A 118,958-nucleotide genomic window follows, 5' to 3' on the forward strand; every position below is an offset into this window, starting at 1 on the left:
AGAAAGGGCAACACAAGTGTCATTGGCAGGTCTGTTGGCCTCAGCTTGGTCCAAGCAGTACTCAGACTTGCAGGGTGTTAGGTGAGGGCTGTGATAGCTGTTAAATGCTTCCCATGTGCTATTCATGTTCATATTGTTCTTGTGACCCGTGATACCTTTTTTCCATTGAAATGGTATCCCCTTGTTGGCAGGCTTTGGGTCAGCAAGGAGGAGACCTGGCCTGGTCCAGTTAATTCTGTAATTGCCATCTAACTGCTGACAGAAAGCTTTTGGGCAGCTTCCTAAGCAGCCTAATGACTTTACATTGTGTACACCTAGAGAAGCACTCAGCCCTTCCAGCTCTTTGGTGCACTAACATGTCGTGTAATGAAACCATTCAGCTGAGATTAGAGGAAAGCTGTAGGGGCAGGCAGCAGGGAGTTGGCTGGTCACAACTGTGTCTTCCTGGCACTTGTATTGCCAGGGTCACAGAAATGGGGGGAGTGGAGCATGAAATGAGTACATTGCTGAGAGTTTATTAACAAACCAAATTGATATTGAGCTAGCTAATAGGGAGACTAAGATTTTGCTCCTAAATCCAACTGTGGCAATGTTACCCTCATATTCTTACAAAGCACTTTTCTCCCTCCAAGACCTTGAAGGACATCTTTGTCTGAGCTCAGTAAATTTCAGTGTAAAATGATGGCAATTTCTATTCCATCACAGAAGCTGCCCCATGCCTTGTTATTAATTGTTTTTAAAAGCTGAAGTTAAGTAAGCAAAATTGCAATTGTTCTTCCCCTAATCTTTCAGCCAAGGGAGGGAGCATTTATACAGATACTGCTCAGAGTATTTGAGAAAATGTTTGTTTGTGGTTTTAGTAAATTTCCAGTGGAGCCCCCCATGGGTTATTTCATAGTTCTGTGCTCAGGGAACTCAGCTATGGTAGTGAAGGACAGACTTCTGCAACCCTCCAACTGCTGGGTGGCTTATGTTCCTGTGAGTAGCTCCCAGAAGATTCAAGGGACTACTTTTGCAAGCACAACTAAAATTGCTCATGGGTTTCAGGATTTACCCTGGAAAGCATAGTAGAGAAAACTCAGAGAGTGGAGTGGTTTCTCATGCTCCAAACTGAAGAAATTGTATTTCTTTTGTTCTCTCATTCCTTCATTTCCTTCCTTCCCTTACTGCCTTCTCATCCTTCCTGGCTTGCTTTCTCTTTCTTCTCTTCCTTCTCCCTCTTCTCTAACACAGATAATTGGAAAACATTCTGGAATTCCTTTGTCCCTGCAGAAGGCACTGAATAGTGATTCCAAAATAGTGCAACCTTTCTTTCAATCCATAATTCATCATCCTAAATTGTTGCTCCTCACTGCAACCCTGAACAAAATGTCAGATGCAGCAGAAAGAAAAGAAATCAAGCAAATGAAAAAGGGACAAAGGGAAATGCAGCAAACCCTGAGGGTATCTGCAAAGAGAAGTAATTTAATACAAAAAGGCTTCTCAGCTCTCATACAGGAGATCTGACTTGTGCCATGTGTGTCACCCTGTATTGGGGGAAAGCAGGACTGGTCTCATCTCGAGACGTGCTGTAGAGCACTGCGAGAGGGGGAGTAAAACAGAGACATGGAAAGACAGGACAAAACAATTTTATCTACCACCTGTGCTTTGACAAGCAGAACTGCAGTGAGTAGCCAGGCTTGGCTCTGTCGAGGCCTTCTCCACCCCATGTCAGACTCCCACCTGACTGAGGTTTGCTCAGCCGACACCAGGAGCTGTCACTGACTGAGCCTGATGGCCCTGCCCTGATCCCTGTGAAATACTGTAGCAGCCATGGGAAAGCTGTGACACCGAGACAGGGAAGTGGGATGGGGTCTGCTGGGGGTGGTGGTAGTGCCTTCAGGTCCCTGAGGGCTGTACTCAGCAAAACTCCACACACCTGTGAACATGCAGGCTGCCTCGCAGTGATACACACCCCAACACAATGTTGCATTAATATGGATTTTCTTGAAAATGTCTTTAACTGGAAGGAATCCAAAGAGTGAGTTTTGTGGGATTGTAACCTGTAGTTTCTCTTCATCTCTTGGCAGTGGTCACCTGGAAGAGCTTCCTTCTGTGACCTGTGAAGTGCCACCAGCTTTAGGTATGGAAGCAGACAGAATCTAATCCTGTCCAGACAGGATTGCAAGAGTAGGCAGGTAGAAAGCCAGCCGGGCAACAAAGGATCATGAGGGCTGGAATAATTGAATTAATATGTACTAGTGTTTCTGCCTCTGTTGAGGTCAATGGGGGCTCTTACCATGATCTTCACAGGAAATGGGATCAGGCTCACTTTGGGGAAGAGAAAAACAAAACTGGGGAAAAATGCTTGCACATGGGATTGTGCCATGATTTGAATCTTGTTTGTTTTCCTGTGTTATCCATGCAAGGATGTTGGAGAAATTAGATTGAAAAAGATTTTAAGCTCCTCCTGTCAAGAGAAAAAGAATGGAGAAAGCCATGGGGTTAGTAAATGCAATTATTATCCATTCATTCCCTTTATCCCCTTAGGCTTGTGGCATTCCCATTTGAGTTGTCCTTTATACACACTGATTTCAGTTAGTCTTGATGTTCCAAATAATGCCAGGAAAAAAAAAAAAAAAGATAAACATATTCAAAGCCTTTCAAAAACTTGTTCTGCTGTGAGAAAGAGAGGTTAAGTCCTTGATCCAGGAAGGCATTTTAACATATGCCTTTATTTTAAGTGTGTGAGTCGTCCCATTGATTTACGCTCAAGAATTCTGCTGAAGTAGGGGTCTTTGGCTTGTGCCTCAGCAGCACAGCTACACACGTGCTTTGCTTTTGGCATGTGCAGTCCTGTGACTTTCATGAGGACACTCACATGCTTGGCTGGCTCAGGGCTGAGGGAGAGTCTTCAGGAGAGGGAGCATTGCAGGACGGCCAGGGTTAGAGGAAAAAACGTCCCAGATCCCTGTCTCTGCCCCAGTCATCACCTCTCTCTCAACTGTTTTACTCTGTCCAATGGTTTGTAGTTCTGGGATAAACAATAGTAGTGGGAGAGATTCTTAGGAAAAAAACCCAAATTTTACTCAACGTTTTGGCCTTTGCAGTTCTGTCCTTTGCCAGACATGGAAAAGAAAAGATGTAGCCAAACCCTTAGAGTGTGGAAGAAGAGGATACTATAAGTTTGGTTTTAATCAGGGACAGGAGTTTTGGAAAGCAGAGAGGAAACAACAATTTGGGTCCAATTCTGCTCCTTCTGGCAAAATACCCCCCCTCACCCCTCTGCGTGAGATCATTAGTGTGGCTTTTCTCCAGGCTGACAGCAGAAGTGCCTGGCTCGTACGCCTTGCTCACATGCTCAGATAAACCTCCCGCCAGTTTTGGGGCTAAAAGGGATTTCTCTCCCAGGTCAGCTGCAGTGACTCTTTCCCCCTCCTCTGCAGGGAGAGGCACAGGTTGCTCCCCCAGACCACTTGGGCTGGTGTGTCAGCCCTCATCCCAGTGCCTTCTGTGGGAATAGCTTTCTGTGGGAAGAGCCTCCTGCAGGAATAACTTGCAGTCTTTTACTACCAGCCTTGAAATTATAACGGCACGCTGCGAAGCACTGTAGGGTGGAGTCGACTGTGCCTCTGCCCCAGGTCTCACCCCACATTGCCTCCAACGCTGGAGTTTGGGCTCAGCAGTCCCAAGATGCCCTCTAAAATCCAGCCAGTGTGTGCACTGTGGGGAGGGAGACCCATTGCAAGCAGTAACTGCTGGCAAATAAATATTATTGCAGTGAGGGAGCGAGGTGGATACATACACAGGGTGTGTTTTGTCAATTCATTTTGAGCTGGAATAGCTTCTGTCTCGCTGTCAATGCACAACCTCCCTGCTCCTTCCAAAGCAGAGCAAAGCCTCTGTGCCAGGCATGCCACTAAAGCTTTGCTGGGAGCTCAGCAGCCCAGGCAGCTTGAGCAAAGCATGCAGAGAAAGATCTGAGCATACTGGGGTGTAGGAATGCTGGGGAAAGGATGATGGAGTTGTCTGGGATTCCAGCTTCTTGGGCCTGACTCAAGGCTTTACTCTTTGTTTATGCAATAGTAATCCCAAGCACTTCACGTGACAGATCCCTGGTGATACATTTCGGGGGGGTTACACTGATTTACACGGCTTGAGGCTTTGGCCTCTATTTTCCAAAGAATTTTCCAAAGTTTTCTAATGAAAAATACCAGAGTGGTGGGATCAGTGCAGGGTTAGGTTACCTCAGTGAGCAGGCTGGAGAATGCAGGGAGCCCCTCTCCCCAGTGTGCCCCAGGGAAGCTCTGGGTGAAATCCCTCCCAGCCTGCAGAGGGGTGCAGGGTGAGCTCTGTGGGCACTCACACTCCTGGAGTTTATCTGCTGGCTCTCACACCCTGGGGAGGACTGTCTGCAATGCACTCAGCTCCCACTTTTAAAGCTGTGGGGCACCCCTTGGAAGGCATAGAATTTAAAAGTCTCAACACTGATTAACTCCTTCAGGCCCAAAGAGCACCCAGAAATATCCTTCTCCCATTGCCTCCATTCAGCTCTGGGAGTGGCAAAACTGAGATAGTACAATAGGGCCTGCAAGATCCCAATTCCCAAGTCAGATGAAACAACAGTAAGATCCAGACTTATTCTCCATGTTCCTGCTGCTGTACAGCTCAGAAACAGGCACTGCTTTTGCCAGTACCTGCTGGGAGAAGCCATTTGGCAGGAGGCAGGAAAAAGAGGTCAGGAGATCCTCTGTGCTCTGCTGGAGCCTCAGACCCTCCTCTGCATATGAACAGCCCTAGCAGGTCAGCCATGGGATCCATCTTGCCCTGGCTCCTGTTTCCAGCAGTGGCACTGGCTGGATGTCACCCCTGTGACCCTCATCACCCTCTGTTTCCTCGTCCAGAGCTTCCCTGCAAGGCACTGTGCTCCTCTGAGTAAGGAACAGCACAAATATAGGTAGCATCTGAGCATTTCTATCCAGGTAGGAGGCATTTGCTTGTGCTGAGTTTATGGATCAGTGGAGAAAGGGTGTAGGAGGAGAAAAGGGATGATGAGAACTAAGTGTGCAATCTAAACCAGAGTGTTTGTCAGGATTTTGAAGTCTGTGTAAACCATATTATTAATATTTAAACAAGGCTTGCTTTTAAATTTTTTTTCTTTCTTTTTTTCCCCCTCTCTCCTGCCTTCTTGTTACAGGATTGCAAAACTCATTTCCAAAGAGGCTTATTTTCTTGCTGTTACTATTAGCAGCAGAAGAGATTTATATGCACATTGGGAGAATAAGTGCATCTGAAAAGAAAAAAACATCCATCCTTTCTTCCACCTGTATCCAAACTTACTCTTTTTTCTTCATCTTTCCCTCAGGGCTCAAACACACAATGAACTTAGTGTGGTTTCTGGAGCTGCAATGGTAACTTGATAGTGTGTCCAGGCCCAAGAAAAGCCCAGCTTTGCCTTGTTGAAAGAAAAGTTTCAGTTTCAGGAGCTGGGAAAGGCTGAGATGTTAAGAATATTGTCTGCCTACAGGCAGTGAGGTTTCCTCTGAAATTCACTGCTCTGGTTAGAATTTGCGTTGCAGATTTTCACCTGGAATTAATTTTAATGATTCCATCATGAGAGAGCTCTGCCAAAGCAAGTTTATAATGGGAACATTGTCTTCACTTTAATGGGAGCAAGGAGAGGGCAATATCAATGCCTGTGAATATTTAAGCTTGTTTGGGCTATTTTTGGTGTTGGAAATCTGAAGGTCTTCCTGAGGGGCCCCAGCCCAGCATCAGGCTGAAGTGTGGTGGCAGGGCTGTGGGTGGCACACGTGACAGAGCTGCTGCAGAGGGAGGCACAGACCCTGGCCACACCAGCCCTGCAGTTGGTAGTCCTGCCTGAATGCTTTCCTGTGCAAGTGTTTTGCAACCAGAATAGAAGAGCCCAGCACCAGCACTGTGCTTACACTGTGGGAGAAGGGACAGACTTAACTGAAAAAAACTTTCTAAGGTGAAACAAGTGACTGTGGGAGGGTTTTGTCAGGCTGGAACAGATGAAGTTGACAGCAAATACTGTACCTGATTTTGGTGGGAGGGTTTTCTCTTTGAGGTTGGTAAAGGTATGTTAATGAGTATCATTAGAATTGGAAAACAATGCACTTCCATGTAGGGTTGCCTGACTCTCTTTCTGTGCTTTCAAGCTGAACATATGTTTTCAATTATTAACATGATTAATGGGAGTCAGATGACTTGAATCCCAATGAGCTCTATCTTGCCACCAAGTGCAAACCCCTTGGTTATGGGCATGTTTATGCAGTGTGGAAGTGCATGATTTCCTTCTCTTTATTTCCTTCTCTTTCTTCCTGGTGTTTGGAGGTCCAGTTGTCTAACTCTGAACAAATCTAGACATCCACAATCAGAGGCCCTTGCTGTATTCGAGTCCCTGGGCTCCTGCCCCTGTGTCTCTAGGAGTATGGGATATGGAATGTGCTGTGCAGGAGTCAATTCATATTGTGTGCCCCAGCTTGGCCTGGGTTCTAGTCCCAAGCCTGAGAAGGTTTGGGAAACATGAAATCACCTTCTCCCCATCATCACCTGCAACAACCTACAGGACACACAAATCTCCGATTCAGCTGAGACTCTCCCACTAATTTGTGTGGGCTCTAAACCTCTCTTTCCATTCTTACCAAGTTTTGCTAAGTTGTGCATAATTTTTCACCCTTCTCTATGTTTTTGGGAAGGGAGTAAAGTTGAGGATCTAGAACAAGAAAACCAGGCATTGAATATTCTTGTAATGTTTAATTTTTCTCTGGCTGCTAGACCCAGAGACCATCTATATCTCGGACCTTTCCCGCCACCCCCCTCATCAGTTAAGTCCTGGTCTAATTCCTTCTGACAAAAGTATATATAACTCCCAAAATCTGAAACTATGTATCTGCCAATGAGTCATTCAGCACCTTAGCCAACAGAGGTCAAAGCAGAATTGTACAGAATGAGTGCATCTGCCAAAGATCCAATATAGAAATGGATAGAGGAACACCCTCCTTCAGATCAACGGAAACAAAGCAGTGCCATGAACGCTGGAACCAATGAAATCAGATTTCCCATTGTTTTGGGTCTGGTTCTTGAATTAAAGTTCCCATTTAATTTTCCTCAGATTCCTAGACTCAAAATTTGCTGTCTCTTGCAGATTCTGTGGGGTAAAGTGAGGGTAAGTTCATACCACATCCTTTGCCTCAGTCACAATACAGATTGAGGCTTTCTCCTGTGTCTCAATGCATAGTTTTGTTGATTCTGTAAGAAACTAGCCATTTCCAGGTAAGCTGCCAGAAAGGTTTGAGATTGCAAGGAGAGCAAGCAGGTGGAAGGAGAATGAATTCTTAATTTTTTATCCTTGGGAAATGTGACTAAAACTGCTATACAGTGCAAGCACAGATGGCTTTTACAGTACCAGCAGAGTGTGCATGTGTGTATGTGTGTATGAAGATAGACATAAGTATGAGTTAGCATCAAGGAGCTGTGTGACTAAATCTCCTTTTTAGTTTTGAAATATTCTATATATGTGTAAATATGTATATATACACACGGGCAAAAATTATATCTTCCTGTCTGTCTCTACACTTATATGTGTGGATTTTTCTGTCTAAGGATTCTATATATATATATAAAGAGTGTACAGCATTGTTAAATAGGCTGATATATGATTATTTGTCTTACTGCACTTTAGTAATATGCTTATTATTTTCAGATTTACCAAATCAAACAAACATATTTGAGGTTGCATATCTGAGATCTCGAATTCAGCCACAGAAGAGTGTCTGGGGGGGTGTGTGTGGGGTGTGTGTGTTAGTTTAGGTGGGTTTGTGTGCAGTAGGTGATGTACAGCCACATAAAGGTTGCATTCACTTGGATGAGAGACAGCTACATATCTTAAAGGCAGCAAGGCCACTCCAAACAATGCTATCAGATAGTCCATAGTCACCTGTTCGTGCTCCATCTTTCTGAGAGGAATTTTACTGCTAGCAGATGTGAGAATTCATGCCATATGAATAATCTCCAAATGGTTATGGGTCTTATTTCCCAGTGTGAGTCTAACTGGGATCTGTATGAATAAAAACTTGCCTAGTAACAAACTATGGGTTCCCAGACTGTAAAGCTTACAATGATCTGCACTCAGCTGCTGATTTGTTTGGGTGAGCTGCCGTGACAGAGAGGAACATTACCAGTTAACTAATGGCATGCTAGTAGAAATTATGGACTCAAGACCATCACTGCTAGAGGTGTACACAGAAGCTGCTGTCAAGCAGCAACAATTTCTGGTAATTGCCAAGCACAGGGTGAGGCAGCAGTGCTCCATATTCCATTACCCATTCTCGCAGACATCCACTTTTGCTGAGGAAAGGATTTTAGAAACAGAACCTATATTTAAGGTCAATTGAAGTCTGAAGAGGTTCCAATTTCTTTTAAAGTTGCCATTATTCAGTGTAATGCATCACTATGAGCATCTGGAAAAGGCAAGTCAGGGGAGGGAGCTGCTCTTATGCTGGGAGCTGAGCAGGTGTCTGGAAGCAAAGCAGCTGATGTTTGGTTGGGATAAAGCAAGCCCAAACTGCGGCCTTAAATGAACGCAAACTGCAGCTTGTGAGAGAGCGTGTACCAGACTGTGAGCCACTTTCTGCATGACACTTTATCAGCATCAGCTGGGCTAAAGAGGTTATTATTGCAGATGATGGGGTTTCAAACAGGAAAGAGAAACTGCTTTAGCAAAGGGTGTTGATGCATGCTCATGTAGGGCGTGCTCTTATGGCTACCAGGCTGTCCCAAAAGACCTCTTAGCTTCCTGCATCCTTGGCTGCCTCCACTTGGGATAAAGCCATGTGTGTGCTATACCAGGGCCTGATAAAAAAGACTGACTCCTTCACACATCTTCTTTTTCTATATGTAGTATGAAGTAAATCACACACAACAGCCTGAGTTTTAATAACAAATGTTCATCATCTGGAAAGTGCCTACAATTAAAGATGAGCAGGAGTCCATGGTGCAGCAGTGTTAGCTGGCACTTAAACAGGTTGCAGGGTTTGTTGCCCTGTTTTGGTACCATTTTTTGCTGGCAAACTTTCAAAAGCCAAATCTTTGTATTTCATTCTCAGCATCAGATTAATCCGTCGGTTGGGCTCTTATGTGACCCTGCTAGAACCTCAGTTCTTGAAATACCTAAAGAGGACGGAGAAAGGGGGATTTCCAAAGATGGGTCTGGGAGCTGATCATCCAGGCCAGGGTGCAGTATGCAGTGGTGTGGGCACTGCTGAGCCCCCAAGTGATCCCACTCAGGACCTGGTGCCCTGAGGCGTGAGCTGTGAGCTATGTGGGAGTGAGGAAGGAGTGGAGGTTTGCTTTATCCCACCCCTCCTTTCCCAACACTTTGGGTGGGCAGGCAGCCCCTGCCAAATGGCTGAGGGAGAGCTGTGGGAGCACAGCAGCAGCTGTGCCCAAGCCTGCCTTCCCTATGCTTCAGTCACAGCCCTAACTCCCTTCCAGAGTGAATTAAGATAAACTGAATTAGGGGCTCTCTATTTCTGAATGAGAGTGTTTAATCTGCTGCTGATTATGTGTCATCACCTAATCCCCTTCCAAAGATAAATCAATTTAATTCTTCTGTATGTCCCCATATCAACAAGCCCTGAATATCTTCCATGCCTAAGGTGGCTGGAGAGTTAACCAGGTTTAAGGACAGCTGGAGCAAGTGATGACTGGAGGCAGGCAAGAGGCATGGCAATAACCTACTTCTCTACAACCCCATGAACGTTTTCCTGCAAAGACCTTTGTGTCTGTGTCAGCAGAGGCATTTGGTGCCTTCAGTAGGAGAGCGAGAGCCAGAAGCCTGCGGGTGCTGGTGTTGGCTCATTCTCAACTCCATCACTTCACACGCCCAGAGCACATTCCTGCAACTGAAGGCAGCACCATGAACAAACCCACATTCTTCTGCCCCCATTGTCTCCAGCTGCAGTAAATTTTAAGCAAAATCAGACCTTGTTTAACAAGGAAAGTTTACTTTTTTTACTTCTTCTTGCAGGTTTCAATTTGTAAATAGTACTTAAACCTCTGTATTAGAGCATTTTACCACTATGACATGGCAGACTGTCAGTACAGTGCAGTACTTTGATGAATGCCAGAAGAGACATAGTGATCTGGAAGCATACCAAGACCTGAAATTCAGTTCTGAAAGTACTGTGAAAATTTGCCTAAAATGTAGATGTGTATTGGTACTATTATAAAACTGAGAATCTTTGAATTTTTGCCTTGTGATAGGATGACACTGAGAATACAGAGTTTGCTACTGCTGTGCTGTAAATAATGGGGTTCAAACCCAGCCAACTCAGACAGAAGAATCTTCACTGCAGACTGTTAGAAGGCTGGTAAGAACAATGACAGTTTTGCTGTTGGAAACTACATCTAGAACATCACAGCAGGGAACCTGAGTCATATTTTAAATACTTTTGAATTTAATGTTTTTTTGAGAGAGCTATTTGAATACCACCCCCTGAAAAGTCAGTAACTGCTCATACAGGACAGAACAGGGAAGAATGTATGCTTCCCTCTCTGCAGCCCCCCATGAGAATGTGTTACAAGCCTCTATGTGATGCACAGAGGGTAAGATTATTTGCATGTTTGAAGACGTGCAGCTCTTTGAGAAATTAATGATTTTGTTTTGTTTAGGAAAATCCTGGGATTATTATTATTATTATTATTATTATTATTATTATTATTATTATTATTAGTAGTAGTAGTAGTAGTAGTAGTAGTAGTAGTAGTAGTAGTAGTAGTAGTAGTAGTATTATTAATGCAACATTATTTGAGATGGAAACAAACTATTTTGTTTCAGATAAAACAAAATATTTCATGGAAATGAATTGCAGATGGGGGTGTTATTCATTTCAGAAAACATCTACTTTTTTCCAGTCCATTTTATCTAAACCTGGAGTTGTTTTTTGTTTTCTTCCTCCTCCAAATGCACACCACACTGAAAATCCAAGTATCACAAATCCTAGATCCAACTTCCTTTTAGCACTGTGTTTCACCCACTCAATCCTCCTGCACTGGAAGGATGTGTCCATGACATCTATCAGCTACGCCCCCAGAAATAGGACTCACCTCTGAGCAGGGGCTTATATGAGGAAACCTCTCTGCTGGTGCCTGAGTTTTTGGAAAGAAAAAAAAAATTCATACAGAAGATTCCAGATTTGTTCCCTCTGCCAGATGTTGGCTGAGAAGCTGTCTTCATCTGCTGATGTGAAAGCTCAAATTTTGAGACATGTGTCATCTGGTCCAGACCTATCAATGTATCGTAGCCTGTGGCTTTTAGGTGAGCAGGATGAACAGGTGAGAAATCACCTGAAGAAGTTCAACAGGGGATAAATATTTCTCTCTATGTAATGATGGAAGGCAAGACTGAGTAATGAGTGATTTTCAGTTTCAGCAGATGGCTTTTGTGCTTTCTTCTTGCTCCCTGCTATACCCAGAATAAACTCCAGTAACTCATTTGTAAAAATACCATTTCATCTTCTGCAAATCTCACGTTGTTTGTGAGGTACTGTTCAACTGTTTTGAGTAAATGTTTATTAGATGTTAATCACATGTTTTCAGTATTCCTAGTTGTATCTTCTAAAGAACATAACTGTGCTACTTGTGCCCAGAACACAAGCATCTTATAATTTCTAGTCCTTCTCTTCATTTCTCAATTTCTTCCTTATAGGTCTTCTTCTTGCACTTGATGATTTGCCTTAAATATGATTTAAATGTATTTGATTTAGAGACTTTTTCCCTTGGTGCTTGTATGACAGCATGAGTCTTGTCTAGCTATAGTATTCATAACAATCACACAATATTTGCTTATCATCACAGCAGGGACAACATGATCCTGTGGCTTCATCCTGCTTCCAACGGAATTCTGTGGGAATTCAGAAAACTCCCTGTCTATGGCAGGGGCAAGCTGGAGTCCATTACAACTGCAAGTCATCAATATCACCCTTCAAGGTTCATGCCAGGGGCTCAGAGGCTCTGCTGGCTCAGGGCACAGCTCACCTGCCTGGTGCATTTGTGGGGATGTCTTGTGCTTGGTGCTGCTCTGGTCACAGCTGGGCATCCAAACCTGATCTGCAGGGATGGTCAGTTCCCCAATCTGCAATGTTTCTGGTACCACTAAGCCAGGCAGTGGCTCTTCCAAAGTGCCTGAATGGGAATAGCTGAGATGCCAATTGACAGCAAGTAGCTTCCAGTCCAAAACACTGAATTGCAATTTGAGATGCATTTAATACCAGCTTGAAACAGATGTTGTTCATCTGCTTGTCCATAGTGCTGAATTATTTACCTGTTGGCCATTGCACAGCATTTTCTTGTTGCAGTTTACTGTTTTGTACCCTGCACTCACTCTCAAAAGAATAGTACAGACTCACAGGAAAACTTTGCATGTCAGTATCCAGCAACTGAAAATCCCTTTTATCGCTGAAGTTGTTCATTTTTGAACAACATGAGACAAAGGACAATTTCTGAGATAGATGTTGTTCCATCAACACACACTTTTGAGCTTTCTGCACTTTTCCAGGCTTTTTATTTCCCTCAGACCTCTTTCACAAAAAACAAGTGACGTACCATAGACAAGTCTGGCAGGTCATCAAGACGCAAAGGTTGGACTGTACACTAAGAAAAAAATCAGATATAGTTTAACACTTCAGTCATTGTTCCCAGAACACCATCCTTTTGGTTTATGGGCCTAAATATAGTCTGACTGGTAATTTATATACTATTTGACCTACCACACCCACATATTATTGTTTTTATCACACTGGAATAACTGGTGAAAAGTAACAATTACTGTACTCTGAGCTTGCAGTGGAATCACATTTCCCAGTGCTGAAGGCAGCGTGCCATGTCCAAGGGAGTTCCACACACAAGTAATTTCCGGCTATCCTTTGGGTTCTGCTGCAGGTTTTGTTATCGCTGTTTATTTACCGAGCGCTGCCAACGAGCTCAGCTTTGTACACTGTGTAAGGAAAGCACGCAGAGCCTGACTCCCAGCCAAGTTAAACTGGCATGCTGTGCTCTGGTGAGTCTGGCTCTCACTCCCTTATCCTTGGGGCTTACCACCAAAGGCTTTCCCTGCTGCATTAGGTACTAAGCTTATTTCATTTGCTAACTGTACATTCAAACCCTTCTGGGGAACCAGCCTTGCTGAGAAACTGGGATTTAAATCAGCTGCAGTGGGAATTCCAGTACCTCATTCCTAAACCGCACCGGTCTGCTTTTCCTTTTATTGTGTTTCTCTTATTTCTTTTGTACCACTTCTTGCATGCAGAAAAACTGTCTTACTGTATCTTACTGGAAGCAAACGCCACAAGGTTTCTCTTATTCCTTCGAACACCAAATCAAAATTTTCCTGGACATGAATAGCACACAGTCAGGGCACTTGGTGATGTGAGGTGCTGCACAGCCAAAAACTTAACCTCCATTACTTTCCTCCCTGCTTGGACTTCTAAATGCTGTTCACCGAGGGGCTACAGAAAGTCTCACTTGTCTGGGGGAAGGCTTTTGTATTTGCAGAGTCTCCAGATGAAGAAATTATGAATCTGACTCCATGTTCTCAGAAGGCTAATTTTTTATTTTAAGATACTATATTATATTAAAGAATACTTAACTATGCTACACTAAAGAATACAGAAAGGATACTTAGAGAAGGCTAAAAAGATAATACTGAAAACTCGTGACCCTCTCCAGAGTCCCGACACAGCTTGGCACTGATTGGCCATTAAGTCAAAACAACTCACAACAGAAACCAATGAAACAATCACCTGTTGGTAAACAATCTCCAAACACATTCCAAAGGAGTAAAACACAGGAGGAATAAATCAGATAATTATTGTTTTCCTTTTTCTCTGAGGTTTCTCAGCTTCCCACGAGAAAAATCCTGGGTTAAGGGATCTTTCCAGAACATGTGAATGCCACAGAAGGCCATTGTCTCGTGAAGGAAATTTCCTTGTGAGCTCTGCAGGGAGCAGCTGAAAGGCTACATTCCTGGGCATTTGGCAAACTCTGGGCAGAGATGTGTTGAGGCATCATGAGTTGTGAGGAAAGGTACATCAGGAAAGGGGGCACATTTCTCTTCACTGCCATTTCTAGACAGGACCATGTCTCCTGGAAGAGCCTTGGGCACATCCCCCTTTGAACCCAACAGAGTTTCTGCATTTCTCAGAGCATTCTGCAGCGCAGGCTGGGGTAAGGTACAGGTGGCTGAAGGCTGTCATGCCCTGCTCATGGAGGTTGTGAGCTCCCTGCTGCACCTCTTACAGCTACTTTGCTATGCAAGAATGGGCTTACACCTCTCTTGGGCCTTGTATTTTTGTCACAGCAATGAGCAGAGCCACAGCTAAGGCTCCATGTATTTATTAAGATCCTAGACAGACTTTGCAGTCCATGCTAAACTCTGCATTGCTCTAGTCCTACTGTTTTTCATACTGAGCTATTGTGAAACTAGGTGTTTCTTCAGCTGTAATTGTACTCTGGCTTGTAGTGTGCTCATAGCTGGAGGGATAGAGAACAGAAACTTACCCCACCTCCAGGGAACATGAGTCAAAACTGGGACATAATGGGAAATGTGAAAAAATGCAAGGGCTTCTGTAAGGACAACAGCCAAAAGCAATAAATCCATAAATAATTGAGGAAATATGTCCTCAGGTGTCATAAAGAAAGTAAGTGGAAGATGGAATAGAATTAGAGAAAGGACTGGAAGAGAAGGAAAGGAGAAGCAATGAGAAAAACATAGTATTTTACCATGTGTTCATTTTTCTTAGGGGAACTTGAGAGAGGGAATTGTGGAACAGGAAGAAAGGAAATAGAAACGTTAAGATCTGTGAAAGTAAGGAGAAACGGGAAGATGCTGAAAGATGTAAAAATAAAGTTAAAAATAATGTTGAAGTTAGCGATAGGAAAACACAGGCTGTGAAAGGAAGCAAAGAGCAAGCAGAATCAGACTTTACTGTCCTTACACACAACATCTGCTGCTCAGTGTGATTAAACCAGTGAACTCAGAGGGTTGCTCTGCAGAGCAAAGGGCCTGTCTGTGAGAGAGAAGGGGTAAGAATCTGGCAAGACAGTGAGGTAGATGGAGAGTTGGATCACTGAGAATGTACAAGAGAAATAAGAAAAGTCAATGTTACTGTGGAAAGGCTGATGCCAGAACATTATGGCAACAAATATTAATTATTCAGTTTCTGCAGAGCATGACTGCTGAGGGGCAGGAGCACTGGGTAGGTTTGGTGGTGGCTGAATTGTGTGTTCACAAACCCCTGCATTTGGGTGCAAGAGTGAATCTGCCTCATCCGAAGTTTTCTTGAGATTTTTTTAGGAGTCACCTCAGTGCATCCATGCAGTGATCTTTTTTGTGCACAGCGATGTATCCAAAGCCCAACAAGAGCAAGTTAGCAGGAGCCTTCCTTTATTCTGACTCAAAATCTCTTTTGAAAAAAAATAGAAATCTGAAAATAAAAAAACATCATCAGACTGGAGATCTTCTTTGCATCACCATGCAGTGTTTTTATTATGGTTGGAAAATATCCTCCCTCTGCTCCAAGAGACAACCAAATCCATGTGGAGAGGTAGTAAAGGAAAATGTAGAAGCTTTTATGCAAGTAATTCTCTTCTTAGGAAGTGTAAAAAGGTGCAATTTCCTGAGGCTGTCATTCAATTGATTGCATTGTGGGGGGCTTAGGGCTGTGAACAAATAAGAGCCACAGTGAAACAAGGCAAATCAGCTTGTGTGGTGCTCCATTCTCCAGCAGATAAACTGCATCTTGTAGTTTGAGGTTGTCTCCCACTTGTGGATACCACACCACTGTCAGCAGCACACAAGAGAGTAGAGATGAAGACAAACATTGCCCACACTGCTCCTCAGCACCAAGACAGGAGCAGCTGAGGTGATGATGGTGGTACCTTCATCTTCTTGCAGCACAGGCACTCCCTGTACTTTAACCTTCAGGGGGTAAACTGGAACAGTGCTGTGTATTTCTCATTTTCTGGGCCCTGGTGGGCAGGGGGGATACAGCACATGCAGCCATTCACACAGACCTGCACAGCAGCCCATGGTTCAGCTTGGAGGGGTTCCAGCATCCCTCAAGCTTTGCCTTTAGCAAGGTTGGTCCTGGGATGGACATCGAATTCTAAGGGTCTTCATGGACAGCTGAAGCCTGAATAAACCTTCTCTGCCTTTGGCTACAGAGACAACAAAGATTCAGGGTGATCTAGAAAATATTAACGGTAGCGTCCAATATCAGAACAAGTTTCAGGAGTGTCTGGAAAGGGGTTATGTGTGACACTGGAGTTTACTCATGCCATGTAGCTGTGAGCATACACAGCTCACCACGGAAAGAAGAGGGAATGGAAATTCCTCAGGACTCTCACTACTGGAAAATCCGCATGTGAAAGCAGGGAGCAGAGTTGAACAATGACAATGATTCCTGCTTGTCCAAGAAAAGCATGAGAAAGGAAAGGTGTCTGATCCTGAATTTGTAACTGCCAGAGTGTTGAAGTGTCTGAAAAACACCTGCAGCTCAGCTTCAACTCTGTGCTGTTGCAAACAAAAAGGAACTGGATGGATCTTTTGACAAAATAGGATTGAGAATGTTGACAAGCTGTATGAAACCACTGAGAAAATTTCCCTGCTCCAAGGGATAAAATATACCGGCAGCACTGTCAGATTTTTCCTAAACTTTTCTACAAGCGGAGTCCTGAGTGTTCCTAAGAATTATTAGCCAGTTCTGAGTTTTCTTTGATCACCCAACTGCCATTCTACCAGATCCACTGGACTTTTTCCTGAAAACTGAGCAAAGGAAGTAAGTTACTGTTGTCCTTTCTTGGACATTCTTTCATATGCTGGAAAACTATTATCAAATCTCCCAGTGAAGCTTCTATAGTGACCAACCTAATTATACATGTGTTTCTGATAGGCCATAATCTATAAATGTCTTATGTTTTTATTGTTTTTTTGAAAAGAGTTACCCAGAGCTAGGTCCAATACACTAGCTGGCTCTTCACCAGTGCATTGAAGAGCTGAAAAATTCTCTATTGCCTTTGACACTCCTGTAATAATGCATCTCATATGAGATTTGTCTTTTAGGAGATTTAACTGCTTTGCTTGTATTTGCATTGAGTAATATTCTAGTTCTCACATCCTTTTTTCCCCAGCCCTTCCAACTCTTTTATGATTTCTCATTTTGTATTTGCGCATTTGATCTTTCATTTCTCCATTTAGTGTTTCGTGTGCATTGTTACTAAATTCTGTCCTGATAATTTTAGACTATTTCTCCAACACATTAGGATAATTTTGTATTCTGATCCCATCTTCTGAATTACTTCCATCCGCTCCCACCTTGGTGTCATCAGCAATTTTTATAAATGCTCTCTCCACCCCATCATCTCTGAGGATGGCAAGAAGATACTGAGCTAGGTAATAAAACCATATTTTTAAAACTTACAAAGATAAATAATGAGCCTATCTCTGATAAAGAACACTTCAGGCTAAAAAAGGTGGGAATATATCTTAGCTCTAGGATTTCTAATCCCAGTTTGTGTGACTACTTTGCGTGTACTACATACTTCAGTAAAGACTGAGAAAATGCAATCCTAATTTTTGTTAGAGGCCTTTTTCCTCTACCAGCCTAACCGCAAATGAAAAAAGATGCTGGTAAACTGAAGTATCAAAAGAGCCATATTGTATAGTACAAGACAGTACCAGGAAGAAGTTTAGTATTCAGGGAATGTGCAGCACTAAAGTACTTGTCAATGTTGCAGTATTTTGACATATAAGTGGGACACGTCTGAAGCCTTATCTTTGCCCTCCATTGCCTAGTGCTAAGACTTGGCACAGTGACAGAATTCATCTTGCTCAGGAGTCAAGATATTACAAGAGCCATCTCTAGGAAAAAAAAAAGAAAGTAAGAGAAGAGAAGAAATGGCAGCACCTCTAGAAGTCATACCTCTGGGTTGGCAATTGCAGCATCTATACTCTTGACAAGCTTGCAAGGTTTTCTCTGAACTCAGAAATTCACAATTTGTGAACTTGGTCTCTGAGAAAATGTCAAGAAGCATTGGATGAAGAGGATACTTTCCTTAGCCTTTGGGATGCTGCCAGTTCTCCCAAATTGCTGTCAACCTTGCCATTGCTTGTATGATTTTCCCATCTGTGTTATCAATTGACAAAATATATCTTTTTATTTCCAGAAGGTATTCATCCTGCCTTCACTTGAAGTGCTTTGTTGCTTTTGTTTTGTTTTGTTTTGTTTTTCTCTGTAGGGTTGTTTTCACGCCTGGAGATCTAAATGGAACAATGAACTGGAAGTACAGTAAATTCCAGTTGTATCTGTTCAAATTTTTGGTTGTTTCCAGCAAATTTCATGGTTCTGAATGGTGCTGTGCCAGCAGCCTCTGTACCGAAGTTGCCTTTCTTTTCCAAAGAGCAGGAACAGGATCAGTGCTGGCTTTACCAAGGCTCCTTTACTGGTTTCTATCTCAGCCCAGTAGGGCTAAGAGCAGTGTAGGCACTCGGTTGTGGCCCCATCACACAGGGACCTGTTACAAGTGCAAATGATCATAAGCTGTGCTGTGGATTCTGATCCACTGTGAGTGGGCTGAGGCCAGGCCATTTCAGAGACAGCTATTGAACAGCACTGGGAGGGACTGAGCAGCCACTTCTCTCTGGCACGGACTGGGAGCTCTGTGTGTGCTGTTCCCAGCTGCCTGGGGCTGCCAGCTCTCCCAGCAGACACATGAAGCCCCTGCTTGTGGCAACACCAGTCTGAATGCTTCTGTGCGTTTCTCAAGGAAGCAGAGGGAAACCTTGGCAGAGAGAGACTTAAATGGGAAGGGAGTAACTGATTACACACTGAAAAGACTCCTTGGCTCAGCTGATTTATTTATTCAAACTTTTCTCAGCTCTAAATAATGTCAGTTGCCATGGGGCATGCAGGATAAAAGAACAGTTCTAGATGGGTTTCCTGCACTGGAGAAGTTCCTCTCTAAAGACTTTATTCTTCTTTAAAAGCAAAACCTCTCCACCTGGTAAATTCAGACTTCTCTTATATTTGCAGGTACATGCCCTTTGGTTCTGCATTTCTTAGAATGTCAGAAGCACACTAACTCCTCTCAGCATCTATTAGCTATTGCCTCAACTTTCTACCAGGACCCTGTTTCCTTCTCTGTAGGGGTGGGGTGTGGGAGCCCTGTCAGGGTTCTCCTGGCTCTTGGAGGCCCTTTCTTCCAAGTTTTTTTCCTGTGCATTGGCACAGTACAATTTTTCAAGAACTAATAGAATGGCATATGCAGAGGGACCCTGACATGCACTTGAGATCCAAAGTTCCTGTCTTTCCCTCTCTCTCCATGAGCGATGATATGAGCTCATGGCTGATCAAATGCAGTTGTTGAAGCACCAGTGGGATTCTGAACTTGTTTGGTGTACTATTAAATTCTTTGATATAACTGTATAACAGCTCAATACTTTAGTGACTAGGAAAAAAAAAAACAAACAACAAAGCAGCTCTTCTGAGTGTTTTGGGCCTGCTGATGTTTTTTTGGCTTTTAGAACAGAACATCTAACTAAAATAATAATCTTATGAACTGCTTCATTTTTCCTGTTTGTTATTGTTACTCAAACACATGGTATGCTGGGAGATAATCTAGCCAAGAAAGCAGCATTGACAGCAAGGAAACATTGTGGAAAGCCAACACAGAGCATCATGATCTAACCCAGGGTACCTCCAGTTACCAGGTTAATTATTATTTACTCACATGGCAGAAAATATGTTATTAATTAAAGCAAGAAAATGCACTGCCCTTTATTGAATTTAAAAGTCTGCCTGCCAGGAAGAAGGACAAAATATATGGAACTGAAAAACTGAAGTAGGAGCAGGAAAGAGAAAGACACAAGCTAACAGTAGTCCCGCAGTAGCTGAGGCTTCCCATTGCATTCAGCCTCTGGCAGGGTCCCATCAGGAAGCTGGGAAAAACCATGACACTCAAGCACTGAGGATATTCCTTTTGTTCTGGCTGAAATTTTGTGCCAGTGTCAGGGTCCTGGGGAAGTGTGGGAGTATACAGAGAGATATTTCTTAAATACTGTGTTTCTCTGCACTGTGTAGGTGTGTGCCTGGCTAAGGTGTGGCCCTTTTCCTGATGGGATCCTTGCCCTTCAGGTGTGGTGGTGTCTGTAGCATCAAGTCACCACCCTCCTTGCCCTCTCCTTAGGAAGAACTCCATGCCTCAGCTGCTCCATCACTCCATCACACATAACATGTAGGATCCTGAAAGGGCAGATGGCTCAGGATCCTGAAAGGGCAGACAAATGGCTCAGAAAAGAATGGTTTAGGTGAGGCACTGCCAGAACTGGCAGGGGCTCTACGGGTTAAAGACAGGATCCTGCTGCTGGACTGCTAGGATTTTTGCCAAGGTCAGTACAGTGTATGCACATTTGTCTCGCCACTGTCACACTGCACCTCTTCAGGTACATCTGTGTCCCTAGGCAAGTATTTAGTGAGCTCCTCTGTAACAAGGACACACAGAGAATAGCTGGCAAATGTTTTATATGGGGCAGTACACTCAAGGATATTTGTTCCCATAAGAGTGTCCTGGGACATCCATCTACAGAGGATGACTCAGACAGTACCAAAAGAAAAAAAAAACACAGTAGAAGTGCTACTTGCAAAGATATGATACCAGAAACAGTGCTTTTCTTGTTCAGCATCACAGTTTTCTATTTCCAGAATCACAGCAGGAAGTATTTCCCAAAATGTGCGAGGTTTCCTTCCTTAACAAGTGATGTGTGAGAGGCTACAGCGCAAAAGTTTCAGGTCCCTATTGCTGGGCTACCTGACCCAAGCAGTTCATTCCCATACTTCACCAAGTGGAGGGCAAGTCTTCTCTTTTTCAATTCTTGCCTCTTTTCCCCTCCCTCCCTCTCTCCTGCTCCCTTTCCCTCTCCCTCTCTTTCTCCCTCTCCCTCTCTCTTTCCCCCTCCCTCTTCCTCTTTCTGTGCCTTCTTTACCCTTGCCACCTCTGCCATCCCTGCACACAAGCCCCATGAGCATTTTCATGCACTGTGTTTCCAGTAGTGATGCTTTTTTAGGCGTGTTTGGTGAGATATAGATGCTGAAGTGTAGGACTCTGGAAGTGCTTTTCTTTTCTCCACTGTATATTACCATTTTTTTTTGGTAAGAGAAGGAGCTCTATGGGAAACCTGATTCTTTTTATCAACTTACATCAATTTAACTTGTTGTAATGACTTGGCCTTCTACAGAGTCACTCCCAATTTACACCAGTGTAAATTACAGTGAGATTACAACTGAACAAAGTATTGCTGTCTTGAACTTAGGGTGAATTTCTGAGGCAAAAAAATGTTATTTTCATAGGGGAAGCCTCATTTACACCCCTATGTGCTGGAAAAATCTAATTTACAAGTAAAAATAAAATCATTATTTGACCCCCTCTCCCCAAGGTGCATGTCTATTAGTTCAGATATAGTTTTGAAAGCTAGAGAAAACAGTGAGCAATATCCTGGTAAAATGTGAAAAGAAAAGTGTTATTAACCTCAGTTGACAAAGTCACAGACTTTCAGCTCACAGGACAAGGACAGAAGGTTCTTTTGTTTGATGTTTGACTCCTTGGAAGAAAACGGTTGCTCCTCTACTTGAAACTCTTGAAAGAACAAAGGGGATGGAAAATGCATGGTCTCTGCAGGGAAATCCCAGCTTTTCTTTCAAATTATTTTGTGTGATAGGCACTAGGACCAAGGTCGTTGTGGTTCAGTTGTATTATGGAGGGGGTGGGTCTGGCTCCTTCTGTTGGAAGAGGAAGAGTGTAAAACTAATTTCTTGAGGTTTGTTGTTTTTGGTCCTGCTTTCAGAAACAGTCTTTCATGATTTTAACGGATGATGATAAAGGTTTGAAGCCAAACTGGTCGTGAAGGTTACAAATGGGGTCAATTTCCATCTCTTGTGGTAAGTGAGCCTATTTACTGTCTGTTCCAAAGTACTGAAAGATTAAACTTGGGAGAAATCAATATATGACTTCTGGAGAGTATGTGAACTGAAAGAAACATCTCTTTCCCCTATTATATGAAATACGTTCTTGAGTGTGATAGAGATGACCTGTGTAATTTGTTATAATGATTTGGGGGATCCAAACACAAAATTTTGCAAATTGGCAAATATGCAAAAGGGACATGACAAACTAATGTATTTATTGATATTATGTGCTGTCTGAAAAGACTGCTTTTAATTGCACAGTGAAAAATATTCTTGAAGTACAATATATAGTGTTGACAAAAATACATTGCTGGAGTTTATTTGTTTAGCCACTGTTGTGATGCAAAAAGCAGACATGGTGCTAAGGCAGGTGTGGGGGGAGTGGTGTCCTTCACCTGGTGCAGAGGGTGTACAGCACTGCTAACTGTCAGATTGCACTGTGTCCAGTGGGAATAGGTTGCTATGGGCAGCACACCACTTTTGAGGCATGAGCTCCATTACGTGCACCTGAGTGGGAGGCAATAGTGTGAAGATGAAAAATTATATTAAAAAAATTAATCAAAGACATCTGAGCTGCATTCAGCCTGTTCATGATGGCATTTCTGATGTGACTTGCCATTGTCAGTGGTCAGAATGTTTCTCCAGAGAACTGGAGACCTGCTTGCCCTATCTCAGACTGAAGGCACATGCTTTAACTCCTAATATGAGAAAAGTGGGGAAGAAGTAAGAAAATGCTTTCCACTATCCAGCTGAATCTAAAATATTGTACAGCAAGGAAAGGTTTTCTCCTCTGCCCTTCTGAATGATACACCATCACTGAAGAGAAATATTTACAATACACTCACTAAGCATCAGGTTCTCCCTGCCATCTGGGTATGATATCCTGAGTAGCTGGTAAACTGCACCACTTATCAATCTTTTCAATTTAGAAACTGCAGACGGTGCAGCAGCTTTGGAAGACAAAAGCCTGTGCTGCTTCCTTGTACTCTCACCTCCCCTCTTACCATGCCTCCTTCAGTCTTCTTTATGTTTTTTTTTTTTTGTTTCTTTTTCTCTTTTTCTATGGTATTCCCTGTAGTGAGCTGATGATGGTGCAACTAAGTAAGAAAATCTTTATGGAAAGACATGAGCAAAACCTGCTTCTGGTAAAACACTTTGACTAAGGAATATCTTTTTCTTTATCTCCACAAATCTGATAGTAGGGTAACTTAGCTGCATTTTCTATGCTTGGCTGTAGCAAACTTGTATCATAGATAGTCTCAAATTTCTTGGCTGTAACCTTATTGCTCTGGATTATAAACTTGAATGGACAAAGCACCAGTTGCCATTACACCACCATTGTCTGATGGGTTCACATTTGTCTTTGTTGCTCAAAAATAGACTTGTGTATTATGCATTAGCACACAGTGTTTACCCCTAGCCTCAAATTACTTACAGTAATACAGCTGCCCTCCACTGCTACATAGTGTTGCTTGAGAGGAAAGGATGGAATTTCCTGCCTTGTCTCAGACCATAGATCATCAGTCTTTACTACTTCTGGTAGCTATGACCTTCGGAATTTGGATAATTCCAATGAAGGAGTGTCAAATTACCTCAATCAAAGGTGAGGTTGTTGTTTCTGCAAGTCTCTCACCACAGCTGATTCTCTCCTTCATCTATCATCGCTCTCCTATGAGAGAGACTTCTGAGCCATATCACATTTTGATATCGTGTCAGCAGCCTACAGAATGCTGCAAGAGGTTTGTTTTGTTCTGCTGAAGTTCAGTCCAACATGCAAAGTGACTCAGGAAGAATAGCTGGCAGTGGGACTGCAGTTTGTTCTGGCTTCTGCCATCTTTAGCGGGAGGCCGAGCAAAGGCTGAGTTGTTCTTTCTTTGCCTTCACCACCCATAGGAAAAGAATCTGTTTCCTCTCCTTGTTGAACTGAATGACTCCAAGGAATGTTGAACCTTAAACTTTATTTAATAGAGAGGAAAGGCTTCCGGATTTGGATAATTTGCCTTGGAAGCATGAGGGCTTAAGCTGATACTTCAAACTCATGTGAGAAAGTGCAGTGTTTACAATATCTGCATCGCATGATGTAATGTGATCAATCTCTAATGTGGAAACAGCATAACAGCAGTGCTATCAGAGGAAATAGCCATTATTTTATGCTTTAAAAGAGAAGATACTACCTTCTCAAATTCAGAGTCTAGGATGAGAGAGCTTTAGTTCTGCAATGCCTGAACATATTTGGACCTTGCCTGACAAACCCTGTGGTCAGGCACGGTGACACACTGTTTTCAAGGTAAAATGTGCATGTACAATATTGCTGCTTGGGGTTTTAACAGTTCAAAAAACATTCTTGGAGGCTAACAAGATTTTCTGGAAGTGAGCCACTTTTGAATGCTATTGCCAGCACGTCTGCCTACTCTGGGTAGCATCAGAAACTCTGCTGAAAAATTAAACAAACATAGTTCTTGGCATCTAAACAGATGGGAAAGGACATGTTGACTCCCAAGTCTTTAGCTGAGGAGGTAGTCTGTTTCTCATTGTTACCACTGTTCAGTGAGGAATTGCAAAACACCTACATAGATTTTCAGACCTGCTAGCTGCACTTAACCTTTAATCCTGCAAGTACTCAGCCATAAGCATATAATTTTAAATGTCTGAGTAGTCCAACTGACTCCAATGGGAATACGTGCTGAATGAAGTTAAACATTTGCATAAACATTTTCAGGATCAGCCTCTTTCACTACAAACAGAATTCTAGCACTACAAACACACACTGGGCTTGTGCTGAGTCAAGATTTCAAGACTTTAGTAGACCTATATCCTCTACAGATGTATTTTAAATTTCATGTAAATGTGTGATTTCTGTGTTATAAAACACCCTACATTAGGCTACTAAGTAATCTTTCTCATGAGAGAGGAGAAATTATTTACTTTGTGACATAACTGAATAGGTTTGAAAGAATGTAATATGAACTGGATCACCTATGTTTTAGCTTCCATGTATCAAAGAGGTTGTGACATCTTGATAGGTTATATTTTTGCCTTTTAAAGTCTTTTAAACCTATTTTCTGTGTTTTAGACCTGGTCTGAAAATCTTTCTTCCTGTTTTTGCAAGGACAAGATTGCTAGCATGAGTAAGAAGTTGACTCACTTATTCCTGAAGGTGAGGGTTGCTTTCCATTTGCCCTGCAGAAGGATTTGTTCACTTTTGACTAGATAATATAACTCCAGAAAAGGAGTTTTGGTGTTGTCCAAATTAGTCTGGTCATGGCTGTGGCTGGTTTTGTACCCTCCCTCATATGAGTTCAGTGATGCTCCCTCTGGTTTACACCCTAACTAACTAGATCAGAATTCTGTCCCTCAAATCTAGGTGTCTGCATTGCAGATCAAAAGCAAAGTTTTGATAATTCCTTCTGCAAATTTCACTCCCATTTGTATTCTCACATGCTTGATCTCTTTTGTTTAAAGGGCTGTGCTTGATACAGAGGCATTTCTATTCTGTGAATCATTCTAGCAATGCTGCTTTTAAAATATGCTAATATTTTCTTTTGAAATGCACTGGAAAATAATTAAAAAATATCTTACATTTTTCTTGAATTCCTTCCTTTAACTGAAGCACATTTTTTCAGTTTTTCTTTGCTGACTAAACATGTTAGGACTTTTGAGGTAAAGAGATATCTGTATGCAAATGCATTATAATAGAACAGGCAGCTTTTCCTAGAGTTGAATCAATGTAACATTTTCCATTCTAAACCTCTGTGTTTTTTGTGGTCTCTGAAATATAAATGATTCAGGATGAAATCTGCCGAATTGGGCCTTTGTCCAAATCTGAATATTTTGGAAAGACTTGAACAAAACTGGTTCAGCCAGTTCAGAATATCAGGAGAGTAGAAAAAAATTCTTGATCTAAATAGACTCTTACAACCTTTTTTTTTTTGAGCATTTCTGTAATTTATCAGCAGAAGGCTGAAAAATGAACTCTGACATGGAAATAGCCTTCCTTGAAATAGGCATGTATCTGCTTGTTTGAGAAGAAATTAGTTTTGATTTGACTGAGTTATAAACCTTTGAGAACTGTGGCTGAGCATGAGCAGTGGATTATTTCAATAAGCTTGTGAAGTCTGTAGCTATGGAAGAATTTTCTGCACATGCATGGCTGGCTAATTTTGCTGGAAAGGGAAAAATCTATCAAAGCACATTGCTAAAATCATTGAAAATACCTGCGGCTGCAGGGAGACCTTTGAAGACCATCCCAAGATATTTAAGACTATGAAAAGGGCAAGAAAAGTTCCTGTAGGCTTTGTAGGATGGTTAAAGACTAAGTGGTCTGCAATTTTGTAAGTTAAATAGGATTATGGCTTCCCTTAGCACATGAAATTGTATGATGTTTTCTGTGGAGACATATGTCATGCAAAGCACCCTTTCCCTCAGCAGATCTGCCCAGTGAAGGAATTCCCCAGCAGCAAGAAAGTTACTTCTCCATCTCATTGTAGAGCTCAAGAGGTAGGAGTTTATCAGGATGTTCCCAAGCTTGGGTGGCTGAGTCCTCTGATTTATATAGAAAACCTTGCTAATGGAAATTTAGCTTTGAAGTGAGGTGTGTTTATGTGTGTACGTGTGCGTGTGTCTTTTTAGATGCAGGCATAGTCAGTGATTTTGGAGGAACTGCTCTCACCTGCATCAAACACACTCTGGATAAATCAAAAACTCTCATCTAGAACATCTGTGTGTCTCCTGGCAGCCCATACTCCCCAGTGTACATCACTTCAAATAGATGCTAGCTATTTGATTCCAAAACTTGTATTTTGCCGAAATTGGGTGTCTGTCTCCAACTCCCTCCAAACTAAATTCATAATGCTCAGTTTATTGAAAGATTCATTTGCTTTCAAAAAATCAATCTCTTTATCTTACACTCCCTGAATGGATACTTATTTTGGACTCCTTCCTTTGTCTTTTTACCATGCTATCTCTCCAGCAGTGCTATGGCAGGTGGGAAGGTATGCAGTTATCCCCTGAAATCTCTGCATGCCAGACAACTTCTGCCCAGGCAGTGCCAACACTGGCACAATTCACCCTCTTGACAAGACTGTCAGTGGAGTGACTGACTGACTGTGCTGGTGAGCAGGTGAGTTTTTGATGCCATTTCTTCTAGCTGCTGGATCTTTTTCTGCTTATGCAACAGAATTTATGCCAGACCCTCTGCCCCCATCCTGACCCAGCTTGGTGAGCAGTCTGCTACAGAGGCTCTGTAGCCACTGGTGTGGCTGGACTGACAGAAGCCTGACATTAGTGTGGAGACAAGGAGAAATGTGGGGTACAGTCAGAACACGTGGGAATAAAATAGTCTATTGATAGAACACAGTGAGAGGACAGAAAAAACCCCAAAACGTTTCAAAACCAGGCATGCTCTCCTTTGAGTTGATATCATGCCTCTGACATAGAGGTGCTTTTTAATTGTTAGAGAATGTGTCCCTTGTTAGTCTTGTGTTCTCATTTTTTGATGTCTCACAGTGGGATGAGATAGCAGCAAATGCTGAACAACAGGAAACTCATTGGTGTGGAATAACAGCAGCATGAGCTGTGCACACACGAGTCAGTGAACTAGTGCACTGTAGTAGTGTCTGTCCTGGGGTGTTCAGGGGTGGAACTGGGTCAGTAAAAGACAGATAATTTTACCAGGCAATGACCATATCAACTGACCAGCCTCTAAGAGCAAAGCCTTACGTGGGTCATCCGTCTGGGAAGATCCAGGCATAATCCCCCAGAGGTCCCGCTAGGCCTGCGTTAGTGGTGCCCACGCTTCCAGTCTGGGCACTGCTGTTGTGGTGACTTCAGAAGTGCAAGCAGAGCAGGTACGTGACCCCAGTGGAGTAGTGGGCTGTCAGGTCCTTGAGGTGTTCCATAGGGCCATGGAAAAATCTCTTCAATAATGTCATGCAGAGGGTAGTGGACATGTCCTGACAAGACTTTGCTTTCTGACCTTTGAGGCATAATGAAGACCTGCCTCGCTACCTACCTCAAGTGACTTTAAGGGCAACATCTTCATAGAGCACAACTTCCATTCTGAAAAGTCAGTCACAACTTGTGTTGTGGTCAGTCTGGAATTTCTGGTGGCCTGGGAGCCTCTATGTGATCATCTAACATGACTAGGGGAACAAGACAACTCCAAAGGGGTGAGAGCCACACACTAGCGCTGTATTTTGGCCCTTGGAGAGTGCACTGAACGAGGGCGCAGTCACTGCCAACCGCGGTGAGCCTGGAGCCCCCCTCATGTCCGAGGTGCCCTGCGGCACTGCCCAGGGCCCGGCTGCGCGGGGACCCGCGCACCGCTGCAGGAACGCGGGCACGGACACTTCGGGCTACGGCAGGCGGGGGGTGCGGGGCGCGGACCGGGGCCAGTCTGGAGTTTTGCGGTACCGAGAGTCTCCGTGTAACCGGCCAGTATGAGCGGGGAGAGAGTGGCACAACTCCGAGGAGGACAGACCCGCACGGCCGCGCAGTCCCGCGGTGCCCCGCCGCCTCAGGGCGGGGAGCGGCCTCCCCCCCGCCGCCTGCCCGCTGCCCGCGGGGCGCGGCTCCCGCCCCCCGGCCCGGCTCAGGCAGCGCCCGCGGAGACCCCGCGGCCGGCGGGGGGAACCCGAGGGTGCCCGGCGGCGGGAGGGGCGGGCGGGGCCGGTCCGGGCCGTGCCGGTGCCCGCCCAGCGGGGGGCGCGCAGCCCCCGGCCCGCGGGCGCGGCGGAGGCGGCGGCCCGGCGTGCTGCAACCATGGCGACGGCGGCGGAGCCGGCCCGCCCCCCGCGGGGCCGGGCGGCGCGGGATTGGTCGGGGGGCGGGCGCTCGCCCTCTGCCCCCTGACCCTGCGCGGCGGCGGCGGCGGCGGCAGGAGCGGAGGCGGCGGCTGCTGGCGGCCGTTTCCTGGTGGCCTGGCGGCGGCGCGGGAGGGAGGATGCGGCGCAGGTCTCGGCTGCTGCTCTGCTTCGCCTTCCTCTGGGTGCTGGGCATCGCCTACTACATGTACTCGGGCGGCAGCGCCGCGCTGGCCGGCGGCGGCGGAGGCGGCAGGAGGAAGGTGAGAGCTCAGCCCGGGGAAGGTGCGCCCGCTCCGTGCCCCGGCGGCGGGGCGGCGCGGGCCGGGCGGGGGCAGCGCTTCGCGGCCGCGGGGCTGGGAGCAGGGGCGGCGGCCGGGGTGATCTCTTCGCCGCCGCTCGCTTGCAGGCGGCGTGAAACTGCCCCGGGCTGCTCCTTCCTCCTTCCCGCCCGCCCTTCTCCAGCCCGCTTCCCGGAGGCAGATGGCTTCTTTGTGGACTTCAGACCGATCTCAGCCCCGTCGCGTCGCTCCTTATCCAACTGCAGCCGGCCACGTCCCGGGCCGGGGCAAGTTGGTGCGGGAAGGGAGGCTGGGGAGGGCCAGGGCTGCGCTCCGGGGCGGGGGGGCCCCGCCTGGCCCCGCTCCGCTCCCGGCACCGAGCGTGTGCCCCTCTCGGCATTCCCCGTGTGCCCCTCTCGGCATTCCCCGTGTGCCCCTCTCGGCATTCCCCGTCTCCCCCTTTCAGCCTTGCCCGTGTGCCCCTTTCAGCATTCCCCGCCGGCGCCGGAGTCCTTCGGGCTCCTGTTCCCACCTGGAGAGCACGCGAGGATCCGAGCTGCTAATGCATTCTCCCTTTGGATGCAAAGCACTTTCATTTCCCTTTAGCTCTGTGTCTGAAGGGTACCGTTTTCCGACCGGTTTTGCAATATTCCAGGAAATTGCCGGATTTGTCATGTTTTGTGTCTGCGGCGTGGAAGGTCTGTCTCTTCCTTCTTATAGCAGCTCACGTTACAAGTGTTACTAATGTTCAAGAAGTTCCCTGCGGACAATACATGAGTAATTTTTCAGTGTTCTGGCCATCAGGTTATTAAAGAGATTTTCCAAGGTGTTGTAGTAATTCATCGATCGGGAGCACAGCTGGAAGTTAAGCCCCTCACAGTTCGATCAGAACTGTGTCGATCAGAACGGGTTTTTGTGGCATGATGTGCCACTTCCCACTATCTCTGCTTAGAAAAATGCAGTGCTTTTTGTTTTGTGGTGTTTTGCCTGCAATAAAGATTGGGGATATCAAGAGCTTTTAGAAACTGCTGTTTAAGCCTTCTATTTTGAAATAGGAAAGGTGTAAAGCATCTCATAATTCTGTAATTTTTTACAGAAAACTCAGAGCAGGGCAGGAGGGCAATTGAATGAAGTACACTATACTTGAACGGTGTTGTTTGCTAATGAATTGCTGCTTCCTGTTAAATGAAAAGTAGTGTTCTGTAGGTCTAGCTGGTATATAAAAAGAGGAATATTTTTATGTTTCTTTGATACAGTTTGGTTCATCACGGTATGTATTCCCTGTAAAAAAATGCTGATGACTTGTTCCTGTGTCAGGTTGTGGAAGCAAATACTTGGATGGCTACTTATGTGAGCAAGGGTTTAGAGAATGAGTCACTGCTTGCTGATAATTGCCTCTCTGTCCTGCTTTTTATTCTCTCTGTGCCTTAGGAATGTGTTCAACTGCGACTTTTGATGTAATATATTAAAGTAAGTGTAAGTATGTATTGCCACATACAAGCTCCTGGTCCTTCAAAGTAGATACAATAGCAGAAATAGATCAAGCATGTGATAGGAGGTAAGGCAGTAGCCTAAAGCCTTTCTTGAAGAACCACCAGAGTGTATTTAGAAAGTAAAAGCAATCTTACACTGCTGCTGTATAATGGGATAAAGAAAAGCTATCAAGGCAAATGTATCTGCAGATAGGGAAATATATTTTTAACTCTTATGGTGTGTTACATTTGGAGTTTCCAGACAGATTTACAATTCTGTTCAATTAACTTTGACTGCTGGGGAAGCTGCAGTGTGGGGGTAGTGATTTGCCCAAGGTCACCTAGAAGACTTGGTGAGAATAAAATAGGAAAGAAGCCAGTATTTCTGAGTGAGAGTCTGGTGTTTAATCTGCTAGAACCTGTTGCTGTTTATTATTGATATTAGTAGCAGTTTTTATTATGTTTTTAAGAGATCAATGAACCTGTTACTTGCTTCGGTAGCATAATTTGGTGTCATTCTGCACAAAATTTAGTAAACCTTACTGGTCTGGGTAATTGGGAAAGTTTAGTAAGGAACAATATCAAGAAAATGAGACATTTCGTAGACCTCAGCTGAAGCCCACTGCTGTGTTTAAAAATATGGAAGTTTAAAGTAGGGCCATGGTAAGGAAGAAAGTAGGTACTGTGACCACAAGAAACAAGTGGGGAAATTAACTATTATATGTGGATTGGTGATTTAGGATTCTATTTTCTGTCAGTGAAGCATAAAATTTAATCCCAGGCTTCAGCGTAGGTTAGCAAATGTAAGTAGAGGAAGATGTGTGTAGTGTAATAGCTTTTGAATCAGAATAAAAGGCTTATTAACTTAGTGTCAGACACTGGTGTAAAGCAAAAAACACAGACTGTCTTAAACTTAGGAGCAGAAACCCTGCTGTAGTAAATTTGTTGATGTATATGACTTCATATAGTCCTTTTGACTTGCCCACTATTTCAATATAATGGAAACAGAGTTGCTTATAGGAGAACACAATTTTTAATAAATTGTAGTCTCTGCTGTTTTCAGTCTATAAATTTACAGAAACCAGGAGGGAATAGTTCTTCATTTGTCTAAGTAATTTGCATGTTAATTACAGATCTGGTTGTACAAACAGAATGTGTTTTTCCATAAGGATTATATTTTTCTTTTTTTTTTTTTTTCATGCACAGACCTAATGTGTTATTCAGACATACTGGACTTGTTTGATATGGCACCCAGTCCTGTGATGTATTGAACAGCACCAATTCTCTTTCTCTTCAGTAGAGTTGAAGGTGTTTGCCCTCTGCCAGGATTGCACCTGAGTAAGAGAAAAGAGTGATTTTTTTTTTAATTTGCTTTTCTTATTAGCGTAGTGTCAGAGTTAATCTGAGCTCCTGTTTATTTTGGTTCTTCATTTACAGCCTTTGTTATAAGACCTGTGAAGCTGTTTGGATGTTGCAGGGTGTGGTACAGCCTTGATGAAGTCTTTGGTCCCTATCAGCAGTGGTGCAATCCACAGCTCTGTGTGCAGTATTTGGCCTGGTAGGCTCTGAGCAGGCATGAAGGAGTCTAAAGCACACAAAGCACATGATGTCTCACTGGTAAATGTGTAAATAATAATAACCTAAAAAGAAAAGGGTACAATGCTTCTCATTCTGGACCTAGGCATAAAAACTGTAGTAAAAAGAAGTGATGTATTCCACATCTGGAATTTTGTGTGTGACAACTTTTTTTTTTTTTTTTAATATCTACTTTAAAAGAAGAAAAGGGTAGAATCAAAGCCTCTCATTCAAGATGTACTTGAAGGGGGAAGAAATATTTTGGGGTTTTTTTCCCCTTTTTCCCTCTGGTGAATCTCCAATCAAAATTTTTGTGAACATGAGAGAGCCATGTTCAGTTGACTCCTTTCCAGCTGGATCACTGAGTTGTAGATTGGAAAGAGTGAGTCTGATTCACATGTCTAAAGGTTAGAGAAATGGTTCCCATACAGAGGCTGTGACAGAGAAGAGAGCAAGTTGAAAGCCTGGCAATTGTGAGACTGAAAAAAAATGTGGTCTACTTTTATGTTCACTAAATGTGTTTTATATTAAAAAGCCTTTGGAGTGGAGACTGGAAGTTCCCTTCTTTTCATGGGTGAATTTCCTAACCCAGAGCAAAAGCAGTTCATGCTCTCTTAGACTTGCATAAAAATGCAGCAGCTTCTGCAAGACGGTTAGAAAGCCAAAGCCATCCTGATGTGATCCCCTCCTAAGACTGGTGTGAATTTGTATATTTGTCACACAAATTTTAAGTTGCTGAACCACTAAGCTCTCGCACAATAGAGTGATTGGATTGAAATCAAAAAGAAATTAAAAAACCCAGTACAACAAAACCCCACACCAAAACCCGCCAAAAACTCCAGCTGATTTCTAAAGAACTTGCTCTTCTAGGCATTAAGAAAGTAGCTCCATGTAATTGAGCCCTTCAGGCTGGACAGAGGAAGGTTTGCATCTAGTTGAAAGTGCCAAATGCTGTGCTGCTGCCAAGAGAGAACTCCTGGGAGGCATCCCCAGGAGGAGATCTGTGGGCAGAATGGGGATTTACTGGTGAAAGCTGAGGCATCCAGAGAGGCCTGCAAGGTTAAGCCACAGCTGAACCAAGGTTCTAGCCTTCTGGATTTAGGTGCCAGAGTGCTGACAAGCTTTTGCATTTGTTGCCATGTAAAGAATCTCAGTTGTTTTTAAGTGGAGCATCTGTCATCTTCCCCCCTGTGTAGAGGAGAAAAGCAATATTTCGGTAAGGAGTGATGGATCGCTTTCACAGGTAGTTCCTACATTTAGAAACATTCTTCCTTTTCATCAGCTCCACTCCTCTGAAAACCAAAACCCCAAACTGCCTTGAACTAGAAGGCTGTTACTCTCTTGGCTCCCCAGATTTACTGGGTGTAATGGAATGAACTGGAGAAATCTAATTTAGGGCTAGTTGAGCCACAAGGAGGCAGGCTTTTCCTGTGGAACTGGTTATCCTGTACATAGTGCTAGTTTTCCCTTCTCTTCCCTTTTGTTCGTTTTGCTTTTTTTCGTTATTATGGAGCAGACTTTAAAGAGGTGACTATACTGGAGCTGGCTGAGGTGAAATAAATGAAGGTAAAGGGTGATGCTTCATACTGAGTATGTGATTGAGACATTTTTAATCAATCACTGGGTAAAGCAGGGGAAAAGAAGCAAGCCCTGTAAGTTCTTGTTCTGTATGGATAAAACTTTAAAATAACTCCTTTCAGCATACACAAAGTTTTCTTTTCCTTTTTGGTTTTTGTTTTGGGACCCCTCTACTATTTCAGTTACTGGTAAAGGAGGCTTTTATTGACATGTTCATAATACAGTCTTCCTCTCTTCATGCATAAACTACAGGTATAGTGTACCTAAGTGCTTTTCTGATGGTTTAGGTAAGGAGGAAAGGAAGTGTATGTTGACTTAAGTTCATTAATCTGTTTATGTGCAACTTGAGTGTTTCTCTTGAGGTATGTGAAACAAAGGGGTTAAACTTCAACTCTGTTGGTTTCTTGCATCACAGGAAGGCATTACTTGATTTAATTTCTAAATATTGTTTACTTTGCTGCATCATTTTTAATGTAACTTTAGTCCCTTATGTGTTGTGACATTGAATGTGATTTCTGATACCTTGATCTTGAGACAAGTGAAGATATCAGAGGTTAAAAATGTCAAATTGTCGTATGTCCTTTTCTGTATCATTCACTTCCTAGAAGGAGCAAGGAGATAGAAAATGATGTTCCTCTCTATAACAGGTAACAGTTTCTGCTAATAGATCTTTCTTTTATACGATTCTGTAATAAATGGGAAAGAGATTAAATGCTCAGGCACTTCAATAATAAATCTGTCCTCTCAATAGAATGTAAATGTCATACATGTATATTTTCTTAATCTAACATATGTCAATTGACTAAATTACTGTCTTGGCAATTCAGCTACTTATTTTTATGGATTACTTCATAAAACTTAACTTTGGGTACAATGAAAAGGTGGTCTGATACAAATTCTGTGCAGTCTCTTTAGGTCTGTAGCTGTATTCTCTTTTCCTCCCTTTCTTAAATGCGTCATTGAGGGAGTTTTTTTGTTTGTTGACATTGAGAAATTAATTCTTTGCTTAGAAGACTTGTGTTGTCCCCTGCAACCTGCTAGGTTAGAAACTGATGAGTGATACGGAGGCTGTGGCTCTTGGATTACTGTTAGCTACTTGTTTCATAAATGCAGAAGTAGAGCAGGGCCGTAGATAGAAGGGGTTGGAGAAATGAGAATGACTTCTTTGGTACTTTCGTACCAAATTGGGGTAGTTAACCACCTTCCCCTGTTGTTTTTCCCTTTCATGTGGATATTGTAGTAGTTTGCTGTGCTCCTGTGTTATTCCATTGCTGCTGTGGTTTGCTGCTTTCTGGAATCTCCGGTACAAAGGTTGTAAGCTGTAGTGATGGCCTTTGACAGATAGGTAGTCCACTAACTAATTGTGCATGTGCCTTACCTGTTTTGTCCCATCAGTCTTGTAATTTGAGGTGTATTGCAAATAAATGCCAGTAAATTTTTCCATGTGTTCTAGGCACTTCCAAAGATACAACATAAAAAGTGGTGGAATGGCACCTTTTTTCTAATTTAGAAAAGGCACAACATGACTTCATGTGTAGTGAAAAAAAATTGAGATTCATGTCAATGATGCTGCCTCACTTATTCTTTACACCAGCCTAGAATAAAAATATAAACTGTGTAAACAAATCTTAGCAAACTTAATTCTTAGTCTTCAAAATTATATGAGCATTCTGCAATTTTTCGTTGGAAATCCTGGGTTTTTTCCTCTTTTGACTTGCCTGTCCTTTTCAGTTTTTCAGTGTGACTTGTTATCTTAGTGTTTGTGTATAACTGGTACTGTTTGGTTAAAATGATGGCATGTCAGATGAGAGAAGTGTTATTGTCTGCTGGAAAGCTGCTTGCAATGGTACTCTACTACAGAATAGAAGAGACACCTTTGTCATGGAGCTGGGAGTCCCAACAGAGTGACCCTTGTTGCATGCCTAGAAGCTGTTTAAAACAATTCTACCAGGCAGCCTAGAAAATGGGTTTACTTGGCTTTTGGTAGCTACATATAATTTATACATAATTTAATATACAGTACTTTTGGTTAAGTTTAATCAGTTTGAAAGGAAAACATTAGAATACAGTTGGTCCTGTGAATAGAAACTGCTGAAATTAAGTCAGTGCAAATGATTTGTTTTAAGTTGATTTGGTCCACTTTTAAGTAACTTTTGGTTACTTTTCTTAAATGATCTACTCTTGACAGTGGTTAAGCTATAGTGGTACAAAGCAATATATAGCCAGGTGGTGTACAAACATTTTTGACTCCCTGCCCAACAGTAACATCGTAACTAAATGTGATTTTTATTAGGACTTAGGAGAAGATGTGTATTGCTAATATGTTGGCAATGCCATGTGTTGGCAAATCATTTGAATTCTAAAAATGAATCTGCAGGAAGCAGTGAGGCGTTTGCAATTTTTTCAGGGATATGGGGCTAAATGTCATTGCCCGAATATATCAGGATATTGTGGAAGTGGAATATCAGTGTGGGTGTTACAGAAGGAAACGCTAAGCAGGTTGTTAAAATTACATATTGCCATCATGTAATGCAAAGTGGTGGTATCTTAAGCTATATACATTTTAAAACCTGGGTGCAGTCTTTAATGCTGTTTGTTTTGGATTAAGTAAGGTGCCCTTTTCTCTTCTATCTTTCCATTTCATTTAAGCTTTCAAAGGAATAAGGGATGGATTGAGGAGGGAAAATGAGGAAAAAAAGTTAGGTGTCCACATCAAAATGTTTGGTTTGTGTGTTTGGGATTTTCATGATATGGCATAAGAGAATCTTGCTAACACTAGAAGTGAAACCATTTCATGTTCCCTCTAAGTCCATAAAGTTCCTCCACAGGAATCTTCATACGGGGGACCTTTTCTGATAAGTGGAATGAAGATATTTGAATGTCTGATGTTTTTTCCTTTTCCTCCATTTCTTGGAGAATGAATTTTTTTGTGTGCCTGTATCTTACTGACATACCCAGAGTACGTGTTTAGCTGTCATTCACTTAAGTGTTCACTTGCCATGTGTTCTTACCATGAATTAAGCAGACCTGCTATTTATTGTGTCACATGAAGTCATTAATGATCAAGAAAGTTAAAAAACATCAGTGTGTGTTTTCTTTTCTATGAACTGAATCCCCTGTTGGAATGTAGCATATTTTAAATTTATATTTGGCTTATAGATAGGATTTTTTTTATTGTTTGTTTGTGTGTTTTTCTTGGATCTGTCACACTGAATGTTAAAAGCTGTTTTTCTTCTGCAAAATCAAGGTAACTTGTTAATATGACTGGCTTCCAGTGTAGCCTGCTAAAAATACTATCAAGACTATTTTTTTCCTTGTTTACTTCATCTGTCTAAACTGTTTAATTTTTCCTACTATCCCTGTTTTATGCACTGGTTTTGTTAATTGCTCAGGGTACCTGTATTGTCATTTAAACAAGTTAAAATATGGAAGTTCAAATAGCTCCATCAACTGACAGGAGCACATTTGTGTAAAGGGACTGTGCAGACAGATGTTGGTTTTGAGCTTTGCTTATGAAATTCAAATGGGAAAAGAACAGGATAGTAAAAGAACAGCAAGTTTGAATTTTAGGGCATTCCATATATCTCCAAAATTGCTATGTAGTGCACATCAAAGGCAATAATTTGGATATCTCTTCTTTGTAGCTGTGGTCTTGTATGGAAAAAAGAACCTATTGAAAAGGTTGCAAGTTCAGTTGTTAATAACTTTTCTGAAGCTGTAAAATTGTCATAAAACCTGGGCACTTTATTAAGGGAAGCAGAGAATAACTAGAGATTCTGCTGAGTTCAAGCATTATCAAAGTGCAATGGACCGCCTGTACTGAGTAACAGATCTGCTCAACAAAAGGATTTGGCCAAGGAAAGTCTGTGCAAAGAATTGGCACCCAGCTAACGCTATTGTGCATGAATTCTCAAAGAGCTATGACTTGATGGCCAGAAAATGTTTTCTCCTTGTGTTAAGTTCCAAATGTTTAGCCACCCTGGAGATACGAGCACAGCTGAAATTTGTTACTAAAATGAATTTTCTCTATCTGGCCTGGTTTACAGATGTTCAATAAATATACAAGTGTGTGTATATAATGGATATATGCTTTGCTGATATGAAGGTTTTTGAGTTGCTTGATTATTCTTCTTTTATTTGAAATGGAAAAGTCTGTTCACTCAAGTACACTTTGACTCTCTTGGGACCTTAGTAAGGAAAAGGAAAGTTTTGTCCTCATAAAGTAGTTCATTTGGTAGCAAACTGCTCCCGGCTAATGGTGGACCAGCCTAGATTCTTAGAGGTTACATTGTTCCAATATTGGGAAATGCCCCTATGGCAAAACTGCTGCTGTGGTATGTGTGCCTACCAAGTGTGTGGGGGTGATGGAATTGCAGTATCTCTCTGTTGGAGTGTGTCAGTGTGTCACAAAATTAGGTCTGCACATGTTGTCCAGACAGTGTAATAAGCTCTTGTTATGGGTGGTGGTGTGGCTCCTGCTCCAGTGGAATGCCAGTCCTTCCGGTTGCTGTGGCACACCATCCATCAGCTGCAGCCTTGGCGTTTTCTGAGTGGAGCAAATAGGGGCTGGTATTTAATCCTCACAATGTGTGTTGTGCTGTAAGAAATGCGTGTAAATGTCTTACACTCATTTCAGTGGCTGCTGAACAGCCACTGAAATGAAGATGTGCTATGTCATTTGGCCTCCACAAACACAAAACTGGCTGTTCCATCACGTGGAATAGTTACAACACATATACGCTGTGTTAGTGACTACTGTTTAAAGTTTTAGCTCAGGAAATGTTCTTTCTTTGTCTCACTGACACAGTGTATGCCTTTCTTTCAGTGTACTCTGAAAGTGCTATGGGTGAACAGTAATTGTAGCAAGTCCTGTAAGGACTTGGTGAGAAAATTGGAGTTTGATTCCTAAAAGTGCAGAGAGTCATTCTTAAAACCTCTTGAACTGATAGATGTCTATCAAAGTCAATGTCCCCACCACATAGGCTAACCTGTGTGTTTCTGTTAATAAGTGTGGATTAAGAATTTACAGGTCTTGACAATTACATTGAAAGGCATTTGCAGTCTGAAATAAGTATTTAAATGAAAAGTAGAGGGCAGTGGGCTTGCAAATATCAGCACACTTTTACATTCTTACCTTCATGCTTAATGTTCAAAAACTGATGGAGTGACTTGACTTATTTGTACTGCAAAAAGTATGTCTGAAGGCCCTTTTTTGAGGAAACTTCTTTCCCTGTAGAGATATAAGTGCAAGTGTTGTTTAGCCTGGTAGATTCCTAGTGAAAAGATTGAACTGAATGACAGGTTGTTGATACCACCCCTGAGTTATAACAAGACTTAGAAATATGTTAGGGCAAAATGTACACTGATCAGAAAATTAAAAAAACCCCACATTTTGAAAGACTTCTCTGCAATGGCTATCAGATTTCTGAAAGGCATGATAAGAATGCAGTATGTCTTGTTAAGGTACAATTTCTCAGTTATTCCCAATACTTTCTGAATATTCTCTAGTAAAAATAAGCAAGAGATTGATTTTGATGTTCATGTTAGCTTAGACCTAAAATATCTGTCTTTATACAAAGCAAAAGCTATTTTCTTAAAAATCCATTTCTGTTACCTACTGAGATAACTAATGCCTCTTGCATCCTGGGAACAATAGTGAGAAAATCAAGGTGTTAAAATCAGCCTGCAGTCATTTAATGTTGTCCCTCATGTGCGTGCAATTCTAAGAGCCAGAAACTTGGGCAAAACCTGATTTTATACACACGGATTTTCATGGTGTGTGACTTTTCAAAAAAAATTTTTTTTTGTTTTCATTATTCCCTCATGGTTGCAGATGTTTCAGATTTGGTCATTGTTTTTTTTCTTTTAGTTAAGCATGTAGAAAATATTTTGACAGTTTCAGAGTGCATTTGCTAGGTTGTTTCTGTATAAGTAATCCTTTTCTTGGTAAACTTGGATGTTGTAAAAATTGCCCAACTGTATGGGAAAGAGTGGTGAAAGGATACCACCACTTGCTCAGGACACTTCTGAATGTTGTGTTGTAGTGCTGTTTAGAGTCCTGGTTCTGTTGTGCTAAAGGTTGAATGGTCTTAACCAATGTCTTAATAACCTTAAGGTTATTTCTACACCATGAACTTAGAAAAGGGTTTATTCCCAGTAGGATTTAGATACCTGAGTGTGAATGTTAGCTGTGGTCATATGGTAGAAATTCTCATGTGGTTCTCTCTTGCTGTGGCCTTCTGCTCAAAACCAGACTTGTTTTGTACTCAGCAAACTTTATTAGACAATTGGCTTTTATTGATTAAGTCTCAGTGACTGAATGGATTTCAAGAAGTTATAATGTCCCAAGTTATATGTCATATGGAAAAGATAGCTCAAGCTTTTCAGTCTTCAGCACTGAGGTACGACGGGACCTCGCGCTTCTTGCTGAGCTTACTGGAGTACGGATCTGGAGCTGGTACAGTAGTCAGGCTATGCAGGGAACCATGTCTAGTGTCTGATCTTAGTGTGGTTGATGCTGACCACTTCTGAAACCCTCAGTTCACACATGTTCAGTTTGGTTTAGAATTGTGATATTGTAATGTTTATTTGTAAGAGCAGCTTACAGCTCAGGGGCAGGCAACAGTTCGGAAATGTCACAGTATTTGTTCAAATTAATTGTGATTGTGGCTGTCATCTCATGATGTTATCTCAGTTTCTGAGATAAGTTTCCAGTGTAGAGGTATGGAAGAAAATTGATGTAAAGACTGATTGCTTTCTCAGTTGTGCTTTGAAGATTTTTTTTTTTAAGACAACTTTTACTTGAATGATTTGGTAAAATCTTGTAGAGACATTAAAAACTATGTTAAGAAGTGTTGGTTTTAGTACACTCAGTTTGTGATGAAAGGCAGTTTGTAATGTTGAATAAGCAAGGTGTTGGCTGCTGGTGGGTGTAGGTACTTGATAGTTTTTGAAGACATTGTCTTTTTTTAAAAAAGATGTGACTGGTAGAGCTTAGAGCCCCGCTGTGCTTAAGAAGACAATTTCTTATAAAATATTCCACAGAAACACTGACATTATCTGAGTTTAAGACTCTAATCACTTGTTTATGTATGCAAAACAAATGTCTGTAGCTGGCTTTGATTATTAATACTTTTTTTGTTTGAATCTTATATACCATCTTATTTTGAGCTTATTGCTAGCTATATATTTATGTAGGTTATCCCCTTAGCTATGACTTAGCTGTGTCCTTTCCTCTTCTAGTGTCACAATGTGTTGTCAGAACCTCATGGCACATGGTGTGTGTTTTCTTTTAAAGCATAATTAGTTTAGACAGGTTTTTAGGTTGAGATTCTATTTTATTATACAAATGAAGATAGATGTAGAACTTATTTTGGCAAAATGTGTGTGTGACTTTTATTCTCAGTGTTTAAGTTTTTTTTTTCGTATAAAACTAAGTGGCCTTCTTGTTGATACTGATAATTTGTTTGCTGCTGTTTCTCTTACAATAGTGAGCATATTTCTCATAGAGTATTCTTGCTTGGTTTATGAACTTTGCAGTAATGCAGCTTGATATCAAGTGAGTTGAAGATATTTGTCTGCATTTGTGTTCTGTAGGCTAAAGTAATGCACTCCCTATCCTGGAGGAAGGTGATAGAGAGGGAGCATTAAATGATCAATCTGGAAAATGTGATTTCACATAAGCATCTTATTAGAATAATTAAAAAGCTTTTTGTGATCAGCTAGGGCTTGTGAATATCAAATTTCTAGCACTGAATTCTTTTGTCAGCTGGAGGAAGAAGAGTCTCCAATGGGAGAGTTTTTTTAGAAGTATGTCAGTTGCTGTTCTGGCAACTGCATGATGTTTTCATTTAGACTGTTCTCATGCTCTTACTGGCAGTAGGCTATAGCAGCTGGGATGGCAGCATGTTTGCTTTCTTGCAACATGGTTTAGGCTTTTTTTTCTGGCTTATCAGTTTAAGACAATAATTGTGTAGTGATTTTTTCCTCCTGTATTTGAATGGCTTTTTGCCATTATACAAACAGTGACGAAAATGGCAGTGAAGTGATAGGAAGTGCTAGTGCTGGCTTTCCGTCTGGCTTTGGAAGTCAGAGTTGTTGCTGCATGCCTGAATGCTATTACTTGCCTCAGTACAATGATCAAGCACTTGATTCTTTTCTTCCACAGACTATCCTGTGTTGGAAGGGAGAAAACAAAGCTTTCCCAGGTCTGCCAGTGAACAGCAGTGCTTTCCAGTTACTGCAGTGATATTAGAATGGATAGAGCTACTGCTGAGATGGGAATTGTTCCAATTGTACTCTTTGAATAGAAGCAAAACATGGTAGGGGCTACATTCCTCCTGCTTCTTGGAGTGCCAGCATGCATAAATGTGTGGTCTTCATGTCTGTGTTAACCTAGAGATTAATTCCCTCAATACTTTAAGCTAGTATAGCCTGTCTCACATGCAGCACTGTGTAGTTCAACTGTTAACTTAATTCTGCCTGGTTTTTATGGAAGTGCAGCTCTAGCTCTTATGCCCATTCAAATAAGAGAGGTGACTTTAACATTCCCTGCACTCTTACTCCCTTGAGAACTGAATATGTGCAGCAGAAATTGTATTGGTTCTATACTCCCAGTTTCTGTGCTGTGCTCCTGGGTTTGTATTTCAATCTCTAGCAGCTTTGCTCTTCATATCATAGTTGAAAATTAAGTGCTGTGTAAATAAATTGCTTGTTCTTTTTCCATGCGAGAATGGAAAACTACTGAAACTGACATGGCCTATTCCTGCCATGCAATAAAGAATATAGTGTAAGAAGTATTCTTGGGAAATCTACCATCTAACCAAAGCTTAAAAAGACAAAGTTAGATGGACCCTTGATTGTTTTTCACTAATTAGAACTCTTGTGGTCTTAGATTTTAAGAATTAAATGATTGCATCCTGGTAGAATATGAAAAGAAACTTCAATATTTCAGTAAGTAACTTAAGCTAGGAAGTGGCTGCTTCTATTTTTGATGCCCAAACCCAGTGTTTCTGTGAAGGGAGAAGGGCTGCAGGAATCTAGTAATTTTAATAGTATCTGGCACACACTGACATTTTACTTGTGTTCTGCAACAGAAAAGGGAGAGATAATTATACAGGCTGCTACTTTGTTTTAATGGCTTAGTAGCTGTTGTACATAATTTTCATCAGTTGCCAGCGATGCATCCTGTGTAGAGAAGGAAGTAATGTGTCGAAGATAAGCTGCAGGTCATAAAAAAAAAAGGTATTTTAAAGATGTGTAACCTTTTACTTTGTTTTTGTCTATCTCAGAAAATCATCGCAAGCCCTAAGAGAGCAAATGTGTTTTTACTAATCTTACTGTTAGTATAAAACCATGCCTGTATTGTCTGTACTCTGCATGAAAGTCAAATCCAGTTGAACTGAAGAAAATCTGGGGAGAATACCATGCTGCAGAGTTTTTTGATGTTCATTTGTACTAATGGTAGCAATATATAATTTTAATTATTCTATTAAATTCTCTTAGCTTTGACTTTTACAAAACGATAAATAGTCTCCGTGCTAAGAATAGCAAAGCGGTTTCTGACTGAGCTGTTCAGTATACCTATTTACCAAGTTTGCTTGAAGGCAAAAGCAGTTATTTTCTATTCAGAACAAACATGAGTGGAAAACTGTTCTCTTCACATTTGTTTGGTTATTTGGGCTCTTGTATCCCTCTGCTTGACCATTCTGTCACTTCTTGACAACACAACTGATTGATTTCTTTTTCAGTCACATTTGGATTTTAATGATGACAATTGGGTTTTCTCAGACAGTCAGCTGCCTTCAGATTTGCATTAGCAGAGAAGGAGGCTTCTAGAAATGGAAATTATATCTGTCATGGTACTATGGTGTCTCTTTTTGTCAGCTCTGAAGAATGGCATTTATAGAGAGAAATGAAATACGTTGTGTATGAGTGCACAAATCTAAGTTAAGATACAATAGTCACAGTGTAATGATCCTAGGACACCAGGTCATTTTGATTGTACCCACTTTTGAGGGATACATTTCCAAGGAATTTTCAAATCACAGTAATCTGTAAAAATCTGGGTTTTGTGTTGCCACTAATGATGTTACAAAGACTGTTGGAAATACTCTTCTGGGTGGGAGAACTCACAACTGGCAAAATTAAGGTATTGAAAAATCTCTTAAGAGAAGATTCTGTTTACTATAACCATCACTGTGACTCCAGCTATTGAAATACTGGATTTAGGTTATGTCCCTTTTTTGCATTGGTGGCTCTTAGAGAACTCACAGTAACTTTTGGCTAGCAGCGCATGGGATTCTGGAGTATGGGTTGCCTGTGGCCTCCACTGCATTCAGTGTCTTTGTGTGGTACAGACCAGTTGGCACTGAACTTGTGTTTCAGTCTTCCTTTCTGCTTGGGCCATCACTGCTGCTAGTCATAGGCACTGGCTCTAGCAGTGTCAGTGCCTTTCTTAATGCTGCACTTCAGCTTATTTCCAAAGAGATCAGAAGGAGTTCTGAGGAATTATCTGAATTATCTACAATTATGAAAGGGAAGTTAAATTGACAGTGTAGTTTTTATGCTGGGGTTGGGTACTAACAAATTTTAACTTGTTTGCTATTTTTGCAATGTGGTTTTTCAAACTCTGCTTCAGTGGTATGCTTGGACTGTTGAGAGAAGCTGTTTATTTCACAACAATGTTGATCTGCCAAGGCTCTATTTTGCAGCTGCCATTAGAGATGCACTAATTCTGAATGTGCTGCATGTTCAGCATCCCTCTCTGTCCATCTTTGTTTCCTAAATCAAAACCTGTCTTGTCATGTTATTGTAAAAAAAGTTGGAATGGAGATTTCTACTATTGCAACAAGAAATAACAGGCCCCATTTTTCCAAAATATTTTTACCATTTGATGTAAGCATGTTATTTTACTTTATAAACTGTCTGCTTGAGTGAAAGTGGAAAGTATTATGTCTTATAAATAAAGGCTAATTTAATCTGCTTGTGATATTTTTGCCATTGTACTGTTTACAATTTAAGACTTCCTAGATAAGCTGGAGCTTGTTTCTTTTTGGGATTAGCAAAATATCTCATTGCTTTTTTTAAATCACCATTTACTCTGGGCTACAGTTTGAAGCAAAAGTGCTGTTGGAGCCTTCAATTCTCTACATAAGGCTGCAGACCAACACCTTGTTTTCTTCATCTTGGGTTGTTAGACAGTTGTAGTTGAACATGTGTTCCAAAACAGAGAAATGTTGACCTGAAATGTCACAAGAATAAGGACTTTGTAATAATTTCATCTGTAAAGAACTGAGGAAGTAGAAGAAAATCCATGTGTACAGGTCATTTGTGTTTTATTTTTGTCTGTTGGAGGAAATGCACTGTTACTGAACTATTTCATGGCATAATACCACGACCATATGGTCATGATTAATGCATAAGTGGACTTAATTAAAAATGTGACAGTCCTTTCCTTTTTTTCCCCCCCTCTTTTTCCTCTCCTCAGTGTGCAGTGCGAACTAAGAGGAATGAAATTTTAATATACACTATTCTTTTCCTTGACAGTTAAAGAGAGTGATAACCTTTGGGAGATCAAGTAGCTCGTGGTAGCTCTTGATGGAGCATGTTGTTCTATATAAAAAAGTCTTTCTTCTGCAGAGACTGAACAGCATCTTCCACATACAGTTGTCACTATAAACAAATTTCGGTGTGTAGGCAAATGCTTGAAATTCAAGTAGGGTTTTAGTTGGCTTTCTTTGAGTCATTATACAGAAGTTGTACAGAGGCTACCAAACTTAAAATTAATGTTTATTTTCAACATGATACTGGAAAACATTCAGTATTCAGTTTTTCAAGTGTTTTTCAACACTAATAATCAAGTGTTCAGATGATTAGTTTGTTCCTGTACCGAGCTGCATCATCAGATCTGCTTTAGGAAGGGAGCTTTGATTAGGTTTATAAAGGTTGCTGAGAAGGTTTTCCTCCTGTGCTGATTGGCTTTCTTTGTGTCAGGTAATTGTGTTGTCCCTTTTGTTTTCTCCCTTCCTCCTGATAGTAGACTGCTCCAACTAAATACCTGTGTAGTTCCTGTTGTAGTTCCCTTTCTTGTCTGTTGATGTTTTTGGCCCCTAGTGCAGACTAGTACCCTCTGAGGAGGGAGTTATAAAAACTTTGTAATAAAACAAGAATAATTTTGACCCCCTCTTGTGAATCCTCAAATCATTGTGAGAAGGGGTAGTTCAGAAACAAAGGAAAATAACGAGATTATTTTCCTGCTGGTGAGAAGGTGTGACACAATGCTATGTTGATGGTGACCAGAACCCAAGGAATATAATGGTCTTAAAAACCCCCCAATTATTCTGTGTGAGAATGTGTGTTGGGTGCTAGAAGGCTGGAAAGCAGCGCTTCAGTTTGCTGCATCAGGCAATTTGATGTTTCAAACTGATCTTGGGTAGGAATTTTTTTCAAAGATTTTGAATGAAGGTTAACTTAAAGATGGCTTCACAAGGACATTTTGAGAAAGAGTTTCTGCCAGATCTGGGTTTATTTTCATTGTGGGTTTTCTTTTTCCAAAGAAATCTGCTGCAGCAGCAGTCTTGGAGTCTGTGAGTTTGTGTGGCATGGCATATCTCCAGAGGCTTGGGGGTTTGTTTTTGAAGAGTGGTGATGTAGCGACTTCCTTATTTTAGTTGCATTCAAAATCAACCATCTTTGTTCTGCGCATTCTAAGATATTTGTTCCATGAAATAGATATAACCCTCTATATTTTTCTTTGAAAATTCTCTTGCCTTGGTGACATTGTCAGTTGCTTGGCTTGGAGGACTGGCTTTCAAACCCTTGATGAGTTTGTATTTAGTGAGAGGGATATAAAAATTAACATTTCTGCTTTTCACATCTGATATTGGCACATATTGATGTGTATTGATGACAAGAGTACAATACATGAGCTGCAGGGAAATATACTGGTGCAGGTGATCAACACATATGTATAGGTAGAAATTACAATAATACAGAAATCCCTTGAAATTCAGCCTTTGAAGCTGCATGTCAACAGCTAGATTCAGAAGTTGAAATGTTGTTATAAGTAGTTCAGAGTGGTTTCTGGAATTTAAAATCTGGTTTTAAAATTTTTGGTTGTAAGCTATACATTTTTGTACTTTGGCAAAGCCAATGTAAGTATTTTTCTGATACAGGAAAAAAGCAATCAATTCAGTGGCATTTAATTTTTGACAGCAACACACTGGAATTCTTGCCTGCTATTGCTCCCTTTGACCACATGACTGCTCCTAAGAGTTTTTTGTTTCTCTAACCATGTGACTGCTTGTAAGGGCTTTTTTGTCAATTTAGTGTGGTTTTCCAATGGAAAGGTTAAATTTTTCATGCAGTTTTTCTTTCCCATTGCCATAATAGTAGTATTGCCATACTCTTGAGTAGCTTGTTTTGTGATCAGAAAGCAAGCCTTATGAAGTACTGCATGGGCACTTACCTGTTGAATGGGTGAATAAGTGGTCTCAATTTGTGCAGAAAGCAACTGACATAATTATTTTGTTAAGAGACAGATTTCAAATATGTTTGATTCACTGTAATTGCTGATTGACTAGTTCAGTAATTGGCCACTTCTGTATACTGTGCATCTGGTAGCTTCAGACTTTTGAGACTTTTGGTGGAATGGTCCTTGCCTTGAAGTTTTGGGAAATGTAATACTTAATTGTCAAGGTGGCATCAGCTCCAGAAGCAGTCATGCTAGAAAATGTTTCAAGACCCAAAGCTTCCTCATTCTGCACAAACTTTCATGGAAGTTGTTCCTAAAGGAGAAAAAGTAGGTTTTCCTTTTCCTGTTTCAGAATTTAATTTCTCAAGAAGAACATGTGTTTAGGGGAATGGAATTCTTGTGTTGAACACAAGTGCTCCTGTGTTTAATAAATGAATGGTTTTGATAGTTTTAACTATTGTTATTTTTTCAGAGAATGTGCTTAGAAGAGCTGAGTTGATTGAATTGGTTAATTTTAGACTGATTTTCAGCTTTAAATCTTTGTGACCTTTCTTGTGGAGAAGGAGGAACATAAGGAGAAGAGTCTGAAGAGAGGTATTACTGCATTAAAAAGGAAGTCTGGTGTTCGACTCTTAGGTACTGCACTAATTTTCCCAGTTCGCTAATTTTCTCAGATAACTGTGCAGGACAGAGTGTGTTTATACAAGTGCTATGATGATCTCTTCTTAAGGGGTAAGATGCTGTGTGGTTCTATATACCCTTACTACCACAATAGTATTTAAGGGTATTTTTAAAATCAAAGTAGTAAGTTTTAAAATTGAGAAGCTGAATCTGTTAAATAATAGTGAAGGGGTATTTTGGTACTTCTTAAAGTACAATGACTTTCTTGCTAGGCAATCTAGGCTTCCATCTCCTCCCTGCTTTTGGGGTAGGCAGTGTGATAGGTAGCTTCTCATGGTTAATTTGTCTAGTCAGACTCCAAGGAACAAGCCTATGGACAACTTCATAAACGTTGTGATTCTGTATTATGTTGGAATCTCTGAGTCTAAAATGCAAGTAGTGAAGAGGAAAGCCTCACAGCCAGGCATGCAAATACCCTTTCTTCTTTGGTTTTGCTGTATTTTACGGTAATAAGTGTAGCCTATAAAAATTATTCAGTTATTTTCTCAGTGCTTACTCTTTGTGAAGACATTTTTTTCTTGTAATGTGACAATTCTTGATTCATGGATCTATGCTAGAATATCGACAGACTCTGAACTCATAGCTACAAACATCCTAGTGAGTGCCATTGTAAAAGGCCATTGTAGATAGAAGTAAGTAAAAAAATTTGCTTTGTGCATGTTGGCCTGTGCTGTCTGTGAGATTTTTTGTCAAAAGCACTGTGGGGTGAATTCACAACTACAGTAGAGTGCAAGCCCATGGAATTGCTGCAGCAGAAATAGCTAGTGCCTTGGAAACACAGCAGTGTGTCTGTGTTGCAATGGAAATTAGACCTGCTCTTCCTGCTTGTGAATGACCATGTATTGTCAGCCTTGGCTCTCTGAGGCGAGTAGGATATGCTTTGCTCTTCTCCACCACATTAGGCTGGAGTACAATATGGTTTTGTGCATGTGGTTACACTGTGAGGAAGATTTTACTCTAGCCATGATAGGACTGCGTTTGTATGACAGTATTGTACAAAAAATATTTTACACCACAAGTTAGAAAGGAGATTCTGGAAGCGCCAACAATGCTTGATGGCTGTTCATTTTCAAGTCAAGTGTATGACTATAGCACTTCATTCAGCTGTGCTCAGTGTGGTGGGTTAACTTAACTGGCCACAAGGTGCATACCAAGTTGCTCTGTCACTTCCCATCTTCATGAGGATGGTGAGAAATGAATGAAGAGTTTGTGGGTTCAGGTAAGGACAGGAAGATCACTGAACAATTGCTATCACTGACAAAACAAACTCAGCTTAGGGAAATTGATTTATTGCCTGATAACAGATTAGGATAGTGAGAATAGAGAACAAAAACTAAAACCACCTTTTCCTACCCCTCCCTTCTTTTCAGGCTCAAATCTACTCTTGATTCTTCTACCTTCTCCCTTTTATCATGTAACAATACTGTAAAACTCATTGTTTTTTTATTTTCTGCTTGTCCAGCTCTTTGAGTAGAAATGAATTACATTACTTAAAACTGTGGAAAGATAGTAAAGCAAGAGAGTAGTTGTCAAATCCAGTGCACAGTTCATAGGCACATTTATGTTGTAGTAAAATGCACCAACTTGTCTTAAACATGGCTGGGAAAAAGGGACTTCTGTATCATTAGGAGCATGACCATGGACCTCTAACGACTTGATACTATCTGCAGGAAAAATGTATGAGCACACATGGTAAAACCTCTTGGTTATCACTGCTGTTTCATTCAGCAGTTGGAGCAGTGTGTGTGTGTAAAATCTAAACAGATGTGTTCACCCTCTCATTTTGAGGAAATAGAAGTGCATCATGTAGCACCATTGATATCAAACAGTTACTAGTCTTGGTAGAGGTCCAATAAATGTGTGAGGCCTTTCATGTAATCAGTGGGTTATTAGACAACATGCTAGAGAAGTGGGCATGTGTTCTCGGACTCGCTGTTAAAGTTTGGTTGCCTTTCAATATGTGTCACTAATCCCTATGTGGTTTTCTAAGAGTTTTGTGCCAGTAACCTTTATTTTGGGTTGATAAAGTCTGGTAAGGCAGTACATCATCTGGAAGCAAAGCAGAAGTGATAAGGAAACAATTTTCTGTTTACCTTGTGAATGTCAGTCTAACTTAAAGCAGTTAAGCTCAGGTGTGAGTCTGGGCTCCTGCAGGAGGCCTCTTTTAAGCATTTTATTAACTTTAATTGGTTTCTGTGATCTCAATTACTGTGTATCAATACTTAGCAGCAGATAATTTACTGGGAAGTACTGCTGAGTACTTTGCTAGAGAATTTGCTCTAGACTCAGCTGTTCTGCAGCCCATAAAGCAAAGAGGTAGGAAAGCAGAATTGGGAAAGGGAGCACAAAAGAAGCTGAAAATAACCCCAAAACAAAACAGTAAAGGTTGAGGAAGAGCAGAAGAGGAAAATATGTAAGGATGTATACCAAAGTCTACGAACACAGCACAGTAGGAATAGTTGCTCTGCATTAGGAGAAAAGAGTTGGCAGAGCACAGGGAGTGGGCACTGTAGAGCTGGAGGAGCAGATGGGTCTTAGCAAAAAGAGGGTAGATCATAGAATGAATTTAAGCACGTTTTTTTTGATCTTGTGCCTTTAAAGTGACAGTGGGTAGACCAAACACCTGTTCTTTATCATCACTTTTTAGGAAATGTAAATAAGTCGAAATGTTAATTCACTTCTAAAGCTTCACCTTAGCTTACTTCTAAAATATTTGCTGGTGTGTTTGTTCCCTTTGGCTTGCTGAATTTCTATTGTAAATGCAGCTGGTGTGAGCCACATCTATTACCTCATTGTTAACGTTTTCAATGAGCTGTAATCTGCTTACTGAATGCTTGATTACATAGAATCACAGCATTATTTAGGTTGGAAAAGACCTTTAAGATCATCAAGTTGAACCCTTTACATACTACTGCCAAGTCTGCCACTAAACCATGCCCTGAGTGCTACAACTCCTTATCTTTAAATACCTCAATGACTAACAGATTCCCTCAGTGTAGCCTTGTGTGTTGGCTGTGATGTTTTTTCATCAGCCATCAGGGCATACAGGAGTATAAGCCTGACAAATTTACAAATGGAGAAAGAAGCATGTCCTACTTTATTTCGTGTTTGTTTGTGTCTTCAGAAAGTCCTAGTGCTAAATTGTATGAAATTACAACCCTGAGATTTGTATAAGGTAGTGCCAGTATTAGCCTGCACAACTTGAAGTTATAATTTTTCTAATCATTCTTGATTACATCTTCATTTCTTGCATCCCAGGGATAATTAAGTGTTGACTGATTGTAGTGCTTTAGATTTTTGCTGACAAAAGCCTGCTTTAGAAGGTGCAAATTCCTGTTCCAGTTATAGTTGTCTTCTTCCAACCTATATTTTAAGACACAAAAATACCACTTGAAGGCTGTCTGAGTAAAAGTGAAAACAATCTGAATCACAGTGATTGGCCTCCTTGAACTTCAGGAGCTGTAGAATTAGCTGACTTGAAATGGTGAGACTTGCTGGGCACATCTACCTGTACAGTGGTTCTTATACCTGCCAGCCACTTCTGCAGTTCTTTTGCTGGAGTCTGGAATAGTAAAGAGTTGTGTTTTCTGTTGGGTTTTACTAACTGAATTCAGGTGATAGAAAGTTCAGTTATGTTTCACAAAGCACCATACAAAGCTTAAATGTGGAGCATCTGTAAATGAGATCTCCAGTTGTCAGTTAGCAAGATAATTACATTGCAATTGCATTACATTCATTGTAGAAAGCAACTATCTATGGGAATTGCAGGAAATTGAAAGATATCTGGAAACGCTAGCCATACATCTAGAAGAGGATAAAATTATGGTGATGCTCTTCAGCCTTTTAGAGTGTAAGACTTGTGTTTTGGTGTGCCAACTGGCACAACTGGTTGTATATCTGAATTCAGCCCCTAAAGTAGAAGGTAAGAATGTATACTACTCTTGCAGTATACTTCTGTGATGTTCTATTTGTCAACTTGGGATGGATTTTCAAGAATTAAGGTATGAATTGCTGAAGATGACCTCTAGTTCTCCTAACTCCAAGAAGGTTTTATAAAGATTCAATGATCAGTATTTTATGTGCAGTACAGTGAGTTACCATACTAGAATCTTTTTTATAAGAAGTACAAACGCAATATCCCATAGCTTTCTGTAACAATTTCTTTAAAAGTATCACGTACAGCCTTGAAGATTTAAAATACTTCTTCACTTACTGTGAATATATAGGGTTGTAATTTTAGATAAGGCAAAATATTCTTGGCACTTCTTGTGATAATACTTCTTTAGTTGACTGAGAAAATAGAGAGATTATAGTGATTTCATGGCAGAGTGACCACAGAAAAATTATTCCTAGTACTGAAGCAGACCTTGGTTCTGGCTTTTTGGTTTTGCTATAAAGCACACTCACAAGCAATTGTGAAAATAAAACTTTACTTATCTAGCCTGCTTGATGTGTAGGGGAGTATTGATTGTTCTTGAAATTGATTTAGAGATGCAACTTGCTGTGTGTCTCTGTGATGACTATATAAAATCTGTGGGCCTGTTCTACATGTGGTGGTTTTTTTAGTGTTTCATTATAAAGAGCCTCCTGACTGTGCAATTGGCATTGCTGTGTGTGCTGCCCAGGAAACAGGCACTGCCAGTGTGCCCTCTGAAGCTTTGCTACAACCCTCACAGCCCTGTGCAACTTCTAATGGCCCTGTGTTAGATGTGGAAAACATCTTGCTGGGAGGATGAATATGTCTCATGTTCCTTAATGGCTTTCTTTTGAAATATCTATAATTTTTTTTTTTGCAATGTACTTGGCAGGTTGGTTTCACATGAGAGGCTGTATCTTGTTTCTGCAGTTTCAGAACTGCACTTCTTTGTCATCAGTGAACAATCAGTAGAGCTAGTCATGTACAGATATGCCACTTTCTCAAAATGATTTTGATGATTAAAATGCAGTTTGTCAGTGAAGTCAAATGTGTGTTTTCCCCTCCGCACTAGTCTCTCTTGAATGATGAGTTTTGAAACTTGACTGTCAATTAAAACAAGAGTTGAAGCCTGATAGTCTGGGTGGAACATGCAGCTGAGGTATTTTGGATGGGACCTCTGATGTTGGTGATTTCTGACAGGAAGGTTACAGTTGGTGCAGTGTATTTCAATTTCTTTACATTATTACTCCAACCATTTCCATTTGGGTTTCTTGTCTTCCATATCTGATCTCCTTAGCCACTTTATCCATTCAGCTCTGTTCTTTTAGTGCAGGCAAAAAGTCTGGTAAAAAGATACAGAGCACTCTTCCCTTGATGGGTAGGTTGTGTTGCATAGCACACTGGGTGTACAGGCATCTGTGTTCAGTTTCCTGATCACTCCCTTCCCAGCTCTAGTGAGTTTCACAGTTCTTAATGTTTTTGAAAAGCCTCTTAGTAATCACAATGCTAAACAAAGGTTTAGTGGTTCTGATCCTGGACTGTGGTTCTGGGAAGAAATAGGTTTTATTGTTACCTTCTGGCTGCTGGGGCTAAAAGAAGGCTTCCCAGGCAGTGCAGTTTCTCTAGCCTCTGGTAGCAGGTGTAGCATTCATCTAAGCTTCAAATCTCTCTGAACAGGGAAGTAAAGGTTTTCTTCAGGGTGCTGCCAAAAGGTCACTAATCTAAAACTGTCACTTGTTTTTATTGCCGTTTTTTCATAGCTTATGTAATTTCTCAGATAAGTAATAATGGCATCCTTCAAATAATTAAGTTTATATTTCTGTAGTGTTTGAGAAGGTTTTGAACAAGAATATTGGGACTGCAACAGGGATGCTTCACTGTAAATTTGCTTTGTATTGACTCCTGAAAAACTGTCTTTAGGGGAGAATTAATGTCATGTCTGACAGTCATGAGGGAAGTTGAAAAACATCTTGGCTCTGCCTTCATTTGATGTGATACTTGTGTTTCTAGTGGTTTGCTGCTGTCTTAGAAAGCTGAGAGGAGATACCGTCTGATCTGGACAGTATTCCTAGCTGAAAATTACTCTAAAATAGAGATATACTTATCTGTTTAAGTGCATGGTGCTATGGGCTTCTTCTGTACCTTCTAAATTTCTTTGAAGACCAACGTCTGTAGGAAATAAATTTCTAGAGTGATTGGAATTTCTTTGATAATAATAGAGGGAGAAAAATGGTCAACAGTGCAAATATGAAAATGAGCAGAAATTGAAACTTTTTTCTTTGTGTGATTGTTGTTTTGGCTAAAATTCAAGTTTTTGAATCTTTTGTGTGTCCTTCTTAGTTTGTGTGAATACCTGAAAATAGACACAAACTATATGCCAAAAGATTAAATATCAAAATGCTAATTCTCCTAATACTTGGTCTTCCTTGTGTTGGTTCCCTCTGTTGTAGCCCTTTCATACTTTATTTCCCACAGATTTTATTCAGTTCTTTGTAATCACAGCTTGGTGTAAACATACTTTTTTTAAACCAGCATGGATGCCAGTTCCACGATTCTCTAAAGTTAGGGGCATTTTTAAAGTTATTAGCTGCAAAATTATGGGTTTGAAAGTGAATTTGGACATGCTGAATAATGGAAGATGTGACTTCTAATGAACATCATATTATCTGGATGGAAAAAAAAAGCTTTTCAAAAATTGAATATGTGAGAAACATGAGTGTATTCCTACTGTGTAAGTAGTGTTCCAGGCTAAGCAGACCCTGGATATTCAACACAGAGCTTGACAGTTCAAGTTATCAGAGAAAAAGATGCACACAGGCTATCAGTTCAGTGAGGGGAGAAATTACTTCTTCCTTTACAGTTGAGTGAAGAAAAATGTTTCCTGTTCCTTAATGTGAAGGTGCTCTATTTTAAATAGTTTACTTCACCTTTGCCTTCTACTAAAGTGTGACAATTAATAGTTGATGCTCTTTGATAAATCTGAGAGTAAAAGAATTTGATGTTATACTCTTTGTTCTCTCATTTAAAAACAAAATTTAGGAAAAAAACTTTGAAGGCACAGAGCAGTCTTGCAACCAGTTCTTTTTGGGTTGAATTTTAAAAGATTTTCACTCAAGCAAGATTTCACTTGGAAAAAGCATTGTGTCTCATTTCTTGCTGTTCTTCTATTGCAAGTTGTTGGGTTAAGGATATCTTTTGGAGTTTGTATCTTCTGCAGCTGTGAAGTCTGCAGTGGTGTGGATTTGTGGTTATGAAAACATTTGTTCAGAGCATGGCTGATCAATTAAGACAGGGCCTCCTTAGTTTAAACAGGAAGGAGCATGGTTGCTTGTGAAGGCTCAGGGGTCAAGTGTAAAATGTTTCTCTGGGAATTCTAGTTAGCTTCTTGCAAAAATGCTTCTTGAAATGCATGTAGAGAGGGAAATCTCACTTGCAACTTTCTTCACTTGTGCCTACAAGAGAAAAAATGTTGTATTTCAGGAGCTTATTTTTGCTCTGTACTGAAACCTATGGCAAGGATTTTAATACTCCAGTGGCTCTTGAGAGGTTTTTTTGTAGAAGTATGGTAATGATACATTTAAGGTATTTTGTACCTTTTTAGATGCTGAATGCTTTAAATGTGTTTCTGGAGTTAAAACAGTGTATGAAACTGCTTAGCATTCCTGGGGTGGAGATGTGTGTCTCACTTCAGTGTGCATGCTTCTAAGTATTCATGGTTAATTTGTACAGTGTTTTTACTGAGATTCTCCCTTCCAAGAATCTGTGGTATTGTCTGATTTTCTTCTATTCTTCTGTTCCTCATAGTCATGAGGATTTTGAATTATTCTGAAGACACCACAGAGAGATCAGATTTTCCCCAAAGCATCTCTGCAGAACTGAAAGTTATTAGAAATGTCATATTACTAATCTCCAATATTGCTTTAGCAATTAGGTGGCTCTTAAGCGCTCAAAATCCCTTTACCAATTAATGATGACAGACTTTTAACTACATGCATCTCTAAAATGAGTTTTATGTGAAAGATCTGCTTTTACATGATAAATGTAAATCCAATCCGCTGGCAGAGGAGGGTTTGAAATGCCTTTATGTAAGTTTTGTCTTAAAAGTTATACCAAATAGGTCTAATAGATGGTGTACTTGAGAAATTTTTCTTTTTTTTTTTCCTCCCTCTTCCCGTTAAGGTATCTTTTTTGGTATTGATGAAGAAAATTCATTGTGTGACTTTTTTTTTTTGTTTTTGTTTGTGCGTGTTTGTGTAATGATAAACCAAAGTTTGTTTGCTATTTTTTCCCCTCCCTTCCCCTGCCCCAATTATTATCAGTATCAGTTTATTGTTTTAAAGTGGAAGAATTGTTATAGCTCTACCTTTATGGCTGCCTCCTTCCTTCACGAGTGACATCTCTTCCTCAATAGCCCAGCTGTAGGACATTTCTTAAGCTTTATTACTTGTCATTTTTATAAAAGCCCTCTACCTTAATATTTTTCCATGATAAAGTAAGCCAGATAATTAATTTTTTTAGGTTTCACTGAAGCTTCTTCACTGAATTGCAGTCAAAGAAAGTTTGATTGAGGCTCAGTTTTGTACAGTTAAACTGTTGGTGGGGAGGAAAGGAAGGTAGAGGTTTAGGGAGGATTGCTTTTGTATGATAAGATAGAAATGTCTCAATTAACTTCTAGTTAACTTTTTTGCCTCCACCTGTGTAATACTGAAGAGATTCTTAACTGATTTTTCAATTTTTTCTTTCTCTTATCTGGGCACACACCTACTATCTTGACTGTATTTGAGTTGTCGTTTTTCTTGAAATTACTCTCTTTACAAGAAACGCTATGGCTTGGAATCAAGTTACCTAAAAATGAGGCTAACCCTTTCCACATCCCTAAATCATTAGTTATTGCAGAGAACTAATAATCATGTGAAACATTGACTTTTGTTTTCTAAAAGTACTCTACAGCTGTTAAAGTAGTAAACAAATTATTGTAATGCAAATTTTATCTTTCCCAGTACCTTTCTCTACATTTGCAGAATCTTAATTCTGTGAATTTTTGGTCAAGTAAAGGTTGGCTTCCAAAATGAAGTCCTTAGAGTAACTGGGAAATTCTTTTGTTGTCAGTGTGAACTAATTAGTATCACATTGCTTGGCTTTTAGCACTTGCTAAGTGAACTCAAATTAAATTGCACATGTCTATTTGTTTCCAAAATAATAATTTTGGATGTTTGACAAATGGGCTTGCCTTTGTTGTCACACACTCACTCTGGGATAGTTTCTCCATTCCAAATGAAAATAATGTCTGTGAATCTAATCAGAAGATTAATGAGGTAGCTTTGTGTTTAAGTATTTCAAGGAGATAGGGCCTAATTATGTCCTTAGGTGCCTTAGACTCTAGTCATGCAAATTCAGAGAAATTGAGTATTTCTTCTCTTACTGTGACACGTTTTGTTTGAAGTAAGAACCTGTGCTGTAGAGTGTGAGATGGATAACAAAACTGGCTGTTAGAGTCTTCTGCTTTTTATGCCATTTAGTTAGATACTCACTTGTGTGCCAGAAAGTGAGGCATTCCACAGGCCATGCATCACCAGGCAAGTGAAGGGTTGCCTGGTTTTCAGGCATATTTGTCAGTTGCATTTATTGCAGTTAGGAAGTGTATTTTATAATAAATCATCTATTGCTGATGGGGCTGATGGGCTGATCAGAGATGAGGCTCAAGTTGTATTTGCCATGAATGGTCTCACAACAAGGGGACTGGATGCACAGCAAGCACCAGTGGGGCAAGCATGTCCAGGCACTTCAGTTTTTCAACAGTTAAATGTCATCAAAACTGCACATAATTGATTTGAGCCTGCTAAATGTAGCAGTGAAGCAAAACCCAATGCTTTTTGTGACTGCGGTAAATTAATGGTGAAAAATATGTCTGGAGAAGAGTGATGAATTCGAGTGTGCTTGCTGCTTTTCAAGTTGTTTTTAAGGACTAATTGATTATCAGTTGCTCTTTCCCCCAGACTTTTCTGAATCCTCAGAATAATGGCTTTCTGGCAGAGCTCAGGGCTCAGCTGGCAGCTCTGAGCAGGCGCGCGGTGCCAACTTGTGCGTGGTGCAGGGGATGGCCCAGGGCCAGGCAGTGAGCCATGAACTCTGGGCATAGTTCTTCTGCAGGTCATTGTGGAGGCACTGAAGGGAATTCTGTCCTTAACACAGCCTTTTGAGTTAAAAGGAAAGCTTCCATTTACTCAAGTTCTTATTTGTGCTGGCAGATTGGCCAAACAATTTAATTCAGCTCTCTCTCTTCAGTTAATGCTTCAGAAAGGTATGAATCATGTTGCAACATGGGTGTTGTGCCTTCATTCTGAAGGCTTAAAATTCTCTTGCAAACAAATTATGTTAGGAATGGCTGTTTTTCATTTCAAAAAGAATCATGGAAAACTCTGAATATAATACCAAACTCCATGTGTGTAGACTTCAAATGTTCAAAACATATCATAAAGAAAACCTTAAATTCTTGATTTAAGCAGGGCTGAGAAGGTGAATAGACCAGAATATGTTAACTGCATGGAAAAGCTAGCTGTAGCTGCTGCTGAATATTTGACTGTTGTGTAATGTTCTATTAACTTTATCTTTTAGATAGTTTGAGTAATGTCTACAGTATATGTTCCTCCAAGGGTTTAAAAACAGAAGTTGAAAATCCTTTTCTTTACAGTCACCTTCTCAAGATGGAAAAGGAATGTTACTAAGTAATATTTTAATGTATTAAATTCTCATGGTTTTGCCACATTATTCTTCAATCATTTGAAAGCAGAGTTCTTAGCAAACAGCACCTTAATTGGTAGACCCAGACACATGTGTAGTATACTCTTAATAAATCTTTTATTATTCTCAATACTTAAGTATTACTTAGAGCAGGACTGCTATCAGCCCACAGATAAGCATTCACATAGAAACTATAGGGTTAGCACTTTTTTTTCTGCATTTTCGCTATCTAATTTTGATAAAGCCCTTTTTTTCTTGTTTGCTTCTATATAAACCTTATCAGTGGTAATTTCATTAAAAACTATTTAAAAGATGAAAATTTGTTTGCTTGTATGTGAGTCATTGGAAGACTAATGCAAGAACTCGATAAGATCATGAGTAGGAGGAAGAGAAAGCCACACTTGGTTTTCTGGTACTGCAATGAAATTTGGCAGCCTGAGGATTCAAGAATTTAATTTCATTATTAATACATTTTTCAAGATAGATGACATGCAGTGTGTTTTTCTAGTATAAGAGAAGTATTGATTGCCAGAACAGCTATTTCATTTTCTGTTCTCTCCCTTGAAGCTCTCCTCCATTTGAAAGGAATATGTTTCTGTAGCGTTTGCTGGTTGTGCAACAAAAGATCTGTCTTTTTTGTCGTATTGGTCCATGTTGCTGTGTAAGGTGCTGTGAAACAATTAAGAATGATTTCCCATAGCCTGTGTTAGCTTCTGGAAAGATAGGCTTCTGAGGTGAAATCTGTTTTTACTTTTACACAGAGATCCTATGATGGAAATCAAGTTTGTTGCTAGCAGATTCTTTTTTTGTTACAAAAGTTCACACCTTACTTGTATTGCAAGTTAGAAAGACCTGTTTGAGAGTTTACCTGTAAGAATTACACACTCATAGAGTAGTTTGGGTTGGAAGGGTCCTTAAAGATAATAATGTTCCAACTCCCCTGCCATGGCCAGGGACACCTCCTCCTAGACCAGGTTGCTCAGAGCCCCATCCAGCCTGGCCAGGAGCAATTCCAGAGATGGGGCATCCACAGCTTTTCTGGGCAAGCTGAGCTGGTGCCTCCTCTCCATCACAGGAAAGAATGTCTTCTAGGTATTGTATCTAAACCTACCCTTTCCAATTTAAAACCATTCCCCTCCTATATCACTACATGCCCTTAAGCATTAGGCACCTGGAAAATGAAAAATGACACATTTCAAAGTTTTGTACCTTTTTTAAGGATTAGATACATATTGTGGTTTAGGTTTTCTCATCCTTTCTTCTCCTTTTTCGTGTATGTTTGAAAGGTTTTCAGGAAAGGTGTGAGGTGTTTTTGTTTGGGTGGGTTTTTATTTTGTTAAATTATATAAATTATATTCAGGGCAATTTTGGTGTAGAAGTTAACATTGTTGAGAAAATACATCCTTTCTTTGGGATCAGCAGGAATTACAAAAATGCAACTGAATTTACTACCAGAAAGCTGAGTTTACTTATGTACTTTTTAAATTGTCTTGCACGTTGTTTTCGGGTCAGCCAGATCAGATTTAGTAGATCTTCCGAAGTCTAGAAAAAGAGTGAAGCCTTTCAGGGCACAAAATCCTTTAGTTCTAAGGTCTCTGAGCAGTCAAGGTGGCTGTTCTCATGACCAGATTCTCCTTTTGATGGCTCAGCCCTGCTTGCTGCCTTGGCTGGATCATACCTTCCCAGTACATTATTGAGTTGTTTTTGTTGCAGTGTGCCCCCAGCTTTGCTAGCTCTGCCACATGACGAGGATTAGTGTAACTGGTCTAGCAGAACACCTTCTGTGGAACATCTGGGTTCTCATGGTGCTGCTTGCATGCTCTTGAGCTTCACAGTTTTTGTCTGGGTCATCACTAACGTAACTGCACGCCTTGGATTCCAGACTCTAGCGTAATGGTTGATTGGAAATCCTTGGAAGTGTCTTCAGTGGAAAATGAAACCAAAAGCTGAAATGTGGTGCTCTGTTGGCACTCAGAGATTAATAGATATCTTGATGGAACGATGAGAAGCTTATCTTCAAAGTGTTCTCTGGTAGTTTTGAGTCACTACTAGAAGAGCTGAGCTCTGTCAAAGCAGAGCTCTCCTTTGTTCTCTGTTCTGTAGATCCCTGATGAAAAGCATCTGGACAGAAATGGTCTGTGTCCACCAGCTCTGCTCCTTAGCCTTTATCCTGCATTCTGTAGTTTTGCTGGCTGAGTTGATTGCTGTTGGAAAAGGCTGATCTTTTGGTGGCATTGTGCATGTAACAGAATTGGATTTATTTTTGTGTATTCAGAATTAGATATATAAAACTCATTAGAAATAAGCTTTAAGGTTTTTGTAACAGTTTTTCAGCCGTGACTAAACATATTGTCAATGTACATGTGTAAGAATATGGTTCTGTGTGCTGAAACGGTGTAGAAAGCAGATTAAGAAATCAAACTGCAAAAAGTCTGATATGAGAGCAGGGAAAACTAATTTTAGTTTAGTCCTTTATTGAAAAGCAGACATATCTAGTTTATCGATAACATGGAGGAGCAAGGAGGTATTTTTCTTCCAGTAGATCTCTCATTTGTGTTCCCTGAGCCATGTATTGGCTCAGAGAACACAAATACATACATTGTATTTCATTTCCTGCTTCATACACTGTATTTCTTACCCTAGCTACAGAAAGTAATGCTAGTGTTTAACTGGCAATAAAGCCACCTTATTGCCAAAAGAGTAGAAGATTTCAGTACAGTTTTTGAAAAGCTTGGAGCTCTTAAGGTCATACTGAACTTTGCCAAGAAAATGCATTGTCATCAGGGAAGCAGTTCCACTTTTAAGGGGATGAAAATGTGAGAACTAAAGTAAAAATAGCCAATCTTTTATTTCATCTCCAAAGGAATGATTTTGTTAAGAGAACTAATATTTACTTTCTCTCATCTGGACTATGTATTATTCATACTGTTATATAGCTTGTAGATATTCATGATTCAGATTCATTTTGGACTTCAGAGCAGATTTATTTTTTCTTGATCCTGCTGGTGCAAAGCTCTGAGTTTCTTTTCATTTTGGACAACCATTCCTTATGATCTCTGCTTCCTTTCAGGAAGTTACAGTAGAAGTAATCCCAAGATGCTTTTCTGTTATTAAACCTGAGTACACAGGAGTTTTTTTTTGTTTGTTTGTTTTCCTCTTAGATGCATGGGTTTGGGTTTTGTGAGTAAACAATATATTATATTCTCTTTTCCCCATCCCTTGGGAGTTCCAGATGAGCCCCTTTCTTCTGAAAAGTCTATTGACTCTGCTTTAGTTGTGCATGTTCTGAATTTTTTTCCCTCAAATTGATTTATCTTTGCCCTTGCTACAAATTTTCCTGTAATTTAACATGGGTGGATCTAAGTATATACAAAGGACTAATTGGTTAAAAAGGGGAGGCATTGTATTTTGTTCAGAAGAGGGTCCTTTTAATATGACACCTGAGGGTTGATAGCTTATATTCTCCAGAGGACCTTTTTTATTATTTCCTTGCCTCACATATTCCCCCTTCTTCATATGGTTGAGATTCTATTGGTTGTGAAGGTAGGTGCTCCCCAAAATTATTCCTAAGAATTGCAATCAAGTAGGTAAACTGCTTGAGAAGTAGTCTGTATTTTTTTGTTGGGAAGGCAGGCAAGAAAAAAACCAGCATATATAGTGAAATAAGAGCTACTGTTCCTCTTTTAATTTAAATCATTCTATACAGAGAAGTGAATTAAAAATCAGCAAACTGTTTTAATCCAGACATCCAGTGGAATGCAACATGTGTTGGAAAACTGGGCTAAGAAATACAAATTAAACAGGATAGGAAAAACATACTACTTTAACATTTTCAAGTTGAAAGTGAGAAGATGCAGGCATAGGTTCATCCCTGTATAAAGGGTCACTAAGAAATAAAATATGCTGCTTGCAATCCACAAAGCTGAAAGTGTGGTTACCAGGGTACTATTTTCAAATTCTGTATTCAGTAGATAAGTCTTGAATAATAGTTGGTAAAGCTTTGTATCCCAGGCTTAAAAAGTCCACTCTGCTTTTTACTTGCAGTGGTGTCAAGGGTATCTCATTATTTCATAAATCAAATTTATTATTAGTTAAAATATTTCTGAAAAGCAATGTGGAAGAGTATTTGAAAATCTAAAACTGGAATTGTGTTATTTCTCTTCAGTGAGGCTAGCAGCAGTGGTTTGTAGGCAGTGGAATGAACTGATGGTTTAGACAGAATCAATATCTTCCATTCAAGTGTAATGTAAACTTCAGTGTTTGAGTCTCTCTGTAAGTTTATCTTTGCCTCAAGGAGGTTGATTTCATAAATGCAGGATCTTCCTGTGTCCAAAAATAATCAATAAACCTGTCTGTATGCACTGCTTGAGGCTTATTTTACCGAGGATTGAACCAGGATCATTCTCCAAATTGTTGTTTGTAGCTGTGCATTTAATAAGATGTTCCTATTACTGTATATGAAGAAAATTTAAACCAATAGCCTGATTAACAAGTGATTTACTTAAAATGTTTTTCCTTAAGAGCAAACCTATGGCTCTTATTTTAGGTTGTGGATTTTAACAAATATTCAATTTATTACTATTTTTCACCTACTTGAGTATAATTCTAAAATTTTAAATTCCTTCTTATGACTGACAATTCACCTCTTTCATCTTTAGCAATGGGCCAGTTGTTTTCACTAACTCAACCAGAAAAGAGAATTCTCTTGGTAGTAATGAAAGCAGCTGATACAAGAATAACCACAATAACTTTGTGCTACAAGTGTTCCAAACCAATTTATTGTCTTTGTTCAGCTATGAAGGGAAACTCTTGGCCATTTTTCTGTGTGTAAGAAAGCTCAGATGCTGCCTCTATATAATCTCAGCATTATTTATAAGTATGTACCCTTGCAACAAATGTTTAGCACTGGATATATAGCTGATAATGGGGTTTTGAGTGTTTTGCCTTAAATGCTGATGGTAAATGGGTCACAAGTATGAGAGATTGTAAAATCATTCATTTATCTGTATGTGGCTCTGAAGCAGTAGCAGAAAATAGGCAAAGAGTGTTTAATAGACTACAACCACCTGGAATTATCCTGTACAGATTTTTCAGATAATGCTCATGGTAAGCAACTCCTTTGTATAACACCAGGAGTTCTTTTCGTGAAAAGGAGAGACACAGGATTGGAACAGTTTGTGATGTTAGTGTGAGGAAATAGAGCTGGTGACTTTCGAAAGCAATATCAGAGACAATTGCTGTAACCTACTCATGTTTGTGTTACAGCTTGGGTCAGTGGCACCTGATCAGCTTGAGCATCAAGGAATTCACTCTGGTTTTAAGGACTGATAAATCCTTTTTGAGGGAAGGAGTGTGGGTGTATGAGTGGAAAGAAAAAAAAGGAAGAAGGCTGGAGACATCAAGCACTATTGCTTGGGGCTGGCAAAAAGGTACCAGACACTTGGCTTTTGGAAAGAAGCATTCAGTGCCTGGAGAAGTTAACGTGTATCTGCCCCTTCTTAAGTTGTTTGTAAATGTTTCTTTGTGTTTCTGTAAATTTAGGGGATTTTCTCTCTCCAGGTTTTCTCGAGCACTTCTTTTTTTCAGCTTTAATCTCAACTTGTGGATAATATCTATCAACAGAATAAAACACACTGTGAGAACAGGTGATCTAATCTGCCTGTCTTTATCTGTGATTTCCTGCAAGTGAAAAATAAATGAGTTTTCAAGGGATCTATATGTTTAATAATAAACCTTTTAAAGCTGCTGTTATCTAAAGCATATGTATTCGGTAGTGAAAATTAAGTGTCAAAGAAAGACTTACTTTGAATTGTTACTTGGTGGGTCTGAAGTTTTTTCTTTATTTTCTGTAGGAAGTTTTAGGTTTTTTCTGGTTTTTCATGTGTGTGTCAGGCTTTTTTTTAGGCTTTCCTCCTGACCCAGAAAGATCTTTTGATGGCCTATCCTGTTCTTTCCTTTCTTATTAGTCCTCCTTGTTCTGCTTTTGAATCTGTTGCTCAATTCAAAATAGACTTCAGTGTGTCATCTTTGACAAGCTGTTTGAAAGATATTAGACAATGTAGCAGATAAGGGCAAATCAGATTATGACTTCCCTGAAGGAAAGGCTGTATTGTGAATTTAAATATTTGTAGCTCCTTGTGGGTTAAGATTAGAAAGCCTAATTTCTCATGGCCTTAGTTTATAAAAGCTTCTGCTTGTGTTGTTCTGTTACCCATTGTTGTCTTAACTGAAACATTAAATTATAGTGAAGGTGCATTTAGGCTGCAATTCAACTATCAATCTGGGTATGTGAGTCAAAATAAAAGGAATTCTGACAGATCATATTTACTCATTAGTCTAGAAATAGCTTTTAAGTTATGAGTCTGCTTGAGAAATGTGCTACACATTACTTCTCTGAAGCTCAACTTGTGTGGGATGGCTCAATATTTGGTCCTTTTTTCCCCAAACTAGAAGCAAAATGGGGTAAGGCATTAGAGCAATGTGTGGAGTTCTAAAACCTGGTGTCTCTAATTTTTTTTGACAGCATGACCGGTCTAAAAAGTCAAGCCATTAGACTGTACCCACTTTATTTATCCACACTATTCAAAGCAAGTCATTGAAAAGATAGGACATTCTGATTCATGTAGTTTGAATTCCTCCAAGTTTGATGAACAACTTGTTTCTTATTCTCTAAATATTTTAGAATCTCTCTTATCTTTAAGGACTTTTCTAATCCCTATGACTATTTATTCTACCAGCTAAAATTGAGAATGCAGCTGTTGCTTGGGTCCAAGATGGTTATTACTATTGCTTTTCTTAAGTTTTGTGAATTCTTGTTGCTCCTTAGGTTTTGTTTTGGTTGTTTGTTTTTTGTCTTTGTGGTAATGTATCTTTAAATTTTGTTTTTTGCTCTTGTGCTGTGATTGATCTCAACTCTTCTCTCTCTTGCCAGAGACCAATTAATTATATTGTTTTTCTTCTATCTAGTGGAAGTTTACATTTGTTATACTTTTGAAAGTGCACTTGGTCTCACCCTGTGCCTCGCCCCAGTTTTCTAGTACAAAGTAAGTCTGTGATTAACTCTGTATATGCACATGTATTTATTTTTGTGCGTACGTATATTTGTATATATACATGCATGCACATCATACACATCAGTACAAGGAATCTTTCTCCTCAAATCCTTTTATTTTCTCACCTACTTTGGGCAGGCTTGAATGTCAGTATATGGTCACATATAGTGAGAAGAGGTGGAGAGCTCAGTGTTAAAAATAGTGGGGTAGTTTGTGTTGTGAGAACACGAGATGATGGGAATGACATTTTGCTCTTGTCTGTTATATACCAGTTATGACTTCCAGACTAGATGATGGCTTTGATCTCATCTTCTCACATGTTTTAACCTTAAGGTTGATATTCCATGTATTTGAAGGTATTCTAGAGAATGGTACCTCATAAAGTTCTGCAGAATGTTTTAAATTTTGCTTGAAAGGTTTCTAATAGCTGGAGTTAGGCAGCCTGAAAGCAGAGTCTGGGTTGGAGTAATTTTTCCTGTTGGAGTCTTTTGAGTTGTTAAATTTCAAGACTGTTTCATATTTTGATAGGTTTGAAGCAGCAAAAAAGCTTTCTGCACTGCACTTGGCTTAGCTGTCATGCTTGGATCAGGCTTTAATTCTGGCTCTCCCCCATTTGTCAGTTTGTGTGAGAAGGGCTCTTTGTGGAGCTTGTGTGAGATCGTCACTAAGGGTCACAGTTGGTGACCTCTCCTCTGAGAGACTGCAGATGAATAGACCATAACTTCAGCAGACTTGAGCCCCAACCTTTTGCTGTTAGGCCTTAGCATCCAGGAGGAGGTTTTCCATCTCTCTTTAGAATGGGATTAACTCCAGTGTGCCTGCATAGTGTGAAATCGCCTTGCTGCTTGCAAGTGTGCAGAATTCCTTGAGTGCCTCAGTAAATTGCCCAGTCTTTTCTAAACTTTTCCCCCCTAGGTTTTTTCCATGAATAAGTTTGTGTATTGTTAACTTTATGTGCTCTCAGCTCTGATCGATGTCTGATACACAGTGGGAGTCTTGAATGTTTTGCACACAGGACCTAAATTGTATCTAAAGAGCTCAATTTATACTCTTGGTATAAAATTTGCCTGAAATTACTGCTTCCCTCTGTGCCTTACAATCTGCCTTGCTCAGGGCTGGACTAACAGTGTCCCAGCTTGAAGGACTACTTTTTCTGAGAGTACAAATAAACTAATGCAGCCCAGATTGGAGGAAAGGCAGTGCTGTCTGTGAGGAGCAGCAAGGCAAATGCCTGATTTCCTGCCTTGAAGCTCTGGGTCTGTGTGTGGTTGAAATTTTACTAATAGAGTGCTCTCTCTAATAGCTTCCTGTACTAGCATGGGTTTGAGTGCTAACCTCAGTAGACAAAAACCCTCCAATCTTTTCTTTTCCAGTTGATGCCTTATTGCAGAGTGGTGTCTTTCAAAGGAATAATCAGCTTTGTTCCGTGTTGAGCACAGATCCAAAGATCTGCATTGCCTACTTCAGGTAGAAATCTTAGTACTAAAGTCTGGCAGAAAAAATTTGAAGTATAGATGTCTGTTATCTCAGGAGGGATTAGTATTTGTTCCTTCTGGTGTAGGGGGTCTGTCTTCCACACTTCTTGTCTTGTTTGTGGTAGGCATTTGTTTCATTATGGGATTGAGTTTTGATTTAGTAGTCCTGACTATTGCAGATAAATGATGCTGTCTGGGTCTGGCAAAAATCAAAGATATTACTGGCAGTCATCTATGTGAATTTTGTAGTATGGAGCCTTTTATGTTTAATGCATTAATAGATACCATTTTCTGTCAGAAGTTTTGAACTGGAATAAAACTTCACACTAGCTGTGGACAATATATATTTTTAGTAAAACTCTGCAGATCTGCATTTAGACACAGATGCCGAAAAGTGATGCTATGTGTACAGTGTCATGTGCCCAGAGCTGCAGAGACCTGATCATAAATCCTAGGGTTGGGATGGAGGGAAAGTATGCAGAGAGTTATTGAAGGCAGAAGTCATCTGTCAAGCACAAGCTTTCTCTGAAGGTTATTTAATTAGAGGAGTTACTAAGTAATTTTTCAGACTCCAGGGACTTATTTCATCTCTTTGTGGTCCAAGATGACCTCCTTGAAAGAGGTAGAAGGAAATGGTTTCCTTGTTTTTCAATGCCTTGATTTTTGAATCTGAAGATTAACCTTTTTCCATTTAAAAATAAGTCAAGATTTTTGTGTCATTTGTATCATTCTTGCTTTTTTTTCCCCTTGTTGTTTTCTTGGAGACCAACACAATGCTCTTGCATTCTACAGAAAAGTTCCAAGACACAGCAACTTTAATTCCATGGTCTCAGTCTACCTTCACTTTCTTTATGCCTGTGGTAACCTTCCATTATGGCCGAGAAAACGTGTCGTGATGTTGTGTTGCTTTATTGCATTGTAGCTCTACAGATCTCATCCAGCAAAACATTCAACTTGTCAGCTGCATCTTGTTGGTGTGTTTTTTCCTTTCTTTTTCCTTAATGCAAGATAGTTTTCTTGGTTTAACAATTTCTATGTTATTTTGGTATAATAGTCACCTTTCCCCTTTGCTAACAAACTGTAGATGTGACTGCCCCAGCAGTTGTTGTTTTAGATGTAATTGCATTTCTGATATCCTTTTGATCTCAGGTACATTTGCAGGTTTAAATATTTATTAAGTAGAACTAAGAGAGAAGGATTTTGTTCCAATTACTTTCTGTTTCTGCTCTCTGTGCTTCAAGATGCGTGTACAAGTTATGGGGATTTTTTTTCTTCATTTTTGCTGCATCTGGTTCTTGTATTGCTGGTGAGCAATTTTCGTATTGTTTCATTCAGATGTATATAGGTGGAGACTTACAAATGCCTGTGCTATTGGAATACTTCAGTATACTTAGTTTTGGATCAGTACTTCACTTTTATTTTAATTAACTTTAGTTCTCGGGACTTCCAGAAAATATAACACACTCACATAAGTAAATATTAAAATAAAATTTTGCTTTCTGTGCTTTCCTTTTTATTCTTGTGCAAAAGTTTTTTTTTTTTTTCTATTTTCTTTAGCAAGTCATTCTTTAGAGAGCTAAGAGCAAGCAGTGATGAGTTTGAATTCTGAGAGGATTAGGGGTAGGACTTTGAAATACAGACTAATTCCTCAGACACTTCTGATATTGTAGAATTAAGAGGTGGCATTAAATCATGCCTGAGCATTTGTTAAGTAATTGCCTTCTTTCAAGGAAGGAAAATTTGTAGTGGTTTTGAGTGATGTGTAGTTTAATGTTGTAACTGAACTTGTAATCCTTTACTTGTAATGGGAATTCCCCTTTTGGCACTTTTTTCCCTGCTACCCTAGCTGGGAATGCTTCCTTGCATCCAGTACCCCAGATTAAGTGGTTGGTCTTGTGGTTTAAAAAATCCCACCTGGTGAAATGATACATCCACAGCTCTCCCCAGCTCACTGCCAAGTCAGCCAAATGAGTTGGGTGAGCGGATGTGTCACACCAGTGTCTGTGAGGGGAGCAGTGGGGACAGTGCAGGTGTGGTGAGGTGCGAGCAGCCCCTGCCAGCAGCAGCTGCCTTGTCAGAGGAAGCAGCACCAGCTCCACGTTTGCTGTGCAAAGCATTGCAGCACTTCAGGATGATGTCCTTTCTCCCCCTCACTGGACTAGTTGTTCCACGGGATCTTTCATCTCCTCTAAGTAGAATCAACTGGGATTGTTAAACAGTTCAGTCTAATCTCGTGAATTTTTTGAATGACATGGCTTCTGTACCCCTTGGATCTGAATTGAGGCCTGTGTACTTGTATTAAGCTATTTGGATGTTCACGTTTCACATCTTGGAAAGCACTTGAGTGAGAAAATGAATGTGCACAGTAATTCTCAAACAAGAGCTGTGGACTCTGAAAGAAACACAGTGGGCAGATACAGATTGTGTACCAAGCCATGTCCTGTTTGGAAGCTGTTGCCACTTTTTCTTCATTTTCCCATTTCAGAAACTCATCAATTAAAACAAAAAAACCCAGAAAACAAAAACAACAACAAAAAAAACCCAAACAAGAAAGAGAAATATTACTTGCAAATATTAGAAGTTATGGGATAGGCATGCTACAGTTATTGCTGCTGCCTAAGTATGTACTTCAAAACACTTTTAAACTCACATCAGACATGATGACAAAATGTTCCTTGGTGATGAATATATCAGTAAGATGTTTTTATCAAGTTGCAAATAGTAAAGTTTTGCTTTCTTTTTTGCTATTGGAGTTTTGGGGGTTTTTTTTGCTTGCCTATCTCTAATAGATCAGCTCAATCGGCTCCTTTTGATTGATGATGATTTGTGATAAATATATTCTTAGATTTTTTTTCCCCCAATCTAGCACAACTGAAAGAGCCACTCAAACACTATTGCTGCTGAGTGTGTACTTATAAATCATATAACTGTGTACTGATAAATACTTTCAGAATAGAAGGCTGTTTTCAGCATTATTTTAAAACCCCCCATGAATTAACTTTTCAAGGAAAGGTCTTTTGTCAACATCAATGTTTCCTTTTGGAAACTAAAATTGAATGATAATAGCCTTTGATGTTACCCTTAATTGAAATAATCACTGCAAATGTTTTCTGATGTTTTATTTTCATAGTTTGTGGCAGGTAATGCAGACAAGTGAGGTTTTTTTGAGACATTATAAATTTACCAGGAAATACTGGATTCTGTTTATGACTTGCTGTCATTCTTAGAGGTGTTCATTCCTTGCTTTCAAAGCTACTGGTGCACATGAGATTATTGCCTTCTGTCAGTCCTAATACCCTTTATATGTTTCTCCTACTCTTCTTCTCTCCCCTTTCTTTTTGCCATCTATCCTTGTACCTTTATGCAGCTTCATGAATCATGAGGATTGAGTGATCTTAGAAAAAACAGTAAAGCCTTTTCATGACTGCTCTGCAGTGTTTTTGTCCATTTGAGTTCTTTGGGGGTATGAGACCTTCCCCTCACTTCTGCTGCTTCTGTGAAGAGGTGACAGTGAAGCCAGAAGAGTCCGATGTTGCTTTCTGCTGCTTGGGCACTGCACAACAGGTACTGATTCTGCTTCTGCCTGTGGTGGCCTCTGTGGAGATCTTTGGTTGGCAGGGCTTCTTTTGGCATGGAAGACTTCAATAGAAGTAGCCTCTAGCAAGAAGATGTGTTCTTACCCACACTTCATCTCTTTGGGAGGAATCATTGTGTTGTCTTGACTGTCAGTCTGAAAATCACTTTAGCTCTAACAGTGTTTTTTCACTGTAGAGCTGAAGGAAATGGAAAGGATGTTCTAGTTTCTGGGGTTTCTGGTTTTTTTTGTTCCCTCTTTCTGGTGATAGATTGTCAATTTTGTAAGGCAAGTAATGTTTAATTCTCTGCTTTTCTGGTAAGTGATAAGGTTGTCCCACTTAGTTTTGACATTTATCACTAGAGTGGATGAAGGCAAAAGGAAACATGGTTTATTATAGGTTACCTGGAGCTGTGTATCTGAATTCTCACCAAGCTGTAAGTGTTGTGGGTTTGTTTTTTTAAATTTATTGACAGGTACTTACAGAAAAATTCATTTTTTTGTAAAATGCTGAAATACAGTCTGAAACTGTATAGCATTTGTGGGCTAATCAGTTAATCCCGTGTATGTTATACCAATGTGGGTATTGGGGAGGGAACTCATGCTATTATTTTTAGGAAACTAATGAAAATTTGAAGATAACCTAAAATATACTTGCATGCACATTTTCATATTTAATAGCTTATCTATACTTCTTGAATAGCCTGACTTGCTCTACCTGGAGTTTTCTGTTGCTCCTTGGCTTTTGTCATTTGAGTAGGTCTGTTGTGCCCAGAAAATAAGTTGAACCCAAATTTCCAAATGATCCTAATTGCTGTACAAATAAGTCTGCAACTGCGAAGTTGGATGAGACCTTCCTCAGAGAATATGTATACTTGTTTTCCAGAAACCTCAGATGAAGCATTATTTTTGTTTAATCCCATTCTAGGTTTAGAAAATGTCATGTTTTATTGTTGTTTTAGTACTTTAGATAGTGCCTGTAAGCTACAAAATATGTACTTTGCACTAAGTAAAGGTAACATTTACAGAGATGGTAGGACACAAAGGCATTTAATTTTGTCTAGAGAGTACAGCTTATAGTAATTGCCATTTTCAAAATGTTTTGAATGTATTAACTGAGAGTATATCTAAACACATTTCCTGTACATGCAGCTATCAAGGTATAATCTTGATGCTTTTCCCTGTTTTTTGTTTTTTTTTTATTTTTTTTTTTTTTTGAGAATATAAAATGTTGTTCTTATGAGGGCTGTGTGTGTTCCTCCTGCTGGAAGCTTCTATTTTTGTTCTGAGTACTCAAATAGATGAAAAGAATGTGCCTTTGACAGCAATTTACTTACGCTGAGTAAAGGAGTAAGAACGAAAATGAAATCATCTTTGCTGTAATAATTGTGGACACTAACAGTGATAATCAAATATTGCAAAATATCTAGTTTTTCACTGTTTGTGTTTCGCCTCTTGGTGTGTTTGGAAATGTCTGCTTTAGTATGCTAAGCAGGTTGGCAGTCAGAAGAAGTTAACATTTTTTTATGGGATATTTTCTGCTTGTCTTTTCTGTGAGAAGCAGCATTCCAGGCATTTTCAGAGGATACTTTATCTCTGTTTTATATAAAGTGCTTTTGCTGAGAAGGGAAGAAGTGGGTGCCCCATAATATAATTACATTAAATTGCTAGAGTGCTTGCCTGGCACACAGGGAAGCTGGATTCATTTACTGCAGCAGGAGAGACTGGAGTTGTATTTCTGGAGACTCCTTGGGAGGCAGGGAGTGAGTGCTGGGTCAGAAATCAGGCTGAGCTGGACACTGGACTGCTGAAGGAACTCCTGTGTTGGAAGGAACTGGTGCTTCAGAGCTTGCTCTGCTGATGTGATGGGTAATTGAAAGATTGTGAACTGAATTGGGGTGGGGGAAGGGCACACACTGAATACAGAGGGAGATGCTAAGCAGCAGCAAAGAAACTTGGGTTTAGTGTGTCAGTGTCTTAGTCAGCTGTCAGATTCTCCTCATCTCTGAGACTTTTTCTTAGGAGGAGCCTTTATGCTTGGTTTGGGGATGCAAACCTTGAGCAGGCATTATGCTGTTGCAATGCCAAGTGCTGCTCCACACCACATGGAAGTGCTTCTGTGTGTCTGGTCCCAATTATGTGGTCAGAACAGAAGTGTATGAAGTCCTGAGAGGAGTTATCTTGCAGTGAGAGCACCCTTCCAAACCCACCAGCTGGTGTGACTGATGTGTACTGCTGGATGCAGCACAGCCTTGTGTTAGGCCAGCTGGATCAAATGCTGCTCTTTGAAGGTGCTGCCAGTATGCACTTTCCTCTTAGAAAATCACCACTAGCAGAAAATCTGTCTGCAGTAGCCCTCACCTCAAAAGTTCTGCAACAGATAGTAAGCTTTAACAGGTATTTTGTTCAACAAAGATACATTTCTCAATTATTTTGTCTGAGTGTCTGCCAGTCCAGGTAGGACATAGCTCACAGCCATCTCTTGTGCCCAAATGTTGCATGTTGTTCAGCATCTAGGTTGCCTGTGAGAGGAATGGCTGGTATTGGGAGCACAGTCAGCTCCCACTTGAGATATTTCCAAACTCAAGAGCTTTTCAGAGATGTGTGTTGAGTTGCTACTTGTAAGGTCTGTGTGATATCTTAAGGTATCGAAGGATGTTTCGTGTTGTTAAGTTGTTCTCTCGATAGGAAGCCACTGTGGGGTTGAAATCTCTGCTATAATGAGATCGAGTTCGTAGCAGTTAAATGTCAAATCCGTGATACTTGAAACTATAATTAAAAGGAAGAGAAAAAGTATTGTGAGACAAAAATAAGAAACACAGTAGTAGTTTTAAGTGTGGTTTAAATTTTTTTATATAGAAGCAATACCTAGGGACTTGGAACTGTTTAAAATTGGTTTTGATGCCAAGTGAAATAATTGACGAAGAATTGCTTTGCAATGCTTGTAAGGAATATAATATTCAATGCATACAAATATACCAAAACTAAAGGGAAGTGGTCTGGAAGATTTAAATAATGGTAATGAAATTATCCACTAATGTACATCTGTGTATAATTATAGCTTTCTAAACTCAAATTGAGTACTCTTAAATTTCTCATGGAATACGATCATGTCTTGGTTGTATATGTGTAGAAATGCTGTGAAAAATGTTTGAATCCTGCTTTGAATTTGAACTACCTCATCCTTTCCCTGCAGCAGAGCAGCTGCAAATGTGTAACCAATCATTTCCTGAAACAATTTTTTTGAGTCCAGTTCACAGAAACTAGACCCAGAGAAGCTTGCTGTTGCATCTTCAACATGTCTCAAATTCAGTCTTCCAGCTAGTCTTAATGGAGTGAGTGAGCAGAGCAGGGGAAGAAAAGTGAGCTGTAATAGCAGGGTTTGTCAGTAATGTGGGCTTTCTGAGGCATGCAGAGCTTGCAGTGTCCTGAAAGAAGAAGTTGCAGCAACTCCGTGATTAATCAGCCTAAAAAAATCCACCCCACCTTCAGATTAGTCAATTTACCATAATGAATTGTGCAAGGTTAGGGCTGCAAGGAATGTTTAAACAATGTTAAATAAATGTGCATCCCTTAGTTTCAGAGCTTTAGGAATAGCAAAGGTATTTAGAGAATTGAATTAAAAAATTAGATTTAATGTACATTGATTTGTTATGTTAAAAATATTACTGTAGTATTATTGCAATATTTCCCACTGAATGGACTTGAAAGGTTGCAGTTTTGTTTTTTTGCATGTCTTCCCACTAATTTCTGATTCAGTAGCAGAAGCAGTGACATGATGTGTAAAATTAAAATATGCCAAATCCCTGCAACACTTGCATTTTAGCTGGTGTGCACTTATTTTTTTGTTGATATGTGTCCTGGCCTAAGAAAATAACTGCATGAGCAATGGCTACAAAGGTTTTATTCTAGTGATGTTCTGTGTGCATCTAATGTGTGGTCAATGTCTCTGCTAGCTGGCAGCCACATTTTTGTTTTTCAGTAACTTCCAAGTGGTCATCCACGTGCATTTACATACCAAGTTGTAGCCTGAAATTGTCAGCTCTTTTTAAAAATGTCAGGAAAATATTATTTTAAAGTATTAGTAGTATTTTAATGTAGAAAAATACAGTAGCCTTTTTAATTTTTATTCATTAAATCTCCCTCTTGTGCTCTCATGATGAAAGAGCTATGCCTCCTCTTAAGCAGTTTAAGTTGCTTTCAATCTTTCCTTAAGCTTAGCTTTCTGTATGAATGAGTTTTGTCAGTGCCAGCATTGTTGTCTTTTACCAAGAGGATTACTCCTCAAAAGCAAGTGGCCTTTTAATATCACATTAGAAGCTGGGATTTTGTTTGACTCGAGGCAAGCTGAAAAAGCAACTCTGTGGTGATGGCAACATGGTAATGCCATTTGAACATATGATTGATTCCTATATAGCACCAAATTACCATGCTGAAGCACTTTGCAATCTGTGATATAAAGAAACTGGGTGTTTTTATGCCTGTGATTTCAATAACTGCTTTCATCTATTTTCCTGCTCTCAAGTTCTTGCTAAAGGATGTAAGATCTTGTTTGCACCTAAAAGGTAGGGGTTTCCCACATGTACCTTCCTAAGTCTTAATTGGATGAAAGTTAGGGCTTACACCAGAGTATCAGTTTTAACTGAGTTGCTGATTTTAGAGCCACTAAGTCCCAATCTAGGGCACAAAGTTCAAGGTAAATATCCCTTAATGCCCCATACCATCCCATCAAAATACTGTTTTATAAGGAACCATAGGAGGCAAGGTGAGCATCAAGCAATATGCAGTGGCAACTTCCATCCTGGCAGCTTGGCTCACCTCAAAATGTCTGAAGGCTGTACCAAGTAGCTCCCTGAAAGGGTGACATTTCTAAGAATTCAAAATGGCATTTAACTGTGAGATTTCTGAATCTAACTTTGCCTTTGGCAGTTTATTTTATAAAAAACAAAACACAGCAGCAACAAAATGCAAAGTGGAAGAACTTGATAAATAATTACTCTCAATGGCATGTGCACCTTACCTAGAAGGATCAATGTGAAGGCAGAGTTTTACCCCAAAGACTTAAAAGGGAGGGGGACAGTGAGGAAGTACTCGATAGTTTTTGTTTAATTACAGGAGAAACGGTTGCATTATTGCTTTTATTGTTTCTATTGTTTAGCAGATGTTTTGCATTTATTTTTCAACTTGTGTGTTTTTTAGACTCATTGCAGTCATCTGGAATAGTAAAGAGCTTAATTGAATTTCGCAGCTACCATTGATACTTGGATTTCAGTGTTTCTGTAGTGTCTTTAAAATGGTGCACAATGCCAAATAATGAGTGAAATACAACTTTCTCAAAATACAGAAAGTATCTATTTCACTGTGCTGGTGGGACTCAGTGCACAGTGACATATAATTTCCCTCATCAGTGTGAGTCATAAACATTTTCTTGAAATGTGTTGTGTGGTTTTGGGAGTGTGCTTTTGTATTGGTGTGGGTTTTCTTTGGTTTTTTTCATTGTTGTCCTACAGCTTTCTCTAAGCAGAGGTATCAGTTGAGGTCCACAAGGCCCAGTAGCCCAAAGCATGTACCAACATGAGGATATGTAGTATAAGAACCTGTTAAATTTCCTTGTCTCTAAGATCCTTGATGCATGATGCAATCAAAAACATGCACATATATATATATATATTTAGTAGTACTCAGAGTAGTACTCAGTTTTTAACTGATTTAGCTGTATTTCTCAAGGAGGGGGGTGGGGGAAGCCTCTGTATTTAACTTTTCATTTCACTATTTTAGAAATATGTTGCCTTTTTCAACATATTTCTAAATATTAGTGCCAACTTAGCACTTAGTGACTTAAGCTGAATTTACATTGGAAAGTTCTGGGATGCCTGGGGACAAGCTGAAATGGTATCATTTGTGGTTAAAATGTTCCCCAGCATAACTTAGGCTTGTTCCAACTACTTACTATTCCATCAAAAAATTCCCCAGATGTGGCTCAGGAGCTGGGACAGCAGAGATATTTTCCAGTATGCACTTCATACACCATCCCCCTGCTCTGGAGACTCTGGCAGATTCCTGTAAGGGATGAGAGCTGTTCTGTACTGCTTGGCTTCAGTGCACTCAGTGATTAGTACAGGCACAGTGTTGTATCTTCTTGCATGTTGTAGTAAAGGTCTTCTCTTTCTCAGGATAGTGCCAATAGAACTGGTTTTATAGATGGGACTCCTTTGGTGCAGATTTAAAAAAGGAAACAGAATTTCTTTTGGCAAGTGTGCAGGAGCAACATAAGCTGATGGCACTTAAATCAATTGGCTAAGTGTAGTACAAGTTCCATACAGTCCATGCAGTTGCTAGTTTTTTTTTTGTTTTAAAGTTAGCCTCTTCTTCACTTCTTCCAAATGCATAATGGGGTAATTCCAGCTTCATGTTTTGTATTTTTGTGGTGATAAGAATGAGAAAGTGTGGTGGTCAGGATTTTTTTTTTTCCCTGTTGAAAGGAAAATGAGATTTATAGGTTCAAAATAAATGCTGGCAATTGGAGGAGGGCGTTGGTGAAACTATTTGCCCCCCACCCATCTAAATCATCAACATCTCTGCAATCACAAATCCAGCAGAGTTGCCTGTGAAGCCCAGAATAAACTCCCATGATATTAAATGGGAAAATATTTTGGAAGTATTTTTCCAATAGTAAGGGTGCCATTCTGGATATAATTGCTAGATAACCTGATTTCTCTTTTCAAAGAACTTTGTTTAGGCTGTTCCTTGTTAGAGCAGGGCTTTCTTCAGGTCTTGCTTAACCTTTTTGCACATGTAGCTCCTTGGAACATAACTGATTAAAAAAATAATTCCATCTTTCCTAATAATTTCCTTTTATTTTTCCAAAGAAGAATTTTTACATAAATTAATTGCAAAAGTCTGACTCTCGTGTTTTTCAAGAAATTGAGAGAATAATCATTGTTTCTCTTAAAATCCTTGTTTTCTTGGACCACTCTTAAGTCTAAAATCTGGAAAACCTAGTTTACTTTGAAGACACAAAACTTAATTAAGATTATTTTAAAGATCATTTACTTTTTTTCAGGAGGACCCAAATGATATCGACCCCAAAAGGAAAGAAGTGCGTGACAATGATGTGGAGGACAAGGCACAAAGTGTGGAGACACTACCTCCAGGTATTGCAGTAAGATTTGTTGTGAAAGATCCATAGCCATAAAACATTTATCAGTGAAAGCCATAAATCACTGCCGTTGTTCTGATTCTAATAATTCTTTGTCGTTTGAAAGTGCTAGGATTACTTTAGCAACATGTACTTCTTTGTGCTTATAGCTTCAGCATCCTTAAATCTCACCTGCTTCACTGCTCCTTTGAGATAAAACAACAGGGAGTGTGTTCTTTGCTAGTATGTTTGTATTGTCCTTCAGTAGGTTTGGGGTACTGTAAAAGCCTCTGGTACAGAAGTAGTCCATTTCTCTTGGTGGATGATGCTGGCAGGCAGCAGACAAGTCACCTTGGGGCTGTTATTTTGACTGAAGATTCAGCCAAGATTCATACATTTTTAGGTTTATTTCTAGCTTTTGATTTGGCAGATTTTCCTAACTGTGCTGGTAGTGTACTTTATTTTTTTTCCTCATGCTTGCTCAGTATTTGTCACACGCTGGAAAATAACAGAGCAACGTGATTTTTATTTTGTTTGAGTGAAATCCTCAAGCCTTGAGGATGAGTTAGGAAAAGTAAGTGTTAAGGAATCTTCATTTCATGTAAATGTTTCCATAAACTTCTTTTGCTGCTTAACTGTTTCACATAAAGGAGATTTCATATATAGCTACAATTGACAAACTAAAGCATACAGAAAAATGAAAATTGAATTTGAATATTTTACACAATTGAAGAAGTTTAACCTGTGACAAGGACAACTACTGATGAGATAGCATCACAGGTTTTGCTTCTCTTCTATGAATCCTTGTGTTTTGCTTACAAATATGTCTGGCCAAACATTTGAAATACTGTGAGTTCTTACAGAAAGAACTAACCAAGGCAAGCTTTCTTTTAAGCAGCTGGGAACTCCCATCCCCGGGAACATGTGAGGCATGATTTTCTTTTTCAGTCATAAGCTCTTTGCTCTTGATGCCTTTTTTTCTGTATCCTTTGGCCTACCTTAACTTAGCCACTCTTTGGAGAAGGGAAATAAGACTGGTTGTCTATGTCTACTTGTTTGGCAAAGCCTTTACTTTGTGTATGTATTGAGAAATAAATCTCAAAAAGCTGAAGAGCCTGGTTTATTTAAGTTGGTTTCTGGCAGATATTTTCAGTTATTTGTTTTGCTTAACAGACCTGTCTACAAATTTTGTTTCTGGTGTTAGATCAGCCAATTTTGCACCTTCCAGCAGTTCTTATTTCCCTTTTTTTGAATGTTTATGTATTCTGGACCAAACTTTATACTTTCCCAGTGACCTTAAATAGCCTGTTTGAGTATTAAAGGGAGTGGGAAGTGTCACAGGTTGAAAGGGAGAGCTATCAGAAGCTGGAGGGGTTGAAACCAGAAGATTTAAGTGTGCAGTAGAGCAGGTCATGGCTTTTTTCATTTCATATGTTGATTAGTAGTCTCTTCTGGCCTGATGTAACAGACAGGAGAATTGTTACTGCAAAGCAGTATTAGAGTTTGGAATTAAACATCAAAGATGTCACAGACAGAACTATACACCCTTAAATCATTATTTTTTTATTTTCAGTTAATATAGGCAAACTTCTGAATTCTTGTGGCAGTGAAGCTTGGTATTCATATTTCTGCAGATTCTTTGCATTGTTTTAAAAATTTGATTCTAACTTACAGGATAGTCTGGACAAATTTAATATATAAGTGAGTTTTGATGTTACACTGTGAACACTACTGTTGAAGTTTAGTTACTTAATTAGATATTCCATCAATTGTGTTTGGATTACTGCATGTTGTTCCTTAAACCATGACTATTAAATTGGCTATTTTCCTGTTTTTACTGTAGGGAAAGTTCGGTGGCAAGACTTTGATCAGGACGCCTACGTTGGTGCTACCGTGGTGCGATCGGGCCAGGATCCGTACGCACGGAATAAATTCAATCAGGTGGAGAGTGACAAACTGCGAATGGACCGCAGCATTCCTGACACCAGGCATGATCAGTAAGTGCCAAACTGAGCCATCTTGGCTTGGATTTGCCTTTCTGTATTTATTGCTCTTGAGCTGCTCTTTCTGAAGCAGGAGTTTTCAGCTTTAGAAAGGCCAGTAGCAGCAAACTGTCTGATCCTTGAACAGTGGGTTAAGGAACAATAAATCTTATTCAAGTTTTTCTGTTTCTGGGACTTGCATCAGCATGTACCATATATCCAAACTGATGCTGTCTTTCTTTTTTCCTGTTTATCTGGTGGCATTTCTCGGTTTCTATGTTTGTAAGTCTCTCTCACAGTGAGGATGATCAAACAGTGGAGCAGGTTGCCCAGAGAGGGTGTGAAGTCTCTGGGCTTAGGGATATTCAAAGCCCAGTGCAGAGCCTACTGTAGCAGGTACTGCTTCTAGGGAATTTGAGCTCACAGATCTCCAGGGCCACTTTGGATCTCAGTCAGTCTGTGATTCTGTTTCTATGTGATGATTGTCAACTCTAAACCTAAAGGAATCAATTTTGTCACACTGTGGTAAACATAGGTCAGAATTATACTTTCAGGCTGCTTGTGCAGTTTCAGGAAATAGTACAGCTCACAGTAAGGAAGGATATTATTTACTATTGGTTAGAGAAGACCTTCATTTTAAAAAGGATTTAATAACTTGCATGAGTCTTGCTTAAAAAAAATTGCTCATTAGGACTTTGCAACTTGAAAATACAAAACCAGGTTTGGTTTGGTTTTAAAAACTAGGCAAGCCAGTCTCAAAACATATTATTGCCAACCACATGTGGTTAATTTGCCTAGCTAATTCTACAGTTAGGAGGAATGTACCTTCACAGATTTGTAAGTAGAAGAAGCAAAAAAAGACCCCAGGACAGGAAAGAGAACAGGAAGATTCCTGTTTTCTTCCATAAAGCTCTTTAATCAGAAATGGCCTACTGAAGAAAATTTGTGTAGAAACTCAGTTATGTCTGAAATCCCTTGTATAATAGTGTGGGTTTAGGTTTCTTTATGCAAAGTAGTTGCAGATGGGGTAAACCAAGTAGTTTGTTGCTAATTGCATGTCAAAGTAGGAAGAATCTGATGTTTCACCTGTTGTCAAGAAAGCAGTAAAAAGCTCAATGCCTGTGATGCTGTACTGAGGAGTTTAAAATTGCTTTTGAGTTTTCTTCATAGCATATACTTTTTTTCCACAAGAAATGTATTCTAATTTTTTAGATCAGGTGTTCTTTTCCAAGAGATCAAACTCAACTCTCAACTTTTTTAGAAGTTTCTGTTATTCAGATATGCTGAATTTGGAACTTTTTAGATATCTAATAACCTTGGAGGGGGAAGGGGGCATGTCTCTAAAGACAAAGGGTGTCTGTTGAGAATAACTTAAGTAAGAGAGACATCCAGAGATAAATTATATTACAATGGTAATTTCTTTTAACTGCTGGTTTTGTTATTATGTGCTGGCTTGCTTAAGTGTTTCCACTAAACAGAACTGAAAACGAACCCAGAGAGAGATGTGTTACTGGGGACAGGCTATATCTGAGCTGGGATTATTACTTAGACTGTGCCATGGAGCAGATTTAAGTGCCTATCAGTCTGTGAACAGTCATCTTTTAAAGAAAAAATGAACCAAACAGTAAAACAAACTGAAGCAATCATTCTTACAAGTTGTTCTTAGTGAGTTCCTTGCCACGCTGCGTTTAATTTTCATTCTATTTTGGGAAGACCTTTCACTGCAAAAACTGAAAAAGCTGCATTAAATATTTTTTTGGGAAGTGTGCAGTGGAAAAAACAAAAGCAATAGCCATAGGAAGAAGACTATCTGAGCACAAGACACTTTGAAGCATGTTAGTTTCTAATAAAATTGAAGCCAACTACGTTGAGATTAAGATCTTTTGTGGAGCTGTTGCAGTCTTCTTTAAGGAAAGAAACCTGGGTGAGAAAATACTTTGTTTCTTCTTAAGTAACTTGTTATTAATTGTATTGATGTGTATCAGGATTCTGCATTACATGTGTAGGTGTAACTATGCATCTTTTTAATACTATATTGTGAAGTCTTTTTTTACATCATGCAAACTTTTACTAGCAGGAAGACAAAAGTTTTCCTCGTGCTTTTTGTGAAAGCATGGCAGCAGTACCACCAGACACTTTTGGTTCACTCATTTTAGATGCTTGCCTTTGTTTTAAGCAAAAGGAAGAAGAGAGAAACAGGCAGATACAGCATAAGAAAGGAAGTGGAGAGAACTCTGAGCAGGAACATGGATTCTCACTCCAGCTGATGCTCACAAACTACCATTTGGGCTGATGCTCACAACTCTAAGAAACCTCTGTGCTTCCTTTCATTTCATGGTAGATTTGGGAAATCCAGAAAGGGGCAAGTGGGTGTCACAGTTGTAATAGCAAACTCATAGAACTGTCCTGCTGTCAGTGTAAAATAGTTTCCCAAGGGGGATAAAGGATTAAATACCTCATGATTTTTGTGGACCAGTGTTCCCCATGTATGCTTTGGACTAATGATTTCTGATCACATCTTCTAATTGATGTGATGATTTTTGGGAATTACTGTCAAGTACTATATCTGCACTGAACTGTTTTCTTTGTCATTTGGCACCTATTAGAAGCTTCTGACCTCACGCTTAAGTTTTATTTTTAAGTAGAGAAGAAATAAACTTTCCTGTGCCTTTAGGACCAGTTGAAATAAATATTCTCCTTGCACTGGTTAAAATGTATATTTCTGCCAAAAAGTGGTTTCAAACAAATCAGAGGTTCTGGGAAAAATTGTTAGTTAAATGAACCAGTCCAGATCACTGGGGGAAGGAATGTACTTTTAATGTTTTAACTGGTTTTACTGACCTATGTTAAACATTGAAGGTCTTGATTGAAATTTTCAGTTCAAGTTCTGTCTTAAATAAATGTATTTTTTTACTCTGCATGTAAAATTGAGGTGCTGCAGCTTGAGGAGACAAAGTTTAATATTTGTGCCAAAAATAATGACATTGTTTCTTTGGTTTGAATTTTAACTGTGGCCCTGTTGACACAGCAGAGTAGGAGGAAGACTGATACTGAGTCAGTTAAAGCAGGGATTTATGAAGAGCTGAAAACAGTGATACTTGGTGAAACATTCCTCCAGTTTTATTTGGATGACAAGAAGTGTTATTTCTCCCTCAGAAATACAGAGTAGTGCTCTTCTCTTGAGTTTTCTTAAAATTGAGAGGCTTCATTGCCTTGAGTAATTCTCTAATACATGATCTGGCTCAAGTGCTCTCTTCTGCAAAGAGATCAATATAAGTTTAATGTGACTTTTTAATTATTCTAATGCGAGTGCTTTGTGTGATGACTGTGTACACAGTAGCTCTGTCCTCTGTGGGTTATTTGAAAGCTAGCAGGATAAAGAATATCTTCTTTGGCCCCACAGACTTTGAGTATAATAATTACACATCTTTTAGCTGTCTAGATGAATTGCCAGAAGCTCACGCTAGAGGAGCTGCTCTTTATTTTTCAGGAGCACAGGCATTTGAGATTTATTTGTTCCATGCAGGGCTCTAGTGACAAAGCCATCGTGTACACCCACCACAAAGCCAGAGACTAATCTGACACAGCAGTTGCAGGCTTGACATAGACTCTGCTTTTGTGCAGAGCCAAGTGAGGTCACTGCAGCATGAGAATGTTTTGTTTCATGCAGGCACTAGTGTGTGACTCTGTGCTTGAGTTGTATCGAAAGTACCACAGGTTGTTGAGTTTTTGTGGAGTGGGGCAGGGGAAGAAGCACATTACTGCTTGCTCTCTGATCCCAAGAAGGTGGAAGTTGTATTGTTTATGGTGCATATTGCAGATGTTTAATTGGGTGTGGAGTGGGCTTTTATACAGGCAGAAGCCTAGTTTTAGAAGTGTGGGTGGCAAACTTCTCTTAAAAACTGGTCTGATTAATACTGCACAGGAATTTAATTGCTGAAATAAGTACTGAAACCGCTGAATTTGCTACAGGTGTATGCTAGTTGGGTTTATTCTTTCTGAAGACAGCTAGGCCTGTTAGAATTCTACCTTTAATTAAAGCACATGGAACAAATACATCACTGATGTGTGTCACTGCACAAATGGCAATCAGTATTGTGACTTGGCACATTGTAATGCTTTTGGCATCAACTCAATATACATTGTTTTCTACAACTGTTAGTTTCTAATACAATGAGCATAATATCTTTTTAGGCTTATTTTATTTGATTAAATAGCTTAACTGTATGTAGTCCTGAAGGAAGCATTTTGGGATTTGCTTATTTTTGCTTATTATATTAATTTCAGGTTTCTAGAGGTGATGAAAAATGAGTTGACATAGATAGAGTATTTATTATCTTTATGGTTTGGAAGGATATAGTTCTGTGTTTAGTTGGCTCAACATTGTCACAACTAGCTCTGTTTTTCACATTCTGAATATTCATGATCCTTACAAATTCTCATTAGAATAGAAAACTAGTTTTATCTGTGAGTATGGCCAGGATGTTACAGGAGCTTTAAAAATAAAGGGAGAAGTGGGCACATGCCATTATAAACAAGAAACGTGGTGAACCATGCATTTTCGTTCAAAATATGCTTATTGCCTTGGATGTGTTGCATGCTTTTAGTGTAAAAGAAGAGGTCTGGTTTCATACTCAGCTGCACAAAAGACATTTGACATAGTGCAATGATGACGGTCTGGTGACTTGTCTGAACCTGCCCATATCTGCCACTGACTTTTTAGCCTTTTGTGCACTAAAACAGCTGCCAAAAGCGTCAAAAGGCAGGCTGATTATAATCTCACTTGAAAACAACCTATTTCATTCTTCTTAGGCAGTGTGTCTGTGAGTTTAATCAATAAATGCTTTGCAATGAAGGCAGTCTCCCAAGCCTGGGATGTCAAAGTTAGGTTGAACTGACAGGGTTTTATTTCTTTCAGGTGCCAGCGGAAACAGTGGCGGATAGACTTGCCAGCCACTAGTGTGGTGATCACCTTTCATAACGAGGCAAGGTCTGCTTTGCTTCGAACTGTTGTCAGGTATGCACAAGAGACTCATTTTTCTTTCAGACCATTCATTACTGTCAGCTTGTGATAAGAATGGGAAGTAACAACCCATTATTGAACTATATACTGAACTATTTGCAGAGGAAAAGGTAAGTTTTAATTTCATTGAGATCTTCAGTTCTTACATCCTGAAGTAGTGTTGTTAAAGAAATTGCTCGCCTTAACTAAAATGCATGAAAGTATGGGACTGATTATCAGATGATGTTTGGAGGCTGGCTGTTTCAAGAACAAGTCAGGGTAGATGGATTCCCAGGTGATATTGACTCAAAGATATCTGCAAAAGTTCCTTGTTGGACATTGTCTAATGCACTGATTTCTGGGGGCTGGAATAGTGGAAGTGGGGGAGTTAGGGAGGCAGGGAAGAAGGAGCACACAAAATTATACATGTGCCTCTTTTCATGCTTTTTGTAAGAACAGGCCATCAGCTGTTGTTGTAAGTAACATCCTGGGCTAGGTTCTACTGCAGCTTAACTGAGTAGCTGCTTTTCTGACATTATTTTGGAAATTTAACACTGCTGGAATGATTTTTTGTTTTGGTCTGTTTCAGTGTCCTTAAAAAAAGTCCATCACATCTTATTAAGGAAATCATACTGGTGGATGACTACAGTAATGATCGTAAGTACTTTTATAGGACCCTACCTTACCGTGCTTATTCTGGTAAGATTTCTTGATGCTGATAGGTCAGTCAGTTGAGAATAGGCAGAGGAATGTGATTAGGAATTGGCAGAGGATTAGGAATTGGCAGAGACTTAGTCAAAACCAAGTCTTAACTCTTCCATATCTGTCATTGTGGAAATGTGAAGTCTCTATAAATATTTCCAGTATATCTTGTCTTTCAGCTAACAGGAAATAATAAGAGTGTATTTTTAAAAAGAGCTTTTTCTTAGTGTGTTATCTTAAATAAAAATAAAACCCATGGTGTTTGCAACAAGTATTTTTGTAGTGCTGTTTTAAAAGAATGCCTGTCTCCATCAGTCTCTCAGAAAAAATCTTACTGAACCTAAAATAAGTCCATGTCTTGTAGGTACTAGTGTATCATGACAGAAGTTGAAACAATTGAAATGGACCTCAGAGTCATATTTCTTAGAAGAAGCTAATATATGTTTACATTAATACTTTTACTAATACTAGCTTAGGTCAGGTTTGTCTTAATGTTGGTTAGAAAGTGAGCTTTCTTATAGGCAAACAAAGCAGTTTATTTAATTTTATGGAAGTTTTTTCTCTGTATGTAATGTAGAAACTGTCTAATGAAAGCAAAGAGAAAATAATTAAAATTATTTCAAGACTGTAAAATTAAGCTAGCTTTAAGTTAAATGGTGAAGGTAGTAATTTCTTAGCCTGGTAATTTTTCTTTATTTCTTGTGAGATGAGTAGCTATTTATGAACACAAACATTTTCACCTACAAAACTTTTGTTTTCTTTCAAGATGGCATCTCTTCTGGTATACAAAAACTGGTTCTCATCACCTGACTTTTTTTCCTTTTTTTTCTTTAATTCATAAACCTATTGTTTTTTTTTTTTTTTTAGCTGATGATGGGGCTCTCTTGGGAAAAATTGAAAAAGTACGGGTTCTTCGGAATGATCGGCGAGAAGGTAGGCTTAATTTTACGGAAGTAAGATACAAATTCCACTGTGCTGCCTTATCTGTTAGTTTTCATCAAGTCTTTTAAAGGAACATTCTGCTTTACTTATTGGAAGAGAGATCTTCACTTTATAAATCTACTAGTGGAAGGAATAAAAAAGATATTCAGGTAAAAACAGTAATTGTGATTGTTTCCATATTGTTCTGTGCACAATTGCCCATTGTTGGCTTTTACAGAGTGAGCTTCCTTCAGAAATTGCATTTAATCTTCAACCTTTCCTTTCTCTTCCTGCCCTGAATCCTTAGTTAAGCTACTTCCATAGTATGCAAGGTCTCACTGTAAAATGTATCTGTGTTTGAAATGACGCAGCTTAAAAATAGCTGTCTTTTTTTGCTGGTTCCCTTATTAGATATCATTTTATGGATTTAGTTGATGGACAGCCAGACAAACAATTTGCTTTGACTAGAGGGTTTGAGGAGCCAGGAGGGCTGGGACCAAGTATGCTGGCTTTTCTGAAGCCAGTTTGCCCTGTAACAAATTTGTCTTACATTTGTGTTTTCTTCTACATTGCTTTTTAAGTTGTGGTGTCACAGCACTGAGCCCTTCTGTCAGTAGTTCACTGACAGTGGAGATTAAAGTATTAGATGCAGGCAACTGTTATCTACAGTTGTTTGAAATAATAACTGAGATTTGACAGTTGAAATAGCTGACTGAATTAGCACATATGTGCTTGCTAATTTTTATAAGCTGCATCTTCTAGAATGCTGGCCTGGCCTGGGGAAAGCTGGAATCATTAGATTGTCAGGAACTGGAAACTACATGCACAAAACATGTGTTGTCCCATAGTTAAAGTTAGTGCAATAACTGATGGGTTCTTAGTGTTTAAATATTCTGTTTGGAATATACTTGTGAATGAAGACTTATTAGGAAAGCAAGTCTTTTATGACTTGCCATGGTTGCCAGGTTCTGAGTAAGTTAATGTCATTTTTCAGTGTATCGCTTGAAGATGGAGGTAGCAGTAAAGAAAAAACAGAATGAAGAAACACATTTTTGATGTTTGTTTCTTTTAGTAATTTTAAATATTAATTTGCAGTGCATATGCAAATACATGCTTAGGAATGTGCATCCCTATATCTGAAAATTAAATGTAATTTGACAAATCTATTAGGTCAGAAGAGCACAAATGTTTGCAGGTAGAAGACAGAGTATTTGTTTGTATCTTTGTGAGATTAAATATTACACATACAAATTAAAATTTAAGAGAATTGCTGAAATTAGGCCCTGTGTAGGGTGATAAGAGTAGCTCAGCAGTATGAACAATAGAGGAAAGCAGTGTGTTTTAAAGCAAAAGTTGAGGTGAAGAGATGGTGTCAGTGAAGGGGGTGACATTAACTGCCTTTCTTTCAGAAATTCATATTAGTGGCTATTAGTCTTATTTCTAGTACCAGAGTTTGTTATGGGAACAGATGTGTTTGAGGGTGTGGTAGTCTACAGAATAAATGTTCAGTGGAACCTTTTCAGCTCTATTCATTATAAGCCTGAATGTGATTGTGGAGGACTCAATGACCAAAGTGCTCATGTCCATTTTTTTAAACTATGAAATTAAAAACACTGTTGTGTGTTTTCTAAAGAACTAAAGATGGCTCTTCAACAGTATTATTTAAAATTAATAAGCTCTGGGGGGTGGAATTTGAGAAGTTTGAGAAAATGTAGTGATAGTGCTTGAGGAATAGTTTGATGTGGAAAAACTGAACAGAACAGATTCAAAGACTGAAATAAAGGCACCAGCACTAAGTCTGTGAGGTACAGTTACGTGTCACTGTGCCACAGATAAAATGTGAAATGTTGGAGAGCCGTGGCACAGCATGTATCTGGAACTGTGCTCACACTTGAAATAAGAGATAGGAAAATGATCTTGATGGAGCTGATATTGAATGTTGGTCAGAGCAAACAAGCTTTTCCTCATAAGCATCTTGTGTTCTCTTGGCATGGTCATGTTTTGTGTGTTTGTTTTGTAAAGGGAGGAGCAAGTAACAGGCTTGATTCTTTTACAGTATTTCAGCTGGGGAGGGGGGGAAATGCCCAAACAAAACAGGACAGATTTAGTGGGAAACAATCAAGAAAGAAAAAGGAAAAAAAATTTAAAAAAGAAAATAAAACCAAACCAAATCAGACCTGGCTTTGGTCTCACATAACAAAAAGGAATCAATGAATTTTTGAATAGCAGTAGAAAAAAGTAGGGAGGAAATTTGCAAAGAAATGGGAGGAAGCTTGCTATGTGTGTATATATAGCAAGGGACTTTAAGGATTGGTGAGGTCATCCAGTGAACAGATAGTAAAGAAAAGGAGCAGAGTAAATCAGTGAGGATATCTATGTAATCGAGACATAGAGAAGAACCTTTGGGTTTTGCCAGAAGTTTCTGCCTAAAGGTATCTATTCAGAACAGACAAACCCCAAACAAACTGCAAAACAAGAGAATGGCTGTAGGCACAGCCATTCTTTCCATGTAGAGGAAAGACAAATGGGTTGGATAGGGTTCTCCAATGGGAATTAATGAAGCATGGTTATTTCTTGAAGAAATTCATAGAAGACTGTACGGACTCTGGTAAGTACTAAGATGGGGAGTGGCAAAAAGGTGGGGAGGGTAAGTTAATTATGGTGTTTCCTTAGTGGCTTAGTAGAACTTGAAGAGGCATACTTGTTTTCAGGTCCAATCTTAAGATTTATTGGTGTAAATACCACTTAGAGTAATACAGATCCATCTGTATTCGTGTATCACTTGTTTTGAAAAGGTACTTTTCTTCTTCTGCTTAAATCAGATGGAAACCTCTGGAGTGTGGTAAGCTGGGCACTTGCAGGCTGTTTGGTGTGAAGTCATTTCACTGAATTCTTAATGTGCATCTGGTTTTAATAATGGAGCTTGTGTATTTGCCCTGTCTGAGTAATTTAACTAATTATTAACTTAGAATGCAATAGTTTCTCACTACAGTTGATTGTTTTCCCCAGGAAGTACTTAAAATTTTCTGTCTTTACTTCTCAGGCCTGATGCGCTCCCGTGTCAGAGGGGCAGATGCAGCACAAGCCAAAGTGTTGACCTTCCTGGATAGTCACTGTGAGTGCAATGAACACTGGCTGGAACCACTTTTGGAAAGAGTAGCTGAGGTTAGTAAAGAGTTGTAAAGTAATTTCCTGAAGAAGCAGCTTTTAAATTTTAAAGCCATCTGGTTTATACTAGATTAATTTTATTCATTTTCCTAAGGAAGCTTTTTCCCTGATTTAAGATGATGGAGATGATTGGAGCGTTCTGTGATTAAAACATATTTTTGTTCATTTAATCTGTGAACACAGGAACATAAAATCTGAATATTTATTACTAGCTTTGCAAGTAATTCAAATATATGCTTCCTTGGTTCTTTAGGGACTGCCTCAGTAAGCTGAAAATCTTTAGAGCAAAGTGTGATTCTCTTCTACCAGTATCATCTTGATGTGATTCAGTTTACCTGAATCTTTATGCCTCATTAAAATTCAGTGTGATAACAGGAGAGAGGATGACTTGTCAAACCAAAATTCTTGTGGAAACTAGCAGGAACTAGAGGCTCTCAGCATCTATGGAAATGATGCTAAGTCTGTGTCCTGGAAAAGCAATTGAGAGGATTGAGAGAGAAACTATACTGTTTTCTCCAGGGGTTGGTTATACTTGTTAACTTGCTCTGGAAGAACTCAGTTGAAGTGGAAGTTGAATGAAGTGTAATTCCAAAAAAGCACTAAGAAACACTGAAGACAACTGGGTTTTTATTCTTTCTTAATTGCATTCCCTTTCTGGAAAGCTAGTCTTCCAGGAAAGGTTTGGTTCTAAAATGCTTCTGATCAAAATGGCTTTGTTAAGCTACTCTGTTTGAATGCCCAGTTCTTTATTATCCACCTTATGCTTTCCTTTGCATTCCCCAAAAACAGAAAGTGGGAGAGAGAAGGAAGTGAACCCTGTATACTCAGTATGCCAATGAAGAAGCTGTCAACTGATTACTGATTTTCTTTATTCTGGTTGGTTCTGTAATGCTTTTAGAATCATAAAATCATATAGGTTGGAAATTACATTTTAGATCATTGAGTCTGGTTGTTACCCAAGCATCTGCCAAGCCCATTATTAAACCATGTCCCTGAAGTGCCACATCTACACATCTCTTAAATAAATACCTCCAGGGATGGTGACCCCTCCACTTCCCTGGGCAGTCTGTTCTAATGCTTGACCACTCTTTCAGTGAAGAAATTTTTCCTAATACACAATCCAAATCTCTGTGATGTAAGAGACGATTTCCTGTTTCCTGTGCTTGTTACTTCTAAGAAGAGACTGATCCCCACCTTACTGCAAACTTCTGTGAGGTAGTTGTACAGAGTGATAAACTCTCCCCTGAGACTCCTTTCTCCAGGCTAAACACCCTCAGCTCCTCCTCAGAAGGCTTGTGTTCCTTCATAGCTCCCCATTACTCTTCTCTGGACACACTCCAGCACCTCAATATCTTGGAGTGAGGAGCCCAGAAAAGGACACTGGATTGGGGTGGTCCCAGTGGTGCTGAATACAAAGGGATGATCACTGCCTTGCTCCTGCTGGCCACACAGATGCTGATCCAGGCCAGGATGCCATTGACCTTCTTGGCCACCTGGGCACAGCTGGGTCATGTTCAACTGCTGTCAATCAGCATCCCCAATCCTGTAGTATTGCATGAAATTGTGACCTGAGTGCAGAACCTGGCACTTTGCCTCGTTGAACCTCATAAAATTGGCAATAGTCTGTTATGTTTGCCAGGTGTTCCAGAAATACTGCAAGTTGCCCAAGACACATCAGCAGTTAGTCCTGTTTTGGAGCAGAAATAACTAATCAGCTCAAACCTGGACACTATTAAAGTACCTAGAGCCTAAAACGCCCTTGAGCATGGCTACCATAGCACTTCCTCCTGTTTTTTTTTTTTACCTATCTAAAGTGTTGCAGCTTCAGAAAGGTTGGGGGAATTTCTCTCTAATTATTAGCTAGGAAAATAAACTTGAAGGCATAAAATATATCTCTAAAAGAAGTGGAGAATGCTTGCAGCTAAAGCACTAATGAATTCTAGGACATGGGAACTGTTTTCAGGCCTTTTGTGTAAACTACTTGAAGCATCTATTTATTCAAGAAATAAGAAAAGTGGTTGTTTTGGTCAGCAAAACCCTGCATTTGGTAAGACAGTTATTGGTAATTTTCCCATTTCTCTTCTGTATGACTTTTTGCAGGTCATACTCATTTATCTTTCTGAAACTGATATGGAATTTGAAAAAGTGTTACCTTTTCATTGTAACAGAATGTAAAACCTCTTACTAAATTGCTGGCAATTTTGTGAAGATCCAGCATTGAATGGGGTGTATTAGGTTGGAGAAGCTGGTGCATATTTTGCTTCTTGCAGCAGCTACATTTTAGTGGCATGTGAATTATATTAGATCCTTCAAAACTTGCTGCTTCCAACTGTCACCATAGTATACACTAATTGTGTACCACTGAATAGTTTTCAGCTGTATGAATATATTTTTCTTAGTCTTAAAAGACTGATGTACTGTTAAATAAATAATGGGTATAGAATTCCATTTAACTGTCATCTGCAAAGATTCCCAGCCAACAGCTATGGGGATTGAAAAAGCAGCTTTTAAATTTTCTGGTTGTTCAAATAATTAAGGCCGGGTTAGTGTTTATATATTGTATATGATAGCTCTTTGTTATTTTAAATGGATTAATTCAGCTCACAGGGCAGACAGTATGTTAGTTGATGTTAATTGGCACCCTTTTTTGATAATCTCAGTGACAAGAAGCTGAATAGACATGAACTCTTTTCTGCTCACTGGTAACTTTTTTCAGGTCAGGGCTGCTGTTCATGAATACTGTGTTTTCTGATAGGCAGCTGCTTCTATTTTATATCTGGTGGAAAGTGTGTTTTGTTCTTCTTTTTCTGTTCCAGAATTGCCCACTTGGCATTTATTTCTGTTGGAGTGTTAGGAGAGTAATAGTGTGTGTTACAATATAAGAATTTACAGCTTCCAAGAAAAAGTCTGAATCAAGTCAGTTCTGCAGAACTCTATCTGCTATGCTATAACCACTTTAGAAAGCTCTGCCTCTGACACCTGAGATATCAAACTTTCCTCCTGAATTGAAACATGATCCATCCCAGTTTTCTTCTATAAGATGGATTCCTTTTTAGAATATCTTCCGTTTTTCAAGAGCCATGTTTGCTTAGCATTTCTGGAGGGGGTCTGATTCTGCTAGGGGCTTTTCTACAGCAATTTGAGCACAAGCTCAGTGCAGAAGCAGCATACACACAAGGTGACCACTTCAGAGTTCAGAATGTGTACAGATATTCGTGTAACCAGGAGCTGGTGTACCTTTTCCTCCTTCCTGGAGAGTGGTTTTCTGCATGATTCTTAAGGCTACCTTTTATGCCCTCTAGATTTTTTGTGTGTGTGATTAAATGAGGAGACATTGGAGGTTAACCCTTTGATTCCTCAAAAATGTCACCATAGTAATAAGTACACAGTTCTGAAAACATCTATAACTACTAGCAGTTTCATGGGCACTCATCTACTTGGCTTTTTCCTTTTCAAATTTCTAAACACTTTGACATTCTGTTCTTAGAATTCAGCAATTGTGTGAGAAAATTAAATGGGAAGATTCTGGTGCAGAACTGAACTAATCTGTTTTCATAGCATAGCAGTGAATCCTCTGTCACATTTAGGAAGGTATTTTTAAACAGAGATGATCTTAAAAGGAGAAAATGACTAAAATTAAGAAGTGTGATGTGGTTTGCTTTTTCATGTCTGTCTCAGATTTTTTGACTTTGAGTGAGACCACTTTTAACTGATGCTAAAATGAAAATATTTATATTTTCTCTTAAGAGTGTTGTGAAGTTTAATCTTTGAAGTGTCTAGACTTTTAGAAGGGGGAAGCAATGAATGCAGAATCTCGAGGATAATTTTTCATGGTTTATAAGAACAATATATAAAGCCTAATTCTCTAGAATATTCATAACTTCCTTATAAATTGTCAAGATGATATGGTTTGCTACAAATTTTCAGGTGCTAGGGACTTGCAGTGTTTGCAGGCTATTTCTTTTCATTATGTTCACCAAGGAGTACATGGCTTTCCAGTTGCACCTTCCATTAGAGGGCAAAAGATTTTCTACATTAAATTATCCTAAAGCAAGGTACTTATTTATGCATGGTGTGATTAAGGGAACCAGCTGCTTTTTAGTCTTTTAATGAGTGAACTCTGTAATTTGGAAACCCACAAGTTCTCTTTTAGCAGTGTCTGCATTAACAACTTTCTAATGCTCTGCAAAGCATCACCTTAAGAATGTACAGAGCTTTTTTCTGCTTTGCTACTGAGCAAATCCTGTAATTTCAAGTCACAGAAGGGCAGCACATTCCCAAGCCAACAATGTGAGGGTTATACATCAAGACTGAATGCACATGGCCTGGGTATTTGGCTGTCAGAGAAACAACTGAGAGTTGTTTAAATATGTTAGGTGTAGCCAGTGGTGTTAGTGTGGTGTTGCACTGATATTGACAGAAATAATCAGACCAGCCGTAAAAGCTCGGGTGTATAAAGACAACATGCTACCTGCTTATGCAGCTGGGTGGAGATAAGCTGAAGCCTAATTGAAGCTCTGCCTAATGTGGCACCTGATAACTTGGGCAGCTTTTACCACCAGGTTCAACCTGATCAAGTAGAACTATTTGAAAAACAAATCTTCTTCAAAAATACTTTGAGAGGGGCATAGATGTATAATCTATCTGAATTTCAGCTGAGGAATAAATGAGAAAGAAAGGAAGGATGTTTTAATTTCTGTATTTTATGCTCATAGGTAAACTGTGAATAACTGGACAGGTTGATATCTTCTGCCTCATCAGTCTTTATTTAAGGGAGTTTCTTAATTCTATCACTATATATAGAATGCCTAAAATAAGGACATGAGTACATGTAAAGCATTTCAGTGATGTAGGAAGGTGTACACACACACACACACAGAGGACTTTGCAGGGATGGTGCAGTAAATTGTAATTCCCTCCCAAGTGCAACACAGTTAGCAAAACTGTGCCTTGCTTGCCATTGCAAACATGGGCTTGAGGCTATCACTAGGAGAAACAGGAGCTAAAGATGTGATCCATGGGGGAATATGGCAGGTTGGCCTTTTTTGTTTGTATTTAGACCAAACAAATTAATTCTCAGTAGGAGGATAGATTAGATGTTCTGTTACATTTCTCATGAAAGCAAATTTTTAGCCTTGTTGGCATAGCTGCAGTGACAGTAAAGGCAATGGAAAAAGCAATGTGTCTTCAGCTTTTCACTTAGTCTTCAGCTTGAATTCTCTTGGACTTGCTTGAATTCTTCTTTTGGATGATACAGAAATACATGACCTTTTGCTCACTCAGGCAGAATGACCTAGTAGATGCCATTTATGTAATTAGGGCTGATTTAAAATCAGCAGAGATTGAATAGTTAAGGTTCAATAAAAAGAAAATGGGTGTTAAAGGTTCTTATTGGACCAAGCAAAGCATTTGTCAAAGTTGCTTTAAAATCTTTTCTTATGACCTCAACCTCATACTAATTTGGTTCCAGTCTGTTCTGCATAATACTGGTTAATAAGGGGGATACATGCTTGAACCATTGTTTAGAATATATGTGGTGTTGTTTCAAGATATACTTATAAAATAAATTCCTAAAATACAGATGTTTAGGTTGTATTTCTTTTAACCATGAGAACAGTTTCTCTATAATAGGAGTAACCAAAATATCTCCTGTTTGTTCAAAACATTTTTTATATTCACAGATTTGATGATACGCTGTTCTGAAGTTAACTGTTCTCTGAATGATGTTAAATTGTGCAGCTCCAAACTTTTATTTTGAATTCAAGCAATAACTCGTGGAGACAAACTGGCTTAACCATGATACTGCATTTCTAACATTAGATGAGTCTTATTTTAGAACACGGAGGTCTTGTGATTCTGCTGGGTAATACACATGGAGTTGTTGGAAAGGTTTTTGTTCTTAAACTATTTTGGCAAAAACATCAGTTAAAATAATTAACATTGCTCAGAATAGAATACAAGACCATGGTTGGATAGAGGACTGTGGTTATCTGTACCACTGGAATCTTAACTGCTGGAGATTAATAGTATTCATGAGTCTGAGGTGCTTTTTAGGTTCTCTTTCCTGAGTATCTGTTATTGAAGTGTGATTCTCCTGGTGTGAAATGGATTGGCATTAACCTAAGACCTTTCTGATTGCAGAAAGGCCTAAGTGTCCCTTAAAGGTTGCAATAATTAAACTGTAGTCCACTGCATAGCTGGAGACTTGCTGTGAAAAATATGAATTGTCTGGATGCTTTTCTTTGCATTGGGTTTAAAAGTAAGAATGGAAGGGCTGTTTGCTTGACTGCCTTTAGAACCACAGGTTTGCTGCCTTCTTCAAGAGCAAGTCAGAAGAGGGGGATTACTGAATAAAAGTTGCCTAGAATAGAAAGAGGATTTCAAGTTATACCCTGTGCCATGGTTTCTGCTCTCTGGAGCAGTGCTGAGCAGTGCTATTCACAGCACAGGCTCTTTGGAAGTAGGGGGAGTGCTGGGGAGACATGCCAATGAAATCCTGCTGAACTGTTCAACATCACATCCTGCCTGAATCTTTATATATTGATTTCATTATTTCAATATTACTTTCTAACATTTATTTTAGGACAAGACCAGAGTTGTGTCTCCTATTATTGATGTAATTAATATGGACAACTTCCAGTACGTGGGGGCGTCAGCTGATTTAAAAGGCGGTATGTACCTGTACTGGAATACAGACTTGAAAAAACCCATCAAGAATCAAAGCTCATAATCACTGCAGTTGTGGAATGGGCAATTAACATACTGTTCTTCCCTTTCCTAGATCTAGTTTCAAGTTCCATAGGTCACTTGCTTCTTGCCTTGGATTTTAATTGGCCTTACTGTTCTCTGCTTTAAAAGTTCATCTTTATTATACTAATTCTTATAAGTTTATGCTGCCTTTTACCAATATGCAAGACTTGCTCCAAGGTTTGTAGGGTTGTGTAAATGTGTCAGAAAAAGCTAATAGCCAGAGCTTATGGTTCTCTTTTTAGATAACACAGGCTTTAATTGCTCACTGGTTTAGAAGCCCATCAACAATGCAGTGTCTATGAGGTTTTTTTCAAGATGCTGGTTTGCTTAAAAAATTAAACTCTTCTGAATAAGCAGAAGGCTTTGGAATGTGTTTAAAAAAATAAATGTTTGTTGGCCGTGATCTGTAATTGTGAAAACACTCACATGTGACCATGAAAATTTGTAGTATTTATACCTTTGCCATTGAAAATATCCCCAGTTAAACTGAGAAGTACTACAATTTCAATATGTCTAGTGTAAAGTATTGACAGCAAGTAGCAAGAAGGCTTTTGAAGCCCTAAACAAGAATAAAAAAAAATATTCTTCTCTCTCAAAGAGGGAGAGGGCAACTACATGCTAAACTCCTTAGTTACTACAGATTTTTAAAACTTCTTTAAGTGCTAACAAGAATCTAATATTTAAAATAGTTTTTCTCTACCCACTTAACCCCTTTTTTCAACTATTATTTGTAAATAATTGTTTCTACAACCCTGGAAACACAACTGTCTGCATAAAAGGTGTACAATGAGCCACAATATAAAAATTAGAGTGCTGTTCTCAGAGTGGCCTATCTTTTTCTGAATGGATTTCCTGAAGTGAGGAAGGAAAAACCAGTTTCCAATCTATTCTTTTAGATTCTAGTCTCTGACCGGTCACCTAGGTTGTTGCAGTGAACTAAAATAAAAGCAGTATTTGCATAGTGTTGCATATGCTCCAGTGATCTGGAGGTGAGAGGTTCTATGTCCTTTTAATTAGTGTTTTGAAATGACACCTATGGTGTATATATTCACAGTGTGCTAATGTACAGTTCTGTGCTGTTGTATGTGCCAGCATTATTAAACCTTAAGGCCCTTACCCAATCTATTCATTAAATATTAACTACAGAAATCTCTATACCGTTGTGGGCTTTTATTGTTGTCTGCAGGAGCAGGAGGAGGAATTCTTTCTTTGAAGCCTTAGATCAGGTTGCTGCTGGGTTCATGCTAAATTCTTCCCAAGTTAAGTGGGAGAGGATTGAGAGATTGTTTCACTTACTACTGCCCTTTATGCTTTATCTTTTAATCTGTAACCTAATTAGTTCATTTGTCTATTATTTTTAGTACTAATTATTTCCTTTTGTACACGGAAAGAGATTGGGTTTTTCATTTTTTAAGGCGCATGACTCCTACATACTTCTGATTGAGGAGTGAGAAACACTTTTTTGACCTTAATGGTAATTTTGCACCTACTAGTGTGCCAAGCTATTTGAGGGTCACTTGAAATATCAATAATATATTTGTCAGTTCCCAAAAGCCAGATTGCCATGGTAGAGCATTGCCACTACAGCATTTGGCACCACAGGACACTTTTCACTGGGGCCAAGTCTAAACATGGAAACTGAACTATGCTTTCAACCTTAGGTACAGTGTCTGTGTGGCTGAAGCATGGAGAGTTGAAACAGCTGGGACAGCATTTGTGCCTGGTCTGTCATGAAAGGACTTAATCACCCAAGACAAGCAACCTAGGAAATGGTACACACTTTTTTCAAAGTGCACAAGTCTGAAGTAATTCCCAAGTCTGGCCAAAACTAAATCCATGCTTTTAATGTTACAGGTTCTTTATTTGGTTGGGTTTTTTTTGTTTGGTTTTTTTGTTTGGTTTTGGTTTGTTTTTTCTTTTTTTTGAGGGGGATTTATGGAACTGTTTATGCCACCCTGAGAAACGCCACAATTACTGGAACAAGCTGTAGTTAACTGAGAGCTAATAATTTAGAGCATGCCTGTGATGCAGTTTACACTGGATAGAGTTTCATACTGGATATGCTCTGTGTTTAAAAATACTCCTTTTACAGAGTTACTGATATTATCTCATTGAGTGCACATTTTTCCCAGAGTCTGTGAAGATGGAGACGGAAAAGCAGTTTTGAATGGGTAGAGGCTTTATGCACTTGTTCAGTTTGTGAGAGTGCTGTGTTCCAAAAGAGACCCCTTGTGTTCACTGGAGTACACAGTGACTGTGTCTCTCTGCTGCTGCTGCAGATCAGGGCGTTTTTCAGCTTCTCCCAGATGCAAGTAATTTTGCTGGCTATCTAGGATGAAATGTGGCTTTTTAACTGCATGGAATTATTGGAACTCATTTTACTCTTCATGCTGGAGGCTTTGCAGTGCTGTGGGTTGGAGCCATTTTTCAGTTTTGCTACTTGGAGTTTTAGAGTAGTTTGACAGTCTTTCATTTTTACAGTGCAATGCTTCATGAAATACTCAGACATGGAAAGAAGGAGCTGCCATGCATGCTGTAAAGACTGTTCAGGGTAATTTCTGTATTGTGTGTGATAACTATCTCATGAGTTAAAGTGAAAACTGCGGAGTTTTTAACTTCCTACATCAGTCACTGCTATGCACCTTTATGGATGCAGACAGGCAGTTTGTAGGCTGTAATTGTTGCCTGTTTACATTAGCTATTTTCCTCCACTTCCCCACAAAGCAATTGCTTTATCTTTATACTGGAGAATGAAAACTATTGACATCTGTGCACCAGAAATCTGGAAGTCATTCATTACATGACCTCATAGGATCTAAATGTGTTTGGCAGCAGGCAGAGTGTACAAGGCTGATTTGCTAGGTGTACTGGGAGAGGGCTATGGGTCTTGTGCAGTTTTTTAAATAGATATTCATGATTATGAGCATAACCCAGCACAAAAACTGTTCTGAAAGGGTTTCCTATAAGAAGTTTGTCCTATACGAGCTCTGTATCATTGCCTAAAAGAGGTAATTTAATGGTTCTAATGTAGAAAGCTGCTATAGGTGACCTATTCATCTTGTCTGTTCTGGTGATCTTTGTGCTCTGTGCTTAACTCACGACAGGCCCTGACCAGTTGTTACTGTGTGTTCACACTTACATGTATATGCATAAGGAAAGTAAGATTTTGGTGCTCTAGTGCACTTGCCTCAGGTTTAAACAATGATGCATTTAAAAACACAATGTTTTTAAAGTATGAAGTTAAATGAATATTGACAAGATAAGTGGAACCTACATAATTTGTTGTGACCTTCATGATGGAGAGCTCTTGCTGTTAGAGTTACTTCAAGAGTACTGCATAAAGCCTGTGTTCATGTAAATATGAGATCACTGCTAAGAGTGGAAATGCAGTTATTCAGTAAAAATTGTTGGGAGCATTTGTAATGGCTGGAAGATCATCATATGATCTTTTCTATTTGATGTAAGGAAGCCACTTGGGTTTCCCACTTTGTGAAATAGTTGAAGACAAGAGATCCGAAGTTATTTGGTGCTTGAGATTTACTCTTTTTTCTTTACCTTTCATCCGGACTCCTTATTTGTTTTCTACCCAGAATTTTGCACATGTTTAAGATTTTCATTTTAATTACAGTTCCTGGTGTTTTTAATGAACATTGTTACTACAAGTTGAATGATGACGACAGTAATTTTAACATCTTACTTTTCTTCTTGAAGGTTTTGACTGGAATCTTGTATTCAAGTGGGATTACATGACACCAGAGCAAAGAAGAGCGCGACAAGGAAATCCAGTTGCTCCCATAAAGTATGTCTGTACCACCATTTCTCAAATAGATTGTAGTTTGCAATTAAGGAGAGTTAGAAATCATCTTCTTTGAGTCTGAAAGAATATCTTCACTATATCTTAGATAAAAAATGAAATTTCATTCATTTCTATGGAGCATTATGAGATTCTCAGAAATAAATGGTATTTAAAAAATTGCTTAAAACACTAGTAAATTGTTTATCCTTAAGAAGTAGATGTCACTCAGTTTAAAGTCAGTGTGTTTTGAGGGCTGTAAATACAGCATCAGTTTTAATGTATTTTGCTGGCACAAATCACCATCCTTAAAGTAAGTGACTTGTGAGCCAAGTGGAAATTTGGAAGCTACCTCAGAAGGTGGTAATGGCCATAGAAATGTCCCATTGGAATGTATGGAAACAACATTTGAATTGATAGATGCAAAATAAGTTTCATTCAAAAACATTGCCAGTTTTTTCAAGAAACTATTAATCTTGATGTACAAGCAATAGTTACCCCCATGTTCATGGTTCTGTAACTAATTTGTTTTTTTCTTTTTTCTTTAGGACACCCATGATAGCTGGTGGATTATTTGTGATGGATAAATCCTATTTTGAAGAACTAGGAAAGTATGACATGATGATGGATGTTTGGGGTGGAGAAAACCTAGGTATGTGTATTATTTCCCTTCTGATCAACCTTGAATGAAAGCAGGTTTCATAATTTCCTTTATTGTCAAGGAGTCATGGTTTTCCTGAATTTGTGCAAAGAGGATTAAAAACCAGCTTTTAAATTTCATACACTTTATTGGCAAAATCCAAAACATTTATTTCAATGAAAGAATTATAACAAATGAAAAATTATATGCTAAATCTGAGGGAATAAAAGTATTAGCTCATTGAGCAGTTACTTTTTTTGTAATGTAAGTTGGTTAGTAAAAAATACAGGCTGTAGATTGGCAATTAAGTATAATAATGTTTAAATGCTGACAGTTGAAGGCACGTTTTTAAGATGTTGCTTAATTTAATCATGAAAAGTGGAATGCAGGAGAATGAATTTAATGTTATTAGATACACCTTAATAAATCAATTAATTTAGCTGACTGAAGAATTATCTGTTTCTGAACTTTGCCAGTAGTATTCTGCCTGGCAGCTGAACTTAGTGAATTTTGTAGTTTTATACCCCTTCTTTAGCCCTATGAGATATTAATGGTTGAGAAGGCATTTTTTCTGTATTTTCAGATGTTGACACAAGTGAGATTTAGGCAAGAGAGTTGAGGGGCTGAGAGAACGTGTGCTTTAGCCATTCTCCTTTGAGCTGGTGGTTAAATCTGGCATTAGTAGGTTTTTCTGGCTGTTTGCATTACAGCATTGTGCAAAGGTTTTCTCCAGTTAAGGCCAGTATACTTGTTTTAAAACAAGAAATATTTTAAAGGAGCAGAATTTGACACCTCCTCAAGAATTCCAGTTTTTCATTAATTTAGTTTTTTGGGGTAGAGATGCATCTCAGACATTCCAAGTAGTGCATTTTAGGAACGCTTCTAAGCATAGAAGCTTCCCTGCTGCACATGCTAGCTGCAAAATCCTGAAATACATTGAACTTGTAAAAACCCATGAGTATTTTGAGTTACTGAAATCTGCATATGCATTAAGCATATGCTGGGCCTACAAGGAAATGTCTGCTGTGTGGAGACATGGTAACCAAATGTTCAATGCTGCTGTAACACTCTGAAAAGTTGGAAGGGGCATTCCTACAGTCCTGTCTCTGACCATCCTGGGCAATACTCAAAAGAAACCCTACAGGTATTTTAAACAGTTACATTCCATGTTTCTGTTGTCTTGCTATTTTGGCTGTATATTGCTAAATTGTATTTATGTAAACATAATAATTTTTCATTTTTTAAATGTCCTGGAAAGTCATTGGATAAATTTAATGCAGCAATACTCTTTTCACTCTGAAAACCACTTTTGCCACTCGAGCGCTTAAATATTTGATTAGTTACAAGCGTGTTCTTGAGCTACTGAGTTTTTTTCTGAACACTTAGCAACTACTTTTATGCTTTGATAATTGAGGCCTTGATAGCAGGAAAGGGCACAAGCAACAGCTTCTCTCTCAAGGATGCCAAGAGATGTTTATTTTGCTCCTGCTTTATTCAGTTCCTCCCCCTCCTTGGGAAGAAAAGGATGGAGACTTAGGGGTGCCTGAAAAGCAGGCAGAAGGCAGCTAATGGTTTCTTCCTAGTTGTTGGACTAATTGAAGATGAGTAAAATTCACATGGCATATGATTTAATTGGCAATAAATGACACATGCAGCAGATAACTAGAAATCTGTGATGTGCAGTTTAAAATTCAATGTGCACACTTGTCAGGCCTCTTTACTCTCAAGTATAGCTCTACATCAGGGGCTTGGTGTTACATGCAAATAAATGCTAAATGGACTAGCAAAATAATTCTGCACATCATATTCATTTATAAAAGCTAGCATTTTTCCTTCAAGCATGTACAGATCAGCTGTTATGAGGTTTTGTTCGCATGTCAGTACCAATTTGACAAATTTTAAGATGAGCCTGCAGTATTTTCTCTAAATTGCCCAAATTACCATGAAGGTAGGTACATTCTCAGACTGCTGCTAAATGTAACTGGTAATGCATGTGTACTGTACAAAATGTGGATCAAGATTAGTTCAATCTCTTTTCCAACTCAGAAACTTCAGTTCTCAGTATGTTTATGATGCTTTTTGATTAGCTTAGGAGAATCAGAGTATACCAGAGAGCTGGATGGACCTTGAGAAGGTTTGGGTCTAGTTTGAAAACCTAGGCTTTTCTTACTAGTTTTTCTAAAATCAGGGAACGAGTAAGACATTTCTTGTCTTCTATATTGATGACACACTCTAATAAAAAGAACAAATCTCTTACAGAAATGTAACTTGATCTCATAAAAAATTATTGATGTGCTGCTTATGCCTTTTCATTTAAAAACTATGTCCACTGAACTTGCTCTGGTAGTAACATTTCCTGCTGTTTGAGTATAACAAAAGAGATGTCTTAAAGGAGTTTGTGGGGTTGTTTTGAGTTTTAGTTGCTGTATATTTTTTCTTTTTCCATGCAGGCTTTGGAAGCCATGTTGGTGCAAGTAGTAATTAGTTTGCTTCTCCCTGTATTCTCGTCCTTTGCTGTGTTTCCCACTGAGCTATTTTGTGTAATATTCACTTTTTTTGAGATTCTTCACAATCTAAGGTGCTGAAAGGTGTACAAAAATGAAAAATTAGTTGTCTTATGTGAATACTGTCAAAGACAATGTTGTCATTCACTTTTGGGGTATGATCTTTCTACAGCTTGAGATATGTTGACTGTCTAGGATTCATGAATATGACAGTCAAGAAGAAAGGCAGTTAACTTACTCTGTCAACAGCTGAAATCACAGCATCTCTTTTTATTTACTTTTATTTTTTTCTAAATTTTCTCTGGACATGCAATGAAGATAACATGTTCTCTAACTTGTGGTTGTGGGAAAGTTCTCTCTCCAGGTGACTTCTGCCATCAGAAGTTGAAGATGAGAAAAGTTTTAGACCTTTGTGTCATCACTAGGTGGCTCAGATCATTAGTTTGGCTTAGACATGTACTGTCCATAACCTTGAATTTACAGAAGTTATGTTTTTATTTGGTCTATCCTCAAGTCAACATTGACTTGATATAATTCCTTCCACTGTTTGGGAGTGTTTGTTTATCTACTGTAATAAGTTAACAGCTCAAATCTATTGGTTATTTTAGTTTGCCTTGGTTTCACTTATCTTCAGTTACTCTGTTTTCAGCTGAAAATTTGTTATAAACTAGGTCATTAATTTATTTATTAAATGTGCCTACTATTGTTTGCTGTTCAGATAAAGCACATATACCTAACTCACTGGCAAATTGAAGCAGGATTTATAGATTTGGGCAAAACTGGTAACTTCAGATAAGAGAAGATACACATTTCGCTTCCAGTGTAGTGTGTTTATTTCTGCTGAGCTTGCAGAAGCATAAATGCTTTAGATACATGCCTTTGTTTATCCTACAACTTACTAAAAAATTGTCTCTCTTGATCTTCTCAACAACAATCACTAAAAGCCTTCTCTGTAAATATAATACAAAATAACAGTAGTATATGATGTTGGTCTTTCATTCCTGTTTTTATTTCAGAGATCTCATTCAGAGTTTGGCAATGTGGTGGGAGCCTAGAAATCATCCCTTGCAGCAGAGTGGGTCACGTATTCCGCAAACAGCATCCCTACACATTTCCCGGTGGGAGTGGCACCGTGTTTGCCAGGTGAGTGCTGAATAGCAATGGTTTGGGTTTCCTCAGATGGTCAGCAGGTGGCAGTAATTCCATTTCAGGGATCTTGTCTTCAGAAAAACTTGCAATATAATCTATCATGGTAAACTATTAATTAAAAAGAAACTAATGACTTTGAGTCAGCTATGTAGATTGTGAGAAGAACCTACGAGTTGGAAGAGGGAAATTTCTGCTGGACATGGACTGAGAATCTGGAAAATAAGGAAATGCTTAGCTTGGTATTTCATCAATTTTGTGTGTGTTCGATTTTAAAGAAGGCTTTATTTTCAAAACTGTCATAAAACTTCATTTTGTAGAAACAGTTTCATTGTTCACTAAAAGCCACAATACAATAAGTTATGAATATGCTTTGCTTGCTTTTCATTATTACATGATCAGCATGTATTATATATATATATATACAAATACTATGGATTATACAATATACAAATATTATGGAAACTGATTTCAGTATTTATGCCAGTCTGTTGGCAACTTGGTTTTCTATAATATTTGCCTTTCCTGTGCTCTGTTTAAAAATGCCTTCTCTACAGATCTAAGAAATTGCAGTTTTAAAGGCTTAGATTAATATGCCTGTTAATTTTCCTGTTGGTACCCATGCATAGCAGTAGCTGAAATACTGAGCTGTCTCCTCAGTTTGTTTTCTAAAAAGTGCTGTGAACAGCATGTTCATAGTGGTTTTGACTTAATATGGATAAAAGTGTGGCATAAATGTACTGAGGGCAGTTTGGTCAAGGCTGTATCAGTTGTAGCTGAGGAATCACTGTAGATTTTGGTTTAAAGACTTGAACTTGATGCTCAGGGAGCTGGAGAAGTACAAGTCTCGGCTAAAGACTCTGTGGGCTAAGAGCTGGAAATAAAATTGTTTATTTACACTTGAAGGGATGTGGAGCCCAAACTCTGTTAAACACGAAACAACACAGAGTGCAGATGTACTTAAATACATAAGAATGTTCTAAGCTGGATATTTTTGGACTCGTGATTCACTGTAGACTGAGGAATCTCCTTAGGGTGTAGTTCTTCCCTTCCATGCTGGTTATGCCACCAAGGTGACTTTAATGAATTGAATATCTGCTAAAATAAAGTCACTGTCCTGTTTTTTTCAGTATAGAAGGAACTCTAGTATTTTTTTTTCTTTTTTCCCATTCTTTGACATATATATTTTATGCTGCAGTGAAAAATGAAAAATAGTACTTATGTGAAAACAAAAGCTAGCAATGAAATGTCCTCAGTACATCGCATCTCTGTTCCAACATTTATAGTAGGCATCAGGAGGGTTGAAAGCTTTACCTTTTAAACTGCATTGTGTAAGCTTAGGATGCAACTGGTGTAGTTTAATGAGGTTTTGAAATGACAGTGTCATAACAAGGAGCATGGTTAATAAAAGTGAATAAATTTATGAATATGCTGTGCAGTTTTCCCACTCCTGCAGCTTTTCCGTCTTCGGGGTGTTGCCAAGATACTGCTTTTCTTGTGCTGTTAAATAGCTTTCTTGGATGTCAAACCAATATAATGGGATGCCTTAAAATCAATTTTAGCAATGAGAAGATAAGAAACCCTAGGTAGAAGGATATCCTTGTAGTACAGGTGTTATAATACACATGTGTAGGACCATGGTGCCAAGAAAACTGGTGCATGGAAGATGTGCTGGTGGTGCAGTTGGGATGTGTTGGCATCTGTCTCTTGGCTGTAGGCAGCTTGTTCTGGACTCCTCTTTTTAGCTGGCTAGTCAGTATGCACTGCCTTTTGGCAGCCCAAACAGGTTGGTAATTTTGGGTGGGAGACTGGGAGTCCTGTTTCATGGGAGAGGGACCACATCACCATGTCCTGGCTGTGTGATGTGGGCAGGGACAGCTTGTGTGGCCAGTGCTGCCTTAACACAGCACTCCAGTGAGCCTTGCAGGCCCAGTCTGCTCCAAGCAAAGCTGCCTCTGATCTCTCAGTGCTCTGTTTCATTAAGTGGCTCAGCATTAAGTGTATCCCATGCTGTGTTCCTCAGCACTCTGAGTTCTTTAGGGCTTTGCTAGTTCAGGCAGTTCTCAGCGTCTGCACAGAGCCCATATTTGTGTCACACAAAGCCTGAGCTCTTCTTCCTCCATGAGTATGAGCCAGTGGGATACAGGCAGGCATTCTGGCCTTGAAAGTGCCTTTGGGGTTGTTACACCCTGGAAAACAAAGTACCTCCTCTCTCACCACCCAAATCTGTTTGGCCTCTGGCATCCAAGCTGCTTGCTGGGCAGACAGGAGGGGCTGAGTGACTGACACTCGCACAGGCCTGAGAGACTGCAGGTGAAGATACATTCACATAGCTTCTAATCTGAATCTAGTAGGATTTTACTTACAAAAAATTTAATCTTTGCAGGAAAAAAAATCAGTCCTCAAACAAAAAAATTATTCAGATCAGTCTTGTGAAATTTTCATTCGCTGTATCCTATTTGCTCAGCAACATGCAAGCCTCCTCACTTAATCCTGATTGTTTTGTCTTTTGAATTGGAAAATCATATTAAAGAAGTTATTTGCTTACTGAGTTCACTCCAGTTGCTTTAGGTGAACTTTCTGCCAAATGTAAAGTAAGCTTCAGAGCATGGCAGTTGCAAATGAAGTAAGACTTCCTTTTCAAAGCATAAAATTATGAACAGTAGAAGTAAATGAGTTTTACATGGAAGCCAGGGGAGGGGAAAAGCCATTGCACCATGTTGCAGTCCAAAAGAAAATGTAAAGACACCAATTACATAAATACAGGAATTTTAGTTAGAGATGTGTTTGATTAGAAGTAAAACATTTGGATTAGGATTTTTTTCCCACTTATTAGAATAATGAATCTTTCTCAAATTTTACAACATTTCCTCTTACCTCAGCCATAGAAGACTTGTTTGTTTCATAGGCTTAAGTATTGTGAAAGCTTGTCTTTTTGGAACTTTGAGTGCATCAACCTAATAAATTCCATGAAGTTTGCAGAAAGAACTGAAAGATCTGTGTTAAGTTCTGGATGAAAACCTGCAGCAGTGAGGAGTGTGGAAAAGATAAAAATTTCATTATAAATGCATTAATTCCAGTTATGTTACTCGAATGGTTTTCTATTAAGTGGGTCTTTTATAGGGAGTCTGCTGCCTGACTTGGGGCAACTCAGTGTATAGTACTGGGAAGGGTTAAAATTAATCTGAGGAGAAAGTGGATGGTTTAATTGCACCTAGAGAAAATATAACCCATGTGTTTCATATGATTGTCCCTAGAAATACACGCAGAGCAGCAGAAGTCTGGATGGATGAGTATAAAAATTTCTATTATGCAGCAGTGCCTTCAGCCAGGAATGTACCTTATGGCAAGTAAGTCACAAGTGCTTCTTCGCCCTATTTGTTAATTCTTCATGACATAGCACCTTCTGAGGTGAAAGCAGTGCTAAATCTGATGTTGTCTCTTAACATATTTCTACAGTTCTATAGTTCTTGTGTTTTCTGTGTATTCCATAAAATAATGAAGACAGTAGCCTGACTCTGAAAACTCCTTTTTTTTTTTTCTCCTCTAGTATTCAAAGCCGAATGGAGCTCAGAAAGAGACTTAGCTGCAAACCCTTTAAGTGGTATCTTGAAAATGTTTATCCTGAGTTACGGTGAGTTTTGGCTGAAACAGAGTTCATATGGAGTTTTCTTTTTTGCCCTCCCCAGAAATCATTGGTTTCTCTTCCTCCATACTTGGATGTAAAGCATATGTTTTACTTTATCTATGAATGCAATGCTTCATGCAGATTTATTTGCTTTTTTTTTTGTTAGTTCTGTTCCTAAAGAGTAATTTTTCCATAGCTAGCTGCTTTTTCTACTTATGGCAACTACAGCTGCAATATTTTAGAGAAGAATGTCCAAAGGACTGAACTTACCTGAGCCTGAAGTTAGTCCCCTACCCAAGCCATTTGCTCAAAAGTACATATTCTGTGTCCTGTTTTCATCCCTTTAAAGCTTTTGCCTATGCCTAAGCCCATGCCTAGTTAAGTGAGGAGACTGAATCTCGTTGCAGAGCAAATGATGACATTCAGCAGACAGGAGGGCCTTGTGTGTTTGGCAGACAAGGGTAGATGTCTAAGGCTCTGAGAAGCTGAGTCTCCTATTCCTTCTTGTCTGCTTTTCTCTTGTCACTGAATAATCACTGACTTCTGGAAGGGCTGAGAAGGGGGAAGTGAGGGATGACACTGCAAACAGTTTCTATAACATGAACATCCTAGCTAATGAGAAATCCTCCAAGAGAAATGCTTTTTGAAAGGATAGAAAGATTTTGGTTAAATAATCCATTAAAAAGTATGTTGTTCAAATTTGAGCCCACTAACTAGTCTGACTAGCCTGTCAACCTAATGCTGGTAGTGTAGTGGTGTAAGATATTGTGTGTATCTTGTAAGAATACTTGAGGTTTTTTCCCTGGGGCCACTTCATGTCAGTGGTGCTAGGTAACTGCTAGAGACATACAGGCTTGAGATGCAAAAGCAGCACCAGCTATTACAGCCCCAGTGCAACATGTGCAGAACCATACATACTAATGAGTCTCATAAAGCAGGATGATACTGAGGAATTAAGTTCTCCTTTATTTACTCTTAAGTGCCAAAGGATATTTGGTTTTGTTTAATCTGTGAGAAAAAATGTCTCCCCTGAAAAATGTGCTACCATAAGCATTACTTACATGTAATGTTGTCTTGTTCTGTCATCCCTCATGTGCTCATTCTGCTGCGTTGAATTATTATACTCATATTATAGTCTGGAGTTCTTAGAGGCTCTGATATGCCCTTGTTTTACTGTTCAACTCATGGGCTCTACCCACAACTGTACTTTCCTGAATGGAACTTGCCTAGGTGGTTCCATGCTAGGAGTGTACTTTATGTGCAACCATTAGAAAGTAGATATCAGAAAAACTTTGATTTTTTTTTTCAATTTCCTAACCCCTTTTTTAACGTTTCAGTAAAAACAGTCTGAGAAACATGTAGTGTCCTATTTCTGCCACAAGCTAAGTTGCCTGAAAAGACAAAAGGACTTGATGAGCTAATTGATAACATTAAGCTTTGAGTCACTTTAAATTATAAGTCATCTTTAATTTGATTTTTGTGCCACATTTGTATGTTCACCCTCCTTCTCTGGTACAAATCTTCTGGTACTGTGTGTGGTAAGCTTGCAAGTTTACTCATGCTTGATCAATTCATGATTAGATAATTGCCTCCCCTCAAAAGATGATAGAGATTTTCAGATGATAGTCATCATTCATCCTCAACCTCTCATCTTAAAAGTACTCTGAGTGTTTTTACAAACAAGGAGTTTAAAAAAAAAAAAAGGTAGGAAAAACCTGTCAAACACACCCTGAACTGAATCAAGCAGATATTTCTGGTTTTGTTTTAGGGTACCTGATCATCAAGATATAGCCTTTGGGGCTTTGCAGCAGGGTACCAATTGCCTTGACACTTTGGGCCATTTTGCAGATGGTGTTGTTGGAGTTTATGAATGTCATAATGCCGGGGGAAACCAGGTCTGTATGCCATTAATTTTGCTTTCTACACTAAGTCTTGAACAAAAGAAAGAAAGTTAAGCTAAACTTTTAAACTCAAGCAGTTACTATGTACTGGTGAGAGAAAGATGAACCTAAACCAGCACATCAGTTGTTGTTACAGATGGGCTAAAAAGCTTCTCCCTCAAATATAATTTTGTGTTTTCAGGATTAGAATCTGATCCCAGAGATTCATTCAGTGAGCACCACATTATCCCCTTCCTTTGTCACTATGGCACTAGAGGCCATAGCTTCCTTCTCAGAGGTTTTGTACTTTCATAGAAAGCTTTTTTCCAATGAAATGGTGTGTTTGATTTTTTGGGAGCAATTTTTACTTCAGAAAATATTTGGGTTGCATCAAGCATATGGCCTAAGATCAACAAAATAAAAGAATGCTTTGCTGTGCTGCACTGTTAGTCATTTACAGTTTGCAATAGTGGAGTTTAAAAAAAATCTGTCATAAATCCCCATTTGGCTCTTCTAGAAAACAGCAGTGCCTAATGTTCACTCACAGCAAGGGGAGTGTTTTAACAAATCCTTTCTAATCCTACTCCTAAACTAATTGTAAATGTGTCAGATCTTTAAATGAGAGCATTAATTATTTCAAAGAATCTATTTAAGCAGTTGTGACTTAGTTATCATTCATGAAATGCACACAGAGGTTCTCACTGCTTTGTGTGCTTCTTTGTCACTAAATCCTTGTCAGATTAAACCTGACTTTAAATCAAATGTAATATTAATGTGTCAAGTACAGCTGTTAAAATAGAAGGCTGACCAATTAAAAACTACTCTTGAATGAGTGTCAGAAGTTTGCTCTAATTTAAATTAGAAGAGGAAAAACCTAAAATAAGATGAAGCCTAAAATGAAGTAATTTCCTGGAAGATGTGTGATGACAATTCATTGAAATCAACATGTGAGAAATGCCTCTATTCCCTATCATTAAAGAGAATTTATCCATGGAGGCTTTTTCAGTTACCTTTATGAAAGTACCCTCATCTTTTCAGAAACCACAGTGGGGTTTTTGGAAGAAAGGGTAGATGTGTCACAAGTGCCTTGGAGCAGAAATTATAGAATTTTCTGCTGATATTGTGTACTCTTTGTAGATACACAAAGTTATCTTCCTTTTTCAAACTCCCCTCACTGAAGCTGACCCTCTTCTTTCTGTGTCTGTGGTTTTTTCTGTGGCACTGACCTTGACAAACCACTATGCACTTGCTCTGAACAAATACCTTTGAGAGGACATTCAGACAGATCAAACCCAGGTTTTATGTCCAAGCAGAACTTGGATTGGATTGGAAAGAAATGACAACATGGGAGGAGAGGGATAGGGAACAAACCACAGTCTGTAGATCTGTACTTTGTGTTTTGCACCTTACTCTTATCAGGAGGTTTTTTGAGGAGTTAAAGGCATTATAGGCTGTGGCAATCTTCTGTAACTTGAAGAGTGTATTCTGTCTTATGTTCAGCACAACTTAAAATGCAAAACCTAAGTCAAAATGGGATTTCTTCCCCCTTTTTCCCCTGCTCTCCCCTCCTCCAGGCTGGTACAACTCAGGGGTAGTTGTGCACCTCCAGAGGGCTGAGTAGCTTGTGGTGTGCTTGATAATATGCAAATATGCAGGGCTGTGATAAAGAGCTAAAGCTAAAGCCAAATGCACTTAGGCTCAAGGGGAAGGTTTCAGATTAGTTTGTCTACTAACTTTTTATTTCTGATTTGACACAGATTTTCTCAGATATTCTGATTTTTGCAATAAAGCTATCCATTTTCCAGCCTGTGCCCTGCGCATATACACTGCTTACAATTTTTCCTCTGGTGTAGTGGAACTTGTTCCATCTTACCTCCATTATAGTCATAGTTACTGATCTGTGGAGGAAAGTATCTATACACTGTGTCTTGTAACATGAGGGGCAATCATGTAGATGTTTCCAGCAACAGGGCTTGGAGCTTTCATGAAACAGCTGTACTTTGGCTTTTAAAAGGTTTAACTTCTTGCATAATTTCTGTTGTGGCTGGAACTCATACAGCTTTTTGATGGAAGGGTAGAGCTGTATAAAGGTAATCATTTCAAGGCTCTAATTCTGACTGCAGGGTTCTCAGATGCAAGTTTTACTACATCCCTGGTAGTATTTTCAGCTGTCATTTTTCACTATAAATCTTACCAGGGAAGAGTTTGGGGCCATTTGTAATTCCTGATAAGCTCTGAAAAGAACTTGCTTAGTTCCTTTACTTGTGACTAAAAAAAATGGCTATTAATATTTTATTATACATTAATGGTTCTTGTGGCCGTCTTACTGGACAGAACTGAGAAGGCAAGTAATTTTGCTGTCATCTGAGTTTAACATGCTGAGAGTAAAAGGAGAAGTTATCAGCTAAAAGTTTGGAAGACAAAGGGATACACAGATTTGTTCTAGCTTTGCTTTGTTTTCCACAGTTGTATCATTCTAGTACTTGCTGAATATAGTGCAGTAAACGCATCCAGTGGCTTGGGACCTGTATGGTTGTGATTACTTGTAATTTTTTGGGCTGCAAATTCTGAGTGTTCTGAGCATTTCTTCCCAAAGAGATTTAATAATTATTAAATCTGCTGAGTTTTAAAGTAATTATACATTTATTTTATTTCTGAAACACTGATTACATGCAAAATAACATTTAAATGTTATTTAACATACACGCTTGGCCCTGTATGTCTAAGGTTGTGTATTATACACCACTAAATCCTCTTAAGTTGCTTGAGAGAAGCTAATCATGCCATTTTAAGTAGTTTATAAGCATGATTGGAATCATTAGCCTGGCTTTAATCAAGTGGCTTCTTTCCTCAAAGGGTAGTTAGACAAATGGAGACCAGTGTGGACCCTGGAGAGCAAACTTGAAAGGAGAGAGGCATATGGAGAATGAAGAGATGCTGAGATCAAACAAGCTAGGCAGCAGTACATGCAGAACAGCTTCTCTTTACTCTCTATTTAGGAGTTGCATACTTAAATACATTTAACAGAGATTCTGTTGTACATCATGCCTTGGATGGGAGGAACATTCTCTCTATCCCTTTTGTGTATTGCTTTCTGGTGGTCTTAATTGTATTAAGAACTGCTGTTTCCTCACTGTGATCCATGTGCTTTGTTCAGTGTGTGGGCAGGGTGGCCAGTGGTGCTGCAGACCAGGCTTTTAGGGTTTTTATGTATACAATTATATGTATATTTACACATGTAGAAATACATATTACACCTGTCCCTTTCTTCCACACACACACAAAAATAAATACCTAACTAAATAAGCATTTGGAGGAGTATCTTCAGGAGGCCCTGTGTGACTGGCAGCAGCAGCTGTGTAAAGCCAGCAGAGGGAGCAAACAGCAAGCTCTGCCCTGAGCTGATGCACGGACACTGAAGCAATTGGAATTACTGTTTGAAGCGGACTTTTCATCTCCTGCCCCGTGGGAAGCAATGAACTGTTCTAATGCCAGTACATAGCTTTTTGCAGGATTTTAACTTGGGCTGTGTATGCAGAGGTAGCATGTATTAACATACACAATTTTGTACACTTTTTGTTTCTTCCTTTTTGTAGGAATGGGCCTTAACAAAGGACAAGTCAGTGAAACACATGGATTTGTGCCTTACTGTTGTGGACAGAGCTCCTGGTTCACTAATAAAACTTCAGGGCTGTAGGGAAAACGACAGCAGACAGGTTAGTATGTCATGATTGCACTCTGCAAAAGGTGGGGAAAACAAGGATGGTGAATAAACAAAGCCCTGGTGATCTGTCATATCTTCTGTAGGCTCTACTTTTACTGTTGTTTGTGTGTGGGAAGCTAGGATTCATGGTGTCATCAGGGCAGAAATAAGCTTTATCCCAACAGGGCCTTATGTAAAGGTTTCACCCATTGATGTGTAATGGCATTCAACTGCCTCGTGTGTCTTCTGAAAGAGTTTGTATATTCCACAATGTCTTTTTGAAAGGTCTCACTCAGTGAAGTTTGAATATTATGTAGGCTGTTTCTCAGAAGAATGTGTTTTGGCTTCCCTTCTTTTCAGTTTTGGCCTGCTTATAGCAGCCCTAGAAATCATCAAATTCATTTTTATCAATGCAGCATTGTAACTTCATCTATTTCCCATGACTGAGGAAATTCACATTTGCAGAGTCATACCATCTTTTTGATCTAGTCATAAAACAACTCATCTCTTTGTGCTCAGTCATCACTTCTGATCATCTGCCAGCTTCCTTGCTTCTATATCTGTTTTTGCAGACAGGTTACTGGAACACTGTTTATTGATGAAGGAAGGAATATTCTTGCCACTCTTCAGAGAAGGAAACTAAGGAAGCAAGATTTTCTTTATAAGGTTTACAGGCATATTATGGTAGACATACAAGAGAAACCACCCTCCCTTTTTTTTTTAAATCCTGTATTTGGAATTTATTCTGTCCTTGACATCATCTTGGACAAAGAACTTTTGGCAGCACAGATTTCTTATCTTCTGTAGAATTGAAAGGTGTCTGACAAATTTCTGGATTTCTGTAGAGTTGATTATAGTGAATGTGCTTCTTGCTTCTCTATGCTCAGTATTGTAGTGCTATGTGGATGGACTTTGATTCTCATATTTTTCTTCAGACCAAAGGTGTCACACAGGTAACAGGGTGTGGCAGTGCATTTGAGAAGTTCTGAACTAGAGGGAAATGTGTTGGTGTATTCTGTGTCTTGCAGAGTGTTAGCAGAAAGAACAGCTGTTCTGGGAAAGCTTGCCAGAACGTACATACTCTTACTCAAGGATCATCCAAACTGCTCCTGTTATTGCAGTTTGTACACATTTCCAGGCACAAGCCAGGGAAGCTTATGAAGACTGCAAAGGACATGATGTAGAATTCTTCCTTTTCCTGCTTTTCCAGGTCAATAACTGTATTTTCTCTTCCAGAAATGGGAACAAATTGAAAGCAATTCTAAACTGAGGCACGTTGGCAGCAACCTCTGTCTAGACAGCCGAAATGCCAAAAATGGTGGTCTCACCGTTGAGATCTGCAATCCTTCTTTGTCACAGCAGTGGAAATTCACACTTAATCTGCAGCAGTAGAAGGACTTACAAGCAAAGTGCTGTTTCAACTGAAAAACATTGGGCAAAGTTTTGATTGAATTACTGATGTATTTCTTAAAACTTTCCACGGAACTTATATACCTCAGTATTCCACCTTTATCTGAAAGTAGAGTGCTGAAGCAGACACCAGGGATCCAGGGGACTCGGAGCACTGCAAAGATGTCACTGAGCATTACTTCACAGGAAGAAGGAATTGTGCTGCAGACTTGAACTGTTCCTTTCTGTCTTCAGCTACTACTTGCACAGCAGATAATTAACTCTAGGAACAACTGACGTATTGTAAACAAAAGGATCTGAAGAAACATCTGTGGGGAACAGTGTGGGAGGGAGGGTGGGAAAAATTACTAGGAGAAGGTCATTTGAAAACTCCATTGGAATAGAAGTCATGGTTTGTCATTTCCAGAACCAGAAGTGTCATTTTGAAGTTTCTTTTTTTTTCTCCTGTGTGTACTTGGTAATTTGAATATGAACTTTTCTATGATGGACTCTAAATATAAATATATGAAAGTATATATATTGTCAGCTCCCAATGATTTGTATCAGTTTTCATCATCCTATAATTATCAACAAAGTGATTGACATATGTATAACCAGAAATTGGATTGGAGTGCTAGGAGAGAGGAACTCGGAGGGTGCGGATTTTGTGCTGCTGGGTGTGATGTCCCTGCTAACACTGGATGCTTTTGCTTGGCAAACTGGATCTACTTCTTAACACTTCACCCTCGCTGGAGATCATGAAACTCAGGAGGAGAAAGAAAATAGCAGAGGAAGTCAATGCATCTGCCCAGATGATTGCTTGGATTGTTTATTCCAGCTTGGGAATTCATCACCTGTGCTCTGGATAACGTTAAACCTGTACTTTATATTTGTGTTGATCATTTCTGTAGTACTTTGTCTTTAAAATATTTCTGCCTTTGTTACAAAATTATATAAACTGCACGGAGCTTTTGTGCAGGTGTATTGGTTCAGCAGAGTTTTATTCTGGGCCCTAATGAGGAAAAAATAGTCTCAAACTCCCCTTTTGAGCTGTAGAAATAAGTTAGAATTGAAACACCACTGACAACAGCACAAGATCTGAATTTTAATTTGCAAGGATGAGCAGCTATGTAATATCTCTGAATTGCACTTGCTTAATTTATAGACCTACTACTGGGGAAATTTCTTCTATTTTTTTTCTTTAAATGTAGCTTTTGAATGAATTCAGGCTTGACTCTGGGAATCAGCCTGGATACCTGCATAGCCTATGTGCTTTTAACCATAGAACTTGTGCATTTTGCAGCTTCAGTCCAGCTGATGTCATTTTTATAAAACAATGCTGTCAAAGGTAACCCAAACTTTGACCTGTCCTTTCTTATGTTTGCATAGACTAAATACTTTTTTATTAAAAGCAAATGCTTCAATGAGCTTTTAAAATGAGAAGGAAGGTAAAAAAGTATTAATAAGTAAGACAGCATTGACAAAAATTAGTGCAGACATGGAATGCCAGGAAGTGGTTTTGGAAAGATGGATCTTGGGAAAATATAAGGGTTGATCATAAGGAGATGCAAAGCATCTGCTGTACTGTAGTATGCTGGTACAGTTCCCCTCTTTCTTTGTCCTGGAAGTAGAGTAGTTCCTGATTTTTTGTTTTCCCTTGGCTGTACCTGTGCATCAGGTGTAGAGATGGTACTGTCGTGGGCAGGGTGGCTTCACTGTGCCCAAAGATGCCTTGTGTGTCTGAAGTTATGACCTGCAGGTACCTGCTCACCTTTTGGATGGGGTCCTGAAATCCAGTTTCACCCATCCATCATCATCTGACTTTTTAAATAAATAATTAATACTTTTTCTCTGCTTATCCACAGTCCACTTTCTCCAAAACTTGCCTGTTTTAAAGGCCAATGGATAAACTATTTTCAGCTTTTAGTCTCTCCCTGTAGCCTTTGACCTAGCTGAAGAACTTGAAGAACATATTTCATAAACATAGCAATAGATGCCTTCATGTTTTGGAAAACAAATGCTGAAATATGAGCTCAGCAGCAAACCAGTTGTTTGAGGCTTTGGAAAACAGAATTTAAAAGGAAGTTAAAAAAACCTAACCATTCAGCTTCAACTGTGGAGGTATTTCCATTCACAGCTTTGATCTGACTGAGGGTGGTACTAACTGAAGTCAGCAGCTGCAACTCAATACTGACCTGCCTCTTATCTCTGAATCTGAATTGCTAGTAAAGAGAAATTTTTAAAAAAATCCATATTCCATCACTTTAGTCTTCAATGACTGCAATATTCATAAAGTAGGAATATCTTTTCAGTAATTCCCCATGGATGTTGTGCATAGGGGTTTTAATATAGGAGCTGTATGCTTTTCTTTGAGAGAACAGACAAGAAGTGGTATCCTTTTGTTATGTTTACATGACAGTGTGCCAAAGTTACTTACTGTGATTTAGGGGTTTTTAATGCTGAAGAAATTCATCTGTTTGAAAGATAAATTAAGAGCCCTTGAAGCAAATTGTGATGGAGTCTCCTGAGAACTTTTCTTACTGTCTTCAGAACAAGAATGGTGATACTGTTTATTTTGCAGATTTTCAAAACATAGTTTGGAAACTGTTTTTTTCAGTTGGTTTGAAAAGTCTGCTGTACAGAGCTTGTACTTGTTCATTTTATAGATGGAAACCATCCTTGAAAATTTGTTTAACTTAAATAAAGAAGAACGCTTTATAGATAAGTGTGTGCTGGTTAATAGAGCTGAGTAAAGCCAGTAAAAGTCTGCCTGGAGCTTGTAGGTTGAAGTACTTTTCAAACACTTCATTTCCCTTGGTTGCTTCAAAAAGTTCCTGTTCTATAAGTGTGTATATGTGGGTGTATATTTGTATTTATGAAAACAGATTTTGTTTGTGTTTCATACTATAATTTTGAGGAAATTGTCTTGTTTTAGAAGCTGTAGTACACTGAGAAGAGGGCTAAAGCTGACTATAGTCACCTGAAAATACATTGTCAAGGCACTCACTCTCCTGTTCCTGTAGGCCTGAGCTTCTGGAGGTTCCCACTGTGCCCCTGTTTGCTCCAGCAATCCCTGTGCCAGGGCCTGAGAGCTGCAGCTCTCAGCATCTCGGGGTGCCTGTGCTCAAGGGCTCCTGTGCTCTCCCTGCTCTCGTCTGCAGGGCAGGCACTCAGTGCTGCATGAGGTCATCTAGTGTAAATATTTAAACCAAAAAATACTTTGTTTTCTTTAATAAAGGTTTTTTAGGGAGCAAACACACCACCACTCTAGTTTAGAGAGTTTGCAAATGAACCTGCACCAGGACAGCTGTGGAGGGAGCTAATTCCACTCAGGAGGTGTGGAAGGAGAATTTTCCTGCTGCCTTTAGAAGAAATGGGGACACCAACAGGGCATGGCCTGGCATTCCCTTGGCAGAGCTGGGGTGCAAGCTGAAGGGGCTGAAGATGGGACCAAAAATTTCATCTGCAACCTTGTGTGCAGCCTCAGAGATGCCACAGGGCAGCTTTTGGGGCACATCATTCTTTCCCACTCCATGGCAGCCAGGGCTAGGTTCTTTGCTCCTGGTCTAAGAAACTCAGCTTTGCAGTCAGCCCCAGGGGCAGGATTGGCCAGCAGAACCTGCAGAAGCATCCACAGGAGAGAGTGAAACATTTCCACTCCTAATTGTACTGACAGGAGGAGTTTTGCCTAGCAGCCTGTGGAAAAGGAGAAGTCATGGGTACAAACTTCCTCTGTGGAGCATAAGTCAGTGACTTTCAAAACCTAAATTAAATCAAGGAAATAGGTCTTTAATATTAATGGCTGGCAAAAATAAAAAGGCCTTGTCAAGCTGCAGTAAACAAAAGGAACAGTTTTCCATCTGCTGATTATATTTGAGAATTCAAATGAGGATTCTCTATCTTAAATGCCCTTTAACACCTGGGAGCTGGTAGGTGATAACTAAATATAATTACAATGGGCTTCTTGCAAT

At 39.4% G+C, this 118,958-nt stretch overlaps 1 protein-coding gene across 1 annotated transcript; it reads left to right on the forward strand.

Moving 5' to 3' along the window:
- The first annotated feature begins 28,913 nt into the window (after positions 1-28,913).
- GALNT2 (polypeptide N-acetylgalactosaminyltransferase 2) lies at positions 28,914-115,331 on the forward strand. Its single transcript, XM_063151660.1, has 16 exons — positions 28,914-29,085; positions 77,705-77,795; positions 79,623-79,776; positions 84,680-84,778; positions 85,353-85,420; positions 86,333-86,398; positions 89,430-89,551; positions 96,138-96,225; positions 100,016-100,103; positions 100,646-100,749; positions 104,258-104,384; positions 107,645-107,737; positions 107,938-108,021; positions 109,784-109,910; positions 113,492-113,611; positions 114,835-115,331. Exons 1-16 carry the CDS (start codon positions 28,963-28,965, stop codon positions 114,988-114,990), a joined length of 1,710 nt encoding a protein of 569 aa, XP_063007730.1. The 5' UTR covers positions 28,914-28,962; the 3' UTR covers positions 114,991-115,331.
- The last annotated feature ends 3,627 nt before the right edge of the window (positions 115,332-118,958 follow it).

The sequence above is a fragment of the Melospiza melodia genome, chromosome 3 (genome assembly GCF_035770615.1).
Source record: "Melospiza melodia melodia isolate bMelMel2 chromosome 3, bMelMel2.pri, whole genome shotgun sequence".
NCBI lineage: Eukaryota > Metazoa > Chordata > Aves > Passeriformes > Passerellidae > Melospiza > Melospiza melodia.

Coding starts and splice junctions, on each gene's coding strand:
- GALNT2 (XM_063151660.1), top strand. CDS start 28,963: ATGCGGCGCAGGTCTCGGCTGCTGCTCTGCTTCGCCTTCCTCTGGGTG. Junction 85,421..86,332: donor GGATGACTACAGTAATGATC/GTAAGTACTTTT, acceptor TTTTTTTTTTAG/CTGATGATGGGGCTCTCTTG. Junction 100,104..100,645: donor AATCCAGTTGCTCCCATAAA/GTATGTCTGTAC, acceptor TTTTTTCTTTAG/GACACCCATGATAGCTGGTG.